A 144,179-nucleotide genomic window follows, 5' to 3' on the forward strand; every position below is an offset into this window, starting at 1 on the left:
CATTTGTGGTGGAGAATTGTAATGTACACATAAGTTGCACAGTTGGGATGAAAGATCATTTCACTGAGGAATGGACCAGTCTCATGTCTTGCCAGACACAGGTGTAACTAATAACTAACTAATTTACATTGGCTGCGGTCCACTCAGATGAGCTGAGGCAGTCGCTCTGTGTATGTGACTGACTGGCACAGCTTAATCGTTAATGTTATTAGTTACACCTGTGCTTCTCCCGCCAGCAAACAGCACTGTGTTGTTTCCCAGCTCCATATTAAGTGTATACTTACAGAGGACTGTTTTCACATTTGGCATGCAAAAAAAGTTTTAACTCAATTTAACTTCAGTTTTAATTTGTATTTATGTATATTTTCATGTAAAATATGCATGAGATGTGCTGAAAAAGCAGTTTCACATATGAAAACACATAGGAACAGTTATAGGAGTAATAGTGTATAATTTTTCTGTCGTGCAGGTGTAAAAGGACAAAAATGATTCTTTGCTCCGGTCACCGACAGAGCGCTGTGTCTAAACTGTCGAGCAGTCTTTCATTACCCTGCGGCCTCTGTGCTTGTTTCAAGCATTCCCACTTTAAAGGTAGTTATCATTCCTCAGAATCTCCACCTTTGTACCTGCCACTGAGCGCTGCTCCCAGTGTAATAAGCCGCTCTCATCCCTGTGCTGACAAGGATGTTTCCCAGTACCAGCAGACCGATGCACAATCACACATTGGCTGCTCGCTGCTTGGGAGAGAGCCAATTACCCCTCTTTCCCCCGGCGCTTCCATCTCTTCTTTTTCTGCCGTTAACAAGGGCTAATGGAGGTTTGCTGTAACAGAAACCTTTGTCTTGAATACAGCACAGCTTTTTCTGCTCCTGGTTTGGGTAAATTCATTTCCGTTATTTATAGATGATCAATGCCAAACTATCCACCTCAGTATGGAATCTATGCAGTGTTGTAATGTATTATTTAGAAAAATTAACGCCCTGTCAAAATTTTAAAACTTTTATTTTACCTTTACCTTATTCTGAACACCTGTGTCTTTTATTTTACATGTATTGTATTCTTACTTTTCTAGATGAAAGCTCTGTTCTCGCTCCTGGACATGAAACGTGTTCATTCCTTCAGAAAAGACAAGGAATTATGAAAAATAAAAACCTTCCGTGCACAGCGTGATATTCCCTCCCATTAACGGCGCTCGGGGATATTTCATTTTCAATGGTGATTCTATAAATTGTTCCTCTTTCTTTTCTCTGTCGAGGACTGTAAAACTGTTTGATCTCATGTTCAGAAACACCCCCCCCCCACTCGTGTTTGACACTATAATTCCTGAGGCCAGATGGATGAAACTTTGCACTGGCTCAGTGTTTGCCTCCCACAAGGAGAAACCTCGACATGCACATTAATTCTTATAGATGCACAAACGCTTGTTCACACCAAATAAATAAGTTTGATTAGTCATTCATTCCCAGCTCTTAACAGTCAGTAATGACTGGTTGATTTACAGCATTACTGCCTTTTCACCCCACATTCACTTTCTCAATTAACTCATTTATTCAGGATGTGGAGAGAGGGAAGACAATAACTGTGTGACCGCAGTTGTTAAGCCAATAATTACACGGTGGATGAAAATAATTCCTGGATAAAACAACACAACAGCTTTGGAGACACCAGTGTTAGCAATGCTAATTTAAGATAAAATCCCAAATATACATTAATTTAAAGCTTAAGCCTTTATGCATGGCATAACTTTTAGCTACAGTCAATTCTCTACAAACTCGGACGAAGATATAGATCATTATACCAGAACCTTGAGCAAGAATAAAATCAGTATTAAATATATGAACTTTCAATTATGAAAAATGTATGACACCTTTGAGATGGTCTTGAATGCAATAATAATGATAATAAACCTATATTGTATACTATAGGCTACTACTATAGTAATTTTTCACTTATTTAGTTACAATTATACACAATATTTTTCAAGAAATATGTATAAATAGGGCTGCACTATATGCCCATTGTGATGTCATCATATGTGAAAAGGGGGTGAGGCTATAGGAAACCCCTCGGGGTCTAAACACTTGTGGGGTGGACATACGTCATTTCCTGTTTTATTTTGTAGTAGCTTTCCTTGTTTGTCTCATGTTAGTTTTACTTCCTGTCTTTGGCGTTGTTTTCCCTTCTTTGTGATCATGTGCCCCGCCCTCATGTGTTTCACCTGCACTTGATTACCCCTGCTTCATGTGTGTGTGTGTGTGTGTGTGTGTGTGTGTGTGTGTGTGTGTGTGTGTGTGTGTGTGTGTGTGTGTGTGTGTGTGTGTGTGTGTGTGTTTAGTCTCTGTGCTCCCTGTTGTCTTTGTCAGTTCGTCTGTTCTGCTTCAGTCTGGGTTGGTGAAGTTTCCCTGTGTCCCTTGCTGCTGTTACCTGTGTTTGGATTTTCTGGTTTTCCTAGTATTGTTTTGGATTGGTTGTAACTGACTTTCTGTTATTAAAACCCTCTGCATCTGGGTCCTCAATCCTTCAAGATCTGAGAAGGCTTAGCTTCATTTGACTCTCGATTATAGTGGAAACGGTCATTTTAGCATTTTCACTTTCACTGTCTTTTTTACGTTTTGTTTCCTTACACCTGGAGAATATGAGTTATAGGCGGGGCCATCTCTGCAGCACCACAGTGCTTCATTTATGGTTTGTTGTGACACAATTTACCTTAATCAAAAGAAAATTCTAGCTGTACATATTGCGATGATACATGGGATGTAAGATACATTATCACTGACCCTTTGGACGCCGGGTTAGCTTCACATGTTGGAACAAGCAGATGCAGAATATAACGGTTATTTTGTAATGTGAAGAGTTGTACCTGTAGTGAGAAATACCAGCTGACTTTGCAGTACCCTCAGCTTTATGGAGCTTTTTTTCAGCTCATCGTTTTGTTTTACTTTTGGCAAGTTTACTGTTTTGGCTCGCTCATTAAATGTGGATTTCCAAACCGACAAACTTCCACTTAGAAAAACTGAAACCCAGTGATAAAAATTAACAACAGTAAACAGTTTAAACGATGTGAACAATATACATTTTTAGCAGATGTTCTTTATTGTAACTTTAGACACTTAAACAGATTAATTCCTGTTTCTTTACTGCTGCTGAATACTGATTTCCCTTCCCCTAAATGAATATATAGCGTTACAGGCTAAAGCTCTTTCAGTGTTATCATCTTTACCTTTAAAGGACATTTTGCAGTAACTGACTCCTTGTTCCCGACAGACTTACAGTGAGTGAACAGCTTAAAGTTTGATGGATATTGACATTCATGGAGATCGAACCTGTGACCTTCCTGTCATCTCCCTGTTACAGGATGAACTCTTGAACCATTAGGCCGCCCTGCCACTTAAGAGAAACCTCAGCGGTGAATACTGCAATGCACATCTTGTCCCTTGTGAGTATTTTCTTGCCTTTTACAATGTGTCTCTTCCCATAACTCACATTTTCCAGAGCATTTTACTTTAGAATAGAGAAAGTGTTGCAAATGTTCCGCTAAACAGTCTTCGTTGTTCAATTTCCCCTCCCGGTATTCAAACTTATTTTGTTTTCATATCTTGCCCCCAGAATGAAAAGTGTTTTTTTTTTTTTCAGTTTTCTTGTTTTTCCAAGGCTGATGAGGCGGTGCAGCTGCGGTATGAAGGGAAATGGAGGATTACGCTAACAGCGGTCCTCTTCATCCCCACAGATCAGTTGTCTAGACTGGCCAGGTAAATCCTCTTCCCATCCCCTTTCCTCTCACTGCTTTCAGCTCCATCTTTGATCCTCCATCACAGAGCCTAATGGCTCAAACACACTCCTACAACCAGGAACACAGAAGTTCAACTCCCTCCTTTCCCATCTTTCTTTCCCTTATGTTCCTTTAGACAAAACTTTCTTCCATTCTACTTGAATTTTTCTCACATTGTCACTTGCTGCGATGTGTGATAACGTTTCTTCAGCAGTGGAAAATAAACTTCTCCTGAGGTCATATGGTACTTTGACTTTGCATTTTCTTTCCATTGTGTCAGGGAAAGTGGAGTGCAGTATTTAAATATGCATCTCTGACGCTCTTGAACAGCTCATGCCTTAATTTAGGAGGTCACACACCTGGAAAGCCACATCAACAGCTAACCTGACTAAAATGGGCGATTGTGAGAGCGCACATCTTGGATTTACGGAATATGCTGATAAATCAATTAAAGTCAACGTGTGAGATCCTCTTTTCTTTATTTCATCTTCATGTTTTGTGCTTCTCTCGACCCAAAGATAATCTGTTAACATATGGATATATTTTCCTCTTTTCTTTTTGTTTCAGCTATGACACCCATTACATTACAGGTACCGGTCTTTGATACAGTTATACTGGTAATGTAAAACCATCAATGTCTGAGTGCCAGAGGTCAGTACAGTGTCTGTAGACCTGGCAATAGATTCTACTCTTATCAGCAGATCTATGGACCTTTTATCCAAAAGAAAGTGTCAAGGATTTTTGAAGTGAGATTCTTTGTTTATCCGGTAAAATGTGTCAAAATTAGCACAGGAGGAAATTATCTAATGTTGCAGAGTTTATGCTCAGAACCGATTGTCAGACCCACTTTATTTCTAAGGTCAACCATGAACCTTGAAGCTCAGTATTTCTGCTGGTGGTGGCTGTTGTCTTTTATCTTTCACTGATAGCCACTATTCTCGGCTTTGAATGTGCCAGACAAATTTAGAGGAAAAAAGATAAAATCATTTACAAAGGGTTACGGATTACCTTACCTGTGGATGGAAAATATCCAACAAGATTATTATGCAGCAAACTGTGAAAAACTCACCCTTTAAAAACTTTTAGACACATTTGTGATAGAAAGATAGATAGATGGATAATAAATTGAATACCAGCACAAAACATACTAAATAGCATGCAACTAAAAAGATGATAGTTTCTTTTGTAAATTCTTTTATAAATTACAATTTTAAAAATAATAACAACTTATTGCATTCTGTAAAACATTGCTAATAAATGTCTCATAAGAGACTAGAAATAAAAAGTGTATATAGCCTATTTAAAGCTGCACTAGTGGAAATGTTTATATTCATAAAGACCAAAAGCGACTGTGACGTGAAAGGCGTTTCTCGAAGTGACAAACCGGAGAATCATCACACATCTCTGTAATTCCCCTCACGTCTACAGAGTGTTGTAGCATCTTTCAGCTGATTGTTTTGGTTTTACAGCCTGCAGCTTTAATGTTTGGTTAACCTTCATTTCCAACAGCAGTGGGAGGCTGTTTTCATCTACAAAGTCTACTAGGCAACAAACAACAGACAGACAAGCTAGCAACTAGCCGGAGCATTTAGCTGCTAAAGAGCCGGATATTTCCCGCAGGAGTTGGTGGAGACCAAAACAGAGCTAAAAAGTCCAAATGAATGCTAATGCATTGCCGGATGAATAAATGACCAGTTGGCCATATCTCTATATGTATTTGGTGATGATAAATAATATGTGAATGTTGGGTTTACAGTTTCTGTTGAGAAAAGATTTGAGTGACATCTTGTGTCGGAGATGGGAAGATAAAAGCGCTTTCTTTTATTCTTTTAAATTCCAAGGTCAAACAGACTTAACTGGGCCTTGCTTTTCACCCTTGTACACGTTTTAGCCTTGATTCTCACAGCTGCATGACAATGACACTAACAACATCTTTTTATATTTAAAAAGAATAACCTGCAGGACCTGTCCATTATGAGTATTTGCTAATAGAAGCAGAAGAAGAACAGTTGAATTGAAAAGCTTTAAGATTCCTACCTGAACACCATGGGAAGGTTAACCCATGCGAAGCAGCATTTAGGAAATACTGGAGAATATTGAGAACAGCTTGGGGCTGCGTGGTACCTGCTGATGCTATCAGAGTATCATTGTTCTCGTGTTTAATCGCTGTGGCTAATGACAGGAAATGAAATCACCCACTGAAGACCAACACGCTTCCCACAGAATAATTACTGCTGTTGACCTTGTGCCTCTCTCTGGTATTAAAGTGTACAATGATAACTCTCACCACACACTTAGCCGCTGCATATCATGGACTGCTTCAGACTGCTCTATTAAGCTCTCACTTATTAAAGACAAACTCAAAGATGCAAACCGAGTCGCTGGCTTCATGTTGTAATTGTAGCCACTGTTAGAAGTGAAAGGATCTGTCTGTTTGTTACATTGGTTATCATTATCTGTTCTGTCATGTTCATATAGTTGGAGGAGGAATAAAAACACAATTGTGATAGTCTGCCACAGCACAAAGCCTAATGAAACATGCTGGTGTCCTTATATTTCTGAATCCCCTTGCAATTACTTACATATCGATTGCAATTTTAGAATACTTTTCATCATTTTCATTGTTGTGTAGACAAGTTTTTCATTTCAACTTCTCCATTTGTTTTTCTTCAAATCACCATCATGCAGATGTGCACAACATCTGGACATGTTTACATCCAGAACACTCATGCAGCCTACATATGTTCACCTTTATGTTTGCACACCTCATACTGTAGGGACTTGCATGTGAAAATAGCTAGAAGGAAAAACAGAAGAAAATGTTTCACTCAACTTAAGGTCCACTTACTAACTTTTCTGGGGCTTTCAATCAACCTACCAGTAAAAAAAACACAGCTGTGTTTATCGATAAAATATATTAGTTACATTCAAGAATCGACAGATGCAGAAAAGACCTGTCTTCCCAAGTGTTAGATAAGAGGATTAATACTACTCTCGTGCTTGTATGTTATGCCACAGCCAGCAAATGGTTAGCTAAGCTTAGCATAAAGGCTAAAAACAGCGGGAAACAGCTAGCCTGACTGTCCAAAGGTGACATCATCCGTCCTTCATATAACTGGGTTAATTAGAGAGTTTCATACTATAGGTGCACACACACACACACACACACACACACACACACACACACACACAGGTTGTTTCAGTCTTTCTGCAAAGCTAAGCTAACCGGCCTCTGGCTGTAGCTTAATCTCTAACAGGCATGAGAGTGGTATCAATCTAACTCTTGATTGATACCACACCAATCTAACTCTTGAAAAGAAAGCATTTGTATTTCCCAAAATGTCAAACAAGTTCTTTTAAGGTAAAACAATGATCCAAACCAAAGTGAAGTAAAAGTAAAATCCAATCTGAACCTTGTTTATATCCTGAAAGTCAAATCTTGACAGCACCCTTTACCGTAGAAGCTTTGGCTGCTGCTGCAACCCCAGGTTTGTTAGAGAGGTTGATGTTGATGCTGTGTGTGTGTGTGTGTGTGTGTTTGTGTGTGTGTGTGTGTGTGTGTGTGTGCGTGGCTTGACCTTGGGAGCACTGCTGGGTGCCATTGATTTGTTTACCTGTGTGCTCCTGACAGTTTCTCATTAGGTTTCTTTTGCACAACACTTCCAGGAGAGGAGACCAGATTCTGCACTTCACAGCCGACGATGCGTGATCAATGTACCTGATAGACTGACACTGGCAATATAATTCTGTTGAATGGCTGTTTAATGGATGTGAGCGCTCCATTTAGTAGCCACAATAAGGTGCCTTTTGTGACTGAAGCGGCATTGTGGGGCTGTATGAGGAAAACAATATCGTGAAAGAAGGGCTTTGTTAAAATCACTTTGGAAGACGAGAGAGACTGAGGGAGAAATTGTGTTTTATTTCACTGTTATTGGAGAATATTGAAATTATTTGCATAGTATAGACGAGCGAACGCAATCTAGCATTATTAATGCTTTTTATGCCGTTATTCTTGAAGACGGAACCTTTTAAACACAACTAAACACAGGATAAATGAAGAAAAAGGGGCAACACAATGGCACAAAAACAATTTCATCTGTATTTTTTGGCCTCTTATAAATCTCTTCTTCTCTCCTTTTCTTATAGTTCTCTCTCTCTCTTCGTCATTAAAGCTGTTTTCCCCACATACCTCCAAATTTTTTTTATTTAAAAGCGAGACCTTTGGATCACTGTAATGATGCTTTTACGAACAGAAGTGCACAGTGGGCACTGGTGCTGCTGATCAATTAAACAAACTGCACCATTTACAGCAAAGCTTTATAACAATTAGCCCCTGAGCACAGACACGAATCCCTGACTTACAGTGCTTTATTTCCAACACACCACTCACTCAGACAGGGTAGAAAATCGCCTTCTTTTCTCATGTGAACTTCTCATGTCTGCTTAAATAATTTGACATGGTCACAAGGAGGCAGTGTTGTCACTCTCCTCACAAATCCTCCTGCCACCACCTAAATATGGTGATGGGAGGGAATCCACTTATTTTAAGGTGTTAAAAGCGCCCCTGATTTGCAGCTGTAATCCTGTCCATTTCACGGGGCCAAAAACAAAGTGGAAACATGGCAAAGTGTCCTCGCTCTGGACTCGCAGCTCATGTTCTCTCCATGACATGAAGTGACACAGAAATCAGCTTGCGGACACATCAAGGTCTAATTACTCCTCAGGTGACAAGACCCCCTTGACATCCTCTAGCTGAAATGGGATTTTATGAATATTGAAAGCTGACAAGACAAGTGCTTCCATTTAAATCAGTTGGGATTTACATCAAATTGCTGGGAATAAGACAACGGCAGCGCTGATTAGATCCTTGCCTCTTGTTAAGAGAGGTTGAAACATTGACTGTGCGGACATAATAGTATGGGTGTATATACCATACATGACACCCTGGGGTGCCGCACAGGCTGTCTAGTTCTAGGTGTAGTCAACATCATATTTAATGGGCAGGGACAGGCTGTGGGGCAAGAGAGGGGGCAGCCATTCTCTAATGATCAAAATAACACTTCGTCAATGTAATAGCCCGCTGTTCTTCATTCTTTACACCCAACTGACAGAACATTTCTCATGGCTTTGTTTACACCAATGCTGCTGCCCTTGTGGTCGGCTGTGACTTATATAAAAATGTTGCCCCATAAACCATGATTATTTTCATTGCCATTGATGTATTGCAATCACTTAGCGAATTCCCTTTGAAAGCGATGGTCCTGAGGAAGACGTATGGGGCCTGCAACTTTGACTCAAACATCAGTGACAATGTGAGGTTTTGTTTATGTAGAGGGGGAGCAACAGATGGCAAGCATATCTATAAATAAGTCGCTCTTCTGAATAGGAGATTAGTGCATTTGAGCTGCTTTTTAATGGTCTCTGGGAGAGATTAAAAAGTAAGCTGATTCATAATGCGTTTCTCTTTGCAGTGATTCACTCACAAACAAGGATCTGGAAAGACTTGGTGGAAAACGTCTTCAACGCGCTTAAGATTGGAACATAATGCACGCCTTCTCTGCGTGGCAGAAATTTCAAGAATCTTACAATGTTACCAGGTGCATTAAGTTATTAATGAATGAATTTTTACAGCCTTGATAATAACACATAATAACACTCCCTTTTCCCCTGCGTGCTGATCACTGCAAACCTTTCAACCCTGCAGACCTCACCAAGCACCGTGCATATTTCCACCCATTTATTTTCCATGCCTGCACGTGATAATATGTTTTAATACTGCATACACACTATATACTGTATGTATAGTGGTTATTCCAGAGCACAAGTCAAACCATTAAAGCAAAAATAAACAATGGCACATTCCAAAGTTCATGTAGAATAAAATGGTGAAAATGCTGATAAATACATATAAACCCATCTTGGTTTTAGCCTCTGGGTCACATTTTCTCCAAGTTATTGAAATAGAATGGAGAAAAAAAAAATCTCAATTATATAACCATTGCTGATCAGCCTACAGATAGCCGCCCACCTGAGGCTACCTCAGCATCCTCCACAAATATTGACAGAATTCTTATCTTTTTTTCCTTATTTTCTAACAAATATGAAGCTCGTGCACGAATACTGTTTTTCCCGGCTTTTAAACACCATAAATTCCTCACACAGACAGTTTTGCATTGACTGCATGTTTTCCTGGAACTGCAGGGCTCAGGATGTCTGATCAAGTGGATTTGTGGCTGTATCTTCAGATAACTGCTGTCTGGATAAACTCTATATCTGTCTTTTAATGACACTGGTGTCACTGTCTCTTCTCCGTTACAAAACTGGAGACTCGCCAAGTTTGGTTGTGGTAGCAATCAGGGGCTTTATGTGGCTGTGTTTCCTAAACAACAAGCTTTTCTAATTTAATGAATTCATAAACACGCCCAGGAGAAAAGCATGCTTGACCTATGAGAAGGTGAATAGATTTCCTGAGAACTATTGACAGCTTGTCCTAACAAGTAAACGCAACCTAAGGAGTCATGCAGTCCCAATCAATTGCCTAAAAGAGTAAAGAGGACGGTTATGCAGCCTCCGGAGATGTTCCTGTAACTGTACTGACCGATCTGAAACACAACAGGTCAGCCGTACCTCTATTAATATACAACATCTGAACATCTAAGCCTTTTAATACCATCACATAGCTGTGCTCTTAAGGTCAGTCTAACCATCACCCAGTCCACCCCAAAAACATGCATGTCTGACTCATCTGCAATCGAGACAGGCTCTCTCAGCTGATGAATGATTATGCTATTTTCATATATGCATTTGTTAGTTGGATCTATCAGCAGTTCTCCGAGGTCATTTGGATGCCGACACCTTGTGTTTTTCTATATCTAATGTAATTATATGGGAGACAACACTGGAAAAAATACCTGTAGAGAAGGTTTTGCCCTAAAACAGTCAATCTAGTGACTCACTGTGTCTGTCTAGATATTCTACCAGCATATTTCATCAACTATAGTAATGCATATAAAATAACTGCCCCGCCATAGTGGTATCTGTGTGATGTCATTCCAGTCCTTTTTGCGTGTTTGAAAAGGTCTAAATGTATAAGAGGAGCCACCAAATTATACAATATTGTTTTTCTAAATGAAGGTAACATGTTGAATAGCAGGCTTATCTAAACCATGAAAATACATGCTCCTCTAAAATAAAAGCATTAAAACACTCCAGCTATTTATGGTGTCACTTAAATTTATGCTGCTTTTCTGCTTTTTATTATTATTTTGCATAGTAACCTTTTTTTTTTTTTAGATACTGAAGCTCACTCATCTGTGAGGTTTCAGGTTGGATGGTACCTTTAAAGTTGAAAAACAATAACTTATACCACCTAGGCTGGATTACCATCCTGGCAAAGCAGGTAACTGCACTGGGGTCCCAAAACTCAAGGGCCCCCAAGGGTTTTTGGCAAATTTACTATTTGTAAATCTGTTTGTGATTTTGCACGTAAAACAAAGTAGAACATAAAATAGACACTGTGTTATTACCTGATCTTGTTGCCCTGTCTCTCAGAGGAGCCAGCTGTGTCAAAACCTAGTTCTACTAGCTTTATTTGTTTCGTTTTTATTGCGCTTTTTTATCATATACGTGCTACTGGTGAGTTTCCGGGTCAAATCCAACTGTTCACTGAATCACTTTGTACATATGAGCAGACGTGGAGGTTCTGGTGAATAATGTCAGTGGTGACATCATATAAACAGGTTCTAGCTTTTTTATCCAAAGCAATTCACAAAGCCTAGTTCTGCTGCTGTGCATCTTCAAAAAGCCAGGGAGCTACAGTGAGATGAGAGAGGATTGCAGTAACATTACATACACGCTTTGTTGGTCTTGATCAGATGCAGCTACTTTTGCCCCATAGCTCAGAGTTTGTGCATGGGCCCCCCCACCCGACCCCCGAGCCCCTGCTCATGGGTGAGTCTATGATAATATGGTAATGGCGGGGACTCAGCACCGCGGACAGTTCCGGTGTATCGCTCCGCCCCCTCCACCCTCTGCGTGTCGCGCGCGGCGACCAATAGCTACAGCAGCGTCAGTTTAGCACTGGATACAACAGAGGGAGCTTCAAAGCGCCTGTCCACCCAGAGAGGAGGAAGAGGGAACCTCGGTCCGGCTGTGATGCGTAGCAAGGGCTCTGCGGGCTGAACAACACTTCGATGGGATAAACCCTCCCGGTCACATTTAACGGCTCATTGTTGTCTGTTTGTAGCGTGCGCGCGTGTATGTGTATGTGTGTGCGTGTGTGTGTTCCGCGAGGACCGAGAAATGCTCTTGTAAGCGCGAGCGTGAATGACATTAACGCCTGCGGTTTTGCTTCACACAAATATTTGGAGGTGCTCTAACTTGGAGCCGTTTGAACGTTGAGTAAGTTTTGTTTTTGTTTTTTTTTTTTTTGGCTTTTTTATTTTTATTTTTTATTTTTTATACTTGCATTACATTTGAGTCGTTTTTACTTTGAGCACAAAGTCCAGGACAACATGGGGAGCGAACAGTACTTGCCGGAGCTTATGGCAGAGAAGGACACGCTGGATCCGTCTTTTCAGCACTCCCTGCGGCTACTGGATCAAGGTAAATGTCCGTGGTTAAATACTGATGTAAACAGTTTAGGCGTGTGAAGACTGTTTGGGTCTACAACACAGAGCTCAGGTTTAACGCTTGGTGCTGGGCTCCAGGCTACACCACACCAGCAGCCTTCCCACTTCAAGTTAAAAAAAATAAGAGGTTTGTGGGTCTACTTACAATTTCCTGTTTGGTCACACTAACACAAAGCGAGGTCCTCTCAGCATGGTGGCAGTTTTGCTAAGTTGTTATGCAGCAAGGATATCACAGCCAGCTTTCTCCCATTTACCTGTAAACTGAGTAAAAACGGGGGCATGTTTTACTGAAGACTCCACCTGCTCCATTAGTCATGAGGAGGGATACAAACTTTTTCATTTGAGCTACACGAACAGGAACACACAAGAGCATAAATAATACAATCCTTTCTGCTGGCACATACATATGGATTTTTTTTGTTGCTGGCACAAACAAAAAGATGTTGAAGGAAACTGATGGCAAGGTGAATATTTGTGCAGAAGCCTCCCTCCTCCCTATTTGAAATGGCATAACATGTGATTATAGCTTACAGTTTATGAATGGAAGCAGCAGCGAAACCTCTAATCACTGAAGGCACTTGACATCCCAGTTTTTCAGGGGGATGCAGTCATCTCTATCCCGTGCAGACACGTGTAAGCTGTGGTGCAAGTAGTTGAATAATCACACTCTTATTCAAATGTACATGTGTTTCCTCCTTTGAAGAAGTGGACGTGACTGAAATGGAATTTTGAACGGATGGAGCAGCAGCAGCCGCCGCCGCGCAGACGCTTTAATTAATCCGTTGCACAGCCCTACTGCTTTGAAGCTGTCTGAATTTTTGCAAACACTTCTTCAGACGCAGCCCCGTGGAGCTCCTCATGTGGGAAGTGCACTGTTATAGCATCCAAGTGCATCCTTCAAGCACCACTCATGGGCTTTGTCTGGATTCAGGCAGACTGCTGTTGGCTTTAACAGTAACAGACAAGGAGCATTAGTTCACTGTAAGCAGTCCTGCTGCACTGTAACTAATTTTGATGAACCTCCAGATGCAGCTGCTGCACGAGCTGTTTTTATTCAGACAGCCATGTCACTTCTAGTTGCTTCTTCCCAAACTTGGGACCTCAAGGGATCCTGAAAGGAAGCTCCTAAGGGTCCCTTAGCAAAGTGAGACATGATTTAATTTTAGTGTTGTTTACTTGCTGGGGTTTACCAAAGTGACAAACGGAGTTACTTTTCTGATTGCACCGTCATCTTCTGAACTTTAGGGCTGCAGCTAATGTGTATTTCATTACTGATCTGATTATCTTCTCAATTAATCAATTAAGCATAAAGTGTATAAAATGCTAGAAAATAGTGAAAAGGGTCCCTCACAGTTTCCCTAAGGCAAGGAAACTTTATTTGTTTTGCCAATTTCAACAACAAGGCAATTCAAAGTGCTTTACGTTTAACATAAAATGCTTTAAGACAAAATGTAAAAGCAGCGTAAAGATGATACAAAAAAAAAAAAAAAATATTTATTTGATTTAATAAAAGGCAGAGGCAGACAGAGAAGTCCTTAGCCCTGATTTAAGAACTGAGGCAATGAACAAGGTAATGTCCTTAAGTGACTTGTTTTGTCCAACAGCCCAAAGCAGAGATATTGAGATAGAGGGAAGCAGCAAATCCTCAAAACAGTGCAGTAAATATTTGGCAATTTTGCTCTAAAAACATGACTTAAAAAAATTGTTTATCAAAATAGTTGGCAGTTAATTGACTAATCATTTTATCTCAAAGTTTATCACATTATCATATCGTAATCCTCCTCTCTGATATAATCAGATTGAATCATATTTAACCAGCGTTTGTGTTCATATTAATTGGAAATGTTGGGAGATTCAGCCATGAAAGAGTTTGGCATTCCTGCTGTGTCCTCAGATAGCCCTCTGAAAAAATGACTGTAATCTACTGGTTTAGAAATGAGGCACGTTCTTCTCTGTCGTGTTGAGAATGAAATATGTAGGAGCAACGATTCCAGTTTTAACCCTCATACATTGTTTTATGACCTTTTCGACATCGTCATGTGTAGAACGAAATAACTCTACTCTCGTCTATTCATTCAGCGCATGTTGGAGTAACTCGTGTAACGACCCTGACGATATCGGTAGCAGATTGGAGCCTGGTTTGAAAGAACAGACTTGAGGTTAAATGCGTTTTTGTGCTGAGCTGATTCATGTACAGTAAGGTAAATTCACTCCGGTCCGTGAGGCGGATAAGGCTTCTGTTTCACTCAGCACTTTTTTGTTATCAGCTGGTTTCGTTATTCAAATCTGGGTTAGTGTCTTTCCTTTCTAAGAACACATACCCCCCTCACTGACAGAGAGAAGACTGGAGCACTGAATACTTAATGCCATTTGAAAGACACTTACCAGCCGCTTTCTTGACAGAGTCTCTTAACGTCCTTTGTCCACATTGCAGGTCTTTTCTGTAGCGCAACGGCAAATATTGGCCATTCCCCAAAAACGGAATAAAAGTGATGGAGCACTTAGAGAATGAGCCAGGACAAGAATTTCAGAGTAAATGTTTCCCCCCGGCGTTTTACATTCAAATAGTGTTCACCTAACACAAGTTCCTGATGTAACAGTTCCAGTAAAGTTAAGTTTGTGATATTTCTGGTGGGGGCAAAGATTGCAGTTGGACACCATCGCAAGCAGCAGAATTAATCCGTGACATTTTATGAAGTAAGCAGAACTCTGCGGTGCACAAAATTTGGCCGAAACAGTCTGCCACAACTCCAAAACTGTAAATACTGTTATCTCTCTCTCACACAACAGATGGAACACGATGCAGCTTAATAGAGCACTTCTTCTGCCATCTTGCTGATGAGTTCTGGACTTGATTATGCAATTGGCAGGGGGGGATGCGGGGAACAGAGCTAGAGTAACTAGAGTTACTGCATGCAAACGGCAAATATGAGATTACTCTTGCTCTGGAGAGACTTTCATTCAGGAGAAATTAGGGGAGCATTGTGTTGGAAGCTTGGGGACAGGGCGGGCTGCTTTGATAAGTCTGGGCCATTCGCAGAGCTCCTCTCCCACAAGGACCATATCTCTGCCCCTGTGACAAGCCTCATACAGTCAGCAGCAGACTCTTGGAGCTGGAGAAATATCTTAAGCCAAAGAGACAAGCGGGACCAGCAGCGTACATGGAATGAAAAATCCTCAGCAGCATACTAATGAGTAGCTTCGAGGTATACGGAAACACCTCGGGTGACATGGAAGTGCATGTTATTTACATGAAATCAGTGCAGCCCTACAGTAGATGGAGGCTGCCAATAACACACATTTCCAATATTTCAGTTATCTTATTTATTTATTTATTTATTTTTGAGCCTGAAAGTTTGTTCATGATCATGAAAACACTGAATCTCAGCTTTAGGACTGTTGCTTTTAATTTGAATTTGAAATTACAGTTCAAATGTGGGGAAAAAAATGAAATGACCTATATTCAATCTGACTTATTGCCTGTCCTGTCGCCCTCAGTCAAAAGTATTCAATTAGAATTCAAAGGGGTCCAGTTAGACCAAATTTTCTTTGAATGAAAACGGGCTGCAAGAAGTGACACCTACAGGACACAAGGCTTTTGAAAAAAATGTAATGTGGTGCTTGATTTTTACAAAATGAAATAAAACCTGTAGCTTGACTTTAACAGTTTCAACCAGTTTTATAACAAACGGTCTCAACACATCTCTAACAACTGAACGGCTGTAACACTTCCTTTTTCTTTACTTCCTCTATCCCACCTTCCCTACTTATCTCTCCGACGTTGTCTCTTAGCGTGTGTGTGTTGTGTCTCGATCACTGACACAAGTCGCAGTGATTGGCTGAGTAGCGTCATGTGATCAGTGTCGTAATGGCTGAAAAAAAAAAGCTCCGCCGTTTAAAATAGAAACGCTGCATCAAAATTTAATAATTTGCAATAATTTATAGGGTATATGTCTGGGTCCGGATCCAGACTGTAGCCCGCCGTGACCTCAGCCAGTCTGAAACATGGTGGAGAAAAGTAAGGCTGTTTGCTGACTTTGTACATTGCCTTAATGTTACAATGAAGTGAACAGTATTTCCATCGTGGGTATATAGGTACATGTGTTGTGTTTGAACTGATTTGATTGTGTTCGCTCAATATCATTTTTTTCTTTTACGTGACGGCCTTAGTCTAGCTAATGGCTTTTTCTAGTCTACGTTTTTGAGGCTCCTGAGATCCGGTTGAAATCACAAGTAAGTGGACATTGAGTTAAGATGTTTTTCGGTTAAATACTTTTAGATTTTATCGATTTTTGTCAGAAAAATGTTCAGGAAAAGAAAAGAAAAATACCCATCAGTTTCCCAAAGGCAAAGAAAAGCTTGTTTTGTCCAATAAAGAGCCTTAAAGCCAAAACAATGCACTTCAGAATGATTAAAAAAAAGTGAAAAAAAACATCACTGATTATTTACTTAAATGCTCACATGTCCAATCGGCTAATAGACTCTGTGATGACAGATGTGGTTCAGCATCCGAACCACCCAGGAGGATAAACATCTCAAAACTATTGAAGTTGTACACGGTGAAAATACAGTCCCACAGGGTCGGAGTACAGAGACGATGATACATCAAATGGAAACTATGGGCAGCTATCAACGTCGCTGCCAGTCGTTTGACAGAAACGATTTCTATAAAATGCTTCTTGTCTGTGGAGTCGGTGTGCAGGTGTTAGCCTTTTCATCGGTGCTGATTTCCAGTTGTCTTCAACCTACACATGACGCGTGTAACCTCGCTGATTAAATTTTCCCTGTTAGGCTCCAGATTGAAGTGTTCGGCTGTTTGATAAAAAAGCAAGAGAATCAATTACATTCAGGTTTATTCTTTGCTTGATATTACAATTTTGTATTTAATGTTATCTCTCTGTTTCACTCCCTCCTCATCCTGCAGACGCAGTGTGAGAAACACTGCATATCTATTATTATTATTATGACGATAATTTGATTATCATAGCTGTTAAGACTTTTATCATTTAAATAGAATTCAAATTGCTTCAAAGTGTAATGAATTGTGTGGCTCTCTGAGACAGATTGCTGTAAACAATACAGAATTAAAAAATGTAAAGTATCTCCGTGCACCAGATTCATTCTGTATTATTTGAGTATGTGGATGCAGAGCAGCATGCAGCGCGCTCTGAATGTTGCAGGACCTCTGGCCCAGTTTGGACTTTGTAAACCTCAGCGCTGCACATAAGCCCCATATCTAGTGCTTTTTAATTGGACATTCCACAGCAGGAGCCTAACACAATGTTTGCATTACATTAGGAGCCTCAGCCAGCTCTCCTGCAGAAAGAAAAACAATAAAAAAAAGCACCTACTATCTGTACAGAGGAGGAGGTGTGGGGAACTATCCTTATTTCAGACGTGATGCCCCATTGTTAATTCATACATTTCCATCTCATAAACAGAACAGAGAGATATTTTTAGCCGTGCTTGAGTTTTGCCCCAAGTGATAGCAGTTCCTGGGTTAGAATGCCCAGAAGTGAACAAAAATAAGCTTTGGCACAGGATCAAAGGCAGAGATATCGTTTTGTTGGGGAAACAGTGTTTGATAGTGATAATGATCTGTGGATCTGTGGCTGGCCGACACACTGAGCCACACAGAGAGGCGGAGGCGCAGCCACAGTGGAGAACCTGGCTGAGAGCTGACCGGTGATTTGACCTGCAGATGTAGTGAACTTGCAAGTGAACTGAAAGAGGGCAGACGGGGGGGGGGGGGCTCCAGAAACCCGCTTTGCATTCAGACAGGCAGCGGAGGGCTGCCGAGCGGCGCCTTGGCTAAGAGGTGTTTGCAGAGCTCTGTCTCTGCTTTTGCTGCAGCTCCCACCGGAACCCACGGGTGAAATGTCGGCCAGAGCTAACACTGGCAAACTCCGGCTGTAAGACCCAACAGCAACACGCTTACAGACGCGACGAGTCTCATGGCAGCATTGATTTCACTGCTAATGAGGATTGCATGTTCCCACTCGATATGGAGGCAATAACGAGCCAATGATGCTGTCATTTAGCTGTTTCCTCACCCAGATTCTCCACTTGATGAGCTTTGGTACAGTTAAAATGTCAAACCTGGAATATCAACATGAGTCATATGTGTTGGTCTGCATGTAAACAAACAGACACCTTAATTATTGTTATAGGAAGTAATCAGATATATCCTAACACTGCTGGAAGAAAGCCATGTACAGTCAGCTTAGATGGGCACCATTGACCCTGGAACTGGAAAGTAGCCAAAAAGGAAAAAAAACGGCTGAGATGAAATGAACAATTAAAAGCTTGACATGTTCTGTGAAAATACTTAAAGGTTCACTAATCAGGAATTTTATAGATTTAACATCTTTCAGCTCATTGTTTTGGTTTTGAAGCCCACAACTTGACTGAGCTCTTTCACTCCCATGATCCTCTTTTCCAGCAACAGAGAAACAATCACCATAACCATTCCAACTGACATCGTGACTCATATCACAACACGCAACATCTGCCAAAATAATCGCAATACGATTAGCATTGAAAACTGCCAAGTAGTCAAAGTTTGCAATGATAACCAGGTCCAATCCTTCTTTAGTCTGCCATATATATATATATATATATATATATATATGTTTTGATCAGATATTTCCTGACTTAACATATTCATTTAGACAGTATTATCTAGGTAAAGTATCGGTGTATAGCTGCAACATTAATTAACAACAGGAAACGAGACATTAACAGTGATGCACTGAGAAGTTATTAGCTTAGCATATTTTTTTTAACAAAGAAAGAGATTGTGGAAACAAGCATGCTTATATTCTTCAGACTAAGGTATTAGAGAATAGAATTTTAAATAATAATAATATATAATAATTATAATTCAGATATAGTCCATTTGAACATTAGTATTTAGTAACATTTCTCTCTCCCTTTATGTCCTTTCCTGGCCAGGAACCAGCACTTATTAATTGCATTTGCTCCTCTCCAGCTGTTGGTCCATTGGTCTTTTCTTGCGTCTCCATCCTCCATCCATGCAATCCCATCACCATACCGCTCGCATTCAGTCTCCACCTGGTGCAGAGCCTGCCTTTGGGCTCAGCTTGTGGATTTAATGTTGAGTCTGTCAAATTTCCATGTGGAACATGCTGCTGCAGTATAAATGCTGTATTCATATTTCAAATGCCATAAAGATGTGCACTTTCTTCCTCCACCTGCGTGCATTCATTGCTGAAGGCCTGCCTTGAGCTCTCTGCTAGGACAGCTGTCCAAGAGGAGACTGTAGCGGCCAGCCGGGGCATCTTAAATAATGCAAACTGGACTTGTTAGTCAGGAGTTATGCTGAAAGCCGATATTCCACATCTCTGGTAAGGAGATCATTTAGAGGCGCGTGTCGCTAGGTCTTTGGTTCGGCTGCCAATATAACAATACAAGACTTTTTGTACTTGACATTTTTCTTTACTTGGTGCTAAAACCTTAGTGTTCACCTTGACCAGGCAGTATAGATCTTTAATTGCGGGGCAGACACTGAAAAGAGCCCATACCCTCACCTCAGCCATATAACCTCTGCTTTATCCCTCCCTGCATCTCCTCTGGATCCATTAAACATCATTTTATTGGATGATAATGTGCTGCCCGAGACAGGACGCAGACAGACTAGGATTACACTGGATTAGTTTGAAAAGCAGAAGAAACCACCAGACTGTATCAATCTGTTTACTGTGCCTGAGGCTGAGAGACAAAGGGAGATGGGGATGGGGAATAGAAAGAGAGGGTAGGAGTGGTGCTGCCAGGGCTGCAGTGAAAGTAAGAGTCTCTTTCCCCTGGGAAAGGTTATTTGTAAAGGGATTGTACCAAAGTCAGTTACAAAAGGGAAAATGCAATCGGGGTGGAGAGGTGGGGTGAAGTGGGGTGGGGCAAAAATGGAGCAGTGGAATAGAGTGGGGGCTGAAATCGAAAACAAAAGAGGTTATGGGAGTGCTGTCATAGATGTGTTAGTGATAAATACAAAAGTTCAGACGCCTTAAAAGAAAATATAGAAACTCCCAGCTACTGCTGAACCCTGCCTCAGTACCATATTTAAACCTCAACCGCTTCCTGTCTAACTAAAACACATCCTCGGTGGGTGTATACTGTACGTTTACAGGTTAAAAGCCAGAATGAGTGGCACATCACTGTCATTACTGCCCTGATTAAAGACAAGTGTGATTTCCCACTCCCTCAAAGGCATAGGGGAGGTGTAAATTCATTGCTTATTCAGTTTTGACACTAAGGAAGAATTTCCAAACACAGCCTGCATCCCCACACTCATACAGCAACACCCTTTTTTTTAATAGGAAAAATGCTTTTATTTTTGTTTGAGATTCAGTGTAGAATGAGGAGTAATTCCAGCTCAGTTTCTTATTGCCTTCACTAAACTGCACTCTTACAGTTAATATTGGACTTTGGAGCTTGTGTTTTTTTTTTTTTTTACTTGAAGGGGTCCTTTCTGCGCCCCCTGCCTTGATCTCCCTGTGACAGCCAACGCTTCCCTTTCCCTCTTCTTTATTTATGTCGTTTTGTGTGGTTGGCACCTCTATAGAGAGGATTGCACTGGATTAGCTTCTCCGCCTTCCAAACTGATCCGATCCATTTTGTGTAATCCAACTCAATTTAATTATGTTTATCGTTCCACCTCGCTGGTGCCGAGGAGCAGCAGCACACCTCTACCGAGATAAGCCCGGGGACCTTGTGCCTTTTTGCTGGCAGAGTGTCTGCCTAAGCCTGTTGCTTTATAAACAGATGGTGTAAGTCACCTACACTCTCAGTAAATACTGTGTTAGGTACAATATTATGTTTCAGAGCTCCCCTCAAACATCACTGTGAGATAGGAAAAAAACCATCCAAGGTTGAAGATCATAACCTCAATTTTTTTTTTGTTGTTGCTGTTATGGGAATTTGTACAGTTTAGAAGGCTCTCGATCCCTCGCCCCCTCTGATGTTGGGAGAATTAATGTGCCCACTCTGTATACAGTCCTCTTTATTACTTCTGCGAGTCTAGTCCTTGGCATTAGATACCAAAAGCCCACAATAACAGCCTAAAAATAGTTTTTCAAGCACAGTAGGGACAGTTCAAGGGCTCACAGATATTCCGACCTGACTTTGTATTTCGTCTGAATGTGGCAATTGTGCAGCAAAACTGGTTAAATGTATTTATATAATTTGGGTACACTCAAAAAAAAAAAAAAAAGCCTGAAATGGATGGAAATCTTATATAATATGCAATTAAAATACATAAATCTCTTATGGTTTTCTGGGTGTACTGATCTCAGAATTTCTATAAGGGAAGAGAAAATGCCTCAGTCTCCGACACCGAGCAGCAGAGTCGTGAGGATAAAAGGGAAGAATAGACCCTGCTCTGTTTTCTGTCTTGAATGCTGCTCCACCGTCTGCACCACCTCAGTCAAAACTCGGGTCTAATACCCTGGGACTAATCTGTTATTTCAGACCTGTTCTGTTGTCAGGAAAAAAAAACTGTTTTGTGTTATTTCTTATTTTTTATTCAGTATTTTAATAGGGGAGTTGTGCTGAGATATACTGCACTCTTTTATAAAAGGAACATTGTTAAAGCACAGCACACGCAGGAACTAAGAGAACAGAAAATTCACATACTGGATGTGATGTAGAACATGCATATTGCAAATCCCATTACGAAAAATAAAAAACGGGACCAGATTACATTTTTCTGTCACCATACATACAGTGGCTCCAGGAAGTATTCAGACCCCTACACCATTCGCTCACTTTATTTTAATTTAAAACTGATAAAACTGCCATTTTATTCCATCAGTCTACACTCAACAAACCGTAATAACAAAGTGAAAACATGTTTTTAGAAACTTATTAAAAATCTAAAATTGGAATCTCTCATTTACCAAAGTATTCAGACCGTTTGCTGTGGCTCCAGACGGTGGTCAGCTGCTTCCTGTTTGTTTTAATTATCCATGACATGTGCCTAGAACCTTACTGGAGTCCACCTGTGGCAAAATGAATTGATTGGATGTAGTGTAGAAAGGCACTCACCTGTGTATGTAAGGTCCCACATTTCACACTGCATGTCAGGACAAAAACCGAGCCATGAAATCCAGGGAACTCTCTGTAGACCTCCGTGATAAAACTGTGTAACGAGGCATAGATCAGGACGGGGGGTGGGGGGGGTAAAACCATTTCTACTGCTTCGACCGTTCCCAGGAGCACAGTGGCCTCAGTAATTGTGAATGGAGGAAGTGTGTACCCATCAGGACTCTTTGGAGAGTTGGCTGTGTGGCCAAACTGAGTAACCGGGTAAGGAGGACCTTGGTCACAGTCGCTGTAACAGAGCTTCAGAAGAGATGGAGAACCTGCCGGGAGGACGACCATCTCGGCAGAACTCCGTCAATCAGGCTTTTATAGAGAGACGAGATAAGAGGCACATGACAGACCACTTAAAGGACGCTGAGAGCATGAAGAACTAGAATTACCACCTTATGGTTGAATGCCTCCCCCCACTCAGACTAGTCTTAGGTTACATCCCTGTTTATCCAGAATCATATAAAGTATCAACCATTTGTGTGAAATTTTGTCATAATTGCTGTGTGTATGTGTGTGTGTGTGGGAAGTCTTGAATATTGGCAAAAAGGTGTGCGGTCACAGTGACCTAGACCTTTGACCACCGAAGTCAGTTCATCCTTGAGTCTAAATGGAAATTTGTGCCAAATTTGAGGGGATTCCCTTGAGGAGTTCCCGAGATATTGCGTTCACAAGGCCAATAAAACGTGTTTTTGTGAGTTCACTGCGACATTGACCTTTGACCTTTCGACCACCAAAATCTAATTACGCGGTCCTCGAGTCCAAGTGAATGTGCCAAAGAAGAAAATTCCCTCAAGGCGTCACTGTCACCGGGGCGAGAGGCATGAAAAAAGATTCTTTGTTCTGATGAGACAAAAACTGAACTCGAAACACTGTGCGGCGAACAACAGGCACTGCTCATCACCTGGCTAATACCATCCCTACAATCTACCATGGCGATGGCGTCATCGTGATATGAGGGGGGGGGCTTCTCAGTAGCAGTAGCAGAGACAGGAAGACTGGGTAGAGAGTGTAAAGAGACCTGAAGAAGGCAGTTCACAGACGCTTCCCATCTGCCAGGAAGAATTGGATAAACTGTCCAAATCCAAGTTTGTAGAGACTTAATCCAAGAAGACTCCAAGATGTAATTGCTGCCAAAGCTTCCACTGCTTCTACTGTAAGTAGTGAATTGGGGGTCTGAATACATTTATGAAGAGATTTTGTCCATTTAAAACAAAATCTACAATGTAATAAAGTGCAAAAAGCGAAGAGTCTGATACTCTCTGAAGCCACTGTTCATGTAAACTGACATTTTGATATTAATGGAAAGCAACAAAACGTTTTCCCAAACGTCATTACCATTAACCATAAACCATTAACAGCATTAATCTTCCTCGGTGCGTTTAAGTATTAAATATCCCGCTCACCTTTTTGAAAACAGAAAAAAAGAAAAGAAGAAGCACAGGCTTTGGTGACGGTGGACATGAATGTTTAATGAGCGAGGGCGGTGGGATACCAGTAAATGAAAGTTAAGTGCATTTTCTGGGTTTTTGGAGCAGGCGAAGTTATCCTGTAATGTACTGAGAGGAGGAGAGATGGATGCTCATTTACCACCAGTGCCAGGAGACCTTTCCTCGTGTCCTGCTGGGCTGCTTGCTTCACTGTGTCTCCCGTCTCTATTTTAAGAGCCTGATATTAAAGCCTAATTGTGTTCAGAGTTTTTAGGGACATCTCCCTCTGTTTCTTGTTCCCCTTTTCTTTTCTTTTTTTTTTTCCTCTCCTATGGCATGCCAACAAAATCTTTCAAAATATAACACGATGCAAAGCACAGTTTGTAATATATATGTTTAGGACGCCCACTTTATTGAATAATCTCATCTCCTCATTTGCAATTAAGGCACAGCGACCAGATGCAGCATGTACACTGTTTTTTGTGTCAGCCTGTTACCGTGTCACTACTGTTTGCAATTGGCTGTAAAACATTCATTAAGTCTTATAGGCAAACCATAAACAAGGGGTCAAACCAGAATATACAACCCCTCATAACAAGCCCAGTTATCCACTCTCTCCTCGGTAATAAAATCATACTGTCGCTGCTGTCTGTTTGACACTCCGGCTGATGGCTCACATGTGCTCCTTCACTGTGCCATTTGGCAGCACCTCTTGTTAAAGTTTGACTTAGGATTTGCCCAATAACAGGCTTGTTATAGTTTGACCTGGAAGTGTGTCTCTCGTCTGTCCGTCTGCTTGTTAAATCTCTGTCTCTCGCAGCCATCATTAGTCTGCGGGAAATGTTTGGGGATTGTATGGAGTCTTTTTTTTTTTTGTATATCATCGACAGTAAAACAATGGCCTCACAGCATAGTGTAAGTAGTGCACAGCTCTCACAAAAGAAACAGATTGGGGGGTTTTTAATGATGCAGACCTTTATTTAAAAGCCACAGCTGCTCTGCAAACAGAAATTATCTGGGCAGAACCACAGAACTGTAGTTTCTTCTTATTTATATGTTGCTAAACACTGAAAAAAAAGTTTAATATTGTAACTTCACAATATTTAAGGAAATACAATTATTGCAAAAATAATTATGCAGGACTTTCCTAGAAACAATGTCAGTAATTACAGAGACTGAATGAGGCAGCTACATCATTTGAATCGATTACACTTATTGCCCATGTTGTTTTTGTTGCGTTTGACTGATTCAAAAACCTACAGGTCAGAGTTGTGCTGGGAATGAGTTTGGTTAACTTCATTAACTCCATTTTAAAGCAACCATTGATTTCTGGACAAAATACAAGTGATGAAACCATGAAACGAACACAGCAGCTTACGCTTTCCATAAAAGGACTATAAACAATGTGTTTGTCTGACAGTCCTTTCTGACTCACCCCAGCAAAAGAACTGTCAGCACTGCGGCCATTGTTTTCTTCTACTGAAGACACATTTTTAAAAACATGTCATGAATATATAGTTTAATTTTCATCGTCATCATCATCATTAACCTTTATCCATTCTCTCACGGATACATTGAGGGGCTGAGGAACATGCAGCGTAGTCCAGTCCTGAGAGCGGCTTTGATAAGCACCTACAATGAGCTCTATTAATGAAGTGAGGTAATGTGGTAATTTATCTAAGAGTGCTTTGTAAATAAATAATTAAATAATTAAATAAGTACATACCGAGCTGATGTGGCTTCACAGAGAGAGGACCAGCCAACCTATTCATAGAGAGTGCAGTGACGGGTACTGTAGGTATCCACAGTAATAAATCTTAGAGCAGAGTCGTATACAGCATCTAAAGACTGCTTCTTCGACTGTTCATGGGAAAGCAGGTTCTACTCTTTTTTTTTTTTTTTTTTTTTTTTTACAAAAGGCTATGTAATTTCCTGAAACCGCTGGACAATGTTGTTTTTATCAAACGTTACTCAGACAGGAGGAAATAGGGCATTTGTTGGGGACTATTTTCAGTTGAGGATTAATACAGATCTGGTCGTTTAGTTGGTCTTTATACCACCAGAAGGTGTGGTGTATGTGGGATTGAGTCAAAATTAACTACTGTGTGTGTGTGTGTGTGTGTGTGGTAATGAAGAGTGATGCTCATTGAGCTCTATGGCTCAGAGGAGCTAGAAGATATATCTGGCTTCGGATACACAGACAGTATTTATTAGTAGGATCAGTCAGGTTTTAGTTTTTTTTTTATTTATGGGATTTGTTGACAATATGGAATATATAGAGTTTACATAGATATATTCATTTCTAAATATAGAATATCATCAATCTTATCCTTGAAGTAACTGAAATTAATGACTCTGTATTCAAATGTCTTTTCTTGATTTAAATTGATCCAAATGTTTAAGTTTTGCAGTGCACAGCATCTCTGTCACTGAGAGACTTCATGAAGCTAAAACTCCAATCACTGCAGCTGTAGCTATTTATTAGGCAGCTCATTCATTAGTGACGGGACCGTAAGCATTACAGCTCAATTCTTCTCTGTCATGTGTAATGCATCTCTGGCAAATATGATTGTAATTACAGCGAGCGTGCAGTCCACACAGTCGCCGCCTCCTGAGCCGGCGTGTCGATGGGAGGCTGCAAGAGGGGAATGGATGGAAATCAAGTTTATAGATCTGTGGTTCGCGCGCGCCCATCCCATCCCCTCCCCTCCCCTCCCTCCCTCCACCGAAGGGCCCTGGGTTTTAATTGCTGCCTGACCGGGGGGTTGGTTCTGTGTGAAGATGGGCCGCATTGATACGACAAGTAGGGGGAAGGAATGGTTTTCTTTTTCTGTGGTTGTTGTATTGACAGCTTCTCATCCTGGAGGAGCTGATAAGAACACGAGATCCGGGGAGACACACAGAGGAGTGGATTGCATTTCAGGGCCAGGAATCAGAGCTGTTTTCGGGGGCTAGAGTGAGCCTTAGAGGTCCTGCGCTGACGGCCACATCCAACGTCAGGAGGACACAAAGGCGGGTTGAAATCTCGCAGAGACGAACAGTGTAACTGCAGCTGAGGGAGGAAAACGCCAGAGCAGGTGGCACGCATGAGCGAAGAGCTCGTAACCTTGTAACATAAACGAAACAGCTGTGTGCACGAGGAGCATTGTATTCAAAATCAATGAGCGAAAGTGCATTGATTTATAAAACAAAACACAAACACGGGGGACCTTTGTGCGTGCTTTGTGTTAGGTCGCAGTTTCAGCGCCGCTTCATTTACTAGAGCATCTGCTCAGAAACAAAGGAGTGTTTATGTTGGGTCCCCATGTTTTTTGAGTTTAGTTTTCTGTCATTAGTTCGTCAAATTATTGAGCTTAATTCACTTTTTATGAGCTTTTAATGGTAGAAAGATGTGAGCAGTGCAAGTAATTGTTGAGTCATTTGTGAGTCTAACTGTATAGTCGTTTTGTCGTTATGTAACAGTTTTGCTAATAAGCATTCATAACCCATGTAAGTGTTGAAGGCTGATATCAATAATTTTGTATTGTTGCTGCTGTTTTTTTTAATTTTTTTAAAATTTATTTTTATGCCATTTCTCATCTTTTGAGTTTGATCATGTTTATGACACATATTCCATTTTATTCTTTTCGGGGCGGAAAAAAACCCTCTGAAAACTGTTTTCAGAACATCATGACACTGAAGTGTAAGATAAATGAAGTTACTAACAGAATAATTAATCAAGTGAACAGTTTTGATTAAAAATATATGACGGGAAGAAAATAAAATTTCACTGCAGACCCGCGAGGCTGATCCGGCTGCGCTCTGGGCACGGAGGAGCCCTCGTATATCAGAGCGGGATCACATCACTGATCAATATATGATGTGTAATAAAAGCCAAATATCTAACCCTCGCAGCAAAGTGACATCACTCCAAACACTTGACTTATTCCTCCTATTACTCCTTTACACAATGCGTCTGAGGCAGGAGAACTAACAGTGCTGTAGGCCATAGATCTCAGTGTAGAAGTACATTACCCCCACTGAGCTCCTCAGGTCGCCCAGTGAGAGATAATTGTGACCCCCGCTGAGAGGGAAGAGCCCAACTTACAGGAGCCACTTTCCATTCATCACAAGCCGCTCGTTTAAAGCCTCTTCCTTCAGAGTTAAAGTGGTAATCCTGGGCTTGGTCCTATGATGTTTTTCTTATAACCTTTTCCACTTTTGGTGGTTCTTACACTTAGCAGTAGAGGCCCTCGGTAGATTTGCAATTCAGTTTTCCCACAGGCCTTTTTTCAGTTCGCTGTATGCAGGAATTAAAGTCTGTGGTTCACACAGGAATCTACAACCTCTTCTGTAACATATTGTACCTTTACCTCGGCTGCCAACTTTGGAGCCTCATTGGCTTTTTTATTTAGATTAAAGTGTCTCAGATATGGTAAAAAAAAAAAAAAGTGTCAATATTTTAACGTAATCTTGCATGACAAAATGAGTCTATATTGGAATTTGTGTGCAAAAAGCATATTTGCAATGCAAACTTTCTGTTCAAAATCTACTGTTTTAGTTCAGAAGTAATGTATTCCTGATACACATCTCTCCTGCTTTTTTGTATTCATGAATAACAAGAAATTACCTACGTAAGGCAAGTCTGCCAGTATATTTAGAATATTTAAGGCCCATATATACTTTAAACCATCCAGTTGAAGAGCTGGGATTTGATTTTGTGTAATTTTACCCGGGGTTTGCTGCATATTTTTACTCTTTAAAGCAACTTTTGCAAGAAGAAATAACACATTCTTCCTCATACAAATAACATTTCTCATAAGCAATAACAAAAGGCCCCCATGCTCAATTCATTACATGTTGTCATTTTGCTGATAAAACCTTACTCGGTCTGGTATGACCACTTGTTTTATGGTGGCCAATGTTTGCAAACAAGAAAAAGATAAATGGAGTTTACTGTATCTGTTTGCTGACTTTATGACTGATCTTTATTTGTGCTGCTGTTGTGCTACTAAATTTTAGTCATTACCATTGACATGTAAATGAGGCTAATTACATAAACTCAACTTAAAATTATGTTTCTCTTTCAAGAGCACTAGTAGATTGTTCCTAGATCCTGTTGCCACTTTTCTCAGCAGTAAATTATTATGAAGTAGTATTGTATCACATCAAAACGAGCTGCTTAACAATAATTTCACACCTTCGCTCATACCTGCCGACACACTCCCGTATTTCAACGTAAATCTCCTGTCGACCTCCCATTGTGTTACTTCTCCTGGGAAACTCCCGTGATTTCCATTGCCCTCGACCTTTATTATAAATAATCGATATACACTGATCCATTCCTTTTTATGTTTTTATCTGACGTTTTCCAAGTTGCAAGGTTATTCTATGAAACACAAGCTAGACACACAATCCACACCCATAGATTTCAACCCATCTGTTATCACAACCTGGCAACGAGGCAGGACATTTGACTGCGGAATTAATTGTCGTTAAAACAAGTGAGTTTGACTACACTTGTTAATTTTATGTTCATGTAATGTTTATCCAATGATAGTACTGATTGATGTGATGGAATTTAAATTAAAAAAATTTAATTAACCTTGTCTTTATTATGTAGCTTTATCATTCATTTATTTACTTTAAACCTGAAAAAAAATATGTATGCCTTAACACCAAGTTATTTATAACATTTAACATTTTCCAGTTTTACACTGTGAAGAAATTTCATTCTGACACAACGCAGACCACATCCCCATCTTAACTCCCATGCGCTGCTGTAGGCCACTTTCCACCCTCACTGTAGCTGTATTATTCACTTCCAGTCTACCTACTGTTCTCTCCACATAACACAAATAACCCCCCCGGCAATCGGTAGTGTCTGCCTCATTATCATATTTATTTAAAGTATCGTATGACCCATTTCATTCCAACATGGGTTCCTCTCGTCATGATTGAGTAGTCCCGTATTTAAGGGTAGTCTCCAGAGATGCTCTGTGCATAATGGGAACATTACTATTAAGCATAGTCACAAGCCTGTCCTTGTCATTAAAATGAAAAGAGTAACACTTGCTCTGTTCCCAACTAAGAATTGTCTTAGGTTACAATGGCTGCGTTATAACAGATTATTATTATTACAAACTGCAGAATTTAAAAAAAAAAAAAAAAAAAGGAGCCTTCTGTCTTTCTATGGAGGGAATGTTGGAAATCCAACTCACTCGATCAATGATCTGTCATGTAAGCAATATGAGATGAAATACTGAATATGTTTGCCTGGTGGCTAGTGATATAGTATATAGAGTCATGTTGGTGAAAGCAAAGGGCTGCGGCGCTGCCCTTTGTAACGTGACCACTCTAATGGACCACATCTGATGAACGGTCATGATTGCACCAATAGTACACAAAGAAATCTATCTGATTGCCAGGTATACACATCACTGCGAGCCTTAATGGCCGAATCTGTCACTAAACGTCTCGAGCTCGTTCACAATGTCCACTGGCCTGTGGCTGGTAATGGAAGATTAATAGCAGGCTACCGGTCCATCTCTGATCGGAGTTATCGAATGGTTTCCCTTGGATATGTTTCTCAGGTCTTGGCCACGTCTGGGCCGTATTGATTTGCCGCTTGCAAATTTATGGTTATGTTTCTTCAATTTGCACAAAGGCAAAAACATTGTTGTCTCCGCTGGCATCAGTCATTGACTTCCTGCAGATGTGGCTGCGGCAGTAGGTCTCAACTCTTATCTGTCCCTCAGTCCCGGAGGGTCGGGCCCTCTCCTTTCGTGACAGCGTGAATGTCATCGCTGTTATATTATACATCTAATTGACTGTGACCTTCTCAGTGCTTTACATTTAGTGAATGTTTATTGATAAGCGTTGCTCTCCGTTGCTTTAAATACGGTACATGCTGATGTGATGTGATATGGCTATCTGCAATCTGAAATTATTCATCTGATTTCCAGCAAATAACATCCAGACTGTCATGCTCCTTGAGCTGGGGTGATGGCTTGCTTAGGATTGTGTTATAGACTTTTGGAAACCAGAGCCATAATGTTTTCCTTTTAAAAACCTAGCCTAACCCACTTGGCCTTACACTGCCAAACCTTAGCTTCAAATTGATTTAACCTCAGCTCCAGCTTTAGCCTCAGATTTAGCTCTCTCCCAACCTGGCAACCCCCTGTCCCGCCCTCTGTCCCCACGCTGTCTTGTTTAGCTTCAGTGCACCAGGTTTCATTACCTCTGCCTTAGTCAAATGGCTGGAAGCTCTGGACTGATATTTCAACTGAGACATAATTAATGAGATGTGCATGTCTGGTTCTCTCTCCTCTGAGCAAAGCGCTGTAAGACGTCTGCTGGGACTGAGCACAGCGGCTAAGAGCGAGAGGAGGAAGAGGAGCGGAGTTTTACTGCAGTTACTGAGGTGCAGCAACACTAGAGCCACAATAACAAGCAACTTCATGTGTGCTGCAAGAGGAAAAAAAAAAAACTGCAGTGTCTTTGAATTGGTTATACTCTGTATATCTTTTCTCTTACCTAACACTAGTTGTGCTTATTCGGGTCAGGACTTTGAAATTCATCCATCAGCCCGATGCTCTGGATTCATAGAGAACATACTGTGCTTTCTATAAGATTGCCTTCAGCACATGAATTTCTAAGCATAATCTACTGTATGTAGTGCTGACTTGTTTATAAATGTAGATTCTAATTCAAATAGTAAACACCACAGGAGAATATGTTGGCAGTCTTAGGCGGCGCATTAAAAGCCCTAAGGTTGGAAATGCCTCAAGGCCTGTACCGTTGCTATGGTAATCAACGTCCAAATCAATATTCAAATGCTGCTTTTTCATCATCATCATCATATTATTATTATTATAATGCATTTCCACTGACATCCCAAATTGCCCATGATTTCAGAAATACTTATCCGACTTTATTCATTATGTAGCAACATTAATTATTGTTACTTATTCTGAGACAAGGACATTTATTCTTAGTGATAGTTTTGTGCGTCAACGCTCTCATCTAACATTTGATGCTAGGACAGTGACACGAGACCGCCAAGTTAAAACTGAGCTAAAAAGTTGTAGAAAAAGTTAAGTGTCTGGAATAACTTCTAAATTTTCGAAGATGTACCAAAGGAAACTGGTATAACACGAATCTTCAACGAGTTTGACAAATGACCTGAAAACTGTAAATACCAACTTAGTTGCAGCTGATAAAATTTATTCTTTTTCCAGTTTGTCTGGCTCATGTTGGTGCAACCTGCATGCTAACGCTCGTGTCTGTGTCTGCAACTTCGACGAGAAGAATGGGAACTATCGCTCCGGTCACGAAAAGAGATAAAACACTACATTACACTGAATTGCAATCAGGTAAACTCCAAGTTTGATGTCAGGAAATGTCAGCAGGCTAAAGTTACGGTACTAGCTTGCAGTGCATCAAGATAGCTGTGTCGTTCATACGCACCTGCACTAAATGAAACTTTGTGGGGACGAGTCCAGACAATATATGGTGCACACCATTTTAAAACAAGACAATGAGGATCTTGTCTCTCGGTCAAGGTTTAGTTACAGCTCTGGACCAATGGAAAGCGATTGATTTACATTTACTATTGATTAAATATTAAATGTAAGATGTGCGCTGCGCGTATGGGTGAACATCTGTCAGTAAATAACCATTAAGCATTCAGACAAGCCCTAGTAGTATAACGGCTCGTATGCCCTGAAGATGTGGCATTGCTCAGAGGGCGTATTATAACTTTTTGTCTTGTAAACGCAACAATGGGTGAAGCTCTTGTCAAGGAACCACGTTCAGCAACAGAGAAATCTTACAAATCGCCCCTTTTATTTTTGTCACCTTGTCATCCTTGATGACTTTGCACTCTTTTTTGTTAAAGTTTTAGAACTATTGTCCTCACATGTTAAATGTTTTGCAGTCTCTGGTCTGAATGTGTTGAATTTGATTTTGAAACTGCTGTCAGATATTCAGAGTCTGGAATAGAAGCCATGAAACTTGGCATTGTATTTCCTGTATTTAAAGGGTTAGGGTTAGCCAGCTGCAGTTCTCAAAGGTGGAGAGGGAGAGCGCCAACAGTCAAAGTCATGTTTTGACATCAATGTTTTATTCAGTATAGGCTGTTTAACACTCCTGCATAGTGTTGTAGTTTATTCATTGGAAGCTCTGGAAAGCATGGCAGTAAAAACACAATGATTACAACAAATCTACTTTAGCACAATGAATAAAGCTCTGTGAAAATGCTGAAATCATCATAAACAGCATATGCCATGTTTTTGCATAACAATATGTAATGACGGTTTTGGCACGGCACAACACCACCATTGTATTTAGAAGCAGTTTTCTGGCCTGTGATCAACGTTTTTTTCAATTATACCACTTCACATTGTATTCTTCAAATTAGTCTGATATAGATACTCAAAACTAACTTGTGTGTTGACTCAGAGATAAACGTCCACCCGCTTTCACGCTTGTTTAGTCTTACTGCTAATACGGAGAGTTCATTATTTTTGATGGGTTTGATGTTGAGGTCGGAAATTGATCTAAATAAAGAATATTTTATGAAGCTTTTTATGTCAATTGTGTGTCTTTTGAAGGTTTCACAATTTAAACAGAACTCGATTGGACTATATTCTCTTCCAGTGACACAGTTAACAACACATAATGTGTGCATGACCTTTAGCTGCTGAGATTCCATCCCATTATCACCTGCCCACAGTTGGCGTGCATGTGCTTCAAAGTGGTGTTTCACACCCAGACTTTCACTGTGATCATTAAATGGAGAGTTTTCATTGCCAAATCTCATGCAAACACACTTTGTATTATCTGCCATTGTCGCAGCACAACAACAATCCAGATGTTTTTGTGCAGATTTAAACAACCCATTATCCCTGTAAGGTGCGATTGAATTCTGACCAGCTCCAAGCTGCAACTCAGACCCCGAACCGGGTGAACTTGACGACAGCAGTGGACAGCTGCCTCCTATATTTTTCAACTCGGAGCTGCCGTGCTAATGATGTGCAGTGGGTGGTGATGCACTGAGGCATTACACATGCCTCTGCCATGGTGTGAGAATGAATTCTCACTTTCAGATGGCATAAATCCACGTCTTCAACGTGTTACACTGTGAACTGTCATCCTGAGGAATATACGTACCCTTCATAGTCCCTTGTTTTTTCTCATTTTCACAGCCTTATTTGCTCATACGTCTCAGGTCATGGATCTGACATTGACAACGCTGTCAAATATTACTGTCAGACAATATACCCAGAGCTAGAGTTCTGGCCTACATCTCTAAGATAAAGGACACTGGAGGGAACAATGCCTTAAACAGCAGCATCTTACCTTGCGGTTAAGATGCTCAGTAATTGGGAAACAGCCCCTGTTATTTCAGTTTTCAGTCCCCTTGAAATTTTTACTCCAGTTGTTGTTGTTTTCCCCGATCGGGTTGCTTGACTGAAGCAACATGCCAGTGGGTGACAACACGCCGCAAAATATGGTTAACATGTTTCATGTGACACTTCAATTTCCTCTCTGTCAATCAGTGCAGCTGCTGTATCTCTCTTATTGCTCCGCAAGACTGACAGCTCATGATAGATCTGGTTCCCAGTTAGCGGCAGAAATGTATGATTACAAACACGAGCATGCAAATAAATGCATATATGCAAGGGAGACCTACATACACCTGCGCTTATTGCATATGCGCACACACTTACTGCAAAAACTCTATGTAAACAAGTAATTTGGGTTAATATTAAAATCCTTATCTTGAAATAAACCAAATTGCTGCACAGACACCAACACTTGGTGTTGTGTAAGTGAGTGTATTTTTTTGTGCTGTTCAAAAGAGCAGTCCTTATTATTTATGTCAATACGGCTGGATCTGAAATAAATCTGAAATTCCCTGAAAATGGATTTTGTTTACAGTAAATCCTGCACAATCCGGGCACAGAGGTGATGCCTCCCGGGCCTTCCTGCGCGCCTGCTGTGGCCTCGGAGAGATTGTCATAAAAATGGTGCGTCCAGGAGAGGCTGCCGGCGGCGTTGCTGAGTCGACATCCCGCTGTGTCCTAGAGTAGTCCATTAGCTCTACCTGCCCCTTTTCTCCACAGGATCCCCACAGCACTAAATGAAGCCAGGCATATTTTCATCTTCCTGACAGCACTGGCTGCAGCTGCAACCAGGGGAGATGGAGGTCTGTGTCAGCCTGCACATTCTGCCACATTTCTGTTGGCAGGATTGGCCCAGATGTTGATGCACAGACCCGCTATATCACGTATACAGGACTTACTGTACCCTTGTGTTGCCTTTACAGCGGGGGAAAAGTTAGCCATGGTCACCATATATCTGAGTGTGAATTTCCCACTATGTGGCTTGCACTTTGCAGAATGCTGGAGGCAGAAATGATGTAGTTTATGTTAAAATTTAATTGGAAATGCCACAGTTTATCTTGTTGAGTGCCATTACATAGACCCAGTTTAAAAGGTAAGAGGCGTACTAATTTCTTAAAAACCTCAGCTTCCTTCTGCGAGCTGCAACAAAAGAAATAACCATCTCACCGCTGAGTTGGTCCAAGTTAGCTAGTTAATCTCCAAGTTCAAATGAGCCATACCAGCCTGCAGCTACAGTATCCAGGCAACATCAGAGGAGCAGTGGTAGCCGAGGAAGTTGCTACACAAATATACACTTGTACACATCCTTACAAACCACCTACAGTGTGTCTATTGAAGTGCTCTACTGCAGAAGCAGCAAGAGTCTTAGTAATTGTCTATGTCTAGGACAGAGGGATACACATGCCTGCTGAAAATTGGAAATACCTGTGTCCTCTGGTCCTAAGCTGCTGTTTTGAAACTCTTGCTGTGCGCATCGCTCAGATGACTCACTTTTTGGATGACTCCACTGATAATTCACAAGTTGATTCAATTATCCAGTCAGAGTTTTGATAATGATAGTTTTGGCAGAATAAAATCCTTTTACTGGCTTTTCATGAGACTTTCAACTGCGTCCGATTCACTTCTATTTGTATAGCGTCAAATCATAACATTCATTATCTCGAGGCACTTTACAGGGTAAGGTGAAGACCTTACAATATTATAGAGAGAAATCCAATAGTACCCACAACAAGCAAGCACTCGGTGACAGTGGAGAGGAAAAACTCCCATGGTCTTCATCGGTGGATAGTTGTCTCAATGTGAGTCAGCCTGGAGACAGTTTGATCAAACTTCAACCGTGAGATGCAGTTAAAAGCTCTGGAAAAAGCAGCTAAGTGGGCCTTTGAGTTTAGAGTAGAGTCAGCTTTAAGAGGTACTACCTGACTTATGATTAGATTTGGAAACACGTGCAACTTTCAAGCGTTTGGTGTCCGTACGTCTCGCCGACGGTGATGTTACTGCTGTGTGTTTCCTTTTAGGCTTGATGTAGTGTGTGTATTCCAATGAAAACAACTGCAAAAGTAGAGCTACAGTAAAGACACGGGTTTCAGCTGAATTGTAGTGAGCCCTGAGTGTCGCCACAGTTTTACTGTATATACGCAAGGGGGATTTGGTTTTTGTTGTAATAAAATTCTCAGTGAGAAACAGGTTCCTTTTTAAAATTTCATGTCGCTAGCTGCTTCTGCGATTGAGCAGTTACATGGACAGACAACACAATAGTTGTAGCATTCGCTGATGATCTGTTCTGACGAAGACTGGAGGCACAACAAACTTTTCCAACCTTTTGAAAAGGTAATGTAACCTCCCCAGCATACAGAAAACCAAAGCCTGCACTCCCAACATGCTGACAGTAGCAGCCACGACTGTGAACAAAGTCTCTTGTGGAAATGTTAGTTCAGACCCCCAGCAGCCGTCGCTCCTGTCTGCACATTCAGTCGTTACCTGATCCGATAAGAGCTCAAAAAAGAAGACGCGGCGAGTTCAATTTCACATTTTATAACGCAAGATATGATATCAGGCAGAAAAAGCTAATGAAAGTGGTCGACTCCAGGTGTGATGGGAATCTTGGAGCTGCCGGAAGAAGTGTCAGGAGACCCAAGACGTCTTAAGCAGAAGCATTTTATTGATGCCCGACGCATCAAGTAGAAGAGTGATAACCAATATAGTAAACAAGTTGATCAGTAATGCCACCCCAAATCTCCGAAGCCGTCCTGTGGAAGGACATGTTTAAACCCAGAAACCTCACATGCTGCGACTGTTGTATATTTAAATGAGCCGACGTCTCAGATGCCAGTTACCTCCGTCCCACTGAGAGAGACTAACTGACCATGAGACACAGGTTTGTTTGTTGAGGCTGTCTTCCTCATCAGTGCCTTCACAGCTCTGCTGTAAACAGACAGTGAACTAATAGTAACTGACATGTGAATGTCCTGTGTGCAGACCTTCCCTGAATACGATAATACAGATTGAATGAAAGAGAATCGATTAAATGAGGGAAATTTTTCTTCAGAGTAGACTAGGTTTAAAGTCCCAGGATGGAAACATTTTTCAAAAACAGCTCTGCCTCAGCTGTTGAGGAAAAGAGCCTTACATGAGCCAGATGAGTATAAATGTTACACCCTGTTGGTTTTGGGAGAATATCAAATTCAAAAATAAATGATTGAGGCTGAATTTACTCCTTGAAATTCAAATTAAAAGCTTCTCTGAGGAGTTTGCATACAGCTGTAATTACCGTAACACATAATGTGTATCCTTGAGGTTTAATAAACATGTCGAATGTGTTTTTGTATTCATTAATGGTATTAAATGTATAGAGATTAATTAATATTGATCAATATGAAAAAACAATTATTCATGCCCATTTTCCCATTGTGACCCATTGTTAATATAAAAAATTATATATTAATCCATAAATAATCCAGCTTTAAAGAAGCTCTTTGTAAGTTTTGCTATTGGTACATATCCAACAGCTGTTTACTTACAAACTTCATTCCTTTACTCGCAAAGAGCTGTCTCCAGAGGTGAAAAGAAACGCTAATGTTAACTCTTTTTTAACTCCTCTTTTCTTCTATTGAAGTTAGCGTGCTAACCAGCTAGCTCCGGCCCGTTTCAATCAGTCTCCTCACTTTCCCATAGAAACTCATTGTAGCCTCGAATCTGCACTAAACACGCAGCGCTGTTCAGAGGTCGTATTATAACCTCTTCTATGATAAAGACAAAGATGGCTGAAGCTCTTATCAAGAGACCACCATCTCCTAGTGACAAAAAACCACCTCGACATCAGAGAAAACTTACAAATAGCCCCTTTAACATTACAAGAAACAACTCTATTTTCTTGAAGTTATGTTTCTGTACAACTAAACTGTAACAGCAGGTTACTAAGAGAAGGTTTGGGTGGATGGTGGGCGTAAAAAGTGCACGATTGAGGTTTATGCAACAAAAAGAACCATGGTCAAGGAGAAGTTGTAGTTTCGCTCACATGTAAATAAACATATGGCTTAAGTCACTGTGAACTTTTGACTTCCAGATTGGCCGTCCCTACCCCAGAAAAAAAGGTTTAAATATTGTGCTGCAAAATATTAGATAGAAAACATAATCCAGGTCGTAGTTTAGTTTTGTACAAAACCTATTTGCTGTTGCAGTTCAGTTGTATAGAAACGTAATTTTTAGGAGATGGTGTTGAAAGAAAACAGTCATAAGCATATGTGCAGACGACGCTTAAGAAGACTATAGATTATAAAAATCTGAGACTGGCTTTGTGCACACTAACCATATGAATGAATGGTGTTGTCGTATGTAAACACATTGAAGGCATTTGCATAGAAGTAAGTATACTTAATGCACACTGAAGAAGATGAACCTACACTTTGTATACATACGGCGCTTCATGTTTAAAAGAAAAACTCCACAATGCATTGTTTTTTCCTCAGCTCTGCACATTGCGAGCTAACCGAACCATCTGCCTCCACAACAGTTTTGTTTCTGAAAAATGTTTGCGGAAGAAAAACTCCAATCTGCAGAATGAATGCCACCCCATAACAGCAGCTATACCTGTAGTATTTATGTGCTGTGTGCAAGCTGCAGATGCTAGGGGAGAAAGCTTTTCCCGTGGTGTGCAGCAGCAGCAGCAGCAGCTCAGTCTTACACCACGGTGACCTAAACAAAACTAACCACCCACTCAAGTTAGAGATGCATTTAAATGTGCATTTGCCAAAATGACTAAGTGGGAAGGTGAAACAGAAAACAATGTGCACAGTCGAGACACATTCACAATACATTCAGTGTTTTGTGCAACGTGTAAACCAATAGAGACAGTACACTCCAGTGCTTCTGCTAATAATTTACTGTTTCTTCTCCCAGAGGGCTCATGAAAATGTTTAAATTATCTTCCCCGTAAAGCAACTCCATCCACAGTTATTACAAGCAAAGTTTTGTGCAGTTGTGAAAGCAACTTTAAAAGCTACATATGCTCACATCCACTCCGGGTTTCCAATCAGCATTCAAGCTGTCAGTCCTACCGAGCACCGCCGTTATAGCTTTTCCTCCTTCCCCCTGCCTGGTTCAGTTACAGCTTTAATTTTCTCCATCCTGATATTGTTTGGAGTCATGGCAAAGTTAGCGCGGCTGTGAGGATGCAGGTGCTGAGAGCCAAAGTGTCATCCCCTCTGGTGTGTGGTCGATAATGAGACTGGGAGAGCGGCATGAATAACTCCGTGAACTTTTTCATTTTCTTAATCTCTGCCCACAGGCCAGTCCAGTAACAGTGAGTCATTATTTTCCATCAGTTTGCTCGCTACTTGATCACACATATCACCTCCTATGGGGTAGGATAAAGAAGGGAAGGCAAATCCACTGCACAAATGAAAAACGCTCCGTAATTCAATATCTTTAATAAAGATGGTGAACAAATCTCCTTGTTAGGCTCCGTGTAGGATGATTAATTGCAGACTTCCTTGCAACGTCGAGCCCTGGAGCATCTTGTGACCTCAAGCTACCAGACCATAGAGGTATAAGTGGCCAGGGGGCAAGCTTCGGGCTTTGACCAAGCACAATGAGCCTCACAAAAGGTGCATATTCTTTTAATCGCTTTTTCTCATTTTCTTCCCGTTGATCTTGTCACCAAGCCGGCTCCCCCATTGTGGCTCTCCGCAGTATTCTCTTTCATAAGATCGCAGGTTTGATGTGCTTCCCGGGGATCTGGTAACTGCTTGGCAGAGCACGCTGGGTGACTCAGCGAACACGGATTCAAGCAGGCCCGACACTATCGCTCCTGCAGCATGGGCCCGAAGCGAGGCTAAGCACTCACAATTGATTTAATCACTTGGAATAGGAGGGGAATATAGGGAAGCTCTGTTCATGTCTCTCCCTGCTCTTTTTAAAAGCTTGGCCATGTACAAAAGGTTAATCAGATATGGTGACCTGCTGGAGGCCGTGCTATCAAAGTAGCAAAGGGTTATTTTCAAAAAGAACTGCAGATTAATCAATCAATAATGCCATTCACTGGGTCACTCAGATGTGTTGCCACGAAAATACAGGGAAGGTGAGTAATGCAAGTGAAAATGGATGAAAAGCCGTTGGATGTAACGATAAGGAGCAAAAAACACTGTTGCAGAGAGTAGACATATTATGACATATTATTGTCTCGTTAGTTGATAAATATTCGTTGACACCTTCATACTCTTTTGTTTTCTATTCTATTTTTATGTATCAAATTCACATAAAAACAATGTGCCACTGACAGTGATGAACCCACAGAGAATTATCGCCGGAAGCTGCAGCTCCACTTTATAGTGAGTTTATCTGGACCATAAGTTTCATGTTTTGGTTCACTGTCGCCACTCTATATATACACCAGCTGTTCGGCACCGAACAGCAGGCTGACAGTTAGCAACGAGCTGGTGAACATAGTGGAGCGTTTAGCAGCTGAAGAGCCTTGAGATTGAGCTAACTGAGCTAAAAATAGATTGAATATTGGTCTTAAATTTACCAGGAGACCAGAAACTTTTCCCTGCTGGTGCTCTGTTAACGCTTGCTTTTCAAATAAGCAACTGTTTTACTGACGAGTTTAACATTTCAGATTAAAAAGATGATGCCCCCAAGTGGCGTCGGTGATGATTTGACGATTTTATGTCGTGGACAAGCTTTGGGATATTTGGCGAAGAGTAGTGAGCGGACAAACATTCAAAAGATGGAAAATTACGAACGGCAACCTCCTGTCAGGACTTTCAGAATAAAGTCAGAGCAGAAACAGGATGCAGATCGTGATTCAGATTGTGGATTGTGATTCTACCCAAGAAGGTTGTCATATGATCTGTTGGCCCGATCGCCCAGTGGGACAAAACAAACAAGTATAAAAGTGTTATTGCAGATTTAAAGTTATTTATTAAAAGTGTTCAGTTTCTACTCTCAGATGTGAGGATTCGCCTCTTTTTTTCTTTTGTTCTATCATTGTGAATTGAATATCTTTGGCTGTGTGCCTTTTGGTTGTGTTAAAAAAAAAAAAAAAAAGCTATTTGGCTTCACTCTGGAAAATTGGAGTTGGCATTTTCACTGTTTTCTGACATTTTACAGGAGACTGTTCTCCTAAGGGGGAAAAAAAAATCATCAATGAAAATGAATGAATGAACATGTGAAAATGGTTTAACCGTCAATTTAACATTAACATCATTAGTGAGTTTTTATCATCATCGATGCAGCGCGAAGCATCAGTGTTTCTGCTGCGGTTGCTTACAGTCCAGGCTGAGAAAATGCTTCACAATTAGCAATGATGATTAAACTGTTGACTGTTGTTGAGGTGTCCCAGTGCACAGTGTTAATGGACACTTGCCAGCCATTTGGAGTATTGTTCATGAAAATGGGCTTTTCCAATTACCCAGCTGTGATGTGAATGATGTTACAATTGTTTACAGCCATAATTGCTTCATCTATAATTTGTCTTAGTCTTTCGCCTCAGGGCACTCTTTCAAGGAATCAAAGGAATTAACAATTAAAGTTGTTTTTTTTTGTTTTTTTTCCCCCCACAGAATTAGTATATGTTTTAATATTTGGTTGTTTCTTGCTGTAGTGTAAATGTTCAACTGTAAAAAAATATATAAATAAATAAATAGGGCTGCGGGATTTCCTAGTTTCAAAGCTTGATAAAGTAGTTGAGAAAATGTCAAGGGCTTCACTGAGGACTTTGTAGCTGAGAAACACGAGGACAGTCCCTGATATAGAGGTGGTGGTGGGGTAGTTAATTTGGACTGCTTTGCTTTTGCACATTCCCATTTCCCATTATTTATTTAGTGAGAGTACACTCCCTAAGCAGCGTGACCTTTTAGCGCAGACCTTATTGAAGCGGCTCGTGTAGCTATCATCAGGATTTAAAAACGTTTCATTCTTACCAGGGAAGGCAATGATGATCCCCGGTGTCATAACCTGTAAAACCTCATGGCCCAAGCAGTGACTGCACTCGTAGATGCACTGCAAATGACAGCGAGATGGGAAATATGTATGAAAACAATATGGGCTTTTTTCCCGGCAATTAGTCTTGACTGAATCGATGAGCAGCTGGATTGTCTTGTTTTTCAGCATTGCTCCCGGCTCGCAGATGATATTGGTATTGGAAGGCAAGTCATTTCTGCGAAAATGATATCAGATTTGTTTAGAAAATATCTTTTGCAGGGGTCTCTCAAATCCACTGCTTGTGGTAGAAATGTAGCCTCTCAGATTAAGTGGCTCAGCTGCATGTTCACCTCCATCTTTGGAGACATTTCAATGACGATACAGGCTGAGACATTGTTAAAAGGGGAGGGGTGGCGGTGTCCGTTTACCCAGGAGAGAGCCAGTGTAATCCATCAGCCTGGCTGCTGCCCGTTCAGCACAGTCGGCCCCTAGCTTCCTTCTGCTAACCACCCCTCCACCTCGGGCTCTGACTCCCCCTCCCTCCCCTCCTCTATCAACGTCTCTCCTTTTGTCATTCCACTAAAACCTTCGATAAACTTTAGAATTCATCAAACCCGGTCGTCTGCTGCTGACCTTACCGTACAGATAAATATTTCATATTAAGCGATTATAAACCACAGGCTGATTTGGAGTAAACCTTCATAACGAGAAGGTGTAAAATAGACATCTTTTGGTTTTTGTTACTGTCAACAAATCTCATAGAAAGACCAAAACAAGCTTCCCTACCTCGTCTATGTCACTCACCTTGCCTGTAAGCCCATTTATTCGTAGTAAATGCATGATTTATATAGTTATAATTTTTTTAAAAGGCTGAGTAATTTCCTAAGACAGCTGCACTGTATTTATTTTTTTTAGCAAACATTAAAAACTTCTAGGAAATAGTACATTTGTTGGGAACAATTTATAGCGGTGATACACATTTGTTTGATTTTATGGCACCTGCACAGTGTGTGGGACTAATTCCGAATGTTCCCAGCGCTAAACTGAAAAAGGAATAATTTGACATCTTGACATCAATACCACTCCCATGCCTGAACAGTAACAGCTAGATTTCTATTTTTGAACATTTGGAACGTGGGGGAACTTGCTGTTTCAGTCTAGCTTATGCTAAGCTAAAATAAGCTAATCGTCTTCTGGCTCGAGCTTCATATTTAGCGTGAATGTGAAAATGCACATTTCCCCAAGTGTTGAACCAGGTTTCTGTTGTATGAGTAGATAAGAAATAATTTAAAGTACTGGTTTATTTTTACATGATATATAAACAGTGTTGTTTTACATCTCTTTGATAAATGGAAAAATACCCTGCTGTTCAGTAATACTACGATTGAGCTTTTGCCATTAGCTACTGAAGCAAGCTGCAACAACCAAGCTAACACACACACAACATGATAATACTGGAAGTTACTCGTTTTTGAGGTGAAGCCTCAGGAGAACCTGGAGTTAATTCTCCATATCTGCAAGTGATATCTGTTTTCTTACCTTTTATATTTACAAACTAAAGTAAATTGAGTTACTAAACTGCAGTAATTAGTGTGAATGTAATTCCACTCTTGAATTAATGATTCATGGGCTAATGTTTAGCTTCCTAATTTATTACTGCAGATTAAACCCGTGCTCTTCCACCTTGGATGTAATCCCTTCGGTTTCCTGTGCTGCAGATGGGCCTCACGAACCCCGGCTCTTTCGGGGTTAAATTTAGCATCTGCGTGCCATTCTTAGAAGCCTCAGATTCAAAGTGAAAGGTGCACAGAAAAGTAAAAGTGAACAATGCTTTCAGTGTGCATGCCTGGAAATAAGAGAGCGGTGTGTATCAGTTTCGTGTCCATTCAATGATATCACTTACTGTAACTCTATACGGCGTCAAGGGACACTGAGTGGGCGCTCAAGTCCTTTTCGCTGTTGTCCAAACTGTTGTCCCAAGGCTGTGGGGCGTACGTATAAGGAGTAATGTAATATTCTATATTATAAATGCTGCAAGAGTCAGATGACTACGAGTTAAGAGGTGATCATACACACAAGTAACTGTATGTAACAGGGTTTAAAACTTCAGACAAAATCTTTGAGTAATATGTCCCCGCCTTTTCATTGAGGTCAAGGCTCCCGCAGACAAATGATACGCGAGTAAAAATATCCCTTATAAGTCAGCTTATTATTAAGAAATATGAGGGCCAAGAGAAATGATCACACTCGCTGTATTAATATTTGATCATTGTGAAATCATTTTAATCTCCTTTTGTAATTAAACTCTTGACAGTCATGTAATGGAGGTTCGGCAAAAGAAATGTGGAAAATATCACATAACTATTTAATTAGTTCCTGAACTCATTAGAGAATCTCTGCATATACATTGGCCATAAATCTGATCATTCATAAGGGAATGACATGGTGGGCCATTCCACACAGAGAAAGGGAAAATATTCTGTTGTGATGTCCTTTATTTGTCAAACTGGGATAATTAAGCTAAGTGCAAATAAATAATTACTTATGTATGAATTTATAGTGGGAAAAAAAGAATATGAGAGACAGATGCATATGCAATAACCAGCTTAATGATCTCTCTTTCCTTCTCCTCTGCTCACAGTCTCGCAGGAGTCTCAGTAGGGACGACCTGTCACAGGGCAACAGGAGAAAAAATGGAGTGCATTCAGCAAACACAAAATAGAGCTGTTGGTTTTTCCTCCCCCGGCGGAGCCGAGTTCATGGTCAAAACATTCTCTTTTAGCGTAGCATCTATAAACTGTGAGCCTGAGATTTGTCCCACTGCGTATCGAGGAGCTCAGATCATGACATCTTCCACATATCACTTTTGACATTTTACATTTTCAGCCGATGCCTTCATCCTGAGTGACTCTCCGCAGATCGCAGAAAGATTCACAAGCAACCAAAAAAATGAGGAGCGCAAATGCTTTTGGAGCCTTAGTGGCTTTAAAATATTCATGTGACCACAGAAGGATCATGTAAGTGCAAAGTGAAGGAGGAAGGAGAAGAAATAGCAGAAGCGCTAAGGAGGGATGGAAGGGATTTTTCCCCTCATAGGAGGCATATCATCTGTGCCGCTGGACTAAGCAACTTTGTTAAGGCAGTATCAGTCACTCTTTCCTCTCCAGAGCCTTCTGAGACTCATTAGGACCTCCCTCATAGCTGTAAAACTCGTCATGGTCCGCTCCCCGAGCAGCACGACGGGAATCTTTTTAGGCATCTGGCTGTGCTTCAGAATATGTCTGACCCCAACATAGTGAAGACATTTTCCCTTACATCTCATGTCTTGTTTTATTTCCGCTCACATGTTACTGTACTGTACTCCCCAGCAGCTACAGTATTCTCTGCACTTGATTAGGGTCATAGTCGGATACATGAGCAGTAATTTGCACGGAGCAATTATGAATGAATTCTACACAACCCATTACATACAAGATGCTCTTATCTGTAATGGGACTGAAGTGTTAACGTTGTAAGGTGCACTGAGAATGTGAGCGTGGGAATTAAAGTTAAGAGTAGTAGTCATAGGTAGTGTCATTGATAGTCGGCGGTAATTCTTCTCAGGTTAATTTCTGACAAACATTAATTTGAAAACTCCTGACTAATCAAGTGCACTTATTTAAGATCACTGTGTTAAATGTCCTTTTTACTAAAGACAATTTAAAGTGAGACGAGTCAAATCTCTTCCTATTAATTCACGTAATATTTAAAATAGGATTTGGTGGGCATGAAATTTTACATTTGAAATTTGTACAGTTTGGACTACAAAAACCGAAGCCTCACAAGATGTCCAGTCTCTCTTAATTTCAAGAGGAGGTGTTGTGCAAATGCCATCCAGTCTCGGGCTCCACACACACACACACCCCACCTCCTTACCTGTTTTTGGATTAGCTGGGAGTTAGATGGAGGCAGGCGCTGCCAAGACGGTGACGGCGGAGCAGCTCACTCTGAGCTTCAAAACCGTTCTAATAGCATTCCCATCAGCCTCACCTGCACTTGGTGGTTTTCTAATTGGCGCAGATGAATTAAAACGACTTTGGTGAATCTAATGGCTTTACTTACACATGTAAAGAAACCAGAGCACTATAGAGCATGTGTGCACCAACCTCAGCTCACAGACAGCAGGTATTTCTGCTGCTGCAGTGGAGGCTGAGGGATCATGACTGTAACAGCTCAAGCACAGGAGGTGATGCAGCAGGAATATTTCTCCTCTGTGGATACGAATGACCTCTCCCACTAAGCTCTGTGTACCACACTGTCTTAACAGCTAAGAATACGCTAAAGGTTGTGATATGTTGAATGTGTGAACTTGATTGTTATGCTTAACAGTATAATGTATTCAATCAATAATTAATAGTAATTCTAATAATCTTTAGTTTGCATAATACCAAAGAGCAGCAACAGTGGTACCACCTTTGCTTTCTTTAGGGTTTCACAGTGCGGTTTGAAGTTTGAAACCTCCTAAAACCTAAAAGAAGGTTTTTCTGAAAAACCTAATTACTCCACCTCTGAAGTAAATACAAACATGAAAAAAAAACATTTGAGACCTTAAACTTTTGACTTTATTGTAAATTATTACAATCAATATATATTTGTTAACTCAGTTCAGTTCAACTTTTTTTTTTAAGTATTTTATTTTAAAATGTTGATGACCATCAGGATAAAACACAATGATTTACAATGAAAGCAAAAGGTTTAAGGTCTGAAATGGTTTTTATTTCATGTTTCTATCTGCTTCAGAGTAACGAAGGTTTTAGTCTGAGTCACCCGGAGTCTTGGCGAGCTGGTTAGCAGCTTGAAGTCAGTGTCTGAATCTTCTAAGTTGTTGTCTTTGTTGTTTTCATCGAGGTAACTGCTGTGATCAGCTTCAATATTTCACCTTCATGACACGAATTTCACCACATCACGAGGAATGTCTTTGATCACGTGTCTTAAAAAAGTCTAAATCATATACGACGAGTTTACGTCTCATCAGGTATCAAGGGTTTAAAGGAGTATTCCAGCGATTTAGCGCAGATTTCTTTTAAAAACATGGTGAAAAATCAAAATCTACCTGCCCACATTCCTCAAACTTCACACCCCCAGTTTCTAACTCCATCTCAAGTCTGAAGCACAAGTCGAGATAACCTTGATGATGTTTTTTTTCCCCGTCCATCAGGCTAATTGCTTTTCCTCACAACAAGTGAACTGAGCGTCGTGTGTTGGTGCAGTCCCCCTTTAGGTTGCAGTTCAGTCATTCAGCATGAAAAAACTGGATCTTTTTCTCTGTCCGTTGAAATTGTCTGCAACTCCTTTTGTCGAAAGCAAACAGTGATTTAAGTTTGTCTGCTGCGAAGCATCTGTGCTGTACATTCATGTTTTCTACTACAATGGAAAACCTTTATAACACTCTCCTCTCTGTGTTGCTTTACAGTCGGAGTGTACTCCAAAGAAATAGGATAGATTAATAGACTCAGACGTGTCAGACATCGCCTGTGTGATCGTGTACTCGGCAGCATCGCCTATTAATCCCAAATACAAAACTGTCAGATAATCTGTGGTAATAAAACAACAGAGGATGTATTTGCAGAGCTGATCCACAGTCTTTGCCAGCCCCTCGCTGCTGATGCCAAACACCGTCCCCGTCTCTCTGCAGAAATGAGTGCTTCTCTACTGGAGAACATCAAGTGCCTTATTTAATTTGCAATATTGATCTTTTTCCTTCTTGAATTGTTTGATGCTCACCACCATGAAGAGACGACAAAGTGCAATCTAATTGATTTGGCTCAGTTAGGAACAGAGGTTGACTGAGCTTGTTGCGATCAGAGGACAAGCGATGCTGAGAAGCGGCGTATTAGCTCAACACCATGTTGGAAAATGTTAGAAAATAACACGCATGTGGTAATTTCATAACCACTCGCGCTTCCTTTAATGCCTCCCTAATGCTCGCTGACTTAGTGTGGAAATGAATTTTTCTGTTTACCAGAATCTGAGACACAGTGTGTGTGTGTGTGTGTGTGTGTGTGTGTGTAAGATCCAAAGCAGCACAGAATGCTTTCAAGACGCACTTACACGCTTTCCAGCGTTTGTCTGCAGTTTTAACTGACACTCGATGAGTAATTGAAATAAAAAATGAAGGCGGTCTGGTCATTATGAGTTATGATGATTCAGTGTATTTTGATAATGCAGCCTGAGATGAGTCCCAGAAAACGATGTACATTAAGCTGCAGTTTTCATTTTCAACCCCCCCCCCCCCCCCCCCCCCCCCCCCACATCCTAATGACAATTTTATGGGAAACTTCATTAGGCGGCGGGATGTCGAACCGATAAACATCAGCTCATGTTAATCGGGGGATAAAGTGGCCTTGCTGCGGTCCTCTCATGTTGGAAGTCCACTAAAGAAACAAAAGAAGGTTTTATTGTTGGGGTTGCAGGGTGTTACCTGACAGATGATTTATTATTAATTAATAACATGCTTAAAATGATTTATCTTTGCAGCTCCGTCCTTTTCTTTTCTCCCTATTCACTGAGGACTTGCATCCACTGGGGCTTGGTGCTTTGTTGTACACAGTGGTCTACAGATAGCCTAATGAAGAGAAAGTATTACACGCTGCGCTGCTGCTGCTGCTGCTGCTGCGGATTGCTAAACAAAGACAGTGATTCATCTAAGTTGTAATCTGAGCGGAGAACAGCAAACGAGTGTCTTCTAGTGTTAGAACAATGTTTTGGGATCACACAGGTCTGTAATATAGTATCAGGTCTCAGCCAGTCATGTGCTCCACCTCTAGTATAATGGAGACTACCTACCTATCTATCTATCTGTCTGTCTGTCTGTCTGTCTGTCTGTCTGTCTGTCTATCTATCTATTAGGGCTGTGTATTGGCAATAGTTGTTGTTGTGTAAAGAAGACATCACCATATGGTTAGAAAAAATATTCCGTATCATTACATAAACATTACATGAAAATAAAATTTACAAGTTTTGTTAAACGAAAGGAGATTATCTTGAAACACTCCAGGGAAAAACGGGAGTGTTGGCAGGTATCAACTCTTAATATTGGCATAAAGTTAGTGGATGGAAACGTGCATCAACTCACATTTTCTTCTGCTGATTTTTCTTGAAATTCGTTCATTTGTAAATTTGACTGATGAAGAGTCAAACCAGTGTGTAAACTTTAGTTGAGGAAAGTTCAAGCACCAGTTTCATTGCATCTTTAATAATAATTAAACACAACAGAAACGTATGTGGAGGATCAGTTGTCCCTTATTTTCACTATCTTCCTCAGAGATTTGGGAACCAAATCCAGCCCCGCCCCTTGGCAACTAATGCTGACAACCACCGATACACTTATAATGACACGGTAACCTCGGCTGACGTTCAGTTCAACAGCAGCTGAAAAAATAAACAAATGCATGGATTTCTTTTGATGACGTGACAGAGTTTGAGTCTGTTATGGAAAGATCGTGAAAGAAAATCTGTCTTGTACTGTGAGTGTGGTTTATTTTCAGGATCTCCAAACCCTCAATAAACCCGGAGTTTGTTTCAGCAGAAGCTCGGACTTGATCCCGCTGCTTTCAGGAAACCTCAGAGCAGTTTGATCTTTTACAATCTATTGTGTGAAAACAGAATATTTTATGATGAGAAACATTTTGAATTATGTATTGAGGGACATACATACACACACACACACACACACATTATTAACCGATCTAGGATGTTTGAGAACTAAACTCATTTCATATTCAGCGTTTTTAGGGCACAGTTTAAAATGTTCTATAAATTTGCTTTGGGACTTATATAGCATAGTCAGCAAGTTGTACAATGTGCCTTATTATAATATTCATAAATGCACTGAGCACTTCTGTAGCGACGGCAAGGTCAGTGAAGCTGCTCAGTTACAGGTTGAAAGTTTTTGTTCAGTTGTATTTCTCTTCACTGGTAAATATGCATTGATCAGCAGCTCAGCAGAAGCATCCCCAGCAGACATGAAGTAAGACTTGATTTGTGGTATGGAAACTTTTTTCTTTCCTTTTTTTTTTTTTTTTAAATCATTGAGTTTGTGTCCAATATTTACATTGTACTACTGACATCTTTATCATCTGAGGAGCAGGAGGTGGGCTGTGAAGTTCAGTCAGGTTATGGCTAAAAACTGATGCCCACACAAACGCTCTCGCCTCCTTTTATGTCTCCTGGATTCTTCTGAACCCTCGTTGCATCCTGCCTCTGTGGGCCGCTCGATGGAAATACAAACGCTAATGCATTTTAAAAGACCACCATAAGGAGTAAATGCACAAACTTAGCTTCTTCTCCTCTTCTCGTGTTGACATGCAGGGAGGGGAACGCCAGAATTTACCCGAAAACCTTTTAAGGACACAAATTAATTTTACTGTGGCTGATTCTTTCCCTGCTCCTCGACCTATTTATTTAAATCCAGCTCATTAAAATTTGCGGATATTTGCTGGACACTTACCGTTGATGTGTTATCCTACAAAAACCTCCCGTCTATTACACCCTCCTGTTTAATGCGGCTGCTCATGATGTCGTGGATTTGTCAAGCAAAATCTTCTGGCAAGTTGAGAACGCTTTGATAATCTCCTCGTGAGCAACCTTTTAAATGAACAGGTGCCAAGATAAATGCACCCTGCAACTATCCTAAGCAAACAACACAAATGAAATGCTGTCACACAAAGTGGAAGTTTGTAGCAGTTCTGGCATCTTTAAGGCGATTTGAACCCTTGAAGGCCTTAAAAAAAAAAAAAACTTGTGCGCTTGGAGCAGCCCTGCCACCCAAAGGGATCTTTGGGGAACTTTAATGTTCTTACAAAACCATTCTAAATTTGTGAGTCACCCCGAGGAGAAGAAGAGCATCCCTAAAGATCCCATGATTTCTGCAGTGAAAATGTTCTTTTGTATTTGTGTAATGCTGCAGCCATTACCACTGAGTTTGGCGGATTAAAATCGCTGGCTACCGAACACTTTCGCAAGAGGACAGAGTTTGACTTCCACAGAGATCCACAGAATGGAGTCCCCGACTGGCTGGGTGTATTTATGATGCTTCACAGGCCGGATACTGAAATGAAAGAGGCACCACTCGAGGGGCTCTCTGTCTTAATCCGTGGACATTATCGCTACACTGTAAGCGGGTCTTGGCTCGTTACCTCGCAGTAGAGAGCCAGGCTGGCAGGGTTGCAGGGAGAGAGGCAGAAAGGAAAGGGGAAGGAGGGAGGGCCTCGCCCGGCCGCCGAGAATGTAATCTCTAGATTAGGGGGCGAGACGAATTCCTGCTGCCAGCCTGACCTTGTCAAGGCAATGGAGGAGCCAGAGTGAAATTGAGATTTCAGGACAGGAGCGAGTCGAGGCGTTTTTTTTTTTTCTTTTTTTTTTGAGTGGTAGCGTTTCTCTTTCAGGGGTCGTAGCCTTGACACCATGATTCATGCTAAACGTGTGTGGTCACACTGGTAGCACACATGAAATGTGTGTGCGGCAAACTGTGTCTGGCACTGACCATGCTGCCCTGAAACCCTCTGCAGTCAGTCTTTATGGGAGGGAGAAACAACATGACCGAAGCAGCGCAGTTTGTCTCAATGTAATGAGACTGGGAAATGGCATTGTTCTCAATTTCTTCATCGTATGCACAGACGGCGCAGATTTCAGTATTAATGCATGGACACACTTGTTGTTTTTACGTTACACCACAGAATGACTAAGGGCTTGAATGCTGCCTTTGTCATTTAGACAGGAGTGAAGTCGTCATAAGGGCTGAACAAATTAATCCAAATATTATCGTGCAATATCCAAATCACAAGAGCTGCAATCTTTTTGATAAAGGTAGAATATGTCACAACGTACCATAAATTAAGCATTAGCTGAAGCTGCAGTATAGCTACTTGGTTTTGTATGACCAGTATCTTACTGTGGTTAGAGTTAGCTAGCATTAGCAACTTATAGCTAATCATTGTTTTGTAGTTATGACTCTTTTTCACTGTACCATCACTCCCGCTTCAGCAAGTGTCTCATTTTTAAGGTCCCATATTTTACACTATAGTGTTCATATAGAACCTTGACCTGCTTTAGAATCAATAAAAACAGGGAAATTTCACTTTATACAATATATGGCCTTAAAATATGTGATTAAATAAGAGATAAAATGATTCTAAACTCTGATTCGTGGATGTAAATACATGACATCAAGCAAAGTAACACAAACTGTTCAAACTCCTAATGAAAATTTAGTGTTATAATGTAATATCCCACTGCTCATTGTAAGAAGCTGATTGAAAAATAGGTTTTCAAGGCCTTTTAATTGTGTACAGGAATTTTCCTTTTGTTAACAAACTTCCATTATTTTCTGTATTATTATCTGTATTTTCATCCTCTTTGGTTTGAATATTTCAACTTTCTGAATGACCTCAATGTCCTTGGATTGGGTTTATATAAGCATGTTCTCATGGCCAGAGAATGGAAAATGAGAATAATGATGTGACATTCCTGTTTTTAAGCATTTAATTCATTTGACTCATAATTGCAGAACAACAAAATAATGAGTCTGTCTGCGGCAGACCGCAGCACACAGCATCAGCTGCATCGGGGAAGTGGCGGAAAGCCGCAGACAAACTACCACTGTCCTTTTTTTAGAGGAGCTACTGTATGTTTTTATTGCCTCAAACGCTTACTGAAGCAGAAGAGAAACTCACTGTCTTCCAATTTTCAGTTCAATTATTTACGCAATGAAATACACTGAGAGCTAAGTTCTTTTCATGCAGGTGCATCCTGTCTGTGATGTGGTGAAATGAAGAGCAGCAGAAACAATATAACCTTCATAAAATACAAATGAATACAGAAAAAATTGTCACTTTTGCTTGGGGTTTCATGATTAGGAATGCGAGCAGCATCGCCAAAAGATAACAAGTGCAACTCAACACAAACCATTTTACATCAAGGACAATAAAAGATGAAAATGTCAAGTGGTTCTTCTGTTATTTTAGACAATGTAAGTGTCTATTAATGGCACATAAAGGCAGATGTAGCTCCTGACAGTCTGTCTTTACAACATACCTGTAGGTTTAACCACCAACACAAATGAAACACCTTTTATGTACAATAAATTCTGAAGCACCAGTCAGTTCTGCTTAATTGAACCAAGATGTGGGGGCGCTACCGTATTCCACTCCGTGAAAAGAAAAACACCGGTTGGGTTGTTGTTGATTTTCCGACGCTACCTTGGACTCCACAGCTTTAGCTCACACCATTAAAAGGCGTCGCAAAGATTCAAAGTCTGTGTTGAGTCCATTCAAAGTTGGAGACACAAACCGGTGTCAGACTACCCTTGAACATCCAAAGCAACAGTGAGCTCTCGGATAATTAGTGTTAGAATCAGCGCATACACCAGGGAGAATGTAGTTCTCATTATATTTGTTAGCTGTGAACTTTTGCCTCACACATATTGTTTACCAAAGTGCCACCACTAAGGGCATCCAGGCTGCCTTATTAGAGAACTGCTGACCCAGTGCTATTTCTCACATTTAAATTAAAGGAACACTGGGCTCTTACCGCTTTGATATTAATGCTAATCAGTTATGGGAAATGAAACTAGGATAATTCAAAAAGTACAAAGTAAACATTCCTTTATGTTGCAATGTAAAGCAATTACAATAGAGTTTTCTGTTAATAAATACTTTTCTGCACAAACCATGTGCATTTTTTAAAATTTTCCTCCAGCATCAACTTACATGACAGAACATGTGCGTCTATCTTCCTGGATCTAGTTCGTTGACATTAAAGGGATAGTTCAGGGAAGAATGACTGGATCAATACCACACCATCCCATACAGTTAGCAAACTGTTGTACAGGTTGAATAAATAATATACAGTGATTTAATCTGTGGCAACGTATCTGTTCGTTGTTTTTATCCCCATGACCATCATTGGATAAGAGATGTGGTAAATGGATGGATGGAAAATTACACCTATAATAATGATTGGGCTATAGCCCGATTTGGTCTAATAGACAGTCAATGATGATGACTAAACAATGATCATCGTGTTTATATTTCATATCACACACACCACATGCACTCCCGTAAAAAAGCTCAACCCCACGATAGGCGTCACATGACCACGGTATTGCTGTTATGCTGTGGTACTGGTGTCCCCACTAGCAAGGTTAACTAGCTCGAGCAAGTGACTCACTCGAGACACAGAAATGAGTTGTTTGTCTAATTTATGGTCAAGTGAGTTGCCATAGTTTTCTTATTTAATACAATGCAATTAAAGTTACATCGTGTTTCATAAATGGTTTGTACCCGTTAAAGAGGCTCAATGAGAATTTAAAGAACTTTTTTTCTCACTAAACCAGTTTCCTTTAATGTGATGGAAGTCAGAATTTTAAAGCTGCAGCTACAGTTATAAATAATTTATTCATTTATTCTGTTTGCATTTCAGACCAGAATGAGGTGCAACAGATTCACTACAAAGCGACACATGATCTTATTGGTTATGAATCTCCCTTCCACCTTGTCGAGTAACACGTAGGTACACCTGGCGTGCAGACACTTTTTTTTTTTTTTTTTATGATCTCACCCCTCAACATGAAATTGGTAGACTTAATGACCCAACTGCCTCCGTGCCCAGTTCGACTTTCCGGCGCGCAGTCATGCATAATCCCACAAAATCTACCCAGCTTATGCATTTTAAATGGGAAGGCCTAAATCACAGAGCTGCTTTTAAGTGAATGCATTTCTAATAGAAAAGCAGACAGCTGGGATGGTGTCCCATTGTGGGGTGTCATCATCCAGCCAGATGCGTTTTATAGACTGTAAATATTTTTTTAATGTGTGCAAAGGTTGTAAAGTGGAGGCGTTTCATGCAGCAGAAACTTTCTGAAAAATCTCAAACATGAAGAACTCAGAAGCAGATTCTCAAAAGAATAATAATAACTTTGGTTTTTATCAACCAATATGTACCAGCTGCTCAGAGATCTTAAACGCAATGAATAAAACATTGAACTTTGACCCTGTGGAGGAGGGTCTTGGCCCATAAAGTATATTGTTAAATATGTATGTATATGCTGTCCCCCTGATGAGGGCTGTTGCTGCTGGAACATGGTTTTTGTTATTGTTGAAGAGCAGATGAAAATATTGATGTATATACGAGAATCTTTTTATGTAGAATCACGAGTATCCTCGCAGATTTAGTTGAACTTGTGGTTGCCTGGACACAAAGCCTGTCCCTCCAACTTCAAAAGGCCCAATTTACAAATCTCTGTGCCCTGTTTCCATCCTGATTTTATTCTGAAAGTCCTGACCGTATCTTTCCGCTGCTATTGGGTTTTAATTTCTCAATCCTTGTCATTAAAGCTGGTTGTGTAGTTTCTATGGAAGATTGTAAGTGTCAATTTTGAAAAGTTAAAAAGAAAAAAAAAAAAGCCTAGCCTTATAAAACTCAACATCTTGAACTACAAAAAAATTTTAAATTATTCCGCCATCGTTGAGTTTTAATAATACATTCATGGTTTTTGTGCAGTTTTTCTTTGCGATCAGGGTTTATTATTGACATTTCAGTTTCTGCTCCAAATTAAGTTGATTAGGTGATTTACTTTAAAGGTGTTGGTGATGGCCAGAACTAAGAAAACAATCCCTTGTTGTAATACCTCAGAATTATCCATGAATCTTAGTTATTATGTTAATCCATTTTTGAGCTTCAAAAATTAAATAAAAAAAAATGCAAAAAAAAAAAAAAAAAAAAATATATATATATATATATATACAGGATTAAGTTGCAAAAATGCTCCTCCTCCTCCTCCTCTTCCTTTCATCCTCAAACAGAAGTGAGGCAGTGAGAAGAATTCAGCTGCTCTTCAGGAGTTAGAAAATCGTATTTGAGCAGCAACAGCCCTCATCAGGGGAACGGGATGTACATACATATTCAACTAAATATAGGCCAAGTGGTTCCTCCAGAGCCCGCAGAGTCAAGCATAACGTATCATAAGGAAATCTTCAAAATTCAATATTTCGTTCACTCATTCCGTTACGGTCTCCGAGCAGCTGAGACACGTCGGCTATGAAATCTTTATCAACCCCGCTGAATTCATTTCATCCCTCACATAACTTCACTCAGGTATTCACACAAAGAACGCCAATCATAACAACAGAGGAAGAGACTGCGAGTGATATTTATCAATGAGTTCTCAGGTGCTGATTCTCTGGAGATGTTGTCATGTGTCGTGGCTCTCAAACAGCTCAAACCGGAATGTCACGGTGTTCGCCATCCGTCTGCAGCCAGAAGAGAGGACCGTCACAGAGCTGGAAGTGGGAAACAAAACACAAGAAAAGAAAAACAGCATGCACACTGTGCTTGTTTCAGTGGTGCACGCTTACATGTCTTTCTTTTGAAAACTCGTTAATGACTCGGAGGTTGAGGGCAGCTCTCGGTTCACGTGGCTGCATTTTCTTTCCTCCCTCATAAACCCGCCGCACAAACAAGATCTTTTGAGAAGAGCTGTGGTTAGTTAATTCGCACTCGCTGGTTCCGTCTCGCCAGCGTTCAGAGAGGGAGCTCATTTGAAGCTTCTCTTTGGCCGCTTATTACACCTGCTGATTGATTGCAGAGCCCTGTCAGGGTTTTTTTATTTGGTCTTCAAATGCAAAAATGTTTCTTTTCCAGGCTTGTTGGAAAAATTGTGCTGTAAGCTTGAAAAAGAAAAAGAAATTAAAAAAAATTCAACTGTTTGTAGTTGAAACACAGTCTCAGTCACAATCTCCCAACATATCAGAGCCTGAATGTTTTGAGGACAACGCCTGGTTGCAGGAGGAAACTCTGTCTTGGCATGTTGCTAGGCGATGCATTAATATTAATGTTGTCTTTTCTGAGAATGTGTGCGCTCTCTTCCCCCCTCGGGATAAACTGAAGCTTAAAGATATCTCCATCTCACTGATACTTCTTTTTATCCTCGTTAAAACTCATATCAAAGGTTTTAATTACATTCTGCAAATGTAATGCTGCAGAGCTTTGTGGAAAAAATCACAATTGCCTTTTCAGTTTTTCTAGTTTGCACTGCTGATATGCTCGGCTCATTTCTGACCTATAGTAATTGAAAAAACGGGGATGACGTGGTGTATCTGGTTTATGTGGCGTTTGAACATGTAAACATGCTTATTTTTACCCGAATCTAATCTTCACATCTGACTCTGAACCGGGCTCCAAAAATCAAATATGAAAAACATAAACTAAAAAAGCTAAAGCAGCATGATTTCCTCTGTTTTTAATCGTATTTGCTTTTCCATTTCAAAACGTTTCGCACAGGAGAAATAAATCTATGATGGAGTTCACTCCCTGCCTCACCCTTTCCCCCGCTGGGCCTTTAGCCCTGAGTCTTTGTCGTAGCCTCCGCCGCACCTCTCCGCTGCCCTCTCTGCAAAACCATTTTCCTGGCACTGAAACACAGATGTTATCCATCTGATTAAACGTTCAAGGTTACATCTCCAAATACATCAAAGTCTACCTCTCCCAAAAGAAGAAGCGTGACAGCCAATATTTTTGGTAGCCTGGAGGCGCAAGCTCCAGTGTCCTCCCTTTTTTTATTTTTTTATAGGCACATGAAAGAGACTCCAGCACATGTCATGCCTGTACAGGTAAATTGGTATCTCTGCTTAAAGTATCATGATGACTGAGCCGCAGCCACTAGGTGACATGAATGAAACTGAAGGAACATACCAATTTTTATACAAAAAAAAGCACAATTCAAAAGGTTTGTTTACTAGACCTGCAAGCTGAAATGATCAGCTGCCTTTCTGTTATGAATTCATCTCTGAGCTCAAACAGTGATAACCCCGTGACATCAGCAAGAGGTCATTTTACAGCTGTTATCACAGGCTGCAAGATACTGACCTTTATATGAAAAAGTGGTGAAGTTTCTCTTTACGTTATCTATCAAGAAAATAAAAACGCTGGTTACCTGGATTTTATTTTGTTGAATTTTTGAATAAAAAAGGAAATCACAACATTAAAGGAAAAGTTCAACATTTTTATGGAAAATAAACCAATTTGCATATTTTCCAGAAGTGAGATGAGAAGATTGAAACAATCTCATAAATTGTTCTGGAACTAATGATTATTTCCACAATCAACTGATCAGTCGATTACTTTCTTGGTAAATCTATTACTTGTTTGTCCATAAAGTGTCAAAGCCGGAGCTGACATATTCAGACGTCTTGTTTTAAATAAGACCATGCATGCAGAGCTCAAAGATATGTGGTTTAATATCACAGAGCACTAAGAAACCCAGGAAATATTCAAGAAGCTGAAATGTGTGAATGTTTGGCTTTTAAATGTGGCTTTAATGATTAGTTGTTATTAAAATTGTGTTTATGTATGTTTAAGTAGGAAGGTAGAGATGGCAGGTGCCTAGCCTCTGTCCAGATTTCAAAACTACACCTACCAAAGCTGGTTCTTGGATATCACTGTGGTTGTCCAGAGCCAAAACTGAAACCTGTGCTCACTGACCCGGTAACCGGAGTTAGAGCCGGAGCCGCTCTACAGAAGCTGGTGGACAGAAACAGTTTCAGTGTGTAACTGTATTTGAGGTCTGAGGAAAACCTCGGCTGAGACGCTGAAGTATTCCTTTCTCTGATAACGGAGATAACAGTTAATTTAGCACCTGCGCTACAGCCCTGCATATCTGCTGCCTGTCATCCCCTGACTCATTACTTTTCTTCTTCTTGTAGAGATCGAAAAAATCCAGAAAGATGAGGGGAAGGAGGAGGAGAAGTTCATCGACGTCGTCATCAACAAGAACATGAAACTGGGCCAGAAAGTTTTAATACCAGTCAAGCAGTTTCCTAAAGTAAGTGCTATAGTATCACCAACCAACCAACCACCACCAGAGACTTCTCCAAGAATGTGATCTGCGCCGATAGAGAATTTTAGATCGTGTTATTTATAGATAATGAAACCAACTACAGTTGCTCTGGTTTTGATTTAAATTCCTTACAACAGCCACTTGACACTTTTTGTTGATGCTTTATGTTATTAGATGTAGCGTATCTGGAAGGCGGCATACAGGCGGAGTGTTGGCTGACAGAACTGGGGTAGGACTATATTAGGGATGTTACTTCCTGTCTGAAGAGTTGTGTAAGCTTCTGAGATGTTACAGCTGTAATTCTCACTCCTCCGCCCTCATATACACACCTCTCCATTACCCTGACCTTGGTCAATGACGCTCTGATGTCTCGGTATATTAATTTGTCAATGAATATTTATGAATAGAAGATTCAAAAGGAATTTTTGTCACAGTGGATTTCATTTCATACACGCTAGATACATGTACTTGTAGGTCTGTTTCTCAAAAGAATTAATAGCTTGTAAGGTGACAGTGTTTGCAATGGAGTCATAGACGGCCAGCTCCACAGTGACCTCCATGTGAAGCCGCTCTGAGCGATAATGCAGTTGCCACATCGGAGAGCACTTCAGCCTCGCCCGCCGCCACAAGGAGCCTTCACCGGCAGCAGCGGTTTTATTGGCGCCACGCGCTCGGTGCATGACAGGGATTTCCCGCTGGGAGCGCGACGGGGAGGCTGATGTAAAAGTGAGAGGGCTGCTCTTACACCATCACTCAAGTTTTCACCTCAGCCCTCCAGGGGGAAGGACAGCGGTAACCTGGAGTGAGTGGATGGAGAGGACAGCAGGGAGGAAACACAGCACAGGAGTCAAATACTGAACCAATTACACTCCAAAGGTTATACTGAGGTTTAGTTTCTCTATACTTCTCTGATCAGTTAATGACATGCACAGTAAAATAATACCAAAGTCAATTTCCTGGGTGTAAAAATCAGCAATGTACCAGGTTTTATATTAGTCCACACTCAGCGTGACCCACCGTAGAGTCGTATCAGCTCTGTGACAAACGCATCCTCAGTCAGGACTCTTTGATGTCAAATACATAAGAAAGAAAACTAATTTTGAATTTTACTTTGTTTCATGTTCCCTGCATCCCTGCCTTATGCCCATGAGCATTTATTTGGTGACTGACTCTGCAGTCACCTCAGTGGCTTTTTGAAGCTGCACAAACTGCACACCTCTAACATCAGCATGCAACATTCGCAGCGCGTACAACGTTCTCCTTCTTCATGTAGTGCGTTAGCTCGCTAAGATTTGCTAATAAGCACTAAAGGCAATGCACAGCTAAAGCTGATGGGGATGTAATTTAGTTTTTTTTGTTGGTCATAACCCAAAGTAATGATAAAATTTAAATTTTGATAAAAAAGTCAGGAGGTTGTCAAAGTTATTCCAAGTTATCCCGAGGGGACCGTTAATGCTTGGAGTGAGTCCCGAAACCTGTAGATTAGTTAGCATTTTAGCACTTGTGGTTCCTTCTTTCCTGAGTCTCTGGGGTTTTTTTGGATCATTTTTCTGATCAGTTTTTTAAAAAAATAAAAAAATTTATTTTCTACAACAATCCAAAAGCCAGTGTAAAAATCCCACTGGTTTTTTTGTCAAGGGGAACCAGGGTGATGCTAACTTCCGGCTTGGCCTACAAAAATACATCAACGCTGCAGCACTTTATAGTTGTTGAGACACTTCAGTCTGGAGCACCCACAGATTCACGCTGCTAGCTAAAAGTGTCTAAACATACATGTAAACCACTTTGTGAATGTTCCAGCTATATATAACTAAACTGTTGGACTGCCAGACACCGTAACTTTCAGATTTCATTTGTATTCTTTACTGTGTGTTTTCTACAAGTGTCGTTTTTTGAAAATGACCAAATTGACAAACAAAAAACAGTCAAATCTATCAATACATACTGTATATTACATGTTGACATTCATGTAAATTTCTGCTAGCAGTCAATGTGCTAGCATCTTACTAGCTAAAGATTTTTAGTCGCTAGTTTCTGTCTCCATTGTTCAAACTTGATTTCAGTGTCTGTATTTCAGTGTGTAGTTACGACCTTGACGACCTTTTTGTGTGAATTTTGAGCAGACTCATTAATCACCATGTGATGACATGCACTCCACTGACTGAGCTGAAATCTCTTCTACAAAATAATATGGGCGAACGCTGAGTGTGTACTGCCTATGTATGCGGTGTCATCTGGAGGCTGATCTGAGTCTCCCAGGTTCACAGCTAAACAGATTTGCTCTGACAGCTTTGATAAGTAGAGCCACTAATACGCTGTTTAGAGCTCCAACAAGCCACCGAAGGAAGACAAATTCAATTTGTTCTGTCTGACAGGTAGCAATGGCAAGAGTGATTGGTTTGACTTGAATGGGTTTTCTTCTGAGCCGCGAGCATCACCTTTTGGCTTCTGGCATTGAAATGGCACGACCATTTTCCAAATAGCCATTTAGGAGCACATGCAGAGAGGTTAAATCCATCCTCTGCAAACAAAGCTTTTTATCAAAATGAAGTGGGCGAGGACGCGACGCTGCAAGTCCCGCGCTGCTGATCCTCAGTGATAAAATAGAGCTGCTCCTCGGCGATGATTTTTAATACCCAACACCGATGAATTCCTGGACTTTCTAAGAGTGATGATTTTTATAGTGTTAGTACAGTGTTCTGTTGTGAAAAGGACACTTCAATACTACTTCCTTTGTTATCATTTATGTCTCATAAAGACTCAGTCAACAGCTCTCTTGGAGGAAGGTTTAATTGAAAGCTCGTCTACAGAAATAGAGAGAGATTTACATGATTTTACCAACATGACACAGCGTCACACCTACTCAGGCAACTAAAAATATCCCACCTTTTGAACAAGGATGCGCTATCAGTGCTCATCTGTACAATTGCTAGATCTGGTGTCTCAGAAAAGCATCTTTTGGCAGAAGGCACTGTGGGCCATTAGCGAGGCGTAAGGAGTCCCACTGGTTTATTTCCAGTTCAGACTGTGGCTTTTTCTGTCTGCGCTGGGAGCGGTGATTTATCCTTCTGCTGTGGTTCCTGTCCTGCTGTCCTCAGCACAATCACCGCGCTGGCTCTCTGTGAGCACATACCTTTTGCCAGACTCGCAGTAATACATTCAGCACACGATAAAAAGATCTCAGACGTGCCCCCCCCCCCCCTCGCACCCCCTTCAAGTTAAGTGTGATTAATCATGCATTCTTTCTCTACTTCTGTCCGCTGTCTTTCTCTGTAATCATCCACATGACATTTTTCTTTTCTTTTAACAGACAACCAGGATATGGTGCAACATTTTAAACCCCGTTTTTATATCATTTCATGTCATTTCCTCTTTTTCATATTTTATTTGTATCACTTTTTTTTTTTTTTTTTTGCACCACTAACACCACAGCAGCGCAGCAGGCAACAACCTGTAATTAAACACATCAGCTTTTATTCTGGTGATTACAGGCAGCAGCAGCAGCAGCAGCAGCAGCACCATCACCATCACAATCCTCTCACACAGTCTAATGACATGAACCAGTGCAGGAGCCCAGGCAGGTTTTTGTAAGTCACATAATCCCTCGTGATAAGTAAAGCATTAGCAAAAACCCCAAAGCATCAATCACAGTGGGAGCCAGATGGATTTTGATATGTGATAAACAGCAGGGATTATAGTTATGTGATCAGTCATATATTTGGACTGTCCATATGAGGAGGTGTGTGTGTGTGCGTGCCTCTGCAAATCTATTGACTGGTCTCTGATGTGTTTAAATGTCCAGATTAAGACTTCTGTCTGACATTTACTGGCATTATTCAAATAAACACAAAGCAGATCCCCATGATCTCTCTTTAAATAGTCAAGAACTTAAAATGGTGTCAAACAAATGCCATTAAACCAATACCTATATCACTATATTATCTATAATAGAGTCTGTAGTGGCTCAGAAGAGTCTATGTCTCATATTAGAACAAGTTGTAAAAACTTGGCCACATAAAGCAGCTACTGTACAGAGCCTGGGAATTCAAACGAGCCACAGGACCCCTGTTAACAATCTGTTTCTCCACTTCGAAACATTACAAGTCCTCAGGTTTGCTATGTGGTGATTTGATTAAACAAATGAATTTAGGAATATACAACATTTAAACACAATCAGCTGCAATAATGAACATCAAGCCGAGAGTTAAGACTTAGACCAGGGCCTCAAGATCAAACCCTGTCTCCAGGAAACGATGTTTATAGAAATGTATACGGTTAATTCATTTTGAGAGAAGTATAATAGCGCCTGAAATATGTTTTAATAACATCATAACGAGACATTTTTAAAGAACATACTGCAAATGCAAAGTCTCGAAATGTGGATACATTTGTTTTCTGTACAATATCCCAACACAATATCTGCCTATTTCTTTTTCTCACTTTTAGGCACTCACAGCAAAAACGGTGAACTAGGTTTACCACCAAAAACATTAGGGGTGGGTGATCTTACGATATTGTATCATGGACGATCTTACTTTGGCACATGATCTTCTTTCATGATCATCATACAAATCACATCATTAAAAGGTGCGATATTTAGATAATTAAATTTCAGTCACTGCTAACTGTTAAACAGCGAGCCCGCCGACTGCAGTCCGGTAGAGCCACAGTCCACCTGCGGGACAACAGATCTGCCCACAGGTAGGGAAACACGAAGCAGGGCAGCGACTGAACTTTCAAATTAAAATACCTACATATATCACCTCACAATTACAATGCCATGCTGAGGTTTAGCAGGCAGAATGTTTACCATGCTAACCATCTTATTTTAGAGTGTTAGCATGCTAACATTTTTTAATTAACATAAACACCATGTAAAGCTGAAGCTGCTAGTGTTGTTATTAGTTTTACATGTATTTGATCTTAAACCTGTAGCATTAGACAAATTAAACCTTTTATCTGATGATGGTGCAAGATAGAAATTAAGGTGATCACCAAGTTATTACAATTTTGTGCCAAACTCCCACAATTACACAGACATTTCACTCTGTGTGATTGGTCGTTACACAATTTATAAAACAGAGGACAGCAGTGCGGGCAGAGAATAGCTGGAAACATCGGAAAAGAAGTGTCGGAAAGATACGAATCACAACTTCCAGTCGTGATTTTCACAATAAAATCAGAGCAGAAACAAGATGCAGATTTATGATTCAGATTTTAGATTGTGATTCTACCCAGAAAACATTGTCACATGACCTCCCGGCCAGTTCGGCCACCTGTAGCTCACACTGACTTGAAGCACAAGAGACGACGTGAACCACGACCTTTTTCTAATCTTTACTCCAAAGTGTTCCACAACAACCACAACCCTCAGAAAAGTATTTTTATACACATGTTGTACATGTTGCCAGTCAACATAATCCAGGCAGCAATTACCTTTCTCATCAAAACATAATTGACAAAACAAATTAGTTTGGATATATGTAAATGGAAGCTATAGGAGACAGCAACGTAAGATCAGGTGATGCAGTAGCATCCACATTAAGATCCTTATCATGTGAGCTGTGATGCTTTCGAGGAAAATTTTACCATATTCTTAAATAAAATTACAATTAATGAAATTACCACAAACCACCTATGGCTTGTGTGGGGCCCTGTGGGGATGTGAGGCCCCGGGGGATTTGCCTGTTGCTTTGTATGGAGTCCAAGACCTTCATGTTTCTAGCAGCATTTATTTAATATTTCTAGATGAAACATCTTCTCCTCTTTTTTTTCTCCCCCTCCCAAGTATTTTTTGGAGTGTTTTTAGTTACGGTTACAGACAGCTGTAGAAAAACAACAGGAAATGAGAGAGAGAGAGAGAGAGAGAGAGAGATGTGGCCAGATTTGAACTGCAGACGTTACAGTCTTAACCCTTAAGCTGCGGAGGCACCTCAAACTTTAACTCATTAACTCCGTGTGTGCAGCAAAACATTTTCATCATTTTGCATAAAATCAGAAAAGAGAAAACAGACGTGTTACTAAACTATAGGTTTAAAACAGAATGGACGTTACTCCAAATTAAAATTAATTAAGACAATTTAGGAACATAAATCAGTAGAAAAAACACTCTGCTAATCAACATTGCACATTTTTACATTGTGTGTTCATTTACTGTATTTTTCTGACGGAATGATTTAATTAAAAACTTGCCCACAGGTCAGTAATTGGATTAGCTCGCACTGTTTACAAAATCTGACATAATTAAATTCTCAAATTGATAAAGTAATCTTTAATTAAGAAAGATTTAGTTACTTCAGGTGATACAGCGCGTTTCTCATTCAACAAATTCCATTTTTTATTATATCGTAAACTGTCTGCTGAAGACAAAGTCGCAGCTAAAAAGGGCATTTGTTCTGTCGACAGTTCACTAATAAGCCAGACTGTAATTTCATCTCTGATTTCACTGAAACTCGGTTTGCAAACAGAACATTTCTATCTGCATGAAGTTCTGTTCCACAGTCTGTCTGACATTTCCTGTAAATTTCCCCCCGTTGTGATGCCCTGATGCACAGTTGCTGTAGCTTCTACACTGTAATATTGAAAGCTGCACAGTAGCACTTTGTTCTCGATCAGGAAAAAAAACAAAAACAAAGCTTTCCTCCTTGTTTGAGCATTTTTTTATTCTATCCATCCGGCGCTGGGGAGGACTGAGATATCCACACAAACGTCCCAGACACCATGTCCGATACTTAACCTGTCAGAGGGAACGGGTGCACGGAAGCTGTAGTAACACGGAGAGATGTCGGCTGTGTGATCTGTGCTCTGCAAATCATTGTTCAAGAGATGGCACAGCTCAGTGATCAAGGCTCTATCCAGGTGGAAATGATGGATGCGCAGGACATCGGTTAAACTCAGCACATTTAAAACATTTCCTGACACCCTCTGTTCGCCCCGGCAGCGTTGTCTCCTTTGATGATCCTTTTGTAAACTTGAATACATTAGAGGCAGGATACATTTTTGTTTGCTTAGATAACTTTAAATTGAATCTCCCTGACCCAACCATTCATGTCCTATTGAGTATATTTGTTAATTATGGTATAGATTACAGTAGAGGGATTGTAATCTTTTGAAGGACTGAATGGAAACACGTTAGCATAAATGCTCTAGTTTTAGTTTGACATGTTCATCAGTCCAAGGTCAGGACTTTGCGGGGCGCCACTCACTCCCATTTGCAAGTGCAGGGCTGGAATTAGCACAGTGGGTCTTGAATAGGTTCCTGCATGATCACATGCAGTCACAGGGCCGTGTGTAATTATAAAAGCTGTAGGAAAATACAGTAGCAGAGAGCTGCTGGAGTTCAGCATGGCCAGGATATAAAAAAAACCCCAAGACAGTCAGTTACTGCATTAGAGCGAATCACTGAAGCTCACCTCTCAAATCCCTCACCCAGGAATTGTTAGGAGCCTCCTAATAAGCACTCGCTTTCTGAACAAAAGGCAGCAGAGCTATAGGAGAGGTGTGTAGAACAAAACTGGCTGTTTTCTTACCTCCTGCTAGCTAATTGATGACCTAGATAGTTGAGGGAGACAGCTGTATTACTCACTGTTAAAGGAAAACATGGCGAGGGGGGAGAAACGTATCGGCCTCCTTTTGTCTCTCTGACCATCTCCAGCTGCCGGTGGACTTGTGTTGAGCCCCGTCTTAAAGGTTGTACGACTTTGATGTGTGTCTGCACGCGACACGCCTCGACACAGGAATACATAACATTTGGGTTTTTATAGCTAAAAGAAAAACAAAAAAACGGTGACCTTGTGAGGCAGTCTTGCGCCGGGGGACAGCAGAGCGCCAGATGTGGTCGAGTTCGATGTTAGCTCAAACAAACAAACAGCATCATGATAATACTGATAATGTCTGCGCAAATATTGCAACAGATGTGTGAAATGTTGTGAACAGATACCAGGAAGTAAAGTGCTCCGGTTGATTTGACCTAAACTGCTCTAGATATCAAAGACTAAACAAATTTTGTTTTTAGTTTCACAGTTTCAGTTCGATTTAATGTCTAAAATCTCTTTAAACAGCGTCTTCTCACTGTCCAGCTGCCAACGTCCAGATGAACCTCAGAGCTTCTGCTCTATTCATCAGGAGTCACCTTGTTCTTGTTTCTGTGTGCGCTCAGCAATTAAGCTTCAGGAAAAAGCAAAGCTGCGTTTTGCAGACATTTTTTTTTGACCCAGTTTTACGCCTCTCAGGCAGCAACATCCAGGCTTCCATATCTCAGTGCTGGAGGTTGTAGGTGCAGCCTGAGATGAAGGCCGTCGGCACCACCACAGGCTATAAGAAGTACTGCCGCCTCCTCCTGCATGTTATTAGGGTAAAAAAAAAAGATAGTGCAGTATATAATATATTAAATATATGCATTAGTATGTATTAGTATAAACGCATTTTTAATTATCATACAACTATAAAAAGCATAAGAAGAAAATTTCATAATAATTTGCAAGACTAAATGTAACAAACGATTCACTTTTATTTCTCCTGCTTTTCCTTCTCTGATTGAAAAACCTCTGACTTCATTGTTTCCTCTGCAGCTCTGAAAACCTCCGACCTTGTTACTGTCCATGCTTGTGAATTTAATGCTAACTTTATGCTAACTTTATGCAAAGTGAATATAACAGTAACTGAAAAGGCGACACAGTGAACCTGGGTGAAGACCCCTCAGAAAATTCTAGTTCAAGAAGTGGACGGGAAAAACTGCTGATAAGTTTCCATCGGCTTCAGTCACTCCAGTCTTGTGTGTGTGTGTGTGTGTGATTGACACGAGAAATGTCTTTGCTCTTTATCTCAAACACACAGATTCTGATTGATCCGCGCTCTCCCTCTCTGTTGCAGTTTAACTTTGTTGGCAAACTCCTCGGGCCACGCGGGAACTCGTTAAAGAGACTACAGGAGGACACTCTCACAAAGATGTCAATTCTCGGAAAAGGATCCATGAGAGACAAAGAAAAGGTAACACTCCAGTCCTGTTATTTCAATTTTTATTCCCGCTCTCCTGGCTCCTTTGACTCCTTTTACTTCCACATCATTTTGATTGTTTTTATCTCTGTCTGCTGCAGCAGGTCCTTCACGTGGTGTGAAGTCAAAGTGGGCGGGACCAACTTTTTAAAGTTTAGACAGAGATTTTAATGTAAGAGGTCCAATGAAAATCCAACTTCAATTGTTGAACTGTTTCTAATCAGTGTTAGAATCATTAAACGTGAGCCTCTCTGTTCATGAAGCTGTGAATTAGGCCTGCATCTTATTATTATTATTATTATTATAATTATTCAATTAATCTACTAAATATTTCCCCAAGTAACTAATAACTCAGTGTGATGTCTGTGAATCTCATGTTTTGTCGGACCAACTTTTGAAAATGCAAAAATATTCAGTTTACTATCAGATAAAAGGAAGAAATATTTGCTATTTTTGCATAAAATTATATGGACTGCTCATTGTACTGCCTTTTTTAATTATTATTATTTCTTTATATGCAAACATGTTTATTTGTTTGATAGTTGTCTCTCATCTTGAATCAGATGTGAGAGATTCACCCGCAGGAACCGGAACTGCATTTGACTGACAGCTTTTTTTTTTTTGAAAAACAGCTTCAATCTTGAAAACAGATTTCAAAAGTTTATGGAAATGTGAAAGGATTGCCAAACATGTCTGCCGTCTTCCAAAAGTCAGTTTTCTCTCATAGTAAACAAAAACACGCAGTCAGATCAAGACAACGCTGTCTAGGTTTGTGGTTTTATTTCTCATATGAACTCTGACACAGGCGGGAAGAATACACCTCATAATGAAAAGGCTTTATGAGTGGAAGTTTTAAACACAACCCAGTCTTCTATCATCCCTGATCATGTTGGTACATAAAGAGAGGAAATAAACGGCCCTTTAGCAGCAGGATTGATTTCAGACTGGACTGGTTAACTGGGAATAAATCGACTTCACTTAGCTCGTCTCTCTCTCTCTCTCTCTCTCTCTCTCTCTCTCTCTCTCTCTCTCTCTCTCTCTCTCTCTCTCTCTCTCTCTGTTTGTCAGGGGTGATTTGTCGGCGGCGATGATTTTTCCCCATCATACAGCACATTCTTTTTGATTACCGTGATCAATAGTCTTTGATGGTCGACTCCTCTCTCGAGCACCGAGAGAAAAAAGATCTGTCACAGAGATGTGCTGACCTCGACAGCCCTTACCTGTCTTGCGTAAACCCGCTGCGGGATTTATGACTGACAGCTTTCTCCATGCAGCGCTGCTTCCTCTTTTTTAAAGGTGGGGAGAGGGATGGGTGTTGGGGGGGGGGGGGAATACACCCTCACTACAAAACTACTTCTTCATCTTCAGCTGCTGATGCTGACTTTCTGTTTTCAGCTGCACAGCATGTGTCATTGTCGCACTTAAAAAAAAAAAATCCCTGGTGTAGGTCAGGCAGCCGGGCCGCTGCAGAGCCAGAAGACAGACCTGCACACACTGTGCTGTGTTACACACTGCGAAGGAGGTAATGTACAGGTTTCATCCTGCTGAAGACGTTAGATGGAGATCTAAATTGCAGTCTTGCTCCTCAGATGTTACAGTGAAACAGACGCGTCGGAGGATGAAACTGTACAACGTTCAGTCTGTTCCCTTTTTTAAGCTCTTACATATGGTGGAGACACTGCAAAGAGCCGAGGTAATTGCTCAAATATTTGCTGCTGCGGGACCTTGATCTTGTGTTGACAGGAATGTGAGTGCAGAGAGAGAGAGAGAGAGAGAGAGAGAGAGTGAGAGAGAGAGAGAGACCCTCGGTTGTCCTGCCGCTGTCAGAGCAGGATGATGTAAAGGCGTCTGTGCTCCGCGCCACCTCCTCGTTAGCGCCGTGATTAACTCATCCATTCTGCTCCACGGGACTTTGAACTCCCTCTTTAATTTTCCTGATAGACAATAAAAACAAAACAATCACATTTTCTTTTTTTTTTTTCTTTTCTTTTTTTAAAAAAAAAACTTTTTGGTGAACTGCTGTGGAGAAAGCAAGTCTATTTATGTAGCACTGTTCAGACGCAAGGAAATTCAAAGGGCTTTACAGAGGCAAATACATTAGAAATAGAACATTAAGATTATATTAAAATAGCAAAAACATTAAAACAGATTAAAACAGATTAAAAAAGATGTTACGTTTGTGATTCATTGGTAAGCTGCAGCAAACAGCGATGTGTTAAGCCCTGACTGAAATGAGCCGATCTCAGGTGTTTCAGGAAGCTGGTTCCACAGGTGGGGAGTGTGGAAACTAAAACCTCGCTTGGTTCTGATTCTGGGAACACAGAGTGAACCTGTCCCAGATCACCTGGATGCTTCATATCGCACAAGCAGATCGAGAGATAGTCTTTGAGCCCCAAGACCATTTAGTGCTTTACAGACAAGTGGAAGATTTTAAAAGAAATTAAAAGAGAGCGAGGCCTGTACATGAACCCAGCTGTGTGTTGTTGAAATCATGTTAACAAAGATATGAATTATGGGAGATAAAACGTCATGGCGACAGGGTTTTGCACCAAATTGTGAGCTCACAGGCTCAGTAAATAATCATCTATTGACATTGTCATACTAATCAATGTACTGTTTTGCTCCCACTGATTTTGCAGTAGCTGCTCAATCTATTATTATCATCATCACCTAGTTGATCATATTGCTCCGTCCCTTCACCGTTTGCAAACTCAGCCGTTATGAACGAAGTCCTTCTGTTTTTGTTTCTGTTTTCTCTAGTGAATATCTACGGTGGCCCTGAAGCTCAACACACTGCAACTTAAGAAAACACATACAAGTAAAACAAACAAATTCAGAAAACATCCTCATCAGTTTGACAACACACGTGCTGTTTGTGAGTATTTGCAGCACCTGTGTTGTCAAAGTGATGAAGATGTTTTCTGAACTTGCCTGTGTTTTGTCTGATTGCACGTGTTTTGAGCTCTCAGGGCCACCGTACATTTGTTTTTTCTTCTTCTCTGTCTTTCCTGTTGGTGTTGTGGATTTACCAGTCTCATGCTGTCGGCTTTAAAAACAGATAAAATAGTTCCCTCTGTCATTGGTAACCAGTGAAGGGAGGCCAGTACAGGGGGAGATATCGTATGGTAGGTTCAGTCGAGGAGACTTGCTGCTAAGCCGCGGCTGGTAGCAACATTGGCTCTGAATATATGTGAGTGTATGTTTTTTATTACCATGTTAAAGAGTAAATCTGCTCTTTGTGTTTATAATCCACTTTGAATGTCAGAGGTGTAGATAAACAAGGCTGATGGAGCTGAGCAGCGGATGTCTGCACCGTTTCATACAGTATGATGCGTCACCTGTCATTCAGCCAGAACATAATAGAACCTGCCCCTCATTTATCCAGCGTCTGTCCCTTAAATATTTCATTTGAATGTGAATGCACACAGAGCTCGACGTTGTTCTTTACCTCGCAGCTCCGTCTGTAGGAGCTCCAGTGTCCAGGGCGTCGCGGCCCTCTGTTTCCAGGGTGAACGACTTTTCATAAGCAGATTTACTGAGAGAGAGAGAGAAGGAAAAAAAATGTAAACAGGAGGAAGATGCTGGCAATAGATATGAGAAACAGACAGCTATAATCTCCTGCCGTGGGCTGCTTAGCTGCTAAAGCACTGAGCTGGATCTCGGATGCTTCTTATCAGTGCTTGGAGAGAGTTCCCATGTATGAAAACTGCCTCGATATCAACTGTATCATATGCAAATGATGTGGTCACACGCTCAGATCGCTTTCAAACAAAATGACACTGGACACATTAAACAGATCGTATAGATGGACTAAAAGAACAGAGTCTTCAGATGATGTATGCTAACATTAGATTAGATCCTCTGTTTTTTTTGTTGTTGTTGTTTGTTTTGTTTTTTGGCTGATGATAGTTAAAGCGCATGTTTTTCATTTCTTTTTTTTTTTTCATGCAAATATACCAAAGAACAAATGAAAGGGGAAGAGGAGATACAGATCTGCACCCTGCTTACACTCCCCACTCAACACCGTTAGCGCTGCTGTTGCTATGTGCAAAGGAGCCCCCTGCTCGTAAAGCGCAGATTTATGGGGGGAATTAACATATCATTAACATACCACAGGCACTCTTAAAAGAAGGTTATTTATAATTAGGTGACATCAGAGACACTGGCTTGCTTGGTGCTGGGAGAGGGAGAAGGGGAAGAGGAAGTTGCCGACATTGGAAAGCCCTGGAGAAGACTTTTTTTTTTTTTTTTTTTTTTTTTTGAAAAAGGGGAAACTGGGACGCCAAACCTGTTGTTTCCTTTGTGTAATGTGGTGGGAGACGTTTGGGGTTTTATTGCTGTCCTATTTCTCGCCATCGGTAACATTATACTGGCCTGCTTCTGTTGGGCCTTTAAAGGCCTGTGCCATTGCCCTCACTGTTTACATGGTATTCTTTTCCATTGCAATCAAAGTTTAACTGCGCCCCCGACCACAGAGGTCGAGAAGAGCCCAGTTACATCTGCTCCACTTTCAGAGGTTTGAGTGGAACTTCCTGTCTGCTTTACACCCGCTTACAGCTAAAACCTGTTACTTTCCATACGCAGATGCTCTGTGTGTGTGTGTGTGTGTGTGTGTGTGTGTGTGGTGGCAACAGGTGATTGAATTGGTGCTGGAACCCCAGCAAAGATGGCGGAGTTGTAGTGGAAGCGAGATGTTTGTTTGAACCGGCCACTGTTTTATATGCTACAGCTGGTCACGTGAGTTAGTATGTGGTTTGTGTTGCTGGGTTTGATGCATGAAAAATAAATGAAAAAAAACCAACGACATTTCCAACCAATAACAACTGGAACGAGATAAACTGAGAAACATTATCAAATGTCAATCAAGCTTTATTTTAGCCGATTCATTATTATTTTCCGAGGAACGGCCCTGATGCCGATCTCCAGGATTGGTCGGGACGAAACATGAGCAGGAACAGAACTACGTTTACTGCAGAGCAAATATAACAGGTCATTGACCTTTAGTGAAACATGTTCATCGCTGGTGTTTCAGCGCTTCACTTCCCAGAGATCAAACAGTGTGTCCACTATTTGGATCTATTTTTTATTTTATTTTTTAGATTACCTGCTTTTATTTTTCTTTATCAGCTTCCACGCAGCGCAGTCTGGACTTAATTATGAATCATAACTGGTATGACCCAATTTTTCGGTCATCTGAGGACAAGGTTCTTTTTATTTATTTTACTGAACCACTCTTTACGCTCAGTTCGATGGACCGCTGTAGGAAGGTGCGACAGCGTGACACAACACAACCCAGTAGCTGCATTTCCATGAACATGCTCAATGCGCAATTTGAAATTTGCGACCTTAACGACTAGTAATGGAAATGTATTCGCTAACACAAGGTGGTTTTTGAGACTATTCGACAAAGCACAAGTTTCACAAGATTGAAAGGGAAACTTTTTTTTTTTTTTTTTTTTTTTTCGCATGTAAGTCGTGGGTGCGTTTGGTATCAGGCCCCAGGGAGCCGGTTCCAGCCGAGAGGCAGACTGCTGGAAATCTGTTGTCATGTTTAATTGGACTGATGTCGCGGAGTCACTCAGTGGAAACACAGACCATCCACGATTGTATCTTGTCCTACTCTGCAACTCTCCAACTCCATTAGTGGAGGGGCTGACACCGACTCTTTACACTCTTTTGACAAGAGTGAAGTATAAATATAAAAATACTTTTTGTCTAGATTTTTATTTTTTTTGTGAATGATTGCTTGTTTTCTTTACATCGTATCTCTATTGTTTTATAAAATATCAATATTGCAACCTATAAAACATCTACTCTTTCCTCCCCGGAGTTGCTGAACTTGTTTTGATGAAGCTACAGTCAGAACGAGAGCAGATATTATGATGAAGTGCACAACAGCACATACTTCATCTGTGCATTTGTTACGAGGACAGGCAGCTGTGTGAGGACAAAAGCAATCGGTTAAATGTGACAGCTGCAGTTGAAAGGATTGTAAGGATTGCCTGCGCGCAGAAATATAAGTCCACATAAATATTTTCTGTTTGTCTTTTTGTAACTCTGCAGCACCGAAGCATCAAACCTCATTATGTAACCGTTACGGAAAAAACTCCCTGCAGTAAATCCTTGCTGGAATACAAAAAAAAAAAAAAGATAAATGATCTTGAGCGTGACAGCTAACTTGCACTCATTCCCTAGACAGAGGATATATGACACCAAACTCTTTTTCATTGTTTTTTTTGTTTTTTTTTTTCCATCAGGAAGAAGAGCTACGACAGAGCGGCGAGGCCAAATATCACCACCTGAACGAAGACCTGCACGTCCTCATCGAGGTGTTCGCCCCGCCCGCTGAGGCCTACGCCAGGATGGGTCACGCTCTGGAGGAGATCAAGAAGTTTCTCATACCAGTATGTTCCCCTGTCTCTCTCTATACACACACACACACACACTCTCTCTCTCTGGCGTTTGTGTTTTCCTCCTCCTGAATCTCTTCGCAGCTGCTCTTTGGCCCCGGCCAACTCATTCTCAGCCTGTCCACAGTGAAGCCAGCGAGACACAGCAGAGTCAACCCACTCCTCCACTCACACCCTCCGTCTGTAACTAGCGCTGTAATTCTGTCAGGGCCGTCACAGTGTGTGTGTGTGCGTGTGCGTGTGGAAAGCATCTGGCTCAGTGTGTGTGATTGTGATTCTGGGTGGGAAGTCGTGGGTATAACAGGAATAAAAGAGCACAGGAGGGAATCTCTCTGCATCGACCAAACCCTTCTTGGCAGCAGCGTGCGGCGTGGAGCGTATTTACTCTTCCTCCATTTATTATGGATGAGCTCTCCGATGCTCTGAGCTATGATGATTTACATCTCATCATTAATTACCCCCATTCCCACCCCGCTCCATGTTACCTCTTCTCACTGTTGCCACAAAACATATTTATTGATATAGCGGACACATGACAATCGTATCACTCCTTTCATGATTAAAGAACCAATTTCGTGTTAATTATGTGTTATAATTTGGCAGCAAAAAGAGAAGATAAAGGCAAAAAAAAAAAAAAGAGGGGGTGTCCCAAGGATTTATCAGCGGGATATCTGAAATGTTTAGCTGCCTCAGGAACAGCGGTCACGGCAGTACTGTAAAGTACATTAATTAGATATTCCCGGGGCTGTAGCCCTGGAGATAAAGGACGTAATTTAATACAGAGTAATTGAAAGCGAGTCTACTGCTGTCTCCATGTGTGTGTGTGAACACACTGCTTCTCTGTGTGCAGGATTACAATGATGAGATCAGACAGGCCCAGCTGCAGGAGCTCACATACCTGAACGGCGGCTCCGAGGATGCCAAGGTGCCATCGGTGAGGGGCAAGTCAGCCGCCCGTGGAAGAGGGACACCTGTTCCAGGGCCTCCCAGGTAAAATGCTTCCAAGTGTGCATGTGTGTGTGTGTGTGTGTGTGTGTGTGTGTGTGCAAGTTGTTGTGTATACGTACACATTAGTTCAGCTGGGGACTGGGTATAATTTACAGTTAAGGAGCTACTGGGAAGCCAGTGTTTTTTCTGTAAATGGATGTGTACGGTGTCCTGTTGCATTTTCAGAGTTAATGGTGCCATTAAGAGTTAGAGCACATTCACAACTGCCTGCGTCTGGTACAATAATACAAGTCATATATTTTTCCTTGTGTTGTTTTTATAATACAAGACATGCATGTCAAATTAAAGTGGTTTTTTTAGGCCTTATTTCATGATAGAGCTCTGTGAATGTTTCAGGGAGACAGTTTTTTTTCCCCGATGCCTAAACAACTGGGGCCAGATTTATCAGCGCAAACGATGGCAGTAGTTTGCTATATGTGTGTATTAGCTCTTGATTTATTAAGGCAACAGCTCCTTGCGCAGTCAGCTGATCCTGGGACTGCGCTGCAGGAGCGTGCTGCAAGTGAATGAGAGCTCACAGGTCAGACTGTGGAGTGGGATGCCTGTGAGTCTTAAAAAAAAAAACACATGATAACCTTGTGATCTTGACTCCATAATGTTTATTTTGCCGTTAAACTCCTTATGAGAAAAATATATATATGTATTTCTCACACAATTATAAAATGACAATCTGGTGGAGTTGAAAAAACAGATGTTTCACTAGAATACAGAGGTACATGAAGTCAAATGCAATAAATACATGTCTTTTCAAAGACAGAACAATCCAGCTGTCAAGACTTCTGTAACTTTGTGATGTCACAACAAAGAAGTCATCCATGCCCCAAGCCCCGCCCACATGGACCCACCATCCAAACCTTGCAGGATTTGGTTTCTCTGAGTGTTTTTACCTGAAATCTGCTGTATTTTTATTCAACCACTTAGAGAACAGTCAGCCAATCAGAAGAGAGGCTCGGAGCCTCCTCTCTTCTGAGCATCATAGCTCATAATGTCCCAGTACACTCTGATACAGGACACAGCATTGAAATAAAACTTAAACCAGACAAAGACTTCCTGTTTAATGTGATGAGTTGCCTCTCCAGAAGTTGTTTCTCATATTCTACAAGAATGAATGGCAGCGCAGCAGCTTCTTCTGAAGGCAGAAAAATGAGCCCTGATATTTCTAACTGTGCTGACTGTGTGCAGACTTCAGCAGGAATTACAAAGAGGAGGAGAAACCATAGATGATTGGCATAAAACTAAAACTACAAACCGAAAGCACTGCTGTTACCTTCTTTTTAAAGTTGCACCGTGAAACTTTGCAAATGGCTGCTTGTTTAATGAACTTCCCAGGCTGGTTCCTGCAGGAAAACCAGCTGGACAAGAGAAGGAAACTTTTACGGCTAGTGAGTCTGGTCTTCCCTGTCCATTGACATTATCCTATTCTATTCTGACTAAAGTAAGGTGTGAATGGTTGTTTGTCTCTGTATATCCGCCAACTTAAACTCTATAAAGTCATCAGTTGTCCTCCTCTCTTAAAACTGTCTGCACCAGAAGTGGGATTATAAGGATTATAACTTATTACATAGCTGCACTGATTAGATTCTATTTACACTTAACACTAAACTGTTTGTTTGCAGCCTATTTGGCGTCAGTTTGTTAACACCTCTGCATTTGTTTTTGCCAAGTAGGAGATATCGCACCTGTCAGAAATGTCCCATACTTCCTACTCACTGTTACAACCACAGGGCTCACGATAAAATGGCATCTAACCGCCCTCCTCCCCTTCCATCGGCAGCGTTAGGACTCAATGTAGAATCAGAGTGGTAACGTCCAGGCGTCAGGTCGTTGACCTATGAACTGTGGCGCTCCACAGAAACAGTCATTGACATATGGAGCTTCATTTTATCATCGGCACTTCGGTAAATGAGCCTCGAGACATTTACCGTATTGGTTCTGTGTCCTGATGCCATATCTAACCTGAGACCTGCCTTACTGGGTGCTGACACTGGTTATACTGGTCATTAAGGGAGCAAGAACCTTTAATAGGGTGATGGTAAAACAGTGTCTGGTGTTCTGTGGAGCAGGTGCTGGTGTCCATAATCATCAGCAAAGCTAAGACACATTTGCATAAAAACCTTTATATGCAAACCATCGCTAGTCGACGCTTCCCTTCCTGCTATCCCTGTGAAACAACGCTAATGCCGGCTCCTCCGAGACCTCACAAGTCTCCAAATAAAAAATACTCATGGCCGTTAGAAGACTCTAATGCTGTGTGTGTGTGTGTGTGTGTGTGTGTGTGTGTGTGTGTGTGTGTGTGTGTGTGTTGACGCTGTGCTTTAAAAATAGAAAGAAAAAAAAAAAGAAATCACAAAGCGTTTGTTTGTTCTTTGTGTTTATAAAAGAAAACACACTTCGTTTCATCAGATTTTGAGATAAACAAGGTCACTGAGATGGAGTGTTTGTATTGCTCTGAGTCAGAATATAATTGGCTGTGTTTTAAATTACACCATAATTAGCATTTACCATGCCTAATGCGAGTGTGATAAGACGGGAAGTCCCACAGGCTCCTACACAGGAAGTCGCGTGCTGTTTTGTGCACATTCACATTCACATGTGCTTGATTTTGATCAAGCTCTGGATGGAGACTTTGTGGCCGTCACCTTTTCCTCTTTGCTTTGACTTTGACTGGAGTTGTTGCTGGAAATAAAGTCCAGCTCTTAAAGGACAATCGACTCTCAGTACTTTTTTTTCTCTGCTTGAGGGTGGTCCAATTTCTATCAAGTAAACATCCGCCGCTGTCCTTGTTAGTCAGAAAATTAAAGAATTCTTTTTTTTTTTTGTCCTTCTGCCCCAAATGTGTGATGTTTCACCCATGCAGTGTGCTGACAGCTGAAATGGAAAGCACAGAAAGAAAATGACCTGGAGAGCAACCTTGGTGGTTTTTTGCTGCTGCTTCAGATCAGTTAACTGCTTCTAAAAGAAAGCTCAGTCAGTGTAAAAAGCCCAGACAACATTTTACCAAACCACAAGGTCAGACTGCCTTTGATTTCCAACAGAGCGGCTTGACTTTGCTTCCATTTTGATTACAGAGCAGGTTTGACTCCGGGTTCTGTGTTAATTCATCTGGATGACTGTAGAGATCAGTATCTCAACAGTAACAGTGGCAGTTTCTCTGCAGAGAGAAAAAAGCTTGTTTACCTAAATGTTAAAGGTAAAAGCAAACCCCGGAAATGTGCTCCACAATATCTGATATTATCCAAAACTATCTCAATGTAGTTTCACATCTCTCTCAGGCTTCTCTCTGGAGCTCTAATAACAACAGGTCTGTGAGCCAATCAGAAGAGAGGAGGCTCTGAGCCTCTCTTCTGATTGGCTGACTGTTTTCTGAGTGATCCAATAAAAATAAAGCAGATTTCAGGTAAAAACACTCAGAGAAACCAATCCTGCAAGGTTTGGATGGTGGGTCCAGGTGGGCGGGGCTTGGGGCGTGGCTGAGAGCTGTGACTGCTTTGTTGTGACATCACAAAGTTCCAGAAGTCCTGACGGCTGGTTTTAAGGCTCAGTTTCTGAATACAGGCTGTGAGCTTTTCTCTGTGGGCTGAGGCTTTGATACTTTCACAGTCTTAATATAGAACCTAGACCAGCTTTATAAAAAAAAAACATGGAAAACTACCTTTATACAATATAGAACCTTTAAAAATCAACACACATCCATCACTGAACTGGCTTTTTTTTCTTCTACATTTTCCTTAATAGACAGGAAAAGCAATTCAGCCACAAGACATGCTGTGTTTTGAGTAATGAACGTGACTCACTTTCTCTCGACTGGAGGAACCTGCCCTCCATCCTCGCTGTTCCCGTTTCTCCACCTACTCATATAAACCTGACGCTGAATGTATCAAATTCATCGTCAAAGTCATCGACTTGGTGGAAATCACTTACTGGAAGTGGAAGTAGACGAGGCAGCTTGACTCCAAACATAATAAATTACAGCGCCTCAACATAAAGACATGGAATGCAGCGGGCATCTCATATTGATGAAATATAATAGTGTCCTTGTAATACTATCTTTTAATGCTTTATCATACGAACATGTTGTGTAGAAAGAGAGTATGCAGTGTGTTATCGGATCCAACCAAACTATTTCTCCCTCCAATAATTAACAGAATAACGGAATTAGATAGAAATTAGACTCTTTGGTCTAAACCTGGGGCGGATGTTTGTGTCTTGTGTCAGGAGTCGAGGAGGAGTTCCTCCCCTGCATGCAGCGGTGCCCCGAGGAGCGGCACCCAGAGGAGCCCCACCCAGCCGGGCTCCATCCTCCAGAGGGAGGGGGGTGCAGAGAGCCAGAGGCGCCCCGCTAGCTGCCGGATACCGACCGGCTCCTCCCATAGTTCAGGACACGTACGGAGAATATGTAAGTACATAAATGTGAGAACCTAAATGGGGTCAAAGACCAAGTCACCATTGAGAACTTGTATCCATTGTGCTTTAGCTGTTTGTAGCTTTGACAAATAACAAAGATGAATCAGAGTGCAGTAAAAATAAAAAAGCCAGACACAGGGATGAGTGTGGTCGCCCACCGATGACTAACAGCAAAACGTGTGAGTAAGTGTGAGACTCTTCATCATCTGACGAGACTAAGCGCCAGTATTCAGTGTCAGTGCAGACAGCTCTGTCCGTTACGTAGCAAGGTGGAAAGTTAGGGTGTGGTCACGGTGGTGGATGGACGTGTAGCGCAGGGGTGGACTGGGATTTTGTCTCCTGTCAGCTCACTGGGTCTTCAGAGACATTTCTTCCTGCATACTTGAGAATTTTTTAGTATATAGTATTTTAATGGCTGATGAAATGAGCCATAAGCCATGTTTATAAATCGAATCAATATTAGGGTTCCAGTGTTCTTGTCTGGTAACAGGATTGTTGTTGTACAATTGATTCATTCTTGCAGGTTTTACCTCTTGTTGCATCTGGAGAGACACTTTTGATTTTATCCTCCAGATTTTGAGATTTCCCAAACAACTGTTTAAAAGGTTTTCAAACTGTGATATTTGGAGGTAAAGACACTGTGAGGGCTGAAGGGATCAGACTCATTCTGGTGTCCTGAAAACAACCAAAGGTTAGCTGTCGTAGTTTGGTTGCTGATTTGGCTGAAGCACCAACACGGTCAGCAGTTGCATGGAGACAAATCAAATACCTTAAATCCCTTATTTGCCCGATCGCTGATCTGACATCCATCGCATTCATGAATCCGCTTGGAAATCATAGAAAAGAAATGTTTCTTACAAAGCAAGACTTCCCTGAGGATCGTCCTGTTTTAATGCAGTGACAGCTGTGTGTACATTGATGGATACGTTGCTAATTTGGCATCATTTGAATGGTGACAATTTTACAAAATTGGTGCAAATTTAGCCAAAAGAATGTGACTGAAGTTGTAGCCCACAGCTGAATCAATGACTCTGTTGTTTACATCTTCAAAAAGTTATGAAACTTAGAGCATTACTATCCCCCAAATGCAAGTAATATTAGTTAATATTTTTGGAGTGTTGCACTAAAACTGCTCACTATAAAGACTCGGCTGGTTTGGATAATCGAGACTATTTCTTTCGGCAAGGTTATCCACAGTAACGGGAACAAAGTGTCTGCAAACACATGCTGCTGCTGCTTTCTTAAATGTGTTTTCAATATTTTGAGCATCAAAAATGAACTTCAACTCATCTCCGGTGCGTCGGATTGTCTGCACAAACATTACAGACAGACAACACAAAACACCAGCGCAGAATAACGTGACCACGCACCACTACGTGTGAGAAAACATGTTGTGTTGTAATTTGGGTGAACTGTTCCCCTCTCAGCACAATATCTCCTCTACATGGACGCTTCAATATGAGCCTGTATGAGTTGAATTCAAACCCATCATATTTAGTTGTTTGTCTGGATACATCATGTGTCTGCATAAAGAGTGTGAATTTGTTATTGTAGCCATTATTGTGATCTGGTCCTGTAGCTTACCTGCACAGTCTTATGGGGGCCTGGCTCTAATATCAACAGCTGCCAGAGATGAATATATTAGGCTTAGAGTCAGAGCCTTTGTGCATTAGCCAAGAGAGTCTCCTGCCGCACTGTCAAGGCAAGTTCCCCGGGGACCACAGCATCAACATCGCATATTTAGCAGATAGAAGGAGAGAGGAGGTGGCCCGCGTTGGAAAATTGCCCCAGCAGCCCATACCTAACCACATCTGACAGGTTTATTCAGAGGTTGCAATTCAAATGCGTGGAGGTCGTAGAGAATGACTCCTGGACCAGCTGTTTCCCATCATTGTCACAGTTGTAAACTGCATCCCCCGACACCTGCACCTGTGTATCTGAGTGGGGGGAAGAAAAAAAAAAAAAAAAAAAAGAGACCCCCAGCATCTGCCAGATGATAAATCTAACCACATCGCTGCAAATTAGAGGCTGAATGAGTTGCTCTGTATTATCTGAATATATCACCATCCCAGGACAAGTGTTCTCCATCGGGTGCTGACAAATAGGCGCTTGTATTCATCAATGAAATGACAGAGAGATGTTTCTTGTTTGCACATTTGTTGCCTTCATTTATCACTGCTTAGTATTCACTCGTATGCATGTTCCCCGCCATTTGTCTTTGCTGCGCTGCATCGCCACGGGCGAAAACATTTGTTCAGCTGGAGGCGTTTTTCTTCTTCCCTCTTGTTCTGACAAAAGACACAAGGCCTGGGTTACCTCTAGGTGATTTTGTCCCGATGACGCATGGGAGTACAGTATCTTTGTCTGGATGTTTTTTGTTTTGGTTTACATAATCCACCTCTGTTAAAGCTTCTGTTTGTACTAGAAGTATCAGTATCAAATTACTCTGAATCCAATTGTTACCAAACAAAATCACAGAAATGTTATTATCCCATGATCCATTCTTGGCAGCCCCATCAGTCTTGAATGGTTACTATGATTGCAGCCAAATCTCATTTGATGTAATTCATTAGGCGCATAGAGATCTCTGTCTTACCTGCTGCTAATCCCATTGGAGAAGAATTAAACATGATGTAATTCTCAATTCAGAAACGAGGGTGCATGTCATCTTTTTGTTGCAGTCTGAACGCTGCCAAAGTGGAAACTGATCAAAGTGGCTAATCAAAGTAGCAGAACTTCACTTTCATGCTAAATCTAGAGCTGTGTGTTCGTGCAACTGTGTTTGTTTCTGTTTACACAGAAGCTTAATTCCCTTGGGTGTGAAAACCAAGAAATGTGCAATGCACGTGGGCTGCATTATTTATGTTAAATCCTCCAGATACAATAATCCGTTCTGAGCATTGTTGGATCCTTGCTGACTGTTACAGCATTTAAAAAAAAAAAACCCTCATCCCCCTCAGGCACTTCTCTGCATGTCCGGCCCTGTAGAGAGCCAAGCGTTGTTAATTGAGTCGTTTTCTCTGTGGTGCTGTCCTTGCAGCCCTTTTAATCCAAATTGGGTGTAATGGTTAGGAAAATATTTCAGATACAGTAATAAAGAAGCTGCATGCAACTGGTGCGGCAGACAAGACCAGTCATGAAGATAAGATTGAAACCTGTTCAAATGGGACAAAACCTGTGATTTGTAATAATTGTATGGGAAATTAAATTATATTTTATCTCTTGCAAATGTGAATCATCCATAAATTCCCCATTTAAAACGCAGCTGTAATTTGTTTTTGTGGTGCAAATTGCTTTTATTAGCCATGCTAGCAGCATGACTGGAGGGAATGGCAATGTCAGACTGTGGGTCATTCGCTGCTTTGGTCCAGAATGAAACATCTCAGTGATTATTGGACGGATCGGCGTAAAAAATTTGGTGCAAACATTCATGGTGTCCAGAGGATCGAAATCTGATAATCTAGCATGTAGTCCAAAAATATGGAGGAGGGATGAGTCTAAATTATGTGTAGGTGTGAATGTGAATGGGTGTGTATGTGTTGGCCCTGTGATAGACTGACAGGGTGTACCTGTCGTCTGGCTCCACCCCCCACCCCCCCAGAAGCAAGTACAGTCAAGCACAGTTAGTTTCATCAGACACAGTGATATTGAATTTCATTTTGCAGTGCGGATGTGTCTCTGCAGGGTTAATTCATAAATGACACGAAGTCCTCAGATAATACTTGGCAGATGGAAATAGACTTTATTTAAAACTTGGCCAAGATCAAAACCAAAGGTGGTAAAATAACAGAAGGGAAAGCCGAGACATTTGTCAAGCGTAACACAGGGTAGTGATACTTCAACTTGATGCATGGGGCCAACTTTTTGGCATCCTCAATCTAATAGCCTGAGTAGTATTTCAACCCCTGCAGCGGAAAAGCTTCAGCAAATTCCAGCCTGTTCAGCTCTCTGAAATATGCTGGCAGGAAAAGCTGAATAAATGACACAAAGCTACTTTGAGAAATTTTGGACCAAGACAGATGACCGAGGGTTGCAAGTGCTGGATTATTTGTTTTCTTTAGAGCAATATCATAGGGTGTTATTTTGCTTTTATCGTTAAGAAGTTAAGAGCAGCGTGTGGCACAGCTGTACGGAGGCGAGGGCATTTTTCTTTGAACAGATGGTATTGTAATTTAGTCGTCTGGGAAGAACAAGGCTTTCCTTCATCTTTTGATTTGCTTAATTTTCTTGCTTTGTTGTTTGCGTTTGTGACACCTGGATCCACGCGGCAGGTGAGGACAGGACAGTGTATTGTTGCACTCATTTGGATTTAGTACAGTGTGCAGGAAACAAATCCAGTGCCTGAAAAGCCTGCTCTGGGTGTCAGTGGCATCCTATCTGTTACAATGGTATTGTAGAGCACAGAGGAGCGGCTGTGATACTGCTGTTGTAACATGCAGTGCCAGGCCCTCTGTTAGTCTTCAGTGGCCTCAGAGGCCAGTCCTTATCTTTTAACAACACACCTCTCAGCCATCCACTGGCATACAAATGAAAGACTCACTTAGGGGCTGCTCTCTCTCTCTCTCTCTCCCTTCTCTGTCTCTACTCACCCCTCCTCCCTCCCTCAACCTCTCGCTGTCACGCTAATCCTGTTTAGTGTTGGAAACACAGCACTGTTGCAGCATTGTTGCGCTATTGTGCTCTCCAAGATATTCTGAGTAAATGATCTACCAGTAGCAACACATGAGATATTATAGTGGCCCCGCTCATGTGTCAGACACCAAAGAAAAGAATTATATTAAAAGTGCCAACGTGATTTATAAACCGAGCATGTTTCTCCCCTCAGCTGGCTTGTAACTCATTTATAGAGTAGCGGCTCTAATAAATGGCAATAAGGTGCCGTAGTTAAAAGTTTAATGTGGTCCTTAATACCGGGCAGTTGTTGTCCAATGTGAGCGGACAGCACCTAGATAGACTCACCGTCGAGATGAGACGAGGACTCGGTTAACACAAATGGCACGTGGCTTGTGCTGAAAACTAATCAGGGTGTGTAATTCCTGCCCCGCTAACAATGTATGTGGCCTGCATCAGCAACAGAGTAATGTGTGTTATGACAGAGAACTGTCAATGGGAGGAAGCGAAGAGAAAGGTTTAATCAGAATGATTTGATTCAGAAATGGTTTCCACGTGTGGAAAGAGATATTAATCACATCTGCTCAGACGGTGGTTCGGTCTTGGATGACGTATTGCATGTTCTGGTTTTGCCTCGTTAGTGGCCTGCAGCTGTCAGGATGTTGGTCGGTCTGTGTCAGACACACTTTTAGTCTTAGTCACATTTAAAAACCGCCTCTGGTGAAGTTTTTTACCTTTGATATAATACAAGATATATCATGAGTGAAATACACAGTCAGTTACTTGACTGCGTATTTTCACCTTGGAACTGCAGTGAACCAGTGAAATCTTTTCCTATGATATGGGACTTTTCACCTTGGTTACATAGCTTCTTCTTGACAGGCCTGGATTCAAGAGATCAAACCTTTTCCACATTTTCTTGCTTTGACCTACAACCGTCTGTCTGTCTCTGAATCTATTGAAAGGGACTCCAGTGAAATCGGTTTTGGATATTCATGGTCCCCGGAGGGTGAATCCTAATGTTTTACCAACCGTGCAAACTTTCCCCAAGCTCCATGTTCATGGAGGAATTCCCACTTGGTCACAAGAAGTAGTTGATTGCCATAAAGTTAAGTACAGTCACAGTCGCCAGAGGATGAACCCTTAGCATTTTGGCTACTCTTCAAATGTTCCTGCAGCGACACTCTGCAGCAACAAAATGTCCTCTGTGTCGTCTTGGCAGATTGCCGTGGAATTCATGCTTCAGAGTGGGTGAAGACTTAAGATCTTAACGACCCTGTGGTCTTTTCTCTTTGGCAGCGTCATCAGTACGTTGTACATTTCGTCCAACTCCTTATTACCATGACGTGTAATGGGGCATAATTTCTGCCTCCAGGGGCCGCCGGTAGGTCTTTCTGATTTTTTAAGGCTGTTAGTGATGAAAATCAGCCAGTGGTAGCATGTTTTCATTACATGAAATCATGTAATGCTGAACATTAAATTTGTCTCTAAGACCCCAACTGGGCGCAGCCCTGACGTTGTGTGCGGACGGCCTCTGGACATGATGCACAGACTGAACTGGCAAAATAAAATCCAAGTTAAGGCTGCTTGACTGCCAGTTCCTGTCCGCATGTCAAACTGTCCATGAGCTGAAACTGCTTCTGAGGCTGAGACCGGTGCCTTGCACGGTGTGGGTGAATGGGTGAATGAGAGGCAAACTGCACAGTGTTTTGGATGAAAATCCCTGTATAAATGCAGTCTGGATCAAACAGTCTCCCTCTTAAATATTCCACTTGTTCCACTTGTGGAAAACAGTATAATCTTCACAGCTGTACAAAAAAATGGAGGAAACAGATCAAATAAAAGATAGTCACATGGTGTAAAATCGATGTTGAATGACAGAGAAGTAGAGCTATTGTTAAATGCCATAATATTAAATATGAATTACATGAAATGATTAAAAAGCATGTCAAGGTGAAGTCACAAAGCTCTACTGGAGACTGGAGTCCCTGTGGGAACATTATAGAAATATAAGCACATTGAGTGCTCTGTATTTTCTTTCCTTTTATAACATTAATAATATTTTCCCCATAATGTTCACGTCAGACTGAAGCAGCAAACTTTATTCATCAGGTGCGGTCTATTTGTTTTCTCACAAGAAATTCTCTGTACATCAGTAAACGATATTGCAGCTCAAATAAGAGGCTACAGGTTACTAATGAGGAGGAAAACTAAACAACATTTCAATTGAGACATGCTGTGTTATAGCAACACCCCCTGCTGTCTCCATAGCACAGGAACATAATAATGTATGTAAAAAATCCATTTAATTATTATTTCTCATGCACAAGAGAATTCATTTTGTCAATTCAGACACAAATCAAATTGAATATTTGAAATTGCATGTTTTCAGATCTCTGCGGGGTTTCAGCAGTGAAACTTGTTCCACTGAAACAACGTCGTATTAAATTGTGATAAAAGTTTGTGATATCAGTCGCTTATATGACTGGTACGGCCCACGCAGCTCATTATTTTTAATTAATCCCACCTTTTCAGTTTGCTCCTGCCAGCATTTCATGATACAGTCACCGCTGCTCTGTGTCATTAACCATTGAAAACTCAGCCCCTAAAGGCGATCACATGTCTGTGTCTCTGATTGCCTCATGAACTTTCTTTTTTCTTTTTTTTTCTTTTCAAATCAGATTTTATTTATAAGCAGCCAAGATGTGCAGTGCCTAGACTTACTGTTAATTTGTAATGTTCACAAGTTTCACTCTCCATATATAGTCCAGCTGGACTAGATGCTAGCAGTGCTAATTGAGTTTGTTGATAATAAACAGCACAGCATTCATTTTTTCATTGCAGTGCATGATGTTTACATTTATATTCTTTTTCTTCTTTTTAACCTTTTGACATCAGTTTTGTACATATGCAGTAAACTAGTAGAGACGTAGCATTGTGTCATCAAGAGGTTTAAACTCACATTAACAGAATACACCCTCTCTTTAGTCTTATTGTCACGTGTCTGTAAGAAGCAAAGCGTAGCTATGGCTTCATTTGATGTGTAGAAAAAGTCTGTGGTTAGTGTGTAGTAACCAGTGGAGACAGCTGACTGTGTCATCTTGTACAGGTTTTGACTCTCTTCATGTTTTTGTGTCTCACTTGACAACAGAGCCTCCTTTCCCGACCTGGGCTACAATGATTTTACTCTTTGTCCTGCTGAGATTCCCGCCATTCAAAATTCATATAACCATGTGTGTTTATTGCAGCGTGCAGTAGGTACTGTGCAACAGAGACATTTCACCTTTATTCTGACAGACACACAGAGAGAGAGAGAGAGACAGGAAAGTCATACACCCGGCGCAAAGCAGTGCAAAGTGCAACACAAGTGTCTTGGCTAGTTTCAGACCGACTGTCATTTTCCCGCCCAACACCCATGTAGTTTGAATAGCAAATACACTTGCGTCCATCTGAGCGCGTGGTCAGGCACATTGTCGGCGCATTGCTATCTTGAGGCTGTGGAAAGCGATGACCTTGATTGACCTCCACAGCTTTTTCCCATTCATCACCTAAATTTAGCTAACGTTTCTGTGAGTGCTTTGTCTTGTTGTTGTGACAATGTTAAAGTGAATCGTGTGCTCCAGTATTTCGTTTGGCTTCAGTCGTTCAGAAGTTGCCCATCAAACCACTTGTACCCTGCTATGAGAGCGCCGACCTCCATCAGTGGAGGGGCTGAAGCGCAGGAGACTCCTTTTACCGACTTAAGTTGCAACTTTGAACAAATTGCAAATTGCATTGTATTTTTTTTCCACCACTTTTAAATACTTAACAGTTCATTGATAAAATACAGCTGATTGTAACCTGATTCCCAGCACAGGATGTGGGAGATAAATCCAGCAGTTTTAAAGAAAAACATTTGTAATTTCTTGTACAGTAACTCTAGCTGCCACTGTTTTTTCTTTGTAGTGTTGTGAACTACTACTGAGATTATCTGAGAGCTACTGCAAGAACTCAGTCATACTTTATCCCCAAAGACCAAGATGTCAGGACAAGATGAGAACATGGGGTTGGTTGACTTAGTCTACAAAGTACAGTATCAGTCTCGTCCGTCTGATGTTAATCTCATACATATTTATGATCGGGCCTGCTTCTCGTGCCAGATCAGAATAAAACTGATGATTATTAATATCCATCAAGCAGGGCCGTCGTATTATTTGATATCTGTATCTACGAGTGAATATTGTTAGGATTTGTTCAGCACTGCTTATCAGTAGAGGGGCCCGAGTCAGACCGGATCCAAATTCTATGTTGTCTAATTGTGTTGGGTAGGGTCTGGTTTGACATGTCCAACTTTTATTGTTAGTGCAGGAGGTTGACATATTATATCATTTATATTATATAAATATATAATATTTACTTCTTACTTACTTCTGACGACATTATTATTATTATTATTATTGTATCGCTGCTTCTTTTTTTTTCCACCACGCCCGCTTGTTAATTGATTGAATTAATTGGTAGTCGACTGTGAATATATGGCACGCCGTCCCTGACTCTTATACTGCACGTAGCACCAGCTTTGTTATCTTTTCTGTTCCCACGCTTCAGAGCTTTTCAGTCTGTCTGCTAGAAACTCCCCAATATGTAACAACACCAAGGAACTTATCATCAGCAGTGGATGGCTACATGTCGGGGAGAGGTTCATTTTACAGAAGGCAAACTGAAGATGTTAATCAGGAATGCATGTAATGCCTGTACGATACAGTATTATGCAACGTAAAATGACTCAAATTACAGCCAAAAAAATCACCATTACGTTGAATAAATCTCAAAACATAACAATGATGGAGCATTATGAGCTTCACAATGGTCACATTTATTTTGTATAGCAGCTTGATTATGTTAAGCTGTGCAGTAACATGGATTATTTTTTTTATTTTTTTTATTCTGGGACTTTAAACAAAACTACAAATGTTCCGAAAGACACATTGACTTTCTTGCTGATGCATTTTTTTCTGAGATTACCTTGTTCAGAAATCATTTCCACAGTCCACTTCCCCTCTATTTGCCACTTACAGATCTTAACAAACAAATATTAAAATGTTTTTACTGTCGTCAGTGTTGTCATTGTTATTATCTTTGCCAAGAACTATTCAAAATTTGCCAGGGTAATTATTTTGTCTTTTGTGTTTCAACTGACAGGAAAGAGGTCATGGTGGGAAATTGCAAATCAAAGTCTACAATTTATCTGCCGGTTGAAAAGTGCTTTTAATTACAGCCTTTTTGACAAAATTGCATTGCTTTTTGAGAACAGCCATTTGTATTGTTTTTCAAAGGTGGGGTTCAAGGGGTTTACATTGTGAAAACTACAGTTATTGACTAAACTTAGTCCCTGCATTAGCATGGGGAATTGTCGACTTTGCAAAAGGTCTTGTAGCTGCAGAACTACAAAATGCCAGGAGGGACTTGAATTCCCTTTAAGCTACCTCTAGACAAATAAAAGAGAGCTGAGAAAGACCTCTGCAAAAACCAACGGACCTCCCACTCACACAAACAACAACAGGAATACAAACAAGTGCTGAATACCACTCTATGGGAGGAACAAGGAGAGGTTTGAGGATATAAAATGGACTTCTGTAATGCACCTGCCACAGTTTAAGAAAATAAATGTTTAAAGGTCCCGTATTGTATAAACATTTCCGTGATTTTTTTAAATTATAAAGCAGGTTTAAGTTCTATATTAATACTGTGAAAGTGTCAGAGTGCTCAGTCCACAGAGAAATGCACACAGCCTGTATTCAGGAACTGAGCCTTAAGACGAGTCATCATGAGCTTTGTGATGTCACAATGAAGCAGACGCTGCTCTCAGTCACGCCCCGAGTCCTGCTCCCCTGGACCTGCCATCCAACCTTGCAGGATTTGGTTTCTCTTAGTATTTTCCTGAAATCTGCTATGTTTTTATTCGATTGCTCATGAAACAATCAGCCAATCAGAAGAGATGAGGCTCAGAGCTTCTCTACTGATTGGCTCATCGACTTATTGTTACGAGAGCTCCGGAGAGAAACCTGAGAGAGGAGATGTAGAACTACACTGAGATGCCTTTTGGCTCTTAAAATCATAAATATATCTTCTTATGGATCAACACAAGAAACCTGTAAAATATGGGACCTTTAAGCAACTGTTGCACCAAACCTAATATTTCAAAAACAAGAAACAAGGAAGTCTCATGACATCTTTGTTGAGAGTCACGTGTAGTTCCTTCAGACATACTTCGTTACTGGAGGATTAAAGATAAAAGAGTCAATTCAAATACTGTCATTTGGCAAATGCATGTTTCTAATCAGGATTTAGGGCCTTAATAATAATATTGATGTGATGAGCATTTTCTGCCGCTGCTAAATCTTACAGACGTTCATTTCAAGCATGCAAATCAGGGGCAGATGGAATTAGCCAGGAAGTGTGTGGGGGATGAGAGATGTGTCGCAAGGGGTCGACGTCTTTTGTGGAACGTAAGTCCCATTTATCCCAAATTAGGACGGGTGCGGCACTGGTTTCCCTTTGATGTTCTTCTTGGCGGGGGCCTGGGTGGGTTGCACACGCGGGGGGGGGGGGGGGGGACGACGGGGCAGATTGCTGGAGCACAAACAGATGTTCAAGGCTCATCCTTTGAGGTGGTGATGAAACGTAGCCACAGCGAGAGTCTTTACATCCTACTGTCAGTCAATTGACACAGAGACAAGGGCAGGGCTGCAGTTGGCACTTTAATGCCGCTGCATATGGGCTGCTATTTCAACAGCCGCAGAAGAAGCAGTTTGACCTATATCTGTGCTAAGTTGATGGCTTCTGTGCCCTGCAATGTCTTTTCAAAAAGATACCCTATAAGAATTTGATGGATAGGAATACAATCCGTAATATAAAACCATGATTTGGTAATAGTTCTCATTTAATCGTCCTCCAGAAATAGTCGCAAACTGACATCAGAAAGCACAAAGCTGCTCCTTCTCTACTTATGTCTGTTCGACCTCTTCACTCTACATTTCAACAGGTTTGTGATGTTGCACAGGTTGTCATATCAACATCTCTTCGCTGTCAAAATGTTTACTGGTGGTCTGCCTTTTGTGCCTCACCTAACCTTTGCATTTTATCTGTGCTTCCTCAGGAATATGACGATGGCTACGGAACGGCTTATGATGACCAGGGATATGAATCGTACGACAACAACTACAGTAATCAAGGACAAAAGTAAGTTCTGCAGTTTTTTTCCTAAAGCTCCAGGAATTGACTTAAAATCAAAGCTGAACTAATCAGTATTTTTATATTAATAATGGGTCAAATGACTGTGTAATGTGAAAGGTAACAATCATGAAGAACCCACAGATAATTAATCACCTGACTCTCCAGCTCCTCTCAGCCTTAGGGTGCGTTTTAGGCTGTTTCAGCTCATTGTTTTGGTTTTATTTTTGCTTCTCTCTCAGTGCTCTCATCAACCTCATTTCCAGCTGCTGACAGCTGTTTTCTGTTGAACATAGTGGAACATTTAGCAGCTAAAGAGCTAGAGATTATATATTAATGCATGCTAATGCATTCACTACAACATCTGTAACAGAGATAAGTAATATACAACATGTCGGCCTTCAAAAATGTAGTGATTGAATCAATTAAAAAACGGTCCAACATTAATATTCTGTGTGGTGATAGAATTCAGAATTTACAATCATGTGTTTCCATTATTTTATCCGCCTGACTTAAATGAATGAAGATGAATGAAGGGCAGATAACAAACACCTCTTTGTACGATGCAATACAATTCAACTGCATCAGCCTCCACACTGACACATACAGTAGAATCAAGAATCAACACACTCAACAAAACGTTATGGCCTTGATGAAGTTAGGATTTACTGTTGCATTAGTTTGAGCCAGGTGTAACTGATAAAGTGTTAACTGAGCGTACTGAGTTATCTTGTTATCATGCTTCAGAGTTCGTAACAGTGCACTGGATTAAAGAGCACTTGAATATGTACTGAGTTGTATCAATGTCTTTCAAAGTCAAGTTTATGAACTGCATCTGAGGTCGTGTGAGGTTTGCTGCTGTCTGGCCATTGGGCTTCAGTAAATATAAGACAATACAAGGTAAAATTGAGATTCTTGAGGGTTGAGAGCAGCTGGATTATGGCGCCTGAGCCGTTAGGAGTCATTCATGCTCATTTTCTTCTAAAACTCTAAAGAACACTTCCTGTTAGTGAGGTTTCTTGTGAGGTGTGAAATGTTTTGATTGACCTTTGAGTTGGTCTTTCAGATTAACTGAAAAGAAGCAGAATTTAACATTGACTAATTCCAGTTTGGCCTTAAAAGTAAACCGCTCCCTTGCAGCCTCAGGGGAATTAATTGCAGCTCATTATGTTAAATGTATTATCTTCGTTTTAATCGCCCTTAAAAACATCTGGCCTGAGGTGCATTTTCCTCAATGTGTTTCCCGTGTCAATGCAAGACAAACAGTCTTAGTGGTATGTTGCTCCATATAACCGAAGGTCCTGCACGGCTAAATGCAGAATATTGATTTTCTTATATCCAGGGAGCTATCACACTCTCCAAGCCACACAAGGTCAAAGGCTTTCGCTCTGGTTTGTTGGTGTCCCACTGTATTTCATCAGCGCACAATGTGCCGCATTTATGTATGCCTGTGTGCCACTTCAAAGAAAGAATGATAGTTGCCACATTTAGTGTGTCAGAAATTGGATTGTATTGGCAGCGACAGGAAAAAAGGAAAACAGACACAGAGAAGAAAAGAGGAAAAAAAAAATCATTATTCTGTCCCTTGGCTTTTGTAAGTAGAGTGGTCAGTTTTTTCTTTTGTGGAGGTGTCAGGATGTATGTCACCCAGGCTTCATCCATCTTTTGTGCTATCTCTCTTTTTTTGGAGGAGGAGGGGGGGCAGTTCACACACCCACACGTACAAGCATTCCTCTTCCTCTAACACACCGAGGGATGTATCATGAAGTGGTATAGAGATGCTCGCTTGGTGGATGCAGGTCTGCCTCAGGAATCTGCAGCTATTTGTTTTAAAAGGAAAGCAAAGCACAGAGGGGGAGAGGGTGGTGTGGAGGGGGTGGGGTGGGGGGGCTCTGGTGGCAGCACAGAAGAAAAATGGAGTCCATCATGTAAAGGCTGGAGGCTGGGTCGACTCAAAGAGATTTTCATGTCTGTTATCTGGTGGGAGACGAAGCAACTAATAGGGACCAGACAGCTAAGTATGCGCCTCCAGAGACAGCTGATTCACTTACTTCTTCTCTTGTTTTCTGTCCTGCGTCCTGGATTTGGATGAAAAGTTACTGTTAGTGCAGGCTCACATTATGCATGTACACAATTATACAAGCTTAACACAGCACTTCAGTGATATGATCGGCCTGGGATTGATCTTTTTCACGGTGTGTCCACAAACACTTTATTTTTGAAGTGTTGAGCCTAAAGAAGATATATTTGTGGTTTTAAGAACCAAAAACCGTCTCAGTGTAGTTTTACATCTCCTCTCTCAGGCTTCTCTCTGGAGCTCTAGTAACAACAGGTTGGTGAGCCAATCAGAAGAGAGGAGGCTCTGAGCCTCTGAGCCTCCTCTCTTCTGACCGACTGTTTTCTGAGTAATAGAATAAAAATATATAGCAACTCTCAGGTAAAACCAAATCCTGCAAAGTTAGACGCTGGGTCCAGGTGGGCAGGGCTTTGGGATTGGCTGAGAGCGGTGACTGCTTTGTTGTGACATCACAAAGTAGGAGAAGTCCTGACGACTCGTTTTAAGGCTCAGTTTCTGAATCCAGGCTGTGTGCATTTCTCTGTGGACTGAGGCTTTGATACTTTCACAGTATTAATATAGAACCTAGACCTGCTTTATAATCAAAACAGACTTGAAAGTCTCACTTTATACAATATGGAACCTTTAAATACTTCTATTCCAAACCACAGGATCATATTACAGTGCATATTATGTGTCCATAGTAATCCGCTCATTACCTTTAATTATTGCATTTTAAGAACAGGGAATAATACTGCAACATAATACCGTGCCTCCCTCCGCAGCTTCCTCTTCATAGTCACAATCCTATTTAGCTTTATGATGGACAAAGGTGCCTTATTTTCATCCCGAGCCTGAGGAAAGTCATAGCAGGTCCCAGCTGCTGCAGGACCTCGAGGAGAGTGTGTGTGTGTGTGTGTGTGTGTGTGTGTGTGTGTGTGTGTGTGTGTGTGTGTGTGTGTGTGTTTGTGTGTGGACAAGAAGGCTCTCCTAACAATGTTTCTCGCAGCCTAAGGAGCTCCTACTCACCAATCTGAGCTCTGACTGCGTGGCAGGATTTCAGTTGCCGGAGGATAACAAGCAGAACAATTTACAGTCTCTCTGTCATGGTATTACCCCGATGGCTTATGCTAGAAACAGGCCTGCCATTTGTGAACACGAAAGGAGAGAAAGAAGGAGGGGGGTGTTAGAGGCTGCCTATAATGCTGCATCAGTGGATTTACTGATACCTTCATTAACTTGAAATATATATTCCATGTAACATGCAATTCAGTCGGCTGTGGGTGGTGATCACGGTTTGGCGAGTCAGTCAAATAATTAAGCAGTGTTTTATCAGTGGAAAAATTAAATCTGCACTAAACTGAGGGTTTATTCCACTTTTATCTTTAAAAAAAAAATCAGAGCTGTTTTAGCTCTTCCAGACAAAAAGACCATGTACTGGTGCTAAATTAATAAATTACCATCAGAATATGATGTGATTATTAGATTTGGTAAAACTGCAAACGATCGTTTTCTGAAATCGTCTGAATTAAATTTAAATTAGTTTAGTTTAAATTGAAAATTAGTTCATTACAGTCCTGATAAACCTAGTCCTGTAGCAATTACAGGTAACGTATGCAGTAAACAAAGGTATTAAAAACACTGCCCCCGAGCGCTACTGATGCTTAAGAACTAGATACCATGCAACAAAAAAAAAGATTCTCCATTAAAAGTCAAACGCTGTGTCTCAAATTGGATATTTCAGTCAGTGCGCTGACATATAGTACGCTGTGTACACAGTGTAATCACTGGCATAGTGTGTGGATTTCAACACTGCCCTTGTGCGACGTGTCGTCCTCCTTCTTCGCTTCCTGTTTTCACAAGTTTGAAAATACGTTGGAGGTCCCTCCCCTTCCTCTACGTAGCCAAGATGGCGCCCATTGAGGGTGAGAAGTGTCCATCATTTTACCCCCATCTGGGTATTTATACTGCACTGCATGTTGCCATACTCAAAATAGCAAGTTTGAGTATAGATGTACGCAAACTTAAAATTTTATGTTTTTGGTTTTAGTATTCTTAGCCGAAAAATGTACGTCAGTGTTGAAAAGCAAAAGTACTTATTAGGACAAAATCATTTATTTCGTCCTATGACTTTGTCCTAATTGTCTTTGTTTACAGCAACAATAAAACCTCATGAGTTGATAGAATGATTTTGTAGCATTTTACAAAGTAACTAGTTGAGGCATAAATTAATAAAAATTATAATATAGTCGTCTGAATCACAGTTGGGTAATTTACTTAAAAGCTACTATAAATCTTTAGCTACTAAATAGTTTTAATAATAATATTATATAAAATTATTCTCATAGTGGTTTTAACGTTGTACTTCGCTGCAGAACTCGAGTCCATAAACTCTGTTACTTTACATCTGTGTGTCGCTGCTGAACAGTGAAGATGATAAAATCTTAATGTTCTCTGTTGTTTTAAACTGATGCAAAATGTGATGCTGCACATTACCGTACACAAAATTAAATAAAATAAAAAACATTACCCACTGACAAATGAGACAAGACAACCTGTGTAACTATACTGTACACATCCTGTCACACAGAGCAGCTAGAATTGAGTAATTTAGACGTAATCAAATTTGAAAGGCAAATAAGGCACTCACAACCTTAAGACATGAGACTTAAACTAAAAAGCAGTTTCTCGACGCCCTGAAGACATTTCACAACATTTAAATCTTTCAGAAGAGAGCTGACGCCTCGGGGAACCTCGTGGAAAGCTACCTCAGCATGACAGCCATGGCAGCTCCCAGATCACAGCCTCCACTCACTGTGTTTATCCACCACAGAGTACTGAGCTACCGTCTGTTTTGGAGATGCGGCGGAGGGGTTTCATCTCGGGAGAGTTTATCGGGAGCCGCAGCAGTTAGGTACCAATCGAGTGCTAAGGTCAAGGAGGCTGGAGGAGGCTGCTTGTGTGGAGAGCGTCTCAAATTTTATTAGCAGAGAGAAGGTGATGTCTCTGTAGGGAAATGAGAGGGATGACAGCTGTGGCACAGCCCTGGCCGGACACTCGCTGAGGTCACGGCGAGGTCGTCTCTCTTGTAGCTCCGGCACGATCAAAGCATTATTTCGTACTTGACACCTCAGAGACTGCCGGCTGCCGACACCTCGCACCTTCCCTTGCACCTTGCTTTGGTACGCTACATCGTAGGCTAGATCCCAGAGGCCCGCGGGTACACGGATAGCTGTGTGACAGCGTTTTAAAGGGCAGACGCATCCCTGAGGAACAACTGTAAATCTTAGTACAAGAAGACGGACACAGAGGAGGAGAACAGAGGAGGAGAGTGGCTGGATTTTTAAGTTTCTCTGTGTTGCAGTCTAGGATCAATTGCTCAAAAGAGCCTCAACACCAGCATGCACACACAAACCTCCAGTCTGACTATTATTCAGCAAATCACTTTGGGGCTAGTTACTCATTTTTTATACTGCAAAACGCTGCAAAAAGACTATAATACATCTGCAGGAGCTGAGGTGTGAATATTTCCGTCGGATCGTCGTCAGAAACACCTCATTATCAAACACTGAAAAGCAAGATATCAAACAGTTTCAACTTCCTTGACAGTTCTGTCAATGTAGAATCTTTCTGTGTGCGCACACAGACAAGAACACTCATTATACAACACAAAGGGAGGGCCGGAGGTGGCTAACAATAGCTAATGCTAAGGTACATTCACAGGTATGCTTGTAGCTCTCTGCGTACTGCTGTAACATAAAGAAATACCACAGAGCATCCAGCTCTCTGCTATAAAACGTGGTCATTACAGCGGTGAATCATCGGGTCTCCCAGCAAAGTACCACAGGGGGCAGTGAATACAGAAGTAGGGACAGGGAGTTTATGATCTGTCTACACGGCTTTACATCTATGGTGCTGCCAGTGGTAAGCTGGTCATCAAGGCAGCTCAGCAGTCAGTAATGGAGAAGTGAAATTTGGAGACGGTTCAGCGAGACAATAGTTGTACTACTAATAGATATCGACCCCAAAGCTTGTCAGTATATGTTGATATTATATACAGCACATGTATGTTGTTTTGATGAAATTGCATGTATGAATTAAAGATATGTCATTAACATACTATATATATGTTAGACCACAGGCTATATACCATAATTCATCACATAGATGTGTTTTAATATATGTGCACATACAAATTTTACTATGGGTTTCCTGCATGTTATAAACTTATAGCTTCATATATGAATTGAGGAAAAATAAAAACACAAAAACATATCAAACATTCATAAAAGCTTTCCAATAAAATAATGTTTTAAGACGCTAATGAAGCCGCCGTTCTGACATCAGTAGGTAGACTGCTCTAACAACAAAGGCCTCGTCACTCTTAGTCACTAGCCGAGACCCGCTGGGAATAACCGGCAGAGCTCCATCCACCGAAAGTGAACGCCCATAAGTCCACTGGAATTACTGTATTTTCTATGACTCGAAATAAATCCACATTAAAAGCCGAACCGTCTATGCGCTGATAAACAGAAATCTACTGATAAGAATAGTTTTCAAGATGTCAAGCAGGGTGAGACCAAAGAGCTCATGGCTTTGATGATATGCTTCGTCAGGGGGTCACCGAAAGTCGGTACGATTCCTCCTCTGGGAACCACAAACTCATTTCAATCCATATGTATTGTAGTGTTATCGTAACCCTCTGCATCAGTTTGACCTTTCTAGAGTTGACCGTTTGTTTAGAGTTCTTTTTCCCGTGTGCAAAGTAAAAACTGTATATTCCAAGTACATAATGAAAACCATTTACAGTAGATTCACAGTGGGGGTTATAATGGGAGGCCAGTTTTTGTTTGTGTTATTGAATTATAGATGCTAGAGTACTGACTTGTTCTGTCCTCTCGTATTGACCCAGGATGAACGTACATGTTTGCAGTTAGTTCGCCACAGCTTTGTCTTCAATCGTCAGGCGATGCTAATCGTTTGCTCCTCGGCCTTTCTGAATGCTGCTGATTCGAGGCCAGCTTGTCGTGTCAGAGCCTTAAGGCAGACAACATCAATTTAAGGCAATGCATTGTATTTTTTTTTTATTTCTTTTTGTATTCGTAGTACAGATTGGCTGTGTTTGCCGTCTGCTTCTAAAAGACCTTGCCGTTGCTTCACAGATGCCGGGTACCTCGATGCGTGTGTTTTCAAAGGAGACAGTTCGTCAAGATGAGTGACAGGTGCTGTGGCGGGAATTGGACCATCTGAGGGGACGCAGGGCGGGATTTACGCCTCTCTCTCTGTCTCAAGACAAAGAGTGGCATGTTGTAAATTTAATGCTCTTTCAATAAGACATAACAAAGTCTCTCACAGATTCCAGATACATACGGGTCTTCAGATCAGAAAGAACACCGCGGACTGATTCGACTTGAAGAGGCGGTATTTTCCCTGAAGGATGATTTCATGTACTCCCACCCCCCCAAAAAAAGAAGAAAAAAAAAAGTAGCATAAGTGGTCCGCTCAACACCAGAAAGAAGAACTCATTTATAAAGTCAAATCTTTGCCGTAGGCCATTTTGTCCCTCTTTGTGACTCTTCAGCGGGGGGTCAGCAGCGGAGATAGCTTTGCAATCAGCCTCCACATTTAGCAATCACCAGTGTATCCATAAGGAAGTTTCCATTTGAAATTATGTGAGCTTCATTTCATACTAAAAAGGTGGGAAAAAAAAGAAAAGAAAAAAAAAAAGTTAGTCCTGCAATTTTATTTTTTTTCATCCATTTTCATTGTATTGTTGTCTGTGGAAATCACCACTGAGCCACATAATCAGAGCATTCAGTGTGGGGCTTTTTTTTTCTTTCGCTTTTTTCTACTTTTTCAACCTTGTGCTCAGAATGAATGAAAAACATGATTACACAAGAGGCGTCGAGGAAGGATTTGCAGTCATGATCAGTTAAAGTATGCAAAATGCAAGAAGGAGGCTAACAGAAGAAGAGCAGCCTCTCTCTCCACATCGGAGCGGCGACGTGTTACTACCTCTGCAGCCTCTGTTCGCAATGTCCTACAAGATTTCTTCAAATTTATCACAGAGGACTGGAAGAGTAATGGCAATGTAAGAAAACAAAGTCCACCGGGGACATGTACTGCATCATGCAGATTTAACACTGCCATCTGTTTCGTAAATGCCCAGGAACGGCAAACATCAGTGGTTAAGACAACGCATTTACAGAGAAGACAGATGTGCCGGAGAGGCAGGGTCTTTACCTGTGGAAAAGTAGGCCTGGAATCAGATGCCTGATGAAAGAGACACACTTATCTAATATGTGTTGTGTTTGTCTCTCCTCGCCGGCGCTTCAGACAGATTTTTTTTTGTCCCCCCCCCACTCTTCTTCTTCTTCTTCTTCTTATTCTTCTTGGCCAGTGAAGTTGAGGGAGACACAAAGCAGCGGATGCCTTCTGCTAATGAATGTCAAATCAAAAGCCGACCTATTTAGAAAGTCAAAGCACTTTCGCACCTATGACAGGGCGATGTCTCGAGTGAGATCTATCCTCCCAGGGCACCTCAGCTCATGCTCGTGTTCATGCGGCCAGCTGCACACGTCTGGCTCGGTGAGGCTGTGATTTGGGATCAATGATGATAAATGTAAAAAATGTACAAGGTTATGGTTCTGAGGCAGAGGAGAGGTTTTCAGGTTAAAGTTTTTTCTTTTATCTCACATCAACCATCCAGTGACCAGAGCTTTAATATTTCATCTGCGTGATGATACAGTTTTATGTGGAGATACAGTATATCAAGTATATCATCCTATTGTGATCAGGCAGTACAGCACGTAAAGATTTCTTGCTGTTAACATTTGTCAATTTAAAAAAATTACAATGAATCCTGTTTAAGCAGCAGGGAGTTAACTTCATGTTTAATGCTAAAGAGCTAAATGCTAAGATAAATGATAGAGATGAATTGGTCCGTCACTTTAGCCAACAGTATCGCAAACTTGACCTATATTAAACGAATAATTTCCTCCACCAAGGAAATCATGTTTTCACTCGTGTCTGTTTGTTTGTTTGTTTGTTTGTTAGTTTGTCAGCAGGATTAGGCAAAAAATGACTGAACCGATTTACACCAAACTCGGCGGAGGCGTGGACCAAGGACGAACCCATTAGATTTTGGTGCAGCTCTGGATCATTTAGCATGAATTTGAATTTTTATCTGAAGTCTGGTGTATGTTGTTTGACCTTGGTCTTGGCGGAGGTCTGCGCTCTCTGAGTGACCTTCTAGTTTTCACTAACATTTTTATATAAAATCCAAAAATTATATAAAAAAAAACAACATTTTTCAATGATCTGCTCATGTCGCATTTGGAGGTTGATCGTTTTGGTAATACTAATAAAATTCTTCTAAATTGCCAAATAACATAATAAAACACCTTTTCTCACCAAGTATCCCTTCCCATTAGAACTTCACTTTACACTGAAAATCTTTACTGTATAGCTTTAATAAATAAAAGATGTTCAGTTCAAATCTTTAAATTCCATATATACAGCCTACAGAGACCGAGTCGATGTTGGACGTGCTGTAGGGCAGTTCGATTCTGACAAACCTTTGACCACACGAAGTAGAATTTTACCAGAATCTCTGACCTTCAGGACGCGTCTTATGACTCACCAGTCTCTGTAATTGAGAAGAGAAGGTAACTACGGAGAGAAGTTGTGTAGCAATATTGATAAAATGTCACCTCAGAAATTAGAGGCGCCTAACAGCTTTTGCACTCTTCTCCTTTGTGCAAAGAGCGGGTCTGTACTGGCTGCTTTTATTGGTCTTTTCTACCTTTAGCAACAGAGAAGTGTAAAGGGTTAAGTGAGCTTTTACAGGAATCTTGGCTCCCAGTTTGTTTGTGAAATAAATGTATAGGAAGTAAATTGTGGGGGGAAATGCTGACAGCATACAGCATGTAAGCAAGCCTCTGAGATGGTGTTAGCAGAGAGGTGTAGTGTCCTGATTTGTGTTATCTGGATGTTTTTTATTGCTGAATATGACAGAGCTGTACAGGAGAGCCCAAAATAATCCAATGTTTCTCATACTTCACAATATGTCTGCAAGCACCTGTGAATTGTGGCAAATTGATTTTCTGACATTCATAAAAATTTATGTTTATTTTTAAACCCCCCCCCCCCCGCGTTTTAGCATAGTGTGAAATCTAATTATTTAGTATCCTGTCAGGGCTTGTCTCGGGGTACACAACATGACGAGCCAAAACATGCATTCAGTTGTCACATGTCTCTCTGTCTCCCTCTCTCTCTGTCTCTGTCGGCCAATGAGTGTTGTCAAGGATATTGCAGCGACTTGACATCCGTGGCAGATGCACAGTGGCACCTCAGCCACGAGGGCTGACTGGAAACCTCGCGCTCAGAGAAACAGCAGCTGGCCTAGCTTCTTGCAGGGAGACTACATTAGCACGAGGGGAGGGGGGGGGAGCCTTGTTTGCTCCTGCTGGCTTGGCATTGTTTGCAGTTGAATTATGGACTGTGTAAAATTTATGCTAAGCCTGACTTAAGGCACAAGCCTCTTTAGGGAGCTGTCTCATGTCTCATTGAGCCGCTACAGTGCTCTTAAAATGATTCCTCCCACTGTCCTCAATTGGTCATGTTGTCTTGTTCATCCTCACCAAGAAAATGTTGCAGAAAACAATGAAGGAGCCAATCAGTTTGTCATGCGCTCGCTGTTGAGAGGCATTATCAGTGGTGGGGCGGACGCTGAAGAAAGGATCAATTCTCTCAGATTACAAGGAAGCAGTTTTTTTTCACTTACCTTGACTCGTCTAGAAAATGTTACAGTTGTGTTGCGCAGGTATGAATGTTTGTGTTTCTGAGATTTTTTTCGCCTCCACCCCAAAGTATTTATACACTTCATTTATGTAGGAAGTCACATTTAGATCAAGGCATTAACAGCAAAGATACTAAATTTTTGTGATCTAATTATACATTCAGATATGTATTCATATAAACAAACAGACGTAAAAACAATGATCAGCGTGTATATTCAAATATATTTAAATATGCATATGCATTACACTATACACTAATACAGTGGAGGTGAATCCAGTTTTACTTGCGATGCTCAAAGCAATTATATTAAAAAAAAGTAAATAAAAAAAGTCAAAGTAAAGTTTTGTGCAAGACACAATGTCCCAGTGTCTAATCCACCGAACACACTGTGAGAAGTTTGAGCTGGAGCTACTGTCTGCTAAAAACAACTGTTGACAGCGTGTTGTTTGGATTATTCAGAATAACAGGAGAACTGTTTCTGGAAAGATGTGTTGCAGTTCTTTTTTTTAAATTATTTTATTTAAACAACTGAAATTCAGTTCACTTCTGTTGAATTTAGGTGAAGACGGATCCTTTAAGTTGGACAGCGGCTGTTTCGTCCTAATTTAGTTTGAATGAATGAAACTAGATTATATAAGACAAATAAAGCAGGTTAGCCAGTATGCTAGCTAACACACAGCAGGAGTTTAGCTTTATCATTTTGCCAATTTTTAGCATTTAGCATAACATTTATTTTTTAAGTTTGTCCATGGACTTTGGCAGGATTAAAGCTTATTTTTCTACAAAATGAACACAAAACATTTAATGGAATATGTGCTGTGTAATGTCATTAAGTCAAATAGCCTACTCTATCTTCATACAAACATATGATGGCACTTTATGAAAAGTAATGGAGGAAACACAAAGAGCTACATCTTCACTGTGACCGTGAATTTATCAGAATATATAAAGAGGTAGGATTAATGAAAATTGTGAATCTGTGAAGATTAAAAATTACTTTTTCACGATGGTTCGGCTTCTTTTCATGTGGTAGATGAACTGCCCAGAGAAAAGCAGACTCAATAGCAGACTGAATTTGTAGAAATTGATTTCCTGGAGTGCTGCAAACTGCTGTAATCTGATATATGAGTGGAGTGTCTCAACCCTGACTCTTGGGCCTCGGTTCGGCTTTTGAAGATCACACCGCGAAAAGCTACTCCATTACAGTAACAAGAGCAAAATGTAATTCGTTACTCCCACACTGGTGTGTCATTACTGTCACCTTTTTGCCCTCAGCAGTCGGGCGGTGTTGATGTGGTGTGTTGGCACTTTGGATGGTGCCTACAGCTCTCTAATCCGGAGAGCAGAGAGGTGCTGCTGTCGCTGACAGACTGACTGACAGGCAGGCGGAGAGGACCCAGCTGTGATGGCTGGTGTCGGCTCAGTGGCAGCCTTATGATGAATTGCCTCTCTTGAATGATAGCGCTGTTACTGGATGATACTGACGCAGGATTGTTCTGTCAGCATCTCACCGGCAACCGCAAATAAAGAAATAAATAAGTAAGCGAGAAATGAACCGCTATGCAACTCACCTCCCCGTCTTTTTATTTTTCATTAAAGTTGCCACCTCTCATAGATCTCCATATGCACTGATATGGAACTGGAGGTTGGTGCAGAAATGCGCTGGAGGAAATTGCCTTGTAGAACCACAAATGTGGCCGAACTTTTGAAAGATTGAAAGCTGCCTCTTGTTTGTTTTGTTTTTTTGTTTTTTTACTTTTATATCCAACAGAGTATATCTGACAAAACACTTCCTGTGTGTTTTTCTTTGTTACCACTGTGTAAATAACTGCATATGTGATATGTGATAGCATTTGACTTTGGTGTTCTCCAATAATACAGAAAATAAGTCACTTTCCATTTATTTGTTGATAAGTGCAATTAGTTTGATACAGAATGTATTTTTTTCCCTTCTTTCATGTTTATTCTTATATTCATCTCGCTGTTCTGTTTGTTTACAGCTCAGATGACTACTATGAATACGGACACAGTGGGGAATCGTATGATTCATATGGTGAGTTGCCGACCTCTTCTCCTGCAATATATCTTCTGTCAGTTGTCAGAACAATATCAATTTATAGTCCCTGACTCTGCACTGCTGGCTTCATCTCAGTTGCCATAGCACCTGGGTAATTGAATGATGTCTTAGACACATCTCAAAAGTCCATAATAATCAAATACTGCTTCAGTTCATCTGGCTAATTGGGTTTGAGTAGTGCCACCCAAACTCAAGAGCAATTAACAAACTCAGAGACAGACACAGATAAGGCAACAGACCAGCAGAATACAATGATGTCTGCATTAATGCTCATCCTAGAAAACTATATCTCTTTATCTCTTTATCTCTTATTATCAGCTTTATCATGCTTAGTTAAATTTAGAGGATAATCCACAATCCAAGTCTTCCTTCCCCCAGCCGCCGCCACATTTAATACACCAGAGGAATGATAACAACTTCTTTTTTAGTTCCAGGTGACTCCAGTTTGTTTGTCTGATTCTGATGCAATCGGCTCAACAGAACAGCTTTGTGTTTGAGGCCACTTTAAATAAAACTGGTCTTTAGTTTGGAAGATGTTCATCGTGTCTGAAAAGACGTGTCGATGGCTCCAGTTGCCACGGAGTTCAGACAAAGTTAACAGCACTAAGATAATGTTCAAAAGTCCTGTGTCAGCTTACTGTCAGATACAGTGAAAAGTGGGCCAAGGTCATTTCTGCCGCAGCACTCGAATGACAGAAGAGCTAATATACAGTACGGTACAGACGGCCATGCTGCTGTGCAGCTGAAGGTTGATCCGTCACTACTAATGTAGGTGCAGCTCCTGTATGAACTGGATAATACTTGGCCAACCACTTGCATCCTTGATAACAACCTAGGTGATGACTGGTCAAATGCCAGAACTAGATATGTGTAGCCAGGAAGGAATACAGGCTGCACAGAAACAACTCGACGTATTAGCTTCATACTTGTTACCTGTTACTTTGACTATGATGTTGGTTAGTGGCATCAGGCCCTGACAAAAAAAAGCTGCAACAAAAATTTCTAGTAGCACAAAGCAAACTGAGTCATAACGAGAGAGTCAGATTCAAAATGTGATATGTGTGTGTGTGTGTGTGTGTGTGTGGGTGTGTGTGTGGGTGTGTGTGTGTGTATAGAACATTGTCAATAAACCTAAAACTAAAATGATTTGATACATGTGTTTGTGGCAGATATTTACACTGTGTTGTGTCCCATTTAATTCTCTAAAACAAACTATTCCGTCAAAGCTGCTTCAGATATCAGGACAGATTGTTGTAACTGAGAAAACCTTTGAGTTTTAATCCAGCTCTCAGACAGTCAGTGACCGAATGCAAACAGAAAACATAGTTACATTTTAATTTCGGCAATGCATCATTTCCCTGTGTTAGAAACAACTGAGTGTCTTCTGCATCATTAAACACCTATGTGTGTTCTTTTAATGCTGCAGAGATCTGAATGTGTTTTTAGAAGTTAAGTCGTAGGGAAATAAAAACTTTCCCAACTTTTCTGACCACACAAAGTGGAAGAGCTGAGCAACTTCAACTCATTAGGGGGGTGCGTGCACATAAAATACATTTTAAAAAACCTGCTGCCGCTCGGGTCACGCACAGAGAAGGCGACAGTTCAAACAAAACAGATAAACAGTGCTGATGTGCATCCTTGTTCAAGGTAACACAAGGTTACCTTGGTCTATTTCTTCAAAGTGACTGTCAGTGAAAGGGTGACAGGTTTAATTAAGGGGTATTGGCTGTGTGCTGCCAACAGAGAGCCTGTACCCAGAAAAAAACACAACCCTTTGTGAGCCTCAGCTCTAGGGAAGTCTCGGCGCTGGCTGAAGATCAGACAAAGGGTGCCATCGATACTGGCACTTTCACATTGACAGTACCAGGGGGTGAACGGGGGCTGATTTGGGCTAATGGTAATTGTGACCTTTTTGCTGGGAGCCACTAAACGGGTCCTTTTCAAGTAGCTATTTGATCCTCTCATTCAATTATCTGAGATGCATCTTTCCAGGTGAAAGTCAAGCATCTTGGTGCGAGTCGCCGTTTGTATTCACGGCTTGCAACGGCGCTTTTGTTATTACGAGCCACATCAATACCAGACATTCAAAGCGCTGGCGACTTACTGCTGCATTTATTTCATCGAAGGGAGCGCATTTACAACATTTGCATAGAGCTTGAGTATACTATAACACCTCTGTAATCCCTCTCCATCTGCTTCTTCTCTTTTCTTCTTAATCAGGTCAGGAAGAGTGGGCAAACAATCGCGGCAAGGCACCGTCGGCACGAGCAGCCAAGGGAGTGTACAGAGAGCAGCCATACTCCAGATATTGAACTGTTTATACAACCTGCACCTGAGTCCTCATGGCTGTTTCAACCCAAGTAATGGATTTTTTATGGACGCTCCCACCTTTTTAGAATTGAAAACTAAACCACAAAAAATAATAATAATAATAATAACAATAATAATAATAATAAAACGAATGAAACGCCGATAGCAAGACGATGAATTAGTAAATACTGGTTTTCAAAAAAGAATAATCCCTGTGATCATAAAAACATACTCCCAGTGGGTAAAATGTGTAGAGCAATTAAGGTAATCTATCTTTTTCCTCTTGGAGAAACTGGATGTTGAGGTTAAGAAAGACTCCATAGTACATTAAGTTTCTCTCTCAACTGATTGTGATTGTGAAGAATGGCCTTGTATCAAGCTGTTTTACTCAGTAATGATTAGTAAAACACTATAAGCTGTTTGATACGATGTTTCTTACACAGCTGCCGGCGCGACTCAATTTATCACCCTCTATTCTTTAAACCTTGAACTGCGTGGTTGATCACTTTAAAATGTAGTAGCTTAGTTCTAGGAAAAGTGCAGTACTGTAGATATTTTTTCTGAGGGGTAATTGGTGAAATTGTGTCCCTTGTAAATTGAACATTTACAAACTGAAAAAGAGAAAAAGTCATACTGTATACATATTGTATTGCTGTTTCCTCCTTTTTGTAAAATAATAGTTCTTTAGTGTTAAAGGGCTTATAAAAGCATGGTGTGCAACTGTGGATATCGTCAGCTGTTTTATTCTGAAAAGCGTATGTAGTTGTGTTCATGATTATGCCCCCAAACATCCACTTTAATACATCTATAAATAGCTGCTCATACATTATGTACACCGATTAACCAGAGCTGAAAAACAGTCCAAGAGCTTTTTAATTTTTGTGATTTTTTTTTTTTTTTTTTTTTTTAGATGCTCTAAATAAGTAATTTTGATGTCATTTCCTGATTTAAACCAAGATATTTTTCTGACTTTGTAGGCATAATTTTAAGATTCTAATTCACATGCTGGTGAATTGGTAATCATTTCCATTTAGGAGTTTGTTCAACTATATTGATTTTGAGCTTATGTAAGCCCTTTAATATTTTCCTCTTTGTTGATGCTGAATAAACGTTTTGAAAGAAAACACTTGTGTTTGAGCGAATAATTATGGACTCATAAAAAAGACTTATAATTTAAACTAACAATCTCAAATGAAAAAGCCAGATATGTTTGGATTATTACGTCACGACAGTCCAGCCTGTAAGGAATTAAACTACAATGGATTTCAATTTAACCAAGCGAAAAACAAAATAAAGCATCATATGTTCTTGCATAAAATCCAATGTGGTAGCAAGATGGCATTATAGAAAATACTTACAAACAGTGCAAACAGCAAATGGCTGTTTTTTGACCTTCTAGATGACCTTGGTAATCTGATAAGAATGGTTTCCTATTTGTATTTGAACGCCATGTGATGCATTTTTGTGGGAAATCTCTCTGACTGAGATTTAGAGGATTTAGCGATAGCGACATCGCCGCTCTTGAAACTCTATCCACTCTGTTTGTTCATATAATTCAATGTGAAGCGAAACGCTGATCACGTCAAGCATCATCAGTAAACACACATTAACTTTCGGAGTGTTTACCCTGACAGAAACGGCTCGTAGCGCCGCATGAAAGCCTCCTTGACCTCCTCTAGGCCTTGTTCAGTTCGGTACGGGGGTGGGGGGTGCGGGTGGGGATGGGGGTTGGGGGGGTGGGTGGCGGGGGTGGGGGGGATTTTCTCTCTCTTCTTGTTTTGCTCTTTCTGTTCTCCTCCGGTCATGTGACCCTCTCTCAGTCGTTTAAAGAGCCTGCCTTTGCCCCGTCCATTAAAGAGACTCTAAATGACCCCCAGCTGACCTCCGCAGAGAGAGGATGGCAGTAGCTGTTTAAAAAGACCTCCATCCCACAAGGTAAACAACCTGACCCAGTTTAACCTCTCCCCTAACGTAGTTGCTCATAAACCCTCTCTAAACTTAAATGTAATGTTTTCCTGTCTCTGTTAAGTCCGTAATCTAGACACCAAGCTGGGAATAATTAGATAACCTGTAACAAAAAAACTGTAAAAAAGTGTGATAAATAGCAGTAATATGTCAACGAAATGTATAGTAAAATAACTTTATCCTAAGACTTTGATAAAATATATCCTCTGTTACAATAATTGAAACATAAAATATTATGTGTCTTGATGCTGCTTTCATATTATTAGTTGTGAAATAAGTTTTGTTGTGAACTTGCATGGTCATCTTGTCGTTTATATTCCTTTCTAGGCCGATGTCCCAGCTACACCAGGTCATCTGTCCAGTTACCTCACTGGTGCTAAAGGTATGTTGTTTTCTGCATTTTGTTAGGTGTTTACGATTTTCCATGAAAACATTAAATTATATCTAAATTATGGGATCAAATACGAGTCATAATTATTCTGAGCTTCAAGGCTGGATCTGAAGAACCTTGGGAACTCTTGAAAAGGTTCTTAGAAATCAACTCAAAAATATAAAAATATTAAACTTTTAATAATAAAAGGTGTTATGTCTGTGATCTTTGTGGTGACTTTTGACATGTAGATACAATAATATAATGAATTTGAGTTGTCAAATAAGTGTTAAAAAGCTTCAAGGGGTAAAGATCTGGCGACCGTTGGGGATTCTTGAAACGAGTCCAAGAAGGACGCAGAAAGATGGACGCTAGCTTAATTTCAGTGTTGTTTTGTAGTTATCTTAACTTATGCAGTACAAGGAATTAATTTGTGGATTCTTCGGATGTAAACATGATAATATATGGGGCAGAATATATGGGGTTAATAAGGGTAAAAAAAATGTTTTAATGTTTGAAGGTTTGAGCTGACGAATCTTAGGGGTTCCCGAAAAAGGTTCCACAAAAGCCTAATTTTATGGCTCTTTCAGTAAGAAGAGAGTTATGTCCATGACATTTCTGATGATTTTGCACATTTAAAATATACAGGATCTTTCAAATAAGGATCAAAGAAATTAAAAGCTTGAAGGTTGAATCTGGCAACCTTTCGGTACTCTTCAAAGGTTCCAAGATAAAATGGGCTTTTGCTTCATTTTAGTGTTCATTCACTCACTCATTCACTTATTAAAATGTGTATGATCACATGTATTGATGTGAATGATGCGAGTTTCTGCATTTAAACATGACAATGTACTAGAATAAGGGAAAACATCAAAATTGGCAACGCTTCTAGATTCTTTAAATGAATGCCATTGATTGAAATCAATGTAAATTAAATTCTTTCAGTTATTAAAAGACTCATGCTATGTCTCTGCCGTCTGATGATTTTATATTTGTAAACATAATGAACAGAAAATCCAGTGAGGGTCAAAAATATTTTTGAGTTTGGCTGAGATTGGCTACTGATTTCTTCAAAAGGTTTCATGACGTCCACAGAAAAATGCAGCCAAACTCAAGTTCATTCACTTAATTAAAAGATATATGATCATAAGTATTGATCTAAACTATACCATACAAGCAGTTATATATAACAGCGGGGTTAAAGGTTTAGGGCGAGGGTTACCCCTTCATCTGGAAGAAATCCTCTCAGATGACGGGCTGACCCTTTGAGGGAATTCACAAATGATGGTCTAACCTGTTTGGGTGTCGATTTAAAAACCCTTAGGAAGTACAAAAATGAAATATTCTACGGGAGGACACAGCGTTATCATGGCATATCAAATATTAATGTGACTTTAAGGCAACTTGATGTTCTCTTGATGGATGTTTAACGTTGAAAATATCTTTCTGGAGCTTGTGAAATCCTTCAGAATCGCCCCCCATTTTGGAGGCTCGACCCCTCAAGCTTTCCTGTTATACCCTCCCACAATCCCCTCAAGGGGATTCGTGTCCCGCCGGACTCTCTGCCTCGCTTTGTACCTCGACAAATTTTGTATAAGAGCACTCTGTTGTCATATGAACCACAACGAGGTCCTTGTTGCTACAGTTTGAAAATGACTCCCCGCGCTTGTATTAAGTGGAGACATGTAACGCCTGATTGCGTTAGCCCCAAAAAAAGAACCTTGAAGTGCAGCTGAGAGAATGTGACAAAGGACTAAATTTCCCCCAATGCTTTGCTTTCTTTATTTCGTCTTTGCTGAAGCTCATATTGTTCTTCTTTCTCTTCTGTCCTTTCTCAATAGACTTGACGAACCATACACGAGCTTCCCTCCAAACGTTGAAGTCTGCACAATGTCAAACAGAATCCTGTAAAGGCCATCATCCAGTTTCACAAGGGATACCCCCCCCCCCCCCCCTCCCCTCCCCCCTCTCCGGTCAAACAGTGGACTTTCAAATTTTCACAGTCTAGACTGCGGTGAATCCTGCGGGGGACGACATGTGGATGGACCTGTTGAGATGGATGGGGGGGTTGGGGTGGGTGGGATGGGGGGGCTATAATACATATATCACACATCGTCATTTCCAGGAGAAAGGGAGTGAGAGAGGAAACCCGTGAGGTAAATGGAGTTCCTCATCCTCTGGGACGATCTGTCGGAGAATATTTATCTCAGAGCTTCACTGGCTCTGTGTACATTTTACATAAACACAGGAGTGCTCTGAACTGACTGTGAACCTGCCTCATGTCTTTTCTTGATTCACTTGTTAGAGGGAATGTGTCTACCTCTTACATTAGGCATTAACCGTCGCCTACGAGGGAGGGTGAGTAAATAAATAATGCAGTAAGAGAATGACATCGTATTTCTAGCAGAGACACTTCTAAAGTCATATTGTTGTGCTCATTAACCTATATCCTATTGACTCCAATGAATACATAATTCACCGAGTGCCTTATTCTTGCATTGTTATGACAGTTTTGGATGTTTAGTTGCCATTGCTGGATGTTTTTTCTTTCTTCCTTCATTTATGCTGCTTTTTTGGTTTCCTGTGTGAATTACCATGGTGCTGGAAAGCACCACTCTGCCACAGACCAGAGTAAGTCTGTTCCAGATGTATTGTTTAATCAGAATCGACTTCAGTGGATATTACAATTCCAAAATAGCTTTCTATCGGATGGAGAGCTTCATTCTGTCTTGTGCATAAGTCCAGATAGGCTGATCCGTATTCCGCACAGTTGTATGCCCTTAGTGGCAGACAATAGTTTTCCATTAGAGGGAGTGATTCTCTCTGGAGCCTCGGGCCAAGCCTCAGACAATAACATGGCAACCTAAAGCTTGCATCTCGGGCTCTGGGAGTCAACTCTCATCACCCCCAGGGGCTGATTCCTCCTCTGAAGTGGCTTAAAACGACAGGCTTATCTGAAGTGAGCTTGTCCGAGTTAATAAAGGAATAGCAGCTTATTTGATTAAGAATGCATACAGAGGAGGATGTAGTGATCTTTCACTGGGAGACAAGTTCATTCCAACACTAGAATACAGATCAATGGGTACAGGGACCACTGGAGGTGATTTTAAAAGGATTCAGAGGAAATTAGAAATAGCTTAAAGGCCCAGAAATCCTGTTCTCTCACTTTCTTAATACGAGCATTGAGTCCCCACATGTTGTTCTGCCACAGTTTGAACAGTTTTGTCCATTCTTTTCTTGCTGCTTTAAAGTGGGCGGGGCTTAGCCGTCACGTATTTCCACGCACATATCAGTGTGGCAACATTTAAATGAAGATATAATGAGTTTTGGGATTCTTTGCTTGTGTTACCTTCATTGTCAATCCAATATGAACAAATCCCACCCACACACTCCTGAATATATAGCATCTGGTTAGCTTAGCTTAGCATCAAAACTGGGAGCAGGGTGAAAGAGCTAGCCTGGCTCTTCCCAAAGCTAATTAAATCCACCAATCTTCTTTTAATTTTACATGCTCTTATACCTGATCTTTTTTTCTTTTCGCAAATTTTTTTTTTTGAAGCAACAGCTTTTTGATATGTGAAGTGTGCTTATCCACTTGTGTTCCTCTTAATCATGTTCAGGATCTAAAGCGGCCTCCTCCTGCCTTTTGTTCTGTAATTAACTGGAGGGCTCTTAATCTTGCTGAGATTAAAACGCCCTGATCAATGTTGAAGTGTCCCTCTGTCTCCTTTAGTAGTGAGCACTAATGTGACCAGGGGTCAGTGTGCGTCGCTTGCTAAGTGGAGCCTCAGATTGTGAAGGATCGATTATTACAGGGCCTTGAGTGAACAGGGGTGAATAATAGCAATAATAAGGGAGAGAGAATGTTCCACTAATGCGATGCCCGGCAATGGAGACGACGATGACGACAACGACGACGATGACGACGACATAATCATTATTCCTTATTTATCTTGGAAGTATAATCACTTATATAATTAGCATTTTAGCCAAATCTGCGAACAAGAGATGAAGAAAACGAGCGAGAGAAATAAAAGCAAGGGTATCAGATTAGACGCCAGGGGAGAAAAGCAAATATTAAAAAAATATCAGAGGCTTTCAAAGAAACAAAAACAACAAGAAAAATCAGCCACAGGTAGACAAAAGGCTGGGGGGGCTGGGGGGGGGGCGACACCAAAGGGGAACACAAGGTGAGAACAGGTGCACACAAAGTCTTTGTAGAGGAAAGATAGCAGTTTAGAACAACACTGAAAAACAAAACTTTTTAAATACATGTGTATGCAAAGTCAGTATACATACCTGTCCACCATATGCTGTGTACCAATTGTGCATATTGTACCTCATGTTTCTGTATAATTTCCATGTGCTGTCATTCGTTAAACTCAACTCAGTCTGTAAGTAAATACATGTTTAGGTTGTAGATGCAGATGCAGTAATAAAGTTTTCCTCTTGCTGATAAAAAAAAAAAAAAGAGTGAGCAATAATGAGTTGTGATTGTGCAGCACTGACTCAGTGTGTGTTCACCAGGTGTGTCACGTTGGGGAAACAAATCATAAAGGCAATTTGACTGTCCGGACTGTTGAGGATCGACACTGCGTACTGAAGTCTGAACTAAATATAGTGTTATTGGCTCCGATGGGGGGAAGCTCATGAGGAGCTTTGGCAGTTGGCATGTTTTTCTAACTTCAAAACCTCACCACTGCAGGGATATTATTTACCTTGATACGCCCTTGAAATGATACTTACAGCTCAAACAAGTTTGTGTTGCAAAGGCTGTCTCAGTCTCCAACCTTTTAAATATTGTATGTCCCCCTCCACTGCCGCCTTGGATACATCTCTCTCCTCATGTAAATGCTGCTGTTCTTTATTCTTTCTGCTTTTTCTTTTCCTCTCTCTCTCTCGCTCTTTCTCTCTCTCTCTGCTTCCATCCTTCAGGCCGTTCCACTTTGAAGTTGTTTCTCAGCTGTGTGAAATTTGAGATTAAAGTCCATCTGTTCATGCCCCCCCCCCACCACCACCACCACCACCACCACCACCATCAATACATCTACAGATATAAACAAAAAGAAAAACAGACAAAAAGGGGGTTGTTGTTTTTAATAGGTCAAAGGCAGCCGTGATACGAGCGAGCGAGAAATCATAACGGCCCAGTTGAGCGAGCGCTTTCAGCCTCGCTGGATCAATTACGCCTGACACACGCCATTGCAGACAATGAATTTCTTATCTAATTTTTATTTATTCATCAGCACGGAAAAATGGCTGTTGAGACCAGAATCTTTAACGGGATCGTGCGCTCCTCTGGGCGCCGTAAAGGTGAGCCTGGGCCTGTGTGTTGCACTGCATCACAAACAAATATCCATCAGGTTGGAATAGAAACAGACTATATTTCCCCAATAAACCCCAGTGTGAGGCTGAGGCTGGCTTTTCCACTGGTCAGCCTGGTTAATAAACTGATGCGTTGAGGTGATTATTCAGTCCCACCTCTACTGTATTGTTCGCTTTTCATTGCAGTTGCAGCAGCAGCAGCGAGGGAGCGTAAATAGTCTCAACGTAAATATTCTCTGCAAACCAGCAGCGCCGGGAGATTAAAACAATTGTTTATGCTTTCGGTGCATATGGGGAGATATAAGCAATATAAACGGGCAGTGTGCTCAAAATGAAATAACACAGAAATTATGCTATCCTATTGCCACCACCAATACGAATAGACTCATAGGGTGAGAGGATATTGCAAAGACACCACCATGAGCAAAAGTTAAAAGCCCATCACCTTTAGTGTTTACCTTAACACCTCTTTCCACTGATGGAACACTGACCTTCAAAATGACATTTGGCTCCTGTTAACCTGAGCATGTTTGGCATTTAAAACGTCCTCATTCAGCCACTACGCCTTAACTCTGGAGGAAAGAATCGATGTGCTGCTACACTTCACACTGCTCTAAAAGAAGTGTATTAACTTGTAATGTGTATTGTATTAGCTTAGGTAGAATATTTTAAGTGGGAAATTAGAGTGTACTTACACAGGAGCAACAACATCAGTGTAATGACAGAGCACAAATATATTGCACCAAATGAGTGTAAACAAAGTTGTGCTGTAGCTACATGCCAGACAGGCAGACGGGGCCACACCAGCATCTAATTGCACCCAGGTGATATTTGCAGGTACTTTTACAAGCTGCAGCTGACCAGCTAATCAGCCATCTAGCATGCAAACTACTGTCGGCAGTGCACTTTTCCTTGGTGAATGTTTGTTTGGTGGCTCGTTCAACAAGTTAAGATGCAGGACGAGACGTGTTTGTAAGTGAGACGAGAAGAGGACTGCAGCAGGAAAGCTCACACAGGTTGTTGTGGCTCTTTGTGTTCGTGCAGCAGCTGCTGTCTGGCTCAGTGTGACCGTCTGCCTGTGGTAGACCGGCATTGTTACTGCTATTTGCATAAGCAAATATGGTTTGAAATGAGATATGATATGAGATGGTATGATTGGCTGTATGGAAACAGGTTCTCCATCTCCACCAAACAAAAGATAAAATATAGAAGTCTACAAGACAGATGTCAGGTGTGACTGGTTACCACACCTTAATTTCCCACCTATCCTTTGCACTCCACACAAGCAGTCAGCAGTAAACAGGGCCACGCTGAGGGGGCAGCAGGTGCCACTAAACCTGCAGATCGTTAGGAAACAGTCTGCCCCCGCCGCGGTCCAGGAAGGACACTTTGTGGATCATTTAATAACCTTGGCCTGGATGTGCCCCTCAGTGGCCCTTTGCAGACTTTAGTTATTTTCTAACAAGATCCTACCACCTCCTGCTCATTTACAACCCCAGACTGAGAAGGGTTTTAAAAAAAATCATCATTAATGACTTGACCCTTAGTAATGGTTTATAAATAAAGCTCAATGTTTTACACTTTTCCTGTGTTTTATTTGAAGTGTTGATCCATAGGAAGATATATTTGTGATTTCAAGAACCAAAAACCATCTCGGTGTAGTTTTACATCTCCTCTCTCAGGCCCTCTCTGGAGCTCTAGTAACAACTAGTCGGTGAGCCAATCAGAGGAGAGGAGGCTCTGAGCCTTTCTTCTGATTGGCTGACTGTTTTCTGACAGAATAAAAATATAGCAGATTTCAGGTAAAACACTCAGAGAAACCAAATCCTGCAAGGTTGGATGGTGGGTCCAGGTGGGCGGGGCTTCAGGCATGGCTGAGTGGTTACTGCTTTGTTGTGACATCACAAAGTTCAAGAAGTCCTGACGGCTGGTTTTAAGGCTCAGTGTCTGAATACAGGCTGTGTGCATTTCTCTGTGGACTGAGGCTTTGATACTTTCATTGTATTAATATAGAACCTAGACCTGATCTATAATCAAAAAGGTCATGGAAATGGCACTTTATACTATATGGGACCTTTAAAGCATTAATAGATTATTCACCATCTGATATTAAAATAATTAATTATGACTTATAAAGCCATTATAAAGGCTGCCTCATTACAAAATTAGACCTGAAGAACTCCAGATGCCTGTTTCTGTGGTGCAGCAGGCACTGATTTTGTCTCAGTCTTCGGAGCAATCCCCTGGGCAACACGTCTCAGAACATGTCTCAGTTTTAGCGTTACATCAGTGTCGGATGAGATGATGAAACTGTCAGCGCTCCTCTCCTCGTGCCCTCGGAATAAAGGTACAGAGATGGACTTCCTGACCCCCGGGATTGTCCATCTGTGCCTTGTTTCTGGCAGGGCAGTGGAGGATTTCATGCTCTTTCATCCTCTGCTTCAGACTGACCTACTAATTTTTGTCTTCTAACTTTCTACCACTTTTTTTTTTCTTTGTTACTCGACGTCAGCCTGATAATGTTGATTACATAGTTTCATAACAACAGAAGAGGAAACCCCTGGGTGTTTGACCTCTCTGTGACCTCTGACAGTACTCAGTACTTTTCTTTACAGGCTTATAACATCTCCTTCAGATACACAGTCTCTTGCAAAGTCCAGCTGTGTGATATATTGAATAGAAAGATTGTGTAAATAACTGCCATGCACTTTAAACTTTGTTGAATGTAACTACACACAGTTACTACAGTACAGTAACATAGTGCAACACTGCAACACAGTGATTAATTACATACTGTGTTATACTTGCATTGTAATGAACTGAACCACTCAACGGGATTTTCACGGTTTTCTTGTAAACTTGTTTCCCACCAAAACATATTGTGTGTATCCTTGAGGGCTGACAAACACCTTATAAAATATTTGCAATGCTGATTTTTTTTTTGGCCGTTTTGAAACATGAATTTCATGTTTACTGGCTAGCAGTCTTCCTCTTCTCTGCCTCTGCTGGCACTGTGCCACATTTCTTGGTGAGTTATTGCCACCTGTAGATCAGTGGAATAGCGTGAAACCACTGGCAGGACTGTGTAATAAGACACTATAAAGAGGACGGTCCAGACCTGCTCTATATGAAAATTGCCCTGATATAACTTCTGTTGTGATTTGGCACTATATAAATAAAATAATTTGACATCCATGTTTGTGTTTGCAAGCAGATATGTCCAAAAAAAAGGGGATCAGCTCATAAAATAAAAAGACCGTTAAATTTATTCTCATTTGTTGGCCTCTTAATCACCTTCCAAACACACAGATTTATCTTGTGACCAGGTTTGGAACCACTGCATTAAAGCATCATGAATAATAATCCTATAATATATTATTCAATTTATGATCCCACACTGGCTTCCCACCCACATACACATAGTTTTTTGTTTAAATTGGAATTCACCACGGGATTAAATCAAGCTTTGTGTGGTGGTATGTGGGTGTTTTGCCCCGGTGCCATACTTTAAATTTGAAGTTTATCTCAGCTGCATCTTTTTTTCTCTGTCTTTGTAAAAAAAATAAAAATAAAAAATAAAAAGAGGCAGAAATGCTTCTCTTTCTTTCACAGACTTGAGCAGTGAAAATGCATCTTGCATACGTCTGGGAGGCGAAATATACACAGTTTTCTTTTGAATAATCTTCTGTGGTATCCATGTTTTTTCACTTCATATTAGAGGCAGATATATTCAGATCATACTTCATGAAGGCTGTACTTTATGGCATATATTTAGTCCCGGTTTTAATTAAATATGAAGCTTCAGAACTGTAAATGATTATGTCTTTATTGAGTGTCAGATAAAAGAGAAGAGCGTTTGGATTTATAATCATCAGACTAACACTGCTTTATGTTTCCTTTACCTTCAACGTCATAAAATCCCTGCAGACAAGAGAAATCTCATCCTGAGAGATCATTGCATGTTATGGTGGGTCATATTTAGGGCAAATACAATGAGGTAATTTAGTTTTAGATTTAATTAAATGGGTCCATTTAATGTGTCTGAGAGCTGCCAGAATAGTCAGGGTGGCTGCCGTCTTTAGGAGGGGTGAGGTGACATAAATCAGAGATACGGAAGTACCCTCACCCACCCCCTCCTCTGTGCCACCCACCCCTCTGTGCTTCTAGAAACAAGAGGATGTTAATTTGTCACATAGCCGTGTGCACACACATCCCGAGGGAAAATGATAGCGGGCCTCCCCCCCAATCACAGCCCTCCGCTGTTCTACAGACGGACCCATTTAATAAATCGCTTGGGGAAAAATATCACATCTCTGGGGTACCTTAGACAAGAAATCCTTCCCTGGAGTTCCAGCTGGGTCACGTTCACACAAGAGCCGGTGAAATTAGTATTTTTTTTGTCTTTATCCAAGCAATTCTTCACAGGGAACAAAACTGGGCTTCTTCCAATGACTTCCACAAACGATACTCAAGGGTACTCTGTGCTTTTACTGTTTTTTTTAAAGGACAAATCTTATCCTAATTTCAACTTCGCCACTTTTTTCTCCAGCCGTTCTGTTGGACACTGCGGCGGCCTTTACAAGCAGGACGTCGTTAACTTTTCCAAATGTCTGAGGCTCGTTCACTCCTGTTTCGAGACTTCAAATGCAATAAGTAAAGGTAATCCGCCACTGAAGCACATTTTGAAAACTGGCATCACAGTGTGAGTATGACTTTTAAAAGAGGTTCATGTTGTGATTCAAAAACACCACAGGAGATGAGAAGGAAGGGGTCATCTTACTCTTCCTTCCGGCTTCTCTGATTCCTGCAGATTTTCCTCCTAAAATCCTGTCATACAATCCCTGGTGTGTTTATTTTAGTTGCCTCCTCCTGTCAATCATCACACACTTATTAAATAAATAAATAAATGAGTCTTCTTCTAACATGCTCCTCGTGATGGTAATTAAGAGGTTGGTGTCATGTCTGAATAAGTCACTTTCACCATTAAGTCATTAAACTGTGTTTAAATACGACACAGGGCAGAATTTAATGTCGTCAGATAAAGGTTTAATACACACACACACACACACACACACACACACACACACACAGAGAAATTCATTGCAATAAATCACTCATCATCTGTCGTCTACACATAAAATTAAAGCACTTTACTATGAAATGACTTTATGAAAGTGTGAATTAGACTCTTTTTCTGTCGACAGTACAAATAATTTTTCCCCTTTGAGGTGAAGGGTCATTTCCTAACACTTAATGATACAGCCCATTATTTACACTGTAATTTTGTTCAACCAGGTAGCAATAAAACCCTTTTTTCTGATACTGAAATGTAGGTACAGTGAAAGAGCACAAGACAAGAGAGTAACAGCTGGGCGTTTTAGAGGAAAAGAGCAATAGATTATACTTGAAGTGTTTCTGTAAAGACTGGGTACCTCCAGGACCCACAGGTACCTACAGTTCTTCCATCTTGGATTACAATAGAGCCCTTCCATGACTGTGACTTTGAGAAAGGTACATTTGTTTGCTTCAATCCGAGGCCGAGGGGTCGACATGTTTTAACCAACAGATTCTGCTGGTCATCTTTCCAACCATTATATATAGGTTTCCAACCGAGCAGCCCCAAATTCCCCAATGCTTAGGCCCGGCAGGGGTCCAACTTTAGTCCGCAGGGCTGCTGGACGTCTAGCAGCCATAGTAAATATGACATGGGGAGAGGAAAAAATCAGGTGACGTCATTTAAGAGTGACAAAAAGTCTGCGTTAGGAGGAGGTTGGGGTGGATGGATGGATCGACAAAACAGTTTCTTTTAGCCAAAATTGTTCCATAACTTTAACTGTGCGTTTATTACTGTAACCATGACGATGAAGGTCCTCTAACCTCACCGTGTCAACCAGGTCATGACAAAGGAGGTCAGGTATGCCTCCCTCTGGTGCACTCCTATGGGTCATATTCTTGTTGCCACGACGATGAGAGTCCAGTACACCTGCTGCTGGCATACTCTGGCCAAACTCGAATTGGGGACATTGCAGTGGCTCTGTCCAAAGGTAACGAAATCCATCTAACGGCACTTCTGAGCTAATTAATTGACATGTTTATTAAATTTATTAATCTTTATTGAATAATAAAAAAAAAAGTCAATTTGTGTAAAATTACCATTTGTGGTTTGACCAGATGTTACAACTTAAAGGAAATCACAGCAGCCACCGCAGTCACTGATGTCACAACACAGTAGACACCGCTCTCAGGCCATGCCTCAAGCCACGCTTTTAAAGTGCATTATAAAATCCATGAGTTCTGCCAATTGTACTTGGACATACCCTGGAATTATCATATAAGTTACTTTTAAATGGATAAAAAAAATAGACAGTAAAAAAAGCTTAAAATCAATATAATCATCACTAATTATTATCTTAGTCAGATTTTAAAAAGAATTCCAGATAAGATAATATCTCTTGAGATAAAAAAAAAACCCCAGAGAACCCTATGCAGCTAACAGTAGCTAGCATTTAACTAGTAGTAGCTAGCTGTCCTTCGATCACATCCGATGTGTAAAATGCAAAGACGCTCCATCTAAAATCAGTGAGAAAATATTAAAACATGACCTTCACCACTTGCAGCTTTTTCCCAGCTGAGGAGGATCTAATGCGTCTTGTGACCACTCCACAACACAAAACTTGGATTTTCTGAAAATGCAATTATTTTAATGCCAGAGAAACAATCGACTTCTCTCAAATGTAATTAAATATGACAAAAAGAGCAAAATTGCAATTGAACAAAGCACTGGAATGATTGGCAAGGGTTGAACCCGCAGAGAACCCCTCCAGAGAGGTTTGCATCCAGGCTGAATAGCTTCAGCTGGTCTGGTGGAATTTGATAGGACGACCATGACCATACTCGCAATCCTTAATGACGGCTTTGTCTTCTTCACATGCACATAATGTATGGACAAAAAAGGCTTTGGAGAAAGATCGCATTTAATTCCCCCTTCTGTCAAACCCAGGAAATGAACCAAGAGGTTAGCAAATGTTTCAAAGCACATATTAAAGGGTCACTAAGTCATCTATTCTGAGGTCTGTCAGCAGGAGGAACTCCAAAAAGCACCACCAGGTGTTTGGCACAGACCTCCCCTCCCCTTTACAAGTCCCATTTTCACAATGTAGAGCAGCATGCTGGTTAATTAGAACAGGGATCCGACAGAAACGCCTGGTGAAGAGGAAACATGTTGCCGTGATAAATGCTGGAGTGTAACAATGCAGCTTTGTCAGTGTGTCAGCTTCACTTTTTAACCTTCAGAGCTGAAATGTTTTGTGATGCCATTTGGCTGCTTTTAGTGCTGCCCTGTATCGCTGAATGGTTGGAAATGCCATTTTGGTGGGAGGGAGCAGTGGAGACGGGGGGTTTTCGTTAGGAAAGATGCCAGAAATCTCAGCTCCATGCCAACAATTATGGGATCATTTTGTATTGATCAAAAACCTCTTGTGGACACATTATGATCATTTTTGTGTCATGGGGTAGGGATACCCGCAAACGTCACCTCTTTAAATTAAACCAAATTATCCTCTGAGCCAACTGTTTCCCATAATGCACAACTTGGACTTCATCTAAAGGATTTGATGTGCATTAAACAAGGAAAGGCAGCGTGCATTAGGGCGGACTATATTTGGTGGATGAGCGGTGAGGCTACAAGCTGTCCCTACCAGGCTACTTTCACATTGGATAATTGACAGCACAGATTCTCACTCCCTCGCACTGCCAGGCTGCTGGCCACACTTCAACATGGGAGATGCTCATTAACATAAGTTGGGAAGGTGCTGTCAGCCAAGTGTTCTGCTGTGAACAGTTTTACATTACATAATGTTAACATACCCGAGTACATCCAGCATGTACAGTATGGAGAGGCTGTAAAAATGACAGAACATGACATAGATGACATAGATACTGTAGGTACTAGTTCTACTACACTAATAAGATATAAAAAGCCTTAGTTTGTATCAAATGAGGCAAAACTATAAAATAATATGTTCTTCATTGGAAAGTAAACAAACACAGTCATACCCTCATTAGACACCATACAACTAAATTATGCTGTAATTAAAAACTACGTATAATTCCGTATTAGGTCCAAGATAAATGATACTTAGACACTATTACACCAAGTTATGTTTTAATTAGAAATAGGTGATCATACTACACTATTACTAATTACACAAAATGCCATATCAGATACAAAATATGGCCCCCCCTGATTAAAACTTGGTTAAAAATGTATATATATCCTACCAGTAATTGTAAATATTACAATATAGTTCCTATGTTCATGCCTGGAAGAATCTTATACTAAAATTTCAAACACCCCTAAATCTGAACATCCAATTTCTTCCTGGAGAAAAATTTGACCCCCCTAATTGTTTTTGCATAATTTGCACATAGTTAGATGCTATTCTACAAATTATGCTGTAACAGACACTACATTTAATACTACCAACATGGGCCTATGTTAGCTTCATAAGACAACACAGATGGTGACATCTGAGCGCTGCAGAGTCCTGTGGAGGTTGTAGGTAGTGACTTTTACTCTGACTCGACTTCGATATGTCACAAACATTTCTCACATCTCACATAACATTACTCTTGATATGGGGACATATATGTCATATATGTGTCACAAGTCATAATATAGTTAGGAATACAAAAGTCATATTATCTGAAAAATAGTCAGAGTATACTGAAGCATGAAAAAGTCATATTATAATAAGGCATAAAAACGTCATTGTATAGCAAGGCATAAAAATGTCTAACGTCAAAGAATAGTAAGGCATAAAAATTGAAAAAAAGGTCATTGTATAAGAAGACATAAAATGTAGCAGTGTCGTAAGGCATAAAAATGTCAAAAAAAAGTCATAGTGTAGAAAGGAATGAAAATGTCAAAAAACATAATATACTAAAGCACAAAAATGTCACAAAAAGTGATGGTATATTAAGGCATAAAAATGTCCAAAAAAATCATTGTATACTGAGACATCACATTTCACAGTGTGGTGAGGAATAAAAATGTCAAAAAATTTCATATTACAGTAAGTGATACAAATTACAAAAAATGTCATATTATATTAAGGCAAAATAAATGCCACAAAACGTCATTGTATAGTAAGATATAAAATGTCATAGTATAGGAAGGCATAAAAATGTCAAAAAATGTCATATTATATTAAGGCAAAAAAATATCAAAAAAGTCATAGTATATATAGTAAGTCATAAAAATGTCAAAAAACGTCATAGTATACTAAGATATAAAATGTTATAGTATAGTAAAGGATAAAAATGTTAAAAAATGTCATGGTACAGTAAGTGACACAAATGTCAAAAAATGTCATATTAAATTAAGGCAAAAAAAACTATATTGTATAGTAAGATATAAAATGTCATAGTAAGGTGAGGGATAAAAATGTCAAAAAGCGTCAGAGTATACTAAGTCATAAAATGTCATAGTATACTAAGGCATAAAAATATAAAAAAATGTCATAGTATAGTAAGATATAAAATATCATAGTATAGTAAGGCATAAAAATTACAAAAAATTCATACTGTAGTAAGGCATAAGAATTTCAAAAAATGTCATAGTGTAGTAAGGCATGAAAATGTCAAAAAATGGAATAGTATAAAAGTCATAAAAATGTAAAAAAAAACGTCATAGTATACTAAGACATGAAATGTCACAGTATAGTAGGTCATAAAAACATTACAAAACGTCATAATATAGTAAGGGATAAAAATGTCAAAAAATGTCATAGTATAGTAAGGCATAAAAACGTCGAAAAATTTAATAGTTTACTAAGACAAAAAATGTCATAGTATAGTAAGGCATAAAAAGATTTAAAAAAATGTCATAGTATAGTAAGGCATGAAAATTTCAAAAAATGTCATAGTATAATAAGGGATAAAAATGTCAAAAAACGTCATAATATAGTAAGGCATAAAAACGTCAAAAAATGTCATAGTATAGTAAGGGATAAAAATTTCAAAAAACGTCATAGTATAGTAAGGGATAAAAACGTCATAGTATAGTAAGGGATAAAAATGTTAAAAAATACCATAGTATAGCAAGTCATAAAAATGTCAAAAAATGTCATACTATAGTAAGGCATAAATAGATTATAAAAATGTCATAGTATAGTAAGGGATAAAAATGTAAAAAAATGTCATATTATACTAAGACATAAAATGTCATAGTAAGGTGAGGGATAAAAATGTCAAAAAACGTCAGAGTATACTAAGACATAAAATGTCATAGTATACTAAGGCATAAAAATATAAAAAAAATGTCATAGTATAGTAAGATATAAAATATCATAGTATAGTAAGGCATAAAAATTCCAAAAAATTCATACTGTAGTAAGGCATAAGAATTTCAAAAAATGTCATAGTGTAGTAAGGCATGAAAATGTCAAAAAATGTAATAGTATAAAAGTCATAAAAATGTAAAAAAAACGTCATAGTATACTAAGACATGAAATGTCACAGTATAGTAAGTCATAAAAATATCCAAAACTGTCATAGTATAGTAAGGAATAAAAATGTCATAATATAGTAAGGCATAAAAATGTCAAAAAATGTCTTAGTATACTAACATATAAAATGTCATAGTATAGTAAGGGATAAAAATATCAAAAATTGTCATAATATAGTAAGGCATAAAAATATCAAAAAATGTCATAGTATAGTGAGTCATAAAAATGTCAAAAAACGTCATAGTATACTAAGACATAAAATGCCATAGTATTGAAGGCATAAAAATGTCAAAAAACGTCATAGTATAGTAAGGGATAAAAATGTTAAAAAATACCATGGTATAGTAAGTCATAAAAATGTCAAAAAATGTCATACTATAGTAAGGCATAAATAGATTAAAAAAATGTCATAGTATAGTAAGGGATAAAAATGTAAAAAAAATGTCATATTATACTAAGACATAAAATGTCATAGTAAGGTGAGGGATAAAAATGTCAAAAAGCGTCAGAGTATACTAAGTCATAAAATGTCATAGTATACTAAGGCATAAAAATATAAAAAAATGTCATAGTATAGTAAGGCATAAAAATGTCAAAAAATATTATAGTATAAAAGTCATAAAAATGTAAAAAAACGTCATAGTATACTAAGACATGAAATGTCAAAGTATAGTAAGTCATAAAAATGTCAAAAACTGTCATAGTATAGTAAGGAATGAAAATGTCATAGTATAGTAAGGCATAAAAATGTAAAAAAATGTCTTAGTATATTAAGATATAAAATGTCATAGTATATTAAGATATAAAATGTCATAGTATAGTAAGGGATAAAAATATCAAAAATTGTCATAATATAGTAAGGCATAAAAATATCGAAAAATGTCATAGTATAGTGAGTCATAAAAATGTCAAAAAACGTCATAGTATACTAAGACATAAAATGCCATAGTATTGTAAGGCATAAAAATGTCAAAAAATGTCATAGTATAGTAAGGGATAAAAACGTCATAGTATAGTAAGGGATAAAAATGTTAAAAAATACCATAGTATAGCAAGTCATAAAAATGTCAAAAAATGTCATAGTATACTAAGACATGAAATGTCACAGTATAGTAGGTCATAAAAACATTACAAAACGTCATAATATAGTAAGGGATAAAAATGTCAAAAAATGTCAAAGTATATTAAGGCATAAAAACGTCGAAAAATTTAATAGTATACTAAGACAAAAAATGTCATAGTATAGTAAGGCATAAAAAGATAAAAAAAATGTCATAGTATAGTAAGGCATGAAAATTTCAAAAAATGTCATAGTGTAATAAGGGATAAAAATGTCAAAAAACGTCATAACATAGTAAGGCATAAAAACGTCAAAAAATGTCATAGTATAGTAAGGGATAAAAATTTCAAAAAATGTCATAATATAGTAAAGCATAAAAACGTCAAAAAATGTCATAGTATAATAAGGGATAAAAACATCATAGTATAGTATGGGATAAAAATGTCAAAAAATGTCATAGTATAGCAAGTCATAAAAATGTCAAAAAAAGGTCATAGTATAATAAGGGATAAAAATGTCAAAAAACGTCATAATATAGTAAGGCATAAAAACGTCAAAAAATGTCATAGTATAGTAAGGGATAGAAATGTCAAAAAACGTCATAATATAGTAGGGCATAAAAACGTCAAAAAATGTCATAGTATAGTAAGGGATAAAAATGTCAAAAAATGTCATAGTATAGTAAGGGATAAAAACGCCATAGTATAGTAAGGGATAAAAATGTCAAAAAATTTCATAGTATAGTAAGGCATAAAAACGTCAAGAAATGTCATAATATAGCAAGGGATAAAAATGTCAAAAAACGTCATAGTATAGTATGGGATAAAAATGTCAAAAAATGTTATACTATAGCAAGTCATAAAAATGTCAAAAAAACGTCTTAGTATACTAAGAAATAAAATGTCATAGTATAGTAAGGCATAAAAAGATTTAAAAAAATGTCATAGTATAGCAAGTCATAAAAACATCAAAAAATGTCATAATATAGTAAGGCATAAAAACGTCAAAAAATGTCATAGTATAGTAAGGGATAAAAATGTCAAAAAAAATGTCACAGTATAGTAAGGGATAAAAACGTCATAGTATAGTATGGGATAAAAATGTCAAAAAATGTCATAGTATAGCAAGTCATAAAAATGTCAAAAAAACGTCATAGTATACTAAGACATAAAATGTCATAGTATAGTAAGGCATAAAAAGATAAAAAAAATGTCAGAGTATAGTAAGGGATAAAAATGTAAAAAAATGTCATATTATACTATGACATAAAATGTCATAGTAAGGTGAGGGATAAAAATGTCAAAAAACGTCAGAGTATACTAAGACATAAAATGTCATAGTATACTAAGGCATAAAAATATAAAAAAAATATCATAGTATAGTAAGATATAAAATATCATAGTATAGTAAGGCATAAAAATTCCAAAAAATTCATACTGTAGTAAGGCATAAGAATTTCAAAAAATGTCATAGTGTAGTAAGGCATGAAAATGTCAAAAAATGTAATAGTATAAAAGTCATAAAAATGTAAAAAAATGTCAAAAAACGTCATAGTATAATAAGGGATAAAAACATCATAGTATAGCAAGTCATAAAAATGTCAAAAAAGGTCATAGTATAGTAAGGCATAAAAACGTCAAAAAATGTCATAGTATAGTAAGGGATAGAAATGTCAAAAAACGTCATAATATAGTAGGGCATAAAAACGTCAAAAAATGTCATAGTATAGTAAGGGATAAAAATGTCAAAAAATGTCATAGTATAGTAAGGCATAAAAACGTCAAGAAATGTCATAATATAGCAAGGGATAAAAATGTCAAAAAACGTCATAGTATAGTATGGGATAAAAATGTCAAAAAATGTCATAGTATAGCAAGTCATAAAAATGTAAAAAAATGTCATAATATAGTAAGGCATAAAAACGTCAAAAAATGTCATAGTATAGTAAGGGATAAAAATGTCAAAAAAAATGTCACAGTATAGTAAGGGATAAAAACGTCATAGTATAGTATGGGATAAAAATGTCAAAAAAAATGTCACAGTATAGTAAGGGATAAAAATGTCATAGTATAGTATGGGATAAAAATGTCAAAAAAATGTCACAGTATAGTAAGGGATAAAAACGTCATAGTATAGTATGGGATAAAAATGTCAAAAAATGTCATAGTATAGCAAGTCATAAAAATGTCAAAAAAACGTCATAGTATACTAAGACATAAAATGTCATAGTAAGGTGAGGGATAAAAATGTCAAAAAACGTCAGAGTATACTAAGACATAAAATGTCATAGTATACTAAGGCATAAAAATATAAAAAAAATATCATAGTATAGTAAGATATAAAATATCATAGTATAGTAAGGCATACAAATTCCAAAAAATTCATACTGTAGTAAGGCATAAGAATTTCAAAAAATGTCATAGTGTAGTAAGGCATGAAAATGTCAAAAAATGTAATAGTATAAAAGTCATAAAAATGTAAAAAAAAAAAACGTCAAAAAATGTCATAGTATAATAAGGGATAAAAACATCATAGTATAGTATGGGATAAAAATGTCAAAAAATGTCATAGTATAGCAAGTCATAAAAATGTCAAAAAAGGTCATAGTATAGTAAGGCATAAAAACGTCAAAAAATGTCATAGTATAGTAAGGGATAGAAATGTCAAAAAACGTCATAGTATAGTAAGGGATAAAAATGTCAAAAAATGTCATAGTATAGTAAGGCATAAAAACGTCAAGAAATGTCATAATATAGCAAGGGATAAAAATGTCAAAAAACGTCATAGTATAGTATGGGATAAAAATGTCAAAAAATGTCATAGTATAGCAAGTCATAAAAATGTAAAAAAATGTCATAATATAGTAAGGCATAAAAACGTCAAAAAATGTCATAGTATAGTAAGGGATAAAAATGTCAAAAAAAATGTCACAGTATAGTAAGGGATAAAAACGTCATAGTATAGTATGGGATAAAAATGTCAAAAAAAATGTCACAGTATAGTAAGGGATAAAAACGTCATAGTATAGTATGGGATAAAAATGTCAAAAAAAATGTCACAGTATAGTAAGGGATAAAAACGTCATAGTATAGTATGGGATAAAAATGTCAAAAAAATGTCATAGTATAGCAAGTCATAAAAATGTCAAAAAAACGTCATAGTATACTAAGACATAAAATGTCATAGTAAGGTGAGGGATAAAAATGTCAAAAAACGTCAGAGTATACTAAGACATAAAATGTCATAGTATACTAAGGCATAAAAATATAAAAAAAAATCATAGTATAGTAAGATATAAAATATCATAGTATAGTAAGGCATAAAAATTCCAAAAAATTCATACTGTAGTAAGGCATAAGAATTTCAAAAAATGTCATAGTGTAGTAAGGCATGAAAATGTCAAAAAATGTAATAGTATAAAAGTCATAAAAATGTAAAAAAAAAAACGTCATAGTATAATAAGGGATAAAAACATGATAGTATAGTATGGGATAAAAATGTCAAAAAATGTCATAGTATAGCAAGTCATAAAAATGTCAAAAAAGGTCATAGTATAGTAAGGCATAAAAACGTCAAAAAATGTCATAGTATAGTAAGGGATAGAAATGTCAAAAAACGTCATAGTATAGTAAGGGATAAAAATGTCAAAAAATGTCATAGTATAGTAAGGCATAAAAACGTCAAGAAATGTCATAATATAGCAAGGGATAAAAATGTCAAAAAACGTCATAGTATAGTATGGGATAAAAATGTCAAAAAATGTCATAGTATAGCAAGTCATAAAAATGTAAAAAAATGTCATAATATAGTAAGGCATAAAAACGTCAAGAAATGTCATAATATAGCAAGGGATAAAAATGTCAAAAAACGTCATAGTATAGTATGGGATAAAAATGTCAAAAAATGTCATAGTATAGCAAGTCATAAAAATGTAAAAAAATGTCATAATATAGTAAGGCATAAAAACGTCAAAAAATGTCATAGTATAGTAAGGGATAAAAATGTCAAAAAATGTCATAGTATAGTAAGGGATAAAAACGTCATAGTATAGTATGGGATAAAAATGTCAAAAAAAATGTCACAGTATAGTAAGGGATAAAAACGTCATAGTATAGTATGGGATAAAAATGTCAAAAAATGTCATAGTATAGCAAGTCATAAAAATGTCAAAAAAACGTCATAGTATACTAAGACATAAAATGTCATAGTATAGTAAGGCATAAAAAGATAAAAAAAAATGTCATAGTATAGTAAGGCATAAAAACGTCAAAAAATGTCATAGTATACTAAGACTGTCTAAGTAAGGCATAAAAACATCAAAAAATGTCATAGTAAAGTAAGGGATAAAAATGTCAAAAATTGTCATAATATAGCAAGGGATAAAAATGTCAAAAATTGTCATAATATAGCAAGGGATAAAAATCTCAAAAAATGTCATAGTATAGTAAGGGATAAAAACGTCATAGTATAGTAAGGGATAAAAATGTCAAAAAATGTCATAGTATAGTAAGGGATAAAAACGTCATAGTAAAGTATGGGATAAAAATGTCAAAAAATGTCATAGTATAGTAAGTCATAAAAATGTCAAAAAACGTCATAGTATACTAAGACATAAAATGTCATAATATAGTAAGGCATAAAAACGTCAAAAAATGTCATAGTATAGTAAGGGATAAAAATGTCAAAAAATGTCATAGTACAGTAAGTCATAAAAATGTCAAAAAAACGTCATAGTATACTAAGACATAAAATGTCATAGTATAGTAAGGCATAAAAAGATAAAAAAAATCTCATAGTATAGTAAGGCATAAAAACGTCATAGTATAGTAAGGGATAAAAATGTCAAAAAACGTCATGATATAGTAGGGCATAAAAACGTCAAAAAATGTCATAGTATAGTAAGGGATAAAAATGTCAAAAAATGTCATAGTATAGTAAGGGATGAAAACGTCATAGTATAGTAAGGGATAAAAATGTCAAAAAATGTCATAGTATACTAAGACATAAAATGTCATAGTATAGTAAGGCATAAAAAGATTAAAAAATGTCATAGTATAGTAAGGCATAAAAATGTGAAAAAATGTTATAGTAAAGTAAGGCATAAAAACGTCAAAAGATGTCATAGTATAGTAAGGGATAAAAATGTCAAAAAACGTCATAATATAGTAAGGGATAAAAATGTCAAAAAACGTCATAATATAGTAAGGCATAAAAACGTCATAGTATAGTAAGGGATAAAAATGTCAAAAAACGTCATAGTATAGTATGGGATAAAAATGTCAAAAAATGTTATACTATAGCAAGTCATAAAAATGTCAAAAAAACATCATAGTATACTAAGACATAAAATGTCATAGTATAGTAAGGCATAAAAAGATAAAAAAAATCTCATAGTATAGTAAGGCATAAAAACGTCATAGTATAGTAAGGGATAAAAATGTCAAAAAACGTCATAATATAGTAGGGCATAAAAACGTCAAAAAATGTCATAGTATAGTAAGGGATAAAAATGTCAAAAAATGTCATAGTATAGTAAGGGATAAAAACGTCATAGTATAGTAAGGGATAAAAATGTCAAAAAATGTCATAGTATATTAAGACATAAAATGTCATAGTATAGTAAGGCATAAAAAGATTAAAAAATGTCATAGTATAGTAAGGCATAAAAATGTCAAAAAATGTTATAGTAAAGTAAGGCATAAAAACGTCAAAAAATGTCATAGTATAGTAAGGATAAAAATGTCAAAAAAACGTCATAATATAGTAAGGGATAAAAATGTCAAAAAAACGTCATAATATAGTAAGGCATAAAAACGTCATAGTATAGTAAGGGATAAAAATGTCAAAAAAACGTCATAGTATAGTCTGGGATAAAAATGTCAAAAAAATGTTATACTATAGCAAGTCATAAAAATGTCAAAAAAACATCATAATATACTAAGACATAAAATGTCATAGTATAGTAAGGAGTAAAAATGTCAAAAAACGTCATAGTATATTAAGAAAGAAAACGTCATAGTGTAATAAGGCATAAAAACGTCAAAAAATGTAATAGTATACTAAGACAAAAAATGTCATAATATAGAAAGGCATAAAAACGTCAAAAAATGTCATAGTATAGTAAGGGATAAAAATGTCAAAAAATGTCATAGTATAGTAAGGGATAAAAACGTCATAGTATAGTATGGGATAAAAATGTCAAAAAATGTCATAATATAGCAAGTCATAAAAATGTCAAAAAACGTAATAGTATACTAAGACATAAAATGTCATAGTATAGTAAGGCATAAAGAGATAAAAAAAAATGTCATAGTATAGTAAGGCAGAAAAAAGGCAAAAAATGTCATAGTATATTAAGAAATAAAATGTCATAGTATAGTAAGGCATAAAAACGTCAAAAAATGTCATAGTATAGCAAGGGATAAAAATGTCAAAAAACGTCATAGTATATTAAGAAATAAAATGTCATAGTATAGTAAGGCATAAAAACGTCAAAAAAAATGTGATAGTATAGTAAGGGATAAAAACGTCAAAAAATGTCATAGTATAGTAAGGGATAAAAATGTCAAAAAATGTCACAGTATAGTAAGGGATAAAAATGTCAAAAAATGTCATAGTATAGTATGGGATAAAAACGTCATAGTAAAGTATGGGATAAAAATGTCAAAAAATGTCATAGTATAGCAAGTCATAAAAATGTCAAAAAAACGTCATAGTATACTAAGACATAAAATGTCATAATATAGTAAGGCATAAAAACATCAAAAAATGTCATGGTATAGTAAGGGATAAAAATGTCAAAAAATGTCATAGTACAGTAAGTCGTAAAAATGTCAAAAAACTTCATAATATAGTAAGGCATAAAAACGTCATAGTATAGTAAGGAATAAAAATGTCAAAAAACGTCATAATATAGTAGGGCATAAAAACGTCAAAAAATGTCGTAGTATAATAAGGGATAAAAACGTCATAGTATAGTATGGGATAAAAATATTAAAAAATATCATAGTATAGCAAGTCATAAAATTGTCAAAAAAACGTCATAGTATACTAAGACATAAAATGTCATATCATAGTAAGGCATAAAAACGTCAAGAAATGTCATAATATAGCAAGGGATAAAAATGTCAAAAAACGTCATAGTATAGTATGGGATAAAAATGTCAAAAAATGTTATACTATAGCAAGTCATAAAAATATCAAAAAAACGTCATAGTATACTAAGACATAAAATGTCATAGTATAGTAAGGAATAAAAATGTCAAAAAATGTAATAGTATACTAAGACAAAAAATGTCATAGTATAGTAAGGCATAAAAAGATTTAAAAAAATGTCATAGTATAGTAATGCATGAAAATTTCAAAAAATGTCAGAGTATAGTAAGGGATAAAAATGTCAATAAAATGTCATAGTATAGTAAGGCATAAAAATGTCAAAAAATGTCATAGTATAATAAGGCATAAAATGTCATAGTATAGTAAGGCATAAAAACATCAAAAAATGTCATAGTGAAGTAAGGGATAAAAATGTCAAAAATTGTCATAATATAGCAAGGGATAAAAATGTCAAAAAATGTCACAGTATAGTAAGGGATAAAAACGTCATAGTATAGTAAGGGATAAAAATGTCAAAAAATGTCATAGTATAGTAAGGGATAAAAACGTCATAGTATAGCATGGGATAAAAATTTCAAAAAATGTCATATTATAGCAAGTCATAAAAATGTCAAAAATTGTCATAATATAGCAAGGGATAAAAATGTCAAAAAATGTCATAGTATAATAAGGCATAAAATGTCATAGTATAGTAAGGCATAAAAACATCAAAAAATGTCATAGTGAAGTAAGGGATAAAAATGTCAAAAATTGTCATAATATAGCAAGGGATAAAAATGTCAAAAAATGTCACAGTATAGTAAGGGATAAAAACGTCATAGTATAGTCAGGGATAAAAATGTAAAAAAATGTCATAGTATAGTAAGGCATAAAAACGTCAAAAAATGTCATAGTATACTAAGACAAAAAATGTCATAGTATAGTAAGGCATAAAAACATCAAAAAATGTCATAGTATAGCAAGTCATAAAAATGTCAAAAAAACGTCATAGTATACTAAGACATAAAATGTCATAGTATAGTGGGGCATAAAAAGATAAAAAAATGTCATAGTATAGGAAGGCATAAAAACTTCAAAAATTGTCATAATATAGCAAGGGATAAAAATCTCAAAAAATGTCACAGTATAGTAAGGGATAAAAACGTCATAGTATAGTATGGGATAAAAATGTCAAAAAATGTCATAATATAGCAAGTCATAAAAATGTCAAAAAAACGTCATAGTATACTAAGACATAAAATGTCATAGTATAGTAAGGCATAAAAAGATAAAAAAATGTCATAGTATAGTAAGGCATAAAAATGTCAAAAAACGTCATAGTATATTAAGAAATAAAATGTCATAGTATAGTAAGGCATAAAAACGTAAAAAAAAATGTCATAGTATAGTAAGGCATAAAAACGTCAAAAAATGTCATAGTATACTAAGACAAAAAATGTCATATTATAGTAAGGCATAAAAACATCAAAAAATGTCATAGTATAGCAAGTCATAAAAATGTCAAAAAAACGTCATAGTATACTAAGAAATAAAATGTCATAGTATAGTGGGGCATAAAAAGATTAAAAAATGTCATAGTATAGTAAGGCATAAAAACATCAAAAAATGTCATAGTAAAGTAAGGGATAAAAACTTCATAGTATAGTAAGGGATAAAAATGTCAAAAAATGTCATATTATAGTAAGGCATAAAAAGATAAAAAAATGTCATAGTATAGTAAGGCATAAAAACGTCAAAAAATGTCATAGTATACTAAGACAAAAAATGTCATAGTATAGTATGGCATAAAAACATCAAAAAATGTCATAGTAAAGTAAGGAATAAAAATGTCAAAAATTGTCATAATATAGCAAGGGATAAAAATGTCAAAAAATGTCACAGTATAGTAAGGGATAAAAACGTCATAGTATAGTAAGGGATAAAAATGTCAAAAAATGTCATAGTATAGTAAGGGATAAAAACGTCATAGTATAGTATGGGATAAAAATGTCAAAAAATGTCATAGCATACCAAGTCATAAAAATGTCAAAAAAACGTCATAGTATACTAAGACATAAAATGTCATAATATAGTAAGGCATAAAAACGTCAAAAAATGTCATAGTATAGTAAGGGATAAAAATGTCAAAAAATGTCATATTATAGTAAGGGATAAAAACGTCATAGTATAGTAAGGGATAAAAATTTCAAAAAATGTCATATTATAGCAAGTCATAAAAATGTCAAAAAAACGTCATAGTATACTAACACATAAAATGTCATAGTATAGTAAGGCATAAAAAGATAAAAAAAATGTCATAGTATAATAAGGCATAAAAACGTCAAAAAATGTCATAGTATACTAAGACAAAAAATGTTATAGTATAGTAAGGCATAAAAACATCAAAAAATGTCATAGTGAAGTAAGGGATAAAAATGTCAAAAATTGTCATAATATAGCAAGGGATAAAAATGTCAAAAAATGTCACAGTATAGTAAGGGATAAAAACGTCATAGTATAGTAAGGGATAAAAATGTCAAAAAATGTCATAATATAGTAAGGGATAAAAACGTCATAGTATAGTATGGGATAAAAATGTCAAAAAATGTCATACTATAGTAAGGGATAAAAATGTCAAAAAATGTCATAGTATAGTCAGGGATAAAAACGTCATAGTATAGTATGGGATAAAAATGTCAAAAAATGTCATAGTATAGCAAGTCATAAAAATGTCAAAAAAACGTCATAGTATACTAAGACATAAAATGTCATAGTATAGTAAGGCATTAAAATGTCAAAAAATGTCATAATGTAGTAAGGCAAAATAACGTCAAAAATGTCATAGTATAGTAAGGGATAAAAATGTCAAAAAATGTCATAGTATAGTAAGGGATAAAAACGTCATAGTATAGTATGGGATAAAAATGTCAAAAAATGTCATAGTATACCAAGTCATAAAAATGTCAAAAAAACGTCATAGTATACTAAGACATAAAATGTCATATTATAGTAAGGCATAAAAACGTCAAAAAATGTCATAGTATACTAAGACAAAAAATGTCATAGTATAGTAAGGCATAAAAACATCAAAAAATGTCATAGTAAAGTAAGGGATAAAAATGTCAAAAATTGTCATAATATAGCAAGGGATAAAAATGTCAAAAAATGTCACAGTATAGTAAGGGATAAAAACGTCATAGTATAGTAAGGGATAAAAATGTCAAAAAATGTCATAGTATAGTAAGGGATAAAAACGTCATAGTATAGCAAGGGATAAAAATTTCAAAAAATGTCATATTATAGCAAGTCATAAAAATGTCAAAAAAACGTCATAGTATACTAAGAAATAAAATGTCATAGTATAGTAAGGCATAAAAAGATAAAAAAATGTCATAGTATAGTAAGGCATAAAAACATCAAAAAATATCATAGTAAAGTAAGGGATAAAAACGTCAAAAAATGTCATAGTATAGTAAGGGATAAAAATGTCAAAAAATGTCATAGTATAGTAAGGGATAAAAACGTCATAGTATAGCATGGGATAAAAATTTAAAAAAATGTCATATTATAGCAAGTCATAAAAATGTCAAAAAAACGTCATAGTATACTAAGACATAAAATGTCATAGTATAGTAAGGCATAAAAAGATTAAAAAAATGTCATAGTATAGTAAGGCATAAAAATGTCAAAAAACGTCATAGTATATTAAGAAATAATATGTCATAATATAGTAAGGCATAAAAACGTCAAAAAATGTCATAGCATAGTAAGGGATAAAAATGTCAAAAAATGTCATAGTATAGTAAGGGATAAAAACGTCATAGTATAGTAAGGGATAAAAATGTCAAAAAACGTCATAATATAGTAGGGCATAAAAACGTCAAAAAATGTCATAGTATAGTCAGGGATAAAAACGTCATAGTATAGTATGGGATAAAAATGTCAAAAAATGTCATAGTATAGCAAGTCATAAAAATGTCAAAAAAACGTCATAGTATACTAAGACATAAAATGTCATAGTATAGTAAGGCATAAAAAGATAAAAAAATGTCATAGTATACTAACACATAAAATGTCACAGTATAGTAAGGGATACAAATGTCAAAAAAACGTCATAGTATAGTAAGGCATAAAAGCATCATGGTAGAGTAAGGTATAGAAATGTGATAGCATACTAAGGTACAAAAATATCGAAAAATGTCATAGTATAGTAAGGCATAAAAATGTCAAAAAATGTCATAATATAGTAAGGCATAAAAACGTCAAAAAATGTCATAGTATAGTAAGGGATAAAAATGTCAAAAAATGTCATAGTATAGCGACGCATAAAAATGTCAAAAAATGTCATAGTATAGTAAGGGATACAAATGTCAAAAAATGTCATAGTATACTAAGACATAAAATGTCATAGTATAGTAAGGCATAAAAATGTCAAAAAATGTCATAGTATAGTAAGGCATAAAAATGTCAAAAAATGTCATAGTATACTAAGACATAAAATGTCATAGTATAGTAAGGCATAAAAATGTCAAAAAATGTCATAGTATAGTAAGGCATAAAAATGTCAAAAAATGTCATAGTATACTAAGACATAAAATGTCATAGTATAGTAAGGCATAAAAATGTTAAAAAAAATACCATAGCATAGTAAGTCATAAAAATGTCAAAAAACGTCATAGTATACTAAGACATAAAATGTCAAAGTATACTAAGGCATAAATTTCAAAAGTCATTGTATAGCAAGGCATAAAAACGTCATGGTATAGTCAGGCACAAAAACGTGAAAAAACATCGTACCGTAGTAAAGATAAATTCAAATTCCAAAAAGCAACATTCATAACAAGGACTTGAACCCACAACCTTCTGGTTGTAAAGCAACACATTAAACCTCAGCACCAAAGTGACACCCTTTTTTCCACAGATATTAAGTATACAAAAGTCAAAGTATAGTGAGGCATAAAAGCAGAATGGTAGAGTAAGGTATAAAAACTTGATAGCATACTAAGGTACAAAAATATCGAAAAATGAAATAGTATCGTCAGGCATAAAAATGTTAAAATACATCATAATATAGTAACTCATAAAATGTCATAGAACAGTTAGGCATAAAATTGTATAAAAATGTCATGAAGGCATGAATATGTCATAAAACATCATAGTGTTGTGAGGCATAAAACGCTGAAAAATCTCATAGTAAACTTTGGCATAAAAATGTCAAAAGACATCATAGTATAGAAAAGCACAAAAACGTCATAGTATAGTAAGGCACAAAAACGTCATAGTGTAGTAAGGCATAAAAATGTCAAAAAACATCACAGTATAGTAAGGCATAAAATGTTAAGAAACATCACAGTATAGTAAGACATAAAATGTCACAATATAGTAAGGCATAAAAATGTCAAAAAACATCAAAGTATACTAAGGCATAATAATGTCAAAACGTCATAGTATAGTAAGGCATAAAAACGTCATAGTATAGTCAGGCATAAAAACGTGAATAAACATCGTACAGTGGTAAAGAACAAAAAGATTTAAAAAGCAACATTCCCAACAAGGACTTGAACTCACAACCTTCTGGTTGTAAAGCAACACCTTAAACCGCAGCACCACATCGAAACACTTTTGTCACAGATTTTAAGTATACAAAGGTTAACGTATAGTAAGGCATAAAAGCATCATGGTAGAGTAAGGTATAGAAATGTGATAGCATACTAAGGTACAAAAATATCGAAAAATGTCATAGTATAGTAAGGGATAAAAATGTAAAAAAATGTAATAGTATAGTAAGTCATAAAAATGTCATCAAACATCATAGTATACTAAGACATAAAATGTCACAGTATAGTAAGGGATAAAAATGTCATAGTATAGTAAGTCATAAAAATGTCAGAAAACGTCATAGTATAGTAAGTCATAAAAATGTCAGAAAATGTCATAGTATACTAAGACATAAAATGTCATAGTATAGTAAGGGATGAAAATGTCAAAAAACGTCATAATATAGTAGGGCATAAAAACGTCAAAAAATGTCATAGTATAGTAAGGGATAAAAATGTCAAAAAATGTCATAGTATAGTAAGGGATAAAAACGTCAAAAAAACATCATAGTATACTAAGACATAAAATGTCATAGTATAGTAAGGCATAAAAATGTCAAAAAATTTCATAGTATACTAAGACATAAAATGTCATAGTATAGTAAGGCATAAAAATTTCAAAAACCGTCATAGTATAGAAAGTCATAAAAATGCCAAAAACTGTCATAGTAAAGTAAGGGATAAAAAAGTTAATAAATGTCAAAGTATACTAAGACATAAAATGTCATAGTATAGTAAGGGATAAAAACGTCAAAAAATTTCATATTATACTAAGACAAAAAATGTCATAGTATAGTAAGGCATAAAAACATCAAAACATATCAAAGTAAAGTAAGGGATTAAAATGTCAAAAATTGTCATAGCAAAGGATAAAAATGTCAAAAAATGTCACAGTATAGTAAGGGATAAAAACGTCATAGTATAGTAAGGGATAAAAATGTCAAAAAATGTCATAGTATAGTAAGGGACAAAAACGTCATAGTATAGTAAGGGATAAAAATTTCAAAAAATGTCATAGTATAGTAAGGGATAAAAACGTCATAGTATAGTAAGGCATAAAAATTTCAAAAAATGTCATAGTATAGTAAGGGATAAAAACGTCATACTATAGTAAGGCATAAAAAGATTAAAAAAATGTCATAGTATAGTAAGGCATAAAAACGTCAAAAAATGTCATAGTATAGTAAGGCATAAAAACGTCAAAAAATGTCATAGTATAGTAAGGGATAAAAATGTCGAAAATGTCATAGTATAGTAAGGGATAAAAACGTCATAGTATACTATGGGATAAAAATGTCAAAAAATGTCATAGTATAGCAAGGCATAAAAATGTCAAAAAATGTCATAGTATAGTAAGGGCTAAAAATGTCAAAAAATGTCATAGTATACTAAGACATAAAATGTCATAGTATAGTAAGGCATAAAAATGTCAAAAAATGTCATAGTATAGTAAGGCATAAAAATGTCAAAAAAACGTCATAATATACTAAGGGATAAAAATGTCAAAAAATGTCATAGTATAGTAAGGCATAAAAACGTCAAAAAATGTCATAGTATACTAAGACAAAAAATGTCATAGTATTGTAAGGCATAAAAACATCAAAAAATGTCAAAGTAAAGTAAGGGATAAAAATGTCAAAAATTGTCATAATATAGCAAGGGATAAAAATGTCAAAAAATGTCACAGTATAGTAAGGGATAAAAACGTCATAGTATAGTAAGGGATAAAAATGTCAAAAAATGTCATAGTATAGTAAGGGATAAAAACGTCATAGTATAGTAAGGGATAAAAATTTCAAAAAATGTCATAGTATAGTAAGGGCATAAAAACTTCATAGTATAGTAAGGCATAAAAATTTCAAAAAATGTCATAGTATAGTAAGGGATAAAAACGTCATAGTATAGTGAGGCATAAAAAGATTAAAAAAATGTCATTGTATAGTAAGGCATAAAAACGTCAAAAAATGTCATAGTATAGTAAGGGATAAAAATGTCAAAAAATGTCATAGTATAGTAAGGGATAAAAACGTCATAGTATAGTATGGGATAAAAATGTCAAAAAATGTCATAGTATAGCAAGTCATAAAAATGTCAAAAAAACGTCATAGTATACTAAGACATAAAATGTCATAGTATAGTAAGGCATAAAAAGATAAAAAAAATGTCATAGTATAGTAAGGCATAAAAATGTCAAAAAATGTCATAATATAGTAAGGCATAAAAACGTCAAAAAATGTCATAGTATAGTAAGTCATAAAAATGTCGAAAATGTCATAGTATAGTAACGGATAAAAACGTCATAGTATACTGTGGGATAAAAATGTCAAAAAATGTCATAGTATAGTAAGGGATAAAAATGTCAAAAAACGTCATAGTATACTAAGACATAAAATGTCATAGTATAGTAAGGCATAAAAATGTCAAAAAATGTCATAGTATAGTAAGGCATAAAAATGTCAAAATAACGTCATAATATACTAAGGGATAAAAATGTCAAAAAATGTCATAGTATAGTAAGGCATAAAAACGTCAAAAAATGTAATAGTATACTAAGACAAAAAATGTCAAAAAATGTCATAGTATAGTAAGGCATAAAAAGATAAAAAAAATGTCATAGTATAGTAAGGCATAAAAATGTCAAAAAATGTCATAATATAGTAAGGCATAAAAACGTCAAAAAATGTCATAGTATAGTAAGTCATAAAAATGTCGAAAATGTCATAGTATAGTAACGGATAAAAACGTCATAGTATACTGTGGGATAAAAATGTCAAAAAATGTCATAGTATAGTAAGGGATAAAAATGTCAAAAAACGTCATAGTATACTAAGACATAAAATGTCATAGTATAGTAAGGCATAAAAATGTAAAAAAATGTCATAGTATAGTAAGGCATAAAAATGTCAAAAAAACGTCATAATATACTAAGGGATAAAAATGTCAAAAAATGTCATAGTATAGTAAGGCATAAAAACGTCAAAAAATGTAATAGTATACTAAGACAAAAAATGTCAAAAAATGTCATAGTATAGTAAGGGATAAAAATGTCAAAAAATGTCATAGTATAGTAAGGCATAAAAACGTCAAGAAATGTCATAATATACCAAGGGATAAAAATGTCAAAAAACGTCATAATATAGTAAGGCATAAAAATGTTAAAAAAAATACCATAGCATAGTAAGTCATAAAAATGTCAAAAAACGTCATAATATACTAAGACATAAAATGTCAAAGTATACTAAGGCATAAATTTCAAAAGTCATTGTATAGCAAGGCATAAAAACGTCATGGTATAGTCAGGCATAAAAACGTGAAAAAACATCGTACCGTAGTAAAGATAAATTCAAATTCCAAAAAGCAACATTCCTAACAAGGACTTGAACCCACAACCTTCTGGTTGTAAAACTACACATTAAACCTCAGCACCAAAGTGACACTCTTTTTTCCACAGATATTAAGTATACAAAAGTCAAAGTATAGTGAGGCATAAAAGCAGAATGGTAGAAAAAGGTATAAAAACTTGATAGCATACTAAGGTACAAAAACATTGAAAAATGAAATAGTATCGTCAGGCATAAAAATGTTAAAATACATCATAATATAGTAACTCATAAAATGTCATAGAACAGTTAGGTATAAAATTGTATAAAAATGTCATGAAGGCATGAAAATGTCATAAAACATCATAGTGTTGTGAGGCATAAAACGCTGAAAAATAGTAATAGTAAACTTTGGCATAAAAATGTCAAAAGACATCATAGTATAGAAAAGCACAAAAACGTCATAGTATAGTAAGGCACAAAAATGTCATAGTGTAGTAAGGCATAAAAATGTCAAAAAACATCACAGTACAGTAAGGCATAAAATGTTAAGAAACATCACAGTATAGTAAGACATAAAATGTCACAATATAGTAAGGCATAAAAATGTAAAAAAACATCAAAGTATACTATGGCATAATAATGTCAAAACGTCATAGTATAGTCAGGCATAAAAACGTCATAGTATAGTCAGGCATAAAAACGTGAATAAACATCGTACAGTGGTAAAGAACAAAAAGATTCAAAAAGCAACATTCCCAACAAAGACTTGAACTCACAACCTTCTGATTGTAAAGCAACACCTTAAACCGCAGCACCACATCGAGACCCTTTTCTCACAGATTTTAAGTATACAAAAGTTAAAGTATAGTAAGGCATAAAAGCATCGTGGTAGAGTAAGGTATAGAAATGTGATAGCATACTAAGGTACAAAAATATCGAAAAATGTCATAGTAAACTTTGGCATAAAAATGTCAAAAAATGTCATAGTATAGTGAGTCATAAAGCATCACAGTATAATAAGGCAAACAACTTCATAAAACATCATAGTACAGTAAGCCATAGAAATGTCAAAAATCGTCACAGTATAGTGATTCATAAAACATTATAGTATAGGAAGACATAAAACGTCACAGTATAGTAAGTCATAAATATGTCAAAAAACGTCATAGTATATATAGCAAGGCATACAAATGTCATAAAACGTCATAGTATACTAAGACATAAAAACGTCAAAAAAAATGTCAAGAATGTAATAGTATAGTAAGGAATAAAAATGTAATAAAACATCATAGTATAGTCAGTCATGAAAATGTCAAAAAAAGTAATAGTATAGTAAGTCATAAAATGTCACAGTATAGTAAGGCATAAAAATGTCATAAAACGTCATAGTATAGTATGGCATAAAAAAACATCATACTATTGTGACTCATAAAACATCATAGTCATTTTAAAAAAACGTCAAAATATAGTAAGGCATAAAATGTTAAAAAACATTATAGTAAGGCATGAAAATGTGAAAAAACGTAAAAGTATAATCAGACATAAAACATCACAGTATAGAAAGGCATAAGAATTTCAAAAAACGTCATAGTATAGTAAAGCATAAAAACTCATAGTAAGGCATAAAAATGTCAAAAAACATCATTGTATTGTGAGGCATAAAAATTTCCAAAAACATCATAGTATTGTGAGGCATAAAACGTCCAAAAAACTCATAGTATACTTTGGCATAAACATGTCAAAAAACATCATAGTATAGTAAGACATAAAACATCACACTATAATAAAGCATAAAAATTTCATAAAACCTCACAGTATAGTAAGACATAAAAATTTCATAAAACATTGTATTGTGAGTCATAAAACGTTGAAAAAACTCATAGTATACTTTGGCATAAACATGTAACAAAACGTAATAGTATAATAAGACAT

General features: G+C 38.7%; 1 protein-coding gene across 2 annotated transcripts; it reads left to right on the plus strand.

Moving 5' to 3' along the window:
- The first annotated feature begins 11,837 nt into the window (after positions 1–11,837).
- On the plus strand, positions 11,838–113,824 carry khdrbs3 (KH domain containing, RNA binding, signal transduction associated 3). Of its 2 annotated transcripts, XR_008829921.1 has the most exons (11): positions 11,838–12,373; positions 58,987–59,105; positions 67,992–68,108; positions 74,372–74,518; positions 75,375–75,514; positions 79,748–79,928; positions 91,686–91,768; positions 104,618–104,670; positions 106,915–107,054; positions 109,297–109,351; positions 111,181–113,824. XR_008829921.1 is itself a non-coding variant. In XM_056399832.1 (10 exons), exons 2-10 carry the CDS (start codon positions 12,283–12,285, stop codon positions 107,004–107,006), a joined length of 1,023 nt encoding a protein of 340 aa, XP_056255807.1. In that variant the 5' UTR covers positions 11,838–12,169; positions 12,265–12,282; the 3' UTR covers positions 107,007–108,128. The 2 variants fall into 2 exon arrangements, 1 of the variants encoding a protein (XP_056255807.1); XM_056399832.1 differs by lacking the exons at positions 109,297–109,351; positions 111,181–113,824 and having other exon boundaries at positions 11,838–12,169; positions 12,265–12,373; positions 106,915–108,128.
- Positions 113,825–144,179: the final 30,355 nt, after the last annotated feature.

The sequence above is a fragment of the Seriola aureovittata genome, chromosome 16, assembly GCF_021018895.1.
Source record: "Seriola aureovittata isolate HTS-2021-v1 ecotype China chromosome 16, ASM2101889v1, whole genome shotgun sequence".
Taxonomy (NCBI): Eukaryota; Metazoa; Chordata; class Actinopteri; order Carangiformes; family Carangidae; genus Seriola; species Seriola aureovittata.

What these genes read in the sequence shown, in the direction of transcription:
- khdrbs3 (XM_056399832.1), top strand. Translation starts at nt 12,283, where the DNA reads ATGGGGAGCGAACAGTACTTGCCGGAGCTTATGGCAGAGAAGGACACG. An exon ending in CCATGAGAGACAAAGAAAAG is followed by an intron (nt 68,109 to 74,371) that starts GTAACACTCCAG and finishes TTTTTCCATCAG; the next exon opens with GAAGAAGAGCTACGACAGAG. An exon ending in AGGACACGTACGGAGAATAT is followed by an intron (nt 79,929 to 91,685) that starts GTAAGTACATAA and finishes GTGCTTCCTCAG; the next exon opens with GAATATGACGATGGCTACGG.